The sequence below is a fragment of the Balaenoptera physalus genome (assembly GCF_965194825.1).
Source record: "Balaenoptera physalus genome assembly, chromosome: 7".
NCBI lineage: Eukaryota > Metazoa > Chordata > Mammalia > Artiodactyla > Balaenopteridae > Balaenoptera > Balaenoptera physalus.
The window spans coordinates 36,602,158-36,741,496 of NC_138886.1; the positions used below are offsets into that span (position 1 = coordinate 36,602,158).

Genomic DNA, 139,339 nt, shown 5'->3' on the forward strand with positions numbered 1-139,339 from the left:
GCCTCCAGTGAGCCCTCTAAAGATATGAGCTTGTGAGTATGAAGTTGTCCCCATTCTCTACTTTCCTTGCCTGCTTATTTCAGTAATTTTCAAACTTAAAAAATATTATTTTTATTTTTTAGCAGTGGAATCCTTTTTCCAACAAAATCTTACAGAGTTCTGCCATACAAAATAGAAAAAAGCTGTGTTTTAGTTCTACATTTATTTTCTAAGTTCAAATTTATAATAATTAATAATAATTAACTGGTTCAAAGATAATAAATGAGACTTCAAAGATAATAAATGAGACTTTGATGAACACAAAAACTTGAAATCTGGAATTATGTATGATAACTGCAGTCACATCAGTCTTGGCTTCCATTTCTGTATTTTGTTTTGGTTGCCTGCTATAAGAGAAAATCCTGATTGATACAGATGAGTAGTTTGCAAAGGGTCATGTTTTTTGAACTAGCCCACCTTGCAATCTCAGACTACTCTTTGTTCAAATTAAGATGGTACCTTGAAAAAGAAGTACTGAGAGATTTTAATTTCAATATTGACTCATGAACACTCATGTCCATACCAAAACCTGCACATGGATATTTATAGCAGCTTTGTTCATAACTACCAAAACTTGGAAGCAACCAAGATGTCCTTTAATAGGTAAGTGGTTACATAAACTGTGGTACATCCATACAATGGAAGATTATTCAGCAATAAAAAGAAATGAGCTATCAAACCACAAAAAGACATGGAGGAAACTTAAAAGCACGTTACTAAGTGAAAGAAGCCAATCTGAAAAGCCTACATACTAAATGATTCCAACTCTGTGACATTCTGGAAAAGGCAAAATTATGGAGACAGTAAAAAGATTAGGGGTTGCCAGGGGTTAGAGGGGGTGGGAGGGATGAAGAGGCAGAGCACAGAGGATTTTCAGAGCAGTTAAAGCATTCTGTACAAAACTATAATGCTGGATACATGTCATTACACATTTGTCCAAATCCACAGAATGTACACTAAGAGTGAACTCTAAACTATGAACTCTGGGTGATGATGTGTCAATGTAGATTCACTGATTGTAACAAAGATACCATTCTGCTGCTGGATGTTGATAGTCGGAGAGGTTGTGTGTGGGGGGGGACTGGGTATATGGGAACTCTGTACTTCCTGCTCAGTTTTGCTGTGAACCTAAAACTGCTCTAAAAAACAAACTGTATTGATTTTTTAAATGCCCGTTAGACATTAAAAATAAGAAAAAATATTGATTTACTAATAAGTTTGGATAACTGCTCAAGTTCCTTATCATAAATGTAGTCAGAGAAGTAACACCCCAAATGTATGGTTAATCCCAATACTATTTACAATGAGACATTATTACTGTGTGACCAGTTACATGTTTCCTTGTTATTGTGCAATTGGCTATGACACCATGATGAGAACATGTACCAAGCAGATGCTTCTGAGCCTTGCCTGACACTTAATTGGGAACAGTGCACATTTGTACTCCCTGGTACAATTATAAATGAGCAGTTGAGCGTAGGCTTGGATTAGGGAAAAGATCAGTGCAGAATTACACTTTTTCTAATCAAGGACACATTTAAAGAAGATAAAATAAATATGAAGAGATGGCAGGAAAAGATTTATTCTGAGGTCTATGCAAAGGAGTCAACTCAACAATACACATGCTATTGTGGTAGCGGCCTCTTGTGTGCCAAAAATCAAAACGTAAGTTTGCATGTGTCCATGGTCTTACTACATATTAAAAGTCATTTAGAATATATATACATGTATATAAAAGAAACTCAAATCAAATACTTGCAGAACCCAACAAACCTCCATTTGGGAGAAGTTTGATTCTTGTTTGATCAGACCATATTATTCAAGAGTTTTGTGCGATGTATCTTTGAATATGTCTATTTTAATTCTGATAACCCTCTTTCTCTTCCAGTATAGTGAATCATGCCCTCTTCCCCAGCTGGAATAAATATGTCATTCTGTTCTCTTTTTGTTTCGTGTAATCATGATGGTGTCTTATGTTTAATTCTAATCCATCCTAAGTTTATGGTAGCGTGTGGTGTGATGTATGGATTAAAGGCAAACCTTCATTCAATTGAATGTTGCTGCTGTCCCACTATTTATTAAAAAGTGGTTCCTTCTTCATGCTATTAATTTTGACCTGATATATATGTATTAAATTCTGTAGTTGGAATTAATTTTCTGGTATCTCTGATAACCACTGATTTTACAAAACTTTAAAAAATAGCCAGTGGGGGAAAAAAAAAAAAATAGCCAGTGGTGTATCGTTCAGTAATTGTTACTTTGTAATAAGTTCAAATCTGGCAGGAAGACTCTAACATCATTACTTTCAAAAGATCCTTGTATTGTTCAATTATTCTTTTTTTTTTAACAATTAACTTTATTTATTTATTTATGGCTGCATTGGGTCTTCTTTCCTGCACGCGGTCTTTCTCTAGTTGCGGTGAGCAGGGGCTACTCTCCGTTGCGGTGCATAGGCTTCTCGTTGCGGTGGCTTCTCTTGTTGCGGAGCACAGGCTCTAGGCACGCGGGCTTCAGTAGTTGTGGTGCGTGGGCTCAGTAGTTGTGGCTCACGGGCTCTAGAGTGCAGGCTCAGTAGTTGTGGCACACAGGCTTAGTTGCTCCGCGGCATGTGGGATCTTCCCAGACCAGGGCTCGAACCCGAGTGCCCTGCATTGGCAGGCAGGTTCTTAACCACTGAGCCACCAGGGAAGTCCCGTTCAATTATTCTTCACTAGCAATTTATGTAGTTCGGTACAGTCTTCTGGGGAATTTATTTATTGTTTGTTTATTTTGGCTGCACCGGGTCTTAGTTGCAGCATGTGTGATCATCGTTGCGGCACTTGGGATCTTTAGTTGCAGCATGCGGACATTTTAGTTGTGGCATGCATGTGGGATCTAGTTCCCCTAACCAAACCCAGGCCCCCTGCGTTGTAACACGGAGTCTTACCCACTGGACCACCAAGGAAGTCCTGGCTTCTGGGGAATTTAAAACACTAAATAACTTTGTTTCTAAGCCCAGGTTTCCTATTGGCCTTACCGCAGACAGAGTGAAATTTGAATCATTGTTGGTGGGGAGGGGTAGAGACCAGGAATATGCATATGAAAGAAGTTCTATTTGTTACAATTTGAGAGCTTCCCCCTTAGAAATTAAGGCCATTGTTTTGAATTTATACTCTCAAGCCCCTGGTCAATCACTCCACCTTCCTTTATACTCCGACAACACGCATCATTTTTTCCTTGACACAGTCTGTCATGTCTGGAATTATGTTTTTTCCCAATTATTTGGTACTTGTTACTACTGCAAATAGGATATTATTTCTGTTTTGTTTTGTTTTTTTGTTCTATACTGATGGTATGTAGGAATACAATTGATTTTTGAGAAGTTATTTCTGTCTCCTTAGCTTTTCTGAACTCATATTACTGATAATATTTTTCTGGTTAATACAATTTTGTTTTCTGCAAAATTTGACATCCGTTTCTTTCTCTGCTATATTTATGCCTCTAATTTTGCACTTGACAACATTGTTTTATCTATTTGCACTTGCACTTGACTGCACTTTTAGAGCTATTTGAAGTGAGAACGGCTGGTTTCTGGTCTAGCATGGAAGAAGCTTGGAAGACACCACTCTGTACTAACAAGTGAAAAGCTGAACAAACTGATAAACCAAAAATTCTTCTTAGACCTGTAAGAGCAGAGAGGTCACAGGGCAAACTGCTGCCCCCAGAGTGGAGAGAGTAGCCTCGGTTGCCGATGCTGGAGGACTTGGCACACGCAGGAGTTGCTTCCCTGACTCTCCCTTCAGACCCTTGGCCCTAGTCGCACATCTTGCAGAGCCTGCTACTCAAAGTGTGGTCCGAAGGGCAGCAGCATAGGCATCACCTGGGAACTTGTCAGAGATGCAGAATCTCCAACCTCACCTCAGACTCAGTGAATCCGAACTGGCATTTTCACAACATCCCCAGGTGAATCAGGAGCACGTTAAAGTTCCAGAAGCACTGACCTCAGGAGCTTGCAGAATGTCCACCAGATGGCGGGTTTGCAGCAGGCACAGGTATCCAGAGCCACAATCAGCCCACCCAAGTCTCCTTCCAATAGTGCCCTAAGTGGCCTTAGAAATTTGGAGCCATTGCTCTTGATCTGCGAAGGATGGGGAGAGAGCCCAGAGGAGATCCCTAATCAATGAGCGGCAGTTTGTGGGGTGTGAGCCATGAACTACTCCTCTCTGGGCTTTCCCCAGGTGTTTTTACACGCATTGTCTAGTGAGAGGGATGGGCCATAAGCTCTTATTTTACAGACAAAGGACTTAAGGTCCAGAGAGGGAAAGACACTTAGCCAAGTGCTCAGCAGTGGCAAATGGTGTTGGAGGTGGAATTGGAAGGCCGGTTTCTGGCTGCCTGGCCTGGGCTGAGAGCACCTCTAGATGGACAGGGCAGGATGGTTCAGCCCCAGTCTATGCTGACCTGGGTGGCCTGCTTATCCCCTTCCCTGTCCTCTCCCACCCAGCTGCTCTTTGAACAGCTATCTTGTTTTCTCTGGGAGTACTAGAAGCAGCTGTTGTAATAATACAATAATTTGGAATGTTAATGGGCTTTTCCCAATATTTAGGGTTCTGGACTTAACCCCCAGGGGAACAAAGCATCAGATTTAATTGGGAACAAACAGGACAAGCCATGGTCCCCAGACAGTCCCCCTGGGAATCTTGATGGTCCCTGAGTCTATGGCCAGGACCAGCTATGAGCCACCGACTCTTCAATGAACTTTCATCCCAATCTATTTAGTTTTGTTTTTTCAGTTATAAGAACAAAGAGTCAGCTTCTGGTTGCAGAGGATCTTAGATTTCATTGGCATAAAGTAGCTATGATGTGACATCACCATGGTTATGCACAAAGCCGACAACTAGCCAGCATTTCTAGAAATGCGAAGCTCTTTCCTTCTAGATTCTTAGATAGAAGATTCCATTGCCTATGTAACAAGGGGAGGAGGGCCAGTTTACTTTTTAGTCTTACTCACATGGTCCACAACATGAACCTTGGGAGACTCCCTTCTCTACACTGGGCTCCCACTTCCCCAGGAGGACACTGAGGAGTTTGGAGATCATGTGTTCTGGCAGTGTGGAATTCCATGACAGTCACTCAGATAGGTGTTCCTTTTTTTTTTTTTAATTTAAATTTCTTTTTTAAAAAATTAATTTTTATTGGAGTATAGTTGCTTTACACTGTTATGTTAGTTTCTACTGTACGGCAAAGTGAATCAGCTATATACATATACATATATCCACTCTTTTTTGGGTTTCTTTCCCATTTAGGTCACCACAGAACACTGAATAGAGTTCCCTGAGCTATACAGTAGGTTCTCATTAGTTATCTATTTTATACATGGTATCAATAGTGTATATATGTCAATCCCAATCACCCAATTCATCCCACCTTCCCCCCTTTCCCCTTTGGTATCCATACGTTTGTTCTGTACATCTGTGTCTCTATTTCTGCTTTGCAAATAAGATCATCTATACTATTTTTCTAGATATACAATGCAACATTACTCAGGTGTTTCTGACACACAAAGTTCTTCACAGCAGCCTTTACATCTTTGTTCCTTAGGCTGTAGATGATGGGGTTGAGCATGGGAGTCACCACCCCATAGAAGAGGGAGATGAGCTTGCCTGAAAGGTCCTGTTTATCTGTCCCCAGTGGGTCCTTAGACTTGGGCTTGGCATACATAAAGACAATGGTCCCATAGAATATGACCACAACTGTGAGGTGGGCAGAGCAGGTGGAGAAGGCCTTTTCCCTCCCCTCAGCTGAGGGGATCCTCAGGATGGTAGCAATGACGAACACATAGGAGAAAAAGATGAACAGAACTGGGATGCCCAGGAAGATAATAATTGTTGTCCTCAGACTGGTCACACTGATGGAGATGTCAGCACAGGCCAACTTCAGGACAGCCAGGATCTCACAGGTGAAGTGGTTGATGATGTTGTCCCCACAGAGGGGCAGTCGTATTGCAAGGGATGTTTGGACCACAGTGTTGATGATACCAGCTGCCCAGGAGCTGGCCATGGGCAAATAGGCAGCCTTGCTCATGACCACAGAGTACCTCAGGGGGCTGCAGATGGCCACGGAGCGATCAAACGCCATCATGCTCAGGAGCACATACTCCGTGGTTCCCATGGCAAAGGAGAGGAACATCTGCCCAAAACAAGCTGAGAAGGAGATGGTTTTCCTGGGGGTCAGGAAGCTATCCAGGATGAGGGGGACTGAGGAGGCTGTGTAGCAGATGTCCAGGAAGGAGAGGTTCCTCAGGAAGAAGTACATGGGCTTGTGTAGGCGGGAGTCAAGGATGGTCACCAGGATGAGGACCCCGCTGCCCAGCAGGACCACCAGGTACATGAGCAAGATGAGCACAAAGAACATTTTCTCCAGCCTTGGGTGGGCTGAGAGGCCCAGGAGAATGAACCTCACCAGGGGGAAGGTCCAATTGGACCTGGCCATGGTGCATCTGCTCTGTCACCTGCAGGAACTCAGGTCAACCTCAGCATCCTCTGACTCTGCAGTTGCTGGCTTGCTAGTGAGGAATGCCCTCTCTGCTGAGCAAAAGGAAAACAGCTTTAACAATGGATGGTCTCTCTGTGATTCTCAGTAAAATTCAGGGGACTAGAAAAGAATCTACTTTGACATCTTAAGCCACTCTCTGTGCGAGAGACATTCGAGATGCCCCTGTGGTGATTTAATTTACCTGATCAGACATATTCATTTCTACTGGTATATGCTGGATGATGGACTTTATCTTGTTAAATCTTGGTCAGAAAAGTGAGATGAGATTCACTTCATGTTTTTCTCCCTTGGTGCCCAGGGCTAGTGAAATGATCAGCCCTGAATCTACGGCTCTTGGCAGGGTTTCTTCTCTTCATGTTACCCTCACAGAAACATCTTCTGACCTTCCCCTTATCCTCCTGTAATAGACAGCCCAGGCCCCAGGCCATCCTCTCATCTGTCCGTTTACGCCATCCTGTCTTCCTCTCTCCATTCATCAGCCAACATGACTCACTCACACATGACAGAAAATCCACAGCCTTTAAGGGAAGGATGCATTGGCTCCAGAATAGACTACAGTTCCATGGAGGGGGCACTGATAGGTGACTTTGGAAGGGCAGGATGGACAGGAAGGCCACCTGGGGAAGGTGACATCCAATCGGGTCCTTGAAGGAGGCTGAGGGCTGGGCTTGGGCAGCTGTGTTGTGGAGTATGGTTGCATTCTAAGGCGCTTATCATCCCCCTGGCTGTAGTGCTGTCCTGGCCAGTCTGCACTGATGCCCTGGGAAGCCAGGCTGCATTAACAGCCACCATCTCAGCCTCCAGAGAGCTCCAGTTCCCTGGGTAGCTTCTCATACCACTGTCACTGAAGTCAGGCTAATGCCGCATCCCTGACTTTAAAGACTTCAGCCTTGGAAAAGGGACCTCCAAACATCTAGTCTCCCTGAATTTTCCTTTTTACATCCAAGCTGCTACTATCCAGTGTTTGCTTGATCCCATCCACCAATGAAGATCTCATCACCTTTTTAGGAAGCCAATTCTAGCTTTATACATCTTTTATCATCTGAAAAATTTGTCTCTTGGGTCAAGTCTCTTTATATTTTCCTAGTTTTAGTCCTAGTCCTGCTCTCTGGGGACACACAGAGCATGTCACCCCTTTCTGCCCCATAACAGCTCATCAGAGATCTAAAGATAATGGTTCCCTTAATTCTCCTCTTTTCCTAGGTTACACGCTGGGCCAAGTAAATCCAAATGTCTGTGATGGAATCCAGGCATCAGGACTTTTTAAAGCTCCCCAGATGGTTTCAATGTCCAGCCAAGGCTGACAACACTATCCTAACTTTGTATTCCCAGGTATTCCATTCTGCTGTCACGACCTTTTGAAAACAGACAATCAACAGACAAACAAATGAAAAGCATTCTTTAGAGACTTGCGCGATTTCTTCCTGGACATTTGCCTGATCAAAAGACTTCCCAGAATAAGCAATGTCCACTGACAGGTTTTGAGGACAAGCCATCCTCACCCTCCTTGGGTTTTTCTGAGGCCCTATTACCAGCCGTGTTATCCCCTCTGCCCCTAAATGCAAAGGTCAGGCTAGATGACTGAATGCCCATCACTCCTGACCTCTTCCCCACACAGGTGGTGTCTGCAGGAACTCTGTATGGGGCCCCATACCTCCGAGGTCAGAGTCCCTCTCCGATCCAGGGGTTGGATGTCATGAATCCCCTTGAGCAGCTCCTCTTCCACTGGAGGAAGGAAACCATTTGGTTTATTCATGACTGGAATCATGGTTCCAACCTCCCCCTCCCTAAGAATAAAGAATGCTTCCCTTTGGCATAACTTAAGCCCAATTAATTGATTTGGAAGTAATTCATGTTTGGAAAGATTTTCCAAAATATTTTCTTTCAGCAGACGTGCAAAAATAGTCATAGAAACAGTCATGGGGTGGATGCCACCTGCTTATGCAGGGTTTCCTAAAACACACCTTCTTGGCCATCCTTCAGTTCTGGCTTTCATTATGCTGACAGACAACTGTAGATCCAGGCGTGGGAGAGGCCTGAGGGTCGACCCAGGCCAACCACCGCACCCCCACCCCCAAAGCATGCAGGCCCACTACTTCCTTGACCATGGTCCTCTGGCCTCAGCTGGAATACCTGAGTAAAACAGGCTCTCCGGTTGCTGAGGAGGTTTATTACATTTTAAAGTATCAATCCTATAGATAGGAAATCTGCCTCCCTGCAATTTCCACCTGGCTCTGCCTTCTGCAGTCCTCAAGCAAAGTTAGTTCTTCCCCCATGCCCTCCAGATATTCAGAAATCAGTTGGTTTTGGCAATAAGATGATAGAGAATCAACGCTGCTACTCTTATAGCGTCCAAAAAAAATGTCATATAGTTGAGAGGAACTGTGCATAATTCCTGAATAATTTTTAGATGTCTTTCAGGATATTATGTCCCACCATGAGGGGCTGTGCTGCATTCAGCACTTGCCATACCACTGAAATCACCTCTTTTCCCCCATTTTGAGCCCTATTCCACTGAACAATCAGATCTATTCTTAGAAATGAGCTTGTGCTAATGAAAATCTCAGAGTCCTTTTACCAAAACCTTCACTTGCCTTTATCAGAAACATGATGTGAAAGAGTGATCACTCTTCTAAGGGTTGGGAACAGGCCACGTATCAGAAACAGCCACACTGGGTCTAAAGCAGGAAGAGGGGGGAGATGCTCAGTCCCTGTGATGGATGAAGGTCCAGGTCTCCCCACTCCACTTGCCTTGGTGCTCCAGGAATGATCTCCAAAGAACTTGCCATTGCCTATAGAAGGTAATTTGAGTCTCAGTTTCCTTTTGGGGACCAGTTTTGTCCCTAAAGTCATTAAAGTTTGGAAAGTGAGTTGTACTCAGTTTAGAAACTGTGTATTGGGACTTCCCTGGTGGTGCAGTGGTTAAGAATCTGCCTGCCAATGCAAGGGACACAGGTTTCAGCCCTGGTCCGGGAAGATCCCACATGTCACGGAGCAACCAAGCCCATGCACCACAACTACTGAGCCTGTGCTCTAGAGCCCGCGAGCCACAACTACTGAGCCGCGTGCCACAACTACTAAAGCCCGCGCACCTAGAGCCTGTGCTCCGCAAGAAGAGAAGCTACCGCAATGAGAAGCCCGCACACCGCAACGAACAGTAGCCCCAGCTCACCACAACTAGAGAAAGCCTGTGCGCAGCAACAAAGACCCAACACAGCCAAAAATAAATAAATCAAATAAATAAATTTATTAAAAAAACAACTGTGTATTGTTCTGGGATAATATCCCCAAATCTATTGATACTGAAGGCCCCGGAGGAGGTTTTCTTCTTGCTGCCTCTCTCCCTCCTTTCCACGTCCTCCTCTCCTTTCTTCGGTCAGCGTATTCCTATGAAGACATCACCCAGAGCCCAGAGCCTGCTGGTCAGTCATCCTGTAGCCCACTCAGCCCCCAGGTCCTTTTCCCTCAGCTGCAGCAGCAGCTCCATCATCCCCAGGCTGGACTTTGCAGTGGTTTTGGGAGGAGAGTTAGAGTTTGATTTCAGGATGGCTACTCATCTGCAGAGTGGTTAGGCTCCTTGAAGCAACATGCTGTGTTCCTTCTGGATCCTCAGTCTGCCTCTAGTAAGTTACTGTCCTTTCAGCTTCCTGTCCTCTGTGCATGCTCAATTCCTCATCTGAGTCACTGACAGGAGCACAACACAGGACAGGAATGGTACAGAGCCCTGAGGCACTCCATGAGAGACTGTCTCTGTGGACATCACTTTTTCAGGATGGAGTGGGAGGCATCCACATGTAGAGGAGTAGCACACTGGCTCAGTCTTTAGGGCACTCACCCTCTGTATTGAGAAAGGTGAGTTAAAAGTCAAGTATCGCTCTTCTTAAGTTGGAACATCAACCTCTTTACTCAGACACCACAGCTCCTTGTCCTCGGGCCTTCAGACTCTGACTGAATTATACCTTGGCTTTCCTGGTTCTCTAGCATGCAGATAGCAGACTGTGGGACTTCTCGGCCTCTGTAACTTTTATCAATACAGTACTTCCACCCAAAAGTAGCAAAATATACATTCTTTTCAGGTATGCCTGGAACTTTCTCCAGAACAGATCACATCTTAGGTCACAAGACAAGTCTTAACAAATTTAAGAAGAATGAAATTATGCCAAGCATCTTTTCTGACTACAATCAAATGAAACTAGAAATCAATAGCAGAAATAAAACTGGAAAATTCAAATATGTGGAAATAAAACAACACACTCGTGAACAACCATTGGGTCAAAGAAGAAATAAAAAAGGAACTTAGAAAATACCTCAAGACAAACAAAAACAAAACACAATATACCAAAACTTATGGAATGTAGCAAAAGCAGTACTAAAAGATGTGTGGGAGGATATTGGTTGTATTGGGCAATAACTGATCTCCAACAACACTAGAAACCAAGTATTTTGGTTAACTCAAGAATAGTATAAAGGGGCTTCCCTGGTGGCGCAGTGGTTGAGAATCTGCCTGCCAATGCAGGGGACACGGGTTCGAGCCCTGGTCTGGGAGGATCCCACATGCCGCGGAGCAACTGGGCCCGTGAGCCACAGCTACTGAGCCTGCGCGACTGGAGCCTGTGCTCCGCAACAAGAGAGGCCGCGATAGTGAGAGGCCCACGCATCGCGATGAAGAGTGGCCCCCGCTTGCCACAACTAGAGAAAGCCCTTGCACAGAAACGAAGATCCAACACAGCCAAAAATAAATAAATAAATAAATAAAAATTAAAAAAAAAAAGAATAGTATAAGGAACTTGGATGCTCTTCCCAGCACGTACTTCTAAAACTTCATGGTGTAAATGATAAATTCAGACAAAGTATTAGTACGAGAGCTTACTGAATGGGAAAGACCAAAGGAAAAGATGAATGAACCTATGACTGTGATGTGAACTATGTGGATTCTGCATTGAATGTGGAACCCAGGAACAGGGATCACACCCATCGACTGTGAAGTAGAGCTGAAGAAAAGGTAGAGCTGGGATTGTGAGTGCAAACAAGACGGATGATGAATCTAGAATGAAGGATGGAATATGACGGTTGGCCTTTATATAACAATGTTTATGTAACTGGAAGAAGGGGGCTGGAGTTGGCTGGGCGAAGAAAAACAGGTGACAATGGCTTCTCATCAGAGACATCTTATTCTGACAGCTAAAACTGATGTGCTCATGATAGTGGTCTTGTATTCTTCAACTAATCAGAGCTGGATTAAAATATCCTCAGATTACTTAGCCAAGGGTTGTACAAATGTACTGTTTCTTTTTTAAAGGGCAATATACTGAATTGTAGACTGTCTCAGGTAGTATGGGTGTTTTTTCTCAGATTTTTTAATGTCAATCTGTCATGAGTTTACCCCCATAAAGGCAAAATCAAAAACGATCAACACAGATCTTCTTTCAGCGGGATAATGTCAGTAGTATGGTTATTTTAACAATATTAATTCTTCTAATCCATGAACACAGTATATCTTTCCATCTGTTTGTGTCATCTTCAATTTCTTTCATCAGTGTCTTATAGTTTTCTGAATACAGGTCTTTTACTTCCTTAGGTAAGTTTATTCCTAGGTATTTTATTCTTTTTGATGTGATCGTAAGTGGAACTGTTTCCTTAATTTCTCTTTCTGATAGTTCATTGTTAGTGTATAGAAATGCAACAGATTTCTGTACATTAATTTTATATCATGCAACTTTACTGAATTCACTGATGAGCTCTAGTAGTTTTTTGGTAGTGTCTTTAGAATTTTTTATGTATAGTATCATTCCCAGTTTTATTCTTCCCTTCCAATTTGGATTCCTTTTATTTCTTTTTTTTATCTGGTTGCTGTGGCTAGGACTTCCAACACTATGTTGAATAAAAGTGGCAAGAGTGAGCATCCTTGTCTTGTTCCTGATATTACAGGAAATATTTTGAATTGAATCTACAAATTCAGTGCAATCCCTATCAAAATACCAATGGCATTCTTCACAGAACTAGAACAAATAATTTTAAAATTTGCATGGAAACACAAAAGACCCTGAATAGACAAAACAATCTTGAGAAAGAACAGAGCTGGAAGTATCACACTCCCTGACTTCAGACTATACTACAAAGCTACAGTAATTAAAACAGTACAGTACTGGAACAAAAACAGACACATAGATTAATGGAACAGAATTCAGAGCCTAGAAATAAACTCATGCATTTATGGTCAATTAATCTATGACAAAGAAGGCAAGAATATACAATGGAGAGAAGATAGTGTCTTCAATAGTGGTGCTGGGAAAACTGCACAGCTACATTAAAATAATGAAATTAGAACATTTTCTCACACTATATACAAAAATAAACTCAAAATGGATTAAAAACCTAAATGTAAGACTGGAAACCATAAAACTCCTAGAAGAAAACACAAGCAGAACACCCTTTGACATAAATTGTAGCAATATATATTTGGATCTGTCTCCTAAGGCAAAGGAAACAAAAGCAAAACTAAACAAATGGGACCTAGTTAAACTTAAAAGCTTTTGCACAGCAAAGGAAACCACTGACAGAATGAAAAGACAACCTACTGAATGGGAGAATATATTTGCAAATAATATGATTGATAAGGGATTAATATCCAAAAAATATAAGCAGCTCATACAACCCAACATCAAAAAAAACCCCCAAACAAACCAAGATTAAAAAATGAGCAGAAGACCTGAATAGTCGTTTTTCCAAAGAAGACTTTAAGATGGCCAACAGGCACATGAAAAGATGCTCAACATCACTAATCACTGGAGAATTGCAAATCAAAACCACAATGAGATATCACTTCACACTTGTCAGAATGGCTATCATCAAAAAGATCACAAATCACAAATGTCGGTGAGAATGTGAAGAAAAGGGACCCTTGTACACTGTTGGTAGGGACATAAATTGGTGCAGCCACTGTGGAAAATAGTACAGAGGTTCCCTAAAAAATTAAAAACAGAACTATCATATAATCCAGCAATTCCACTCCTGGGTATACATCTGAAGAAAATGAAAACACTAATTCGAAAAGACATATGCACACCAATGTTCATAGCAGCATTATTTATAATAGCCAAGATATGGAAGCAACCTAAGTGTCCATCAACAGATGAATGTTGCTGTACAGCAGAGACTGGCACAACACTGTAAATCAACTATACTTCAAAAAACAAACAAACAAACAAATGAATGGATAAAGAAGATGTGGTATATATATACAATAGAATACTACTCAGCCATAAAAAAGAATGAAATTTTGCCATCTGCAACAACATGGATGGACTTGGAGGGTATTATGCTCAGTGAAATAAGTCAGACAGAGGAAGATAAATACTGTATGTTATATGCAGAATTTAAAAAATAAAACAAACTAGTAAATAGAGCAAAAAAGAAACAGACTCACAGATACAGAGAACAAACTAGTGGTTACCAGTGGGGAGAGGGAAGGGGAGGAGCAAGATACAGGTAGGGGACTAAGAGGTACAACTACTATGTATAAAATAAGCTACGAAGATATATTGTACAGTACAGGGAATATGACCAATATTTTATAATAACTATAAATGGAGTATAACCTTTAAAAATTGTGAATTACTACGTTTTACACCTGAAAATTATATAATATTATAAATCAACTGTACCTCAATTTAAAAATTCATTAAAAAATCTTTTTTAAAAAGGGCAATTTAAAATCTTTTCCTCAGTTATAATAGTGATTAATATGCATTGTGATGCCATGGGCTGTTTTTGTAGAAAGAAAATATTTGAAAGCATTTTTGCACACTGTTTCATCAGATGTGGTTGTTAAAGATTTTGTTTTGTTCATGTATTCTTTTTACAGTAGGAAGTCAAAAAACGTGGGAAATGACTGATTGGAATAAAGGTCTGTGTGAAGGAAATAACTGAGTTATGTTAGTAAACTATGGGAGAAAGCTTAAATGGGGCAGCCATAAATCAAGGCATTGTTATTAATCTTTTTCCATTCCAGTTATGTAATAAAACTTCACACAGAGACATATACATGCACACACATACATACATCATTCTTAAAAGAGATACCATTTTCAATAAGATAATTTTTTCAGATATTGTAGATAGTACAATTACATTAGTAGGTAACATGGATTCCAAACTTCTATATTTTTTTCAACTCAAATAAGTTCCAAATATGTAGACTTTATATAGTTTTCATTTCTACTATCCCTCTTTTGAAAATTAGTGTGTATGGGAAAGCAAAGTTGATTTTTCACAGAATTTAATAACAGCTGGATTCCAAAGTGCTGAAAATAAAAGATTTGTTTATTTTTTTATACAGCAGGTTCTTATTAGCTATCCATTTTATACATATTAGTGTATATATGTCAATTTCAACCTTCCAATTCAACACACCACCACCACCCCTGCCACTTTCCCCCCTTGGTGTCCATACGTTTGTTCTCTACATCTGTATCTCTATTTCTGCCCTGCAAACCGGTTCATCTGTACCATTTTTCTAGATTCCACATATATGCGTTAGTATACGGTATTTGTTTTTCTCTTTCTGACTTACTTCACTCTGCATGACAGTCTCTAGGGCCATCCACCTCACTACAAATAACTCAATTTCGTTTCTTTTTATGGCTGAGTAATATTCCATTGTATATATGTGCCACATCTTCCTTATCCATTCATCTGTCGATGGACACTTAGGTTGCTTCCATGACCTGGCTATTGTAAATAGTGCTGCAATGAACATTGGGGTGCATGTGTCTTTTTGAACTATGGTTTTCTCTGGGTATATGACCAGTAGTGGGATTGCTGGGTCATACAGTATTTCTATTTTTAGTTTTTTAAGGAACCTCCATACTGTTCTCCATAGTGGCTGTATCAATTTACATTCCCACCAACAGTGCAAGAGGGTTCCCTTTTCTCCACACCCTCTCCAGCATTTACTGTTTGTAGATTTTCTGATGATGCCATTCTAACTGGTGTGAGGTGATACCTCATTGTAGTTTTAATTTGCATTTCTCTAATGATTAGTGATGCTGAGCAGCTTTTCATGTGCTTCTTGGCCATCTGTATTTCTTCTTTGGAGAAATGTTTATTTAGGTCTTCTGCCCATTTTTTGATTGGGTTGTTTGTTTAATATTGAGCTGCATGAGCTGTTTATATATTTTGGAGATTAATCCATTGTCTGTTGATTCATTTGCGAATATTTTCTCCCATTCTGAGGGTTGTCTTTTCGTCTTGTTTATGGTTTCCTATGCTGTGCAAAAGCTTTGAAGTTTCATTAGGTCCCATTTGTTTATTTTTGTTTTTATTTCCATTACTCTAGGAGGTGGATCAAAAAAGATCTTCTGGTGATTTATGTGAAAGAGTGTTCTTCCTATGTTTTCCTCTAAGAGTTTTATAGTGTCCAGTCTTACATTTAGGTCTGTAATCCATTTTGAGTTTATTTTTGTGTATGGTGTTAGGGAGTATTCTAATTTCATTCTTTTACATGTAGCTGTCCAGTTTTCTCAGCACCACTTATTGAAGAGACTGTCTTCTCTCCATTGTATATCCTTGCATCCTCTGTCATAGATTAGTTGCCCATAGGTGCGTGGGTTTATCTCTGGGCTTTCTATCCTGTTCCATTGATCTATATTTCTGTTTTTGTGCCACTACCATATTGTCTTGATTACTGTAGCTATGTAGTATAGTCTGAAGTCAGGGAGTCTGATTCCTCCAGATCCGTTTTTTTCCCTCAAGACTGCTTTAGCTATTCGGGGTCTTTTGTGTCTCCATAAGAATTTTAAGATTTTTTATTCTAGCTCTGTAAAAAATGCCACTGGTAATTTGATAGGGATTGCATTGGATCTGTAGATTGCTTTGGGTAGTATAGTCATTTTCACAATATTGATTCTTCCAATCCAAGAACATGGTATATCTCTCCATCTGTTGGTATCATCTTTAATTTCTTTCATCAGTGTCTTGTAGTTTTCTGCATACAGGTCTTTCGTCTCCCTAGGTAGGTTTATTCCTAGGTATTTTATTCTTTTTGTTGCAATGGTAAATGGGAGTGTTTCCTTAATTTCTCTTTCAGATTTTTCATCATTAGTGTATATGAATGCAAGAGATTTCTGTGCATTAATTTTGGGGTTTTTTTGAATTTTTGAATTTTATTTTTTTATATATCAGGTTCTTATTAGTTATGTGCATTAATTTTGTATCCTGAAACTTTACCAAATTTATTGATTAGCTCTAGTAGTTTTCTGGTGGCATCTCTAGGATTGTCTATGTATAGTACCATGTCATCTGCAAACAGTGACAGTTTTACTTCTTCTTTTCCAATTTGTATTCCTTTTATTTCTTTTTCTTCTCTGATTGCCAAAGCTAGGACTTCCAAAACTATGTTTAGTAATAGTGGCAAGAGTGGACATCCTTGTCTTGTTCCTGATCTTAGAGGAAATGTTTTCAGTTTTTCACCATTGAGAATGATGTTTGCTGTGGGTTTGTCATATATGGCCTTTATTATGCTGAGGTAGGTTCCCTCTATGCCCACTTTCTGGAGACTTTTTACCTAAAACGGGTGTGGAATTTTGTCAAAAGCTTTTTTCTGAATCTATTGAGATGATCATACGGATTTTATTCTTCAATTTGTTAATATGGGGTATCACATTGATTGATTTGCATATATTGAAGAATCGTTGTGTCCCTGGGATAAATCCCACTTGATCATGGTATATGATCCTTTTAATGTGTTGTTGGATTCTGTTTGCTAGTATTTTGTTGAGGATTTTTGCATCTATATTCATCAGTGATATTGGTCTGTAATTTTCTTTTTTTGTAGTATCTTTGTCTGGTTTTGGTATCAGGGTGATGGTGGCCTCATAGAATGAGTTTGGGAGTGTTCCTTCCTCTGCAATTTTTTGGAAGAGTTTGAGAAGGATGGGTGTTAGCTCTTCTCTAAATGTTTGATAGAATTCACCTGTGAAGCCATCTGGTCCTGGACTTTTGTTTGTTGGAAGATTTTTAATCACAGTTTCAATTTCATTACTTGTGATTTGTCTGTTCATATTTTCTAGTTCTTCCTGGTTCAGTCTTGGAACGTTACACCTTTCTAAGAATTTGTCCATTTCTTCCCAGTTGTCCATTTTATTGGCATAGAGTTGCTTGTAGTAGTCTCTTAGGATACTTTGTATTTCTGCAGTGTCTGTTGTAACTTCTTTTTCATTTCTAATTTTATTGATTTGAGTCCTCTCCCTCTTTTTCTTGATGAGTCTGGCTAATGGTTTATCAATTTTGTTTATCTTCTCAAAGAACCAGCTTTTAGTTTCATTGATCTTTGCTACTGTTTTCTTTGTTTCTATTTCATTTATTTCTGCTCTGATCTTTATGATTTCTTTCCTTCTACTAACTTTGGGTTTTGTTTGTTCTTCTTTCTCTAGTTCCTTTAGGTGTAAGGTTAGATTGTTTATTTGAGATTTTTCTTGTTTCTTGAGGTAGTCTTGTATTGCTATAAACTTCCCACTTAGAACTGCTTTTGCTGCATCCCATAGGTTTTGGATCGTCGTGTTTTCACTGTCATTTGTCTCTACGTATTTTTTTATTTCCTCTTTGATTTCTTCAGTGAGCTCTTGGTTATTTAGTAATGAATTGTTTAGCCTCCATGTGTTTGTGTTTTTTACGTTTTTTTCCCTGTAATTGATTTCTAATCTCATAGCATTGTGGTCAGAAAAGATGCTTGATATGATTTCAATTTTCTTAAATTTACTGAGGCTTGATTTGTGACCCAAGATGTTATCTATCCTGGAGAATGTTCCGTGCACACTTGAGAAGAAAGTGTAATCTACTGTTTTTGGATGGAATGTCCTATAAATATCAATTAAATCTATCTGGTCTATTGGGTCATTTAAAGCTTGTTTCCTTATTAATTTTCTGTTTGGATGGTCTGTCCATTGGTGTAAGTGAGGTGTTAAAGTCCCCCACTATTATTGTGTTACTGTCAATTTCCTCTTTTATAGCTGTTAGCAGTTGCCTTATGTATTGAGGTGCTCCTATGGTGCACCATATATATTTATAATACTATATATATTTATAATTGTTATATCTTCTTCTTGGATTGATCCCTTGATCATTATGTAGTGTCCTTCTTTGTCTCTTGTAACATTCTTTATTTTAAAGTCTATTTTATCTGATATGAGTATTGCTACTCCAGCTTTCTTTTGATTTCCGTTTGCATGGAGTATCTTTTTCCATCCCCTCACTTTCAGTCTGAATGTGTCCCTAGGTCTGAAGTGGGTCTCTTGTAGACAGCATATATATGGGTCTTGTTTTTGTATCCATTCAGCAAGCCTGTGTCTTTTGGTTGGAGCATTTTATGCATTCATGTTTAAGGTAATTATCGATATGTATGTTCCTATGACCATTTTCTTAATTGTTATGGGTTTGTTTTTGTAGGTCCTTTTCTTCTCTTGTGTTTCCCACTTACAGAAGCTCCTTTAGCATTTGTTGTAGAGCTGGTTTGGCGGTGCCGAATTCTCTTAGCTTTTGCTTGTCTGTAAAGCTTTTGATTTCTCCATCGAATCTGAATGAGATCCTTGCCAGGTAGAGTAATCTTGGTTGTATGTTCTTCCCTTTCATCTCCTTAAATATATCATGCCCTTCTGGCTTGTAGAGTTTCTGCTGAGAAATCAGCTGTTAACCTTATGGGAGTTCCCTTGTATGTTATTTGTTGTTTTTCCCTTGTTGCTTTCAGTAATTTTTGTCTTTAATTTTTGTCAATTTGATTACTATGTGTCTTGGCATGTTTCTCCTGCCTGGAACTCTCTGTGTTTCCTGGACTTGGGTGGCTATTTCCTTTCCCATGTTAGGGAAGTTTTTTACTATAATCCCTTCAAATATTTTCTTGGGTCCTTTCTCTCTCTCTTCTCCTTCTGGGACCCCTATAATGCGAATGTTGTTGCATTTAATGTTGTCCCAGATGTCTCTTAGGCTGTCTTCATTTCTTTTCATTCTTTTTTCTGTTCCGCAGCAGTGAATTCCACCATTCTGTCTTCCAGGTCACTTATCCGTTCTTCTGCTTCAGTTATTCTGCTATTGATTACTTCTAGTGTATTTTTCATTTCAGTTATTGTATTGTTCATCTCTGTTTGTTTGTTCTTCAATTCTTCTAGGTCTTTGTTAAACATTTCTTGCATCTTCTCGATCTTTGCCTCCATTCTTTTTCCGAGATCCTGGGTCATCTTCACTATCATTATTCTGAATTCTTTTTCTGGAAGGTTCCCTGTGTCCACTTCATTTAGTTGTTTTTCTGGGGTTTTATCTTGTTCCTTCATCTGGTGTATAGCCCTCTGCCTTTTCATCTTGTCTATCTTTCTGTGAATGTGGTTTTTGTTCCACAGGCTGCAGGGCTGTAGTTCTTCTTGCTTCTGCTCTAAAAGATTTAAAAGGTGCCTGCAAACATTTTTTGGTCAACTTCTATGGCTTTTCTTCCTGTTTCATCTTCTAATCATATACTCATTTCTCTTAGGACATAAAAACAATGCTAACTATTTCTATTTATCTAAGATTGTAGTATATTTCTTATCTGTATTGAAATAGCTGTCATAGCATTAATAATAATAAAATGTGACATTTTGGTTAGGCTCAATTTTATTTGGTGTACTTAAAAAAATACTTGTATATATTCAGAAAACCAAAAACTGAGTTTTTCTATTTTCTTGCTCTTTACTAACATTAAGTAATATAACCCACGTGATTTACTGTTTTATAATCAGTTAAAATATTGTTTTGAGTGTACCATGTATTATAAGTGAGACAGAGGGTAATAAAATAAGGCAGGCATCATGCAAACAGATTGTGTACGCGGGCGCCTCATCCTTTGACCTGATGGGTCACGCTGGGGGTTCTCACCATCCCAGGCTTACACAAGTGGACACAGAACAAGGTGCTTAATGACCCATAGGCTGCTTTTGGCAGTGATTCATCTGAGGCCTCCTGCCCCAGAGCCAATGAAACATCAGATGTTGATCACCCAGAGTGAGGTGGATGTTTATGAAGCACTTGCTGTGGTTCTTCGCATCCTTCCAAGTCCAGTTCAAATACTCTTTTTTTCTTTTTTAAACTTGAACAACATAAATTTATTTTCTTTCTGTTTTGGAGGCTGGAATTTTGAGATCAGGGTGCCAACATGTTCAGGTTTTGGTAAGAGCTCTCTTCTTGGCTTGCAGACATCTTCTTGCCATGTCCTCACATGGCAGAAAGAAAGAGAGCTCTCTGTTGCCTCTTCTAAGGACACTAATCTCATGCCAGCTCAAACACTCTTTCTTCCTTGAAGCCTTCCTGAGGATCAGTTTCTAGTTGCATTTTTCTCTGGTTGTACTCATGTATGTCTAAGAGGAGTTAACTTCTTTTTTGCTGCATTCTTTTTTCACTCTGCCACTTACAAGGACATCTGACAGGCTGCCTGCCGTGTGCTGGTTATTCGGGGATGTGCTTCTGTGTCTGTCCCTCTTTCCAGCCCTTTGAGGGCAGGAACTGAGATGGATTCTTCCCAGCTTTCTTTCAGCACCCTGCACTAACAGGAGCTCTACAGAAATGGGATAGATTTGTTTAGAGTTTATTTGTGACTGGGCCATCCAAACCATTAGATCTCCAGAAGTAAACATCTTCGGGGTGAGGAGAGCCATAGAACCTCCATTTTTCTATTTACACATCCCCTGTTCCTATCCTGACCCATGTCAGCCGCTCCCAAGGTTGCTCCCTCCATTTATATCAGCAGCTGCCTTTATTCCCTTCTGCCTTCAGACATGCCCAGGCCTTTCTGATCTAGACTGGTTGTATAAAAGGTGCCCGTTTGTTTTTGCACAAACAGCATTGGACATTGTTTCTTTCTGAACATGCTTGAACCTAGAGTTTATGTTTTCTAGTATCAGAGTCACAGCAATATCTCCCAGTTTATAGATAAAACAACTGAAGCCCAGATAGGAAAAGGAGCTTGCCAAGGTCATTGCACTAGTATACAGTGCTAGAGGCAGAACTAAAAGGCAGTGGTACTCTTGGCTGTGTAGTCTGGGAAGGGACTTCCTCTACTGGAACAAAGAAGGGCAAATGAATCAACCTAGTCTATGGTGGCCTCTGTGGTCTGACAGAGGCCAAACCTGTCCCATATCTACCTTCTTTGAACAGCCACCTGCCATACTGAGAGTGTGATAGAAGCAGCTGTTGTAGTAATTTACTTGGGATGGTTAATGGACCCCCCCATTCTCTCCTCCTCCTCCTCGTAATACCTAGGATCTCCTCCTTATAATATTCAGGGTCCTCAGGGAATTCCCTGGCAGTCCAGTGATTAAGACACCATGCTTCCACTGCAGGGGGCACGGGTTCGATCCCTGGTTGGGGAACTAAGATCCTGCATGCTGCGTGGCATGGCCAAAATATAGGGGAAAAAAGTTAACTCTAAATTAACTCTCAAGGGCACACTGAACCAGCATTAATTGGGACCAAACAGGTCAGCCCTGGTTTCCCCACTGGGGTTCCCCAAGAAGCCTCCTGGTTTCTAAACTAGGGCCAGGACTGGTTGTGAGCAACTGGCTCTCAATAACTCTCATCCTGATCTAGCTTAGTTTTGCTCTTTTGGTTATAAGAAACCAAGACCTGCTCAGGCTAGCTCAGGGAAATTTTCATTGCTGCAGTGGTTCTAAATAAAGATGCATTTGGGGCAATTATGGAATCATATAAATCAAAGAACAAGATTCTTAACAGGGAAAAGTGAAAGGATTGTAGAGATGGAGAGTATTCTTGATAGCAGGCAGCTCCAGGAAACCCAGAAACAGAATTCACAGGTTCACCTTCTGAATCTCCTCTATTAATGAGACAGACGCTTTCTTTTTTTTTAATTAATTAATTTGGCTGCGTTGGGTCTTAGTTGCAGCATGTGGGATCTTTAGTTGAATGTGAGACCTCACTCCCTGACCAGGGATTGAACCCAGGCCCCCTGCATTGGGAGCGCAGAGTCTCAACCAATGGACCACCAGGGAAGTCCTGACACTTTCTACATATGTTTCTTTTTTTCCTCTTTTCTAATGGGCTTCATCTGCTAACTCAGAGCTTTTTCTTCCCACCCCACTGCTATAACATTAACCTTACCTCATGGAATGTTTGGTGGGTCCTTTCTGATTTGAGTCTCACTAAACTGATGTAGTCTCCCTGTTTCCCAATTCCAAGTTCCCCAAAGATCAATCTAATTAGCCCAGTTTGTCCTTTTGCTTCAGATATATTACCCTCAAATTTATAGGTTACCTCCTCTTGGATCAGTTGCTCTGGTCCAGTGAACTGCAGCTGCAGGATAACTGGTAGTGTCACGGGGCTGAAGCTGGAACAGATCCCTTTAGAGGAAATGTGGATAGGGCAGGCTCTATGACATCTCTAAGATGTGACATGAGCTTGGCTCTACAGATCTATCCATAATTAGCAAATGCTACGGTATCTCACTTCCCAATCTCTCAGTCCACCTATGATTTCAGGTGGACAGTTTGTGCATGTTAGACTCACCTTGAGCTAACAGTATCCCACCTCAAACACCATCCATCTTTCTGCTTCTCTGCCCCAGGCCTTCTCCAATGCTATGGAAGCCACCTGTGTGTAGTCCAGAAGAACAGGGGTTACAACTGTGGTTGTGGTTGTGGGGCAGGATTCTAAGCTGCCCCCAAGTTTTCTCTCCCCCTGGTGTATACACCCTGCATAATCCCCAGGACTGTAAAAATGATGGCTTTTACTCCCATGATTGGGTTATACTACATGACATAGTTGGCCTTAACATAGGGAGATTATCCAGGTGGGCCTGACCTAATCATGAATCCTTTAAAAGCAGAGAGTTTTTCTCTAGCTAGTGACAGAAATGGAAGTCAGAGATTCAAAGCACTGAAAGGATTTGATGCACCATTACTGACACGAAGATGGAAGGAGCCACGTAGCAAGGAAATGGGGACCTCAGTACTGTAGCTGCAAAAAACTGAATTTTGCAACATAAATGAGCTTGAAAGTGGACTTTTCCTCAGAGCCTCCAGATGAGAACTTACTCCAGCTGACACTTTGATTTCAGCCATTTGATACCCTAAGAACCGAGTCATGCCATGCTGGATTTCCGACATACAGAACTGTGAGCTAATAAATGGGCATTGATTTAAGCTGCTAAATTGTGTTGATTTGCTACACATCAATAGAAAACTGACACAACCTTGGAGGAACTATCAACCAGTAGGGGAAGGTAGCTGGGGATAAAGTCACCAGCCTCCCATCCTTCACGTAGACAATTCTGAGAGGCATTGTTCATGCTCTTTGGGTCCCTCCAGCAGAACTGATCCCCTATTGCGCACAGCAGCCACCTTAATCATGCGCCCCTGTATTGGCTTTTCCTCCTTTCACATCTCACTCCTCCTGTTCCCTCATGCCAGCTTCCTGAGATCACCTCCAAAATAAACTGCCTGCTCCCAAGTCCTTGCCTCAGGCTCTGCTTTGGGGGGAACACAACTGCTACCAGGAGTAGCCCTAGAACACATGCCCTCACCACTCAGACGGCAACAAGGACCCCATTTCTGTTGGTAAGTGAAGTGGCGATAACCCCTGGCCTGTTGTAGCATCATACTCATTAGGACATTCACCTGCAGGGGGCTGAAATGTTTTACAGGTTGAAGGGGACGCATGAGTTATTCAGTAGCTCTAGTACTTTGATAATATGAGGTATTTTTAACGGTGGTAAAATTGACTCTCTTTTGTTAACTACCTTATAAGACTTAAAGAAAGAAAAATAGGCTCAGGTAAGCTAAGTGTAAACACAGAACGTGCTATGAAAGCCAGAAGGCATCCATGGCAATTTTTAAAGAGATTCTCATCTCCTGCACCCACAAGGCAGATTGTGCTACAAGGCAGGGCCAGGACTTGACTGTAAAAATGGCAGAGCTACAAAGGAGACTGTGGAGCCTTGCCAGGTTTCCAATGCTAAAGTTGGGGCCTTGACAGGGAAAGAGTGGGACCCTGCATCCTGGGATCAGGGTATCTGGGTGGATGCTCCTGAGAATCTAGAGCCCTCAGATTCCTCTGAACCCTCCAGACCCACAGAATCAGCCCCTGAGTCCCCTCCCTGGTGCTGCCACAGAGCAGCCTCCACTTGCCTGGAGACCGTGCAGGGATCTCATCTGAGGCAGATACTCTTCTCAAGATAAAGCCTGGACTCCCCTCAGTACAGTTCCTGCTTTGAGAGGAAACAGCGACTCCGCAAAAGGATGCTAGGACCTGGGGAATCTGTGTGGGAGTGGACCTGGAGGGTGCTGGAGTGGAGAGCAGGGTGTGGGCACACTGGCTACATGGGGACAGTGTCTTGATGTGGACATGCTCTCCTTGACTCAGGACTGAAGACTCAGCAAGAATGCCGGAGCTGTCCTAACGTGCAGGACGATGGGTTCATGAAGCTGGGATGTGACAGTGGTCCATATTAAATGAGGTGAGGAGGCTGGCACCGCCTTGGCAGCGTGTGGAGGAAGAAATGAGAAGGTTCAGGGAGTGTGAATGTTAGAAAGGGCTTCTGAGGAGAGATCAAAGAACCCACCACCCTGGAAAAATCCAGAGGCCACCCCCCACTAAGGCAATAAGGCATGCACTGGTGAGGCATCTTCGAAAAGCTTGGCGTTGGCTGTCCTCCATGCAAGCATTAAGCAGCCACTCTCTCCGAGACCCCAGGACACTGTCTAAGGGTAGGGATGAGTCCCACCCAGAGTAGGATCTGCCAACCTCCACACCTCCACACCTCCCCGCCTCTAGGAATCTCTCCTCCTTCATCTCACAGATGATCTTTCCCTTCCGCTTCAGGACATCTAAATGAGTTTCTTTAATGGGCTTAGGCTTTTAAGAAAGTGAAGGGAACTGATGAATGCCAGCTCTGGCATTCTGTTTTAGTTCTCTGGACCATCCCCCATATGGTTCCACTGCACTTCCACCTACAAAAACACATCTGAGGCAAGGACATGGATCTGGTTTAAGGGACAGGAGGGAAGAGGGAGGAAAGAGAGAGAGGAAACAATGTGTTACATACTCACAAAAGTCAAAGGACCAAAATTTGGCAATCGCTGACTTTTACAAATGTAAAGTGGATTAAAAATCATCACTATAGGGGCTTTCCTGGTGGCGCAGTGGTTGAGGATCCGCCTGCCAATGCAGGGGACACGGGTTTGATCCCTGGTCTGGGAAGATCTCACATGTCGTGGAGCAACTAGGCCCGTGAGCCACAACTACTGAGCCTGCGCGTCTGGAGCCTGTGCTCCGCAACAAGAGAGGCTGCGATAGTGAGAGGCCCGCGCACCACGATGAAGAGTGGCCCCCACTCGCCACAACTAGAGAAAGCCCTCGCACAGAAACGAAGACCCAACACAGCCAAAAATAAATAAATAAATAAATTAATTAATTTAAAAAAATCATCACTATAATACAGTAAATCTCACTTCTATTTCAGTATGTTCCTTGAGCTTGGGAGAAAATCATGGCCATAGAGCTCTGGGAGCGGCACTGGCCTCACAGCCCATCTTGCCTGTGCCACAGAAGGTAAGGGGTGACCAACACTGCTGCTCTCATTAGTTGTAGGGTTGAGAACATTTCTGCATTTGCTTTCCTACTGTCTTTCTGGGGTTTCATCTCAGTGTGGGCATACTCATGGAGCGTGTGCTGGGTGTAACTGGCATCCATGAGCCATGTGGGTTGCGTGGACACTAGTGTAGGAGCTGCAGGCCCCCTGTCCTGCGGCACTCTACTTCTGCTGCGGCGGAGTGGCACACTTACCTCTGACTTCCCTGCAGTGACAACAAAGAGGAGAACATGGTACATGACAATATTCTTAGTGTCCATCAGATCAAAACAAAGCGGCAGCTCAAGATAAGCCTCACTATGTCTAGTGCTAACATACGAGAGGAATGCCTGCCATGGTGCTAACGAGCACTATTGTACATTGAGGCAGTTGTCATTTTCCAATTTATCAGATGAAGCCAAGGTCTCTAGGATGAGACCAAAGCAGAACAGGGGAAGCAATAGTTCTGAAACGGAGCAGGACCCTATGGTCCTTCCCCCATGTCCTCCACCTGCCTTTTGTCTGTTAAAAAAATCTTTAGTCAAAAAATAAATTTAATCAGAGAAATGAAAAAATGCAGAAGCAAAGGACAAAATAATAGTTTAGTCATTAAAGTCAAGGGCCTCTAGTTCCTCCTCAAGAGCTATAGATAATATTCTGAGCCATGTCCTGGGAGCTGTCTTGTAGATACTAAAACCTCCATCAGGTGGAAGAAGTTAACTACATGATGACCAGACTGTAGCCATGACATAAGCTGCCACAATTCCCTGAACTGGCCTCAAAAGAAATGGCAACAAACTGACCCTGGAACTGAAGACTAACTGCACTTAAAACAATCAAGATGACGCTGATCAGACCACCGCATGACCAATTTCAAGATTACTGTCAGAGCTGACTGTGCTGTTTCGGCATGTAGCCCCTCCCTCTGCCTATAAAAGCTCTTGCCCACTGATTGTCAGTGGAGGGGGAATCGGCCTTCGAACAGGAGTCTGCCACCCACCCCCAACCCCAGTTGTCAGCCTCCAAAATAAAGCAATCTTTCCTTTCCACTAACTTTGCCTCTTTATTGGCTTTTGAGCAGCAAGTAGCTGGACCCCACTTTTGGTAACAGATATACACAGAGAAAAACAAAATACTCGAAAGTCTCAGTACCACCAAAATTTCTGTTTGTCTCTTTTGACTATATTTATAACTTTTTTATGGGTATTCATCAAATTCTGGTATCAGAGGATTTCAGATTTAGGCAGCAAAATAAGCTATGATATGATACAGTATCATTCTGGGTGAAGCCAACAAACTAATCAGCAGCACCAGAAATGAAAAGGCTCTTACCACCGACAACCTAAGGACTTCCCTGGGTTACCATTCCCCCACGAGGACAATGAGGAGTTTGGAGGCCTTGCACTCTGGCAGTCGGAGAATCTGTGACAGTCACTCAGTTAGGTGTTTCTCATGAAGCAGGTCCCTCACAGCGGCCTTCACATCCTTGTTCCTCAGGCTGTAGATGATGCGGTTGAGCATGGGGGTCACCACCCCATAGAAGAGGGAGGTGAGCTTGTCTGCAAGGTCCTGTTTGTCTGCCCCCAGGGAGTCCTTGGATTTGGGCTTCCCATACATGAAGAGGATGGTCCCATAGGAGAAAAGCACAACTGTGAGATGGGCAGAGCAGGTGGAGAAGGCCTTTTTCCTCCCCTCTGCTGAGGGGATCCTCAGGATGGTAGCAATGATGAACACATAGGAGAAAAAGATGAACAGAACTGGGATGCCCAGGAAGATCACATTGGCCACCACCATACTGCTTATATTGATGGAGATGTCAGCACAGGTCAACTTCAGGATAGCCAGGATCTCACAGGTGAAGTGGTTGATGACATTGTCCCCACAGAAGGGCAGCCTCACAGCCTGGGATGTCTGAACTACAGAGTTGGTGATACCAGCTGCCCAGGAGCCAGCAGCCATGGGCACGTAGGCAGCCTTGCTCATGACCATGGGGTACCTCAGGGGGTTGCAGATGGCCACATGGCGATCAAACGCCATCATGCCCAGAAGCACACACTCTGTGGCTCCCATGGCAAAGGAGAGAAACATTTGCCCAAAACATGCTGAGTAAGAGACGGTTTTCCTGGGGGTCAGGAAGCTGTCAAGGATGAGGGGGACGGAGGAGGCTGTGTAGCAGATGTCCAGGAAGGAGAGGTTCCTCAGGAAGAAGTACATGGGCTTGTGTAGGCGGGAGTCAAGGGTGGTCACCAGGATGAGGACCCCGTTGCCCAGCAGGGTCACCAGGTACATGGACAGGATGAGCACAAAGAATGTTTTCTCCAGCCTTGGGTGGGCTGAGAGACCCAGGAGAATGAACCCCACCAGCGGGGAGGTCTGATTGGACCTGTCCATGGTGCCTCCGATCTGTCACCTGAAGGAAGTCTCTGAGGTCAATCTCAGCACTCTCTGACTCCAAAAGTACCTGGGAAGCAGGGCAAAAATCTTCACCCTGCTGAGCAACTGGAGAATAGCTCTGACAATTCTGTCATGTCTAAGGGGTTCTAGAAAAAATATAGTAGAGATCAGTATTAAACTTGTTTTCAGTAAGAATGAAGAGTTAATTTGGATTAACTCATCTGCAGGTGACAATTTTAAAAACTGGGCAAATGATTTTTTTTAATAAATAAATTAATTTATTTTTATTTATTTTTGGCTGCCTTGGGTCTTCGTTGCTGCACACAGGCTTCCTCTGGTTGCAGCGAGTGGGGGTTACTCTTTGTGGCGGTGAGCGGGCTTCTCATTGCAGTGGCTTCTCTTGTTGCGAAGCACGGGCTCTAGGTGCGCGGGCTTCAGTAGTTGTGGCACATGGGCTCAGTAGTTGTGGCTCGCGGGCTCTAGAGCACAGAAAACTGGGCAAATGATTTAAAACATCTGTGTAAAGCACTGGTGAGGTAAGTAAGACAACAAAGAATCATAGGGTCATAACTCTGGGGGGAAAAAGGAATTCAGAGAAGTAAATCTAGCATTTGAGGCTATGTTTCAACTAGGGCATTTGCAGCTTCTGGAGGTGGCCACTGAGAGGCCAAGAGGCACTACGCATAGCCTCCTGGAGGTGGGAACAGGTTTTGAAGTGCAAGGCCCACTGTGAAGGGCTCCTAACTAAACCGCCTCCCTTTGGTAGGGAACCCAAAGGGCAGCACCATAGGAACGAGTGAATCAGAAAGAAACAGGCATTTACAGGTGCTGTAGCTCAGCTTCAAATCAAGCCCTGAAATTGGATTGAGGTGGTCCCAAATTTTTGATGCTCCCAAATACCTAACAGAAGCAAACATAAATCTACCTTGAAGGAAGGCAGTACCACCCCGTCTCTAAATCATGTCTACAACTAATTTTGCAAATACAACATCCAGCACACATTGAAAAAGAATAAGGCACACAGGAGACAAGACAACATAAATGAAAACCAACAGGAAAAAAAAGAAAATCAAGCCTCTTCTCTTAGGGGGAGGTGGGAGCCTGTAGTTCCTCTGCCCTGGTGTTGCCTGTTGAGAGAATTAACCCAGACACAGTGCCAAGGTCTTAACCTCCAGTTGATCCTTTTGTACATTTGGGGTACAAGTGAGCCTCTTGTGCACTGTGGCCAAGTTGAAGGAGAGTTTGACTGAATGTCCCTTCTTTTCTTCATTCTCCATATGCCTCACCAGAGGCACTGGCTTCTTCCTAAGACGGTTCACAGAGCCCTGAGTCCTGCTCGGTCAGGTCTTCTTTCTGGGAAGCTTGAATCTCTCCTCAGACTTCTAAGAGCTCCCCAAACTAGGATTTATTCTGGACCAGTGAAAAACTGTAGGTGACATTGAGGATGTTGGGCATTTGGTTTTATTTGCTCCGTATCGAAAATATTCATGAACTTCCCAGATCTCCATCTCTTCAAGTGCTCTCAGTCATCCAGCCCCTGCCTCAATTATATGGGGGCACTTCCTGCCTGGGGAGCTCTGAGACACTCCTCTGGCGGTGCTCAGCATTGTAGTTGTGACCAAGTCAGTGCCACAATAATTCAATTCAGGTTGACATATTTATTGAGCATCTGTGCTAAGCAAGGCATAATTCTAGGTGCTGGGATCACAGCAAAGACAGTCACAGCCCATAACCTCAAAGAGCTCAAAATCTAGTAGCGGAAATAGTCATGCAAATAGTCACACACACAAGTGATTATATCATCCTCATCCTTATCAACCCAAACGATCGCTCTGATGCTACTGACAACAGGCCTTGGGATCTGTTTCGCAATCTGCTCCCTGTCCAATGTGGAAAGTCCCTTGCTGCATTCCTCACAGTCCTCTGGCCTGCATTTGGCTCCTTGAATGATGTGGGGCGCTGTACTTCCTGGCAAGGCTCACTGCACTTTGAAGTAGTTCCCCTTTGATACTGAGCCAAAATCTGCTCCTTTGCAACATTAATCCCTCTTCCACAGACAGCCCTCCAAGTGTCTAGAAATAGCTTGGCTTCAGCATGAAGATAAACAAGAGTCCATCTCCCTTTTCCTCCCAGGGCCTTAAAACAGATATATCTCTCACACGGGCAAATGTACCAGCCAGGAACTGACTACAAAGGTTGGTCAGCACTGAGAACAGCCCCCAGCTTGAGGATGGCTCACGTGCCACACTGCTAGGTGGATGTGTGTTCTGGGGCAGTAGATCAGTCCCAGGCTGGGGTTTCACTCTACGTCAGCCAGCCCTCCAACCTCTCTCCAAAACCTGGATCCTGTGAAGAAGATATTCACTCCATGTCATCATCACGAGATCCAGAATCGTGGCTCATTATTATCGCTGGACTTTGGATTCTCAACTACAAAAGAAGAAACAGCACCACCCCACACACCAGTCTCAATCAAGAAGAGACAACTGTGTGAGAAGGTTAGGACTGCGGGGTCCCAGGCAAGACCTTTCCCGTCGGCACAAAGTGGGGTGAGGGCAGAGGACCTCAGAGACATTTGCAGTTTGATGGGTCTATTTGACTCTGTGAGAATAACATCATATCAATGAAAGGGCTTCCCACCTCCCCTTTTCAACTCCATTTCATTACAATCAAGTCTGACGGCCGAAATGCAGCCGCACTAACGAAACTTTTGGTGTGATCAAATCCTGTGCTTACCTTTATCAGAGACATGGTGAGCAAGAAGGATCTGCTTCCTAAGAGTTGGGAAGAGGTCACATATCAGAAATAGCAATACCAGCTGGGAAACATCAGGGTGAGGGTTCGGAATGTGTGACAGGTGAAGGGTCCAGCCAGTCCTCTGCCCTCCACCTGTCTCCTGTGTTCAGGGCGCAATCTCCAAAGGACTGGCCATCACCCTTAGAAGATCATTTAAATTCCAGTCTGTTCTTCGGGACCATTTTAGTCCCTGAAGTCATTTAAAGTTTGGAAAGTGAGTTGACTCAGTTTAGGAACTTTGTATCCTTCTGGGATTACATCTCCAAGATCCAATTATGTTGAAGGTACTGGAGGAAGTTTACTGCCTGCTTCCTTTCTCCCTCCCTCCTTCTCTCCCTCCCTCCCTTCCTTCTCTCTGAACATCATAATCACATTAACAGAGTCCAGCAGCCTGCTGGTCAGAACATGACTCACTCAGACGCCAAGTCTTTTCTCCTATGCTGTTGTTAAGCCTCATTACCCCAAGTGTGTGCTTATGCAGTGGTTTTTAGGGGTCTGAGTGAATATCTTATATTCTCCTCTGGATTTTCAACTTGTTGGATTAGGGCCCTTGAAGTAACCTGCCATGTTCTTCCTGAATCCTCACTTGGCATCCATCTAAGTCACTGTCCTTTCAGTGACCTATCATCTGCACGCGTGCTCCTAGACCTTACGGTAGTCACGGACAGAATGTGACCCAGAACAGGGATGGGTCCAGAAAATGGGTACCCTCCTTTATCCAGCAAACGATTATTAAGTGTGTACTACACAGAAGGCAGAAATGTGCCGAGAACCATGGTCTAGAGACAGGAATGTGAAAAGAAAACTACCAAACAAGGAAGGAAGTGCAGGCCAGGGAGAATGCCCACGCTGATGTGGCAGCCCAGAGGAGGCAGGGGCCAGACGGCCTGGAGGAGGTGACCCGAGGTCCGTGGTGTGCTGGCGCTGGCTCGCAATTGTGCACGTCTCTTCCCAACTCCGATTCAGTGACTTTGTTGGTAGCTTGAAATGGGTCATCCTGGGAGTGTTTATATCACAGAAATCATCAAATGCTCCAGATCAGGGCTTTTTTTTGACTTGGAGATGGCAGTCGTTAAATATTCACCAGCACACCACTGGAATGGAGGAATGTCAATCTGCCCAATGAAGGGGAGTGGGTAATTATCCCAGGCAGAGGGGGCTGCATAACCAAAGACACAGAAATGAGAAAGAGCCCCAGGAGTGAGGAGTGACCAGCAGTGCAGTGTTGCTGGAGCACAAAGGGGCTGCTGACGGGGAGGAAGGCAGGGCTGGACCCAAGCTGATCTTTTGGGACATCCTAAGGAGTTAGGACTTTCTGCTGTAGGGGATGAGAAGGCACTTAGAAATTTTAAGTAAAGGTCCGACATGATGAAATTTGCATCTTAGGTTGATCCTTCTGGGCACAATGTCGAGGCAAGACTCGGGGCAGGAGGACAAGGTCTAAAGAGACAGGGAAACACTTCAGGCAAACAAAGATAAGAACATTGACTGGAGAGTGATTGAGGGGTGAAGATGGGGAGATTCAAGAAAGGTTTGGTAAGTACAAAATACAATAGTAGATTTTGGTTGGATATAGCAGGTGGGAATGAGGATAGAATCAATATTTCTAGCTGAAATGATGGGTGGATGATGGTGACACCACCAGAGTAGAGAATATCAACCGAGTTGTTGGTTTTTGGGGAGAAGATGAATTCATTTTGGAGTACAGTGTGTTTGAGGAACTTCCAGCTAGAGATGGGGGAGATGTCTGAGCTGGAGACTCATCAACTTATCCAGCACTTAGGGAGAGTGGCTGGAACCCTGGAGATGCTAGCACTGCTCTGCTGTCTGTAGATACAAGTCTAACTGTACTGCCATGGAAGATTGTTGGGGGCCCCCTGAAATGCAATTCATAATATCTACATGGTTTCCTTGACCTCTGGGCCACTAGGGACCCACCCACTCTGTCGTGAGAACCCTCTGAGCAAGTGGATTCTGAGGATAGGAACGAGGTTCGCTGCTGGCAGAGGAGAGGGTAAGGCCCCAGAGACCAGTGACCCAGAGGAGGTCAGCAGGGGTATGGACAGTCAAGGGTCAGAAGTCAGGAGTTAGGGGCAAGCAAGGACTGGAAAAGCAGTTGTCTCCAGAGCAGAGGAATTACAGGCAGCTGTTCTGATCCTGCATAAGAAACACCCTCCTTCCTCTTGGATTCCTTAAAAGGAATAACTGGGACCCCAATCCTAGGAAAAGTCTAGATAGACCAGTGCTTCTCAGACAGTAGCATGCATCAGAATCACCTAGAGGAATTGTTAAAACACAGACTGGAAACACATAGGCACACACGCACACACGTGTAGGTGCATGCACAGGTTGCTGGGCCCCACGCACAGAGATTGATTTAGTAGGTCCTGGGAAAGGCCCAGGAATCTGCATTAACAAGTTCCCAGGTGATGCCGACGCTGCCCTCTGTTTGTCACACTGAGTAGCCCAGGGTTAGGCTTCTTACTCAGTGTGTAGGGTCTCGGGGCACTGAAATTTGAGGTATTGCAGAAAATACTTCTCCTCATTATTCCTCATTGTCTAGGGAAGCCTTGGACAGACCAGCCAAGGGGATACTGGGTTTTAATCGGCCAAGACAAAGCTTTGTGTGTCAGAAATCTCCTTTCTACAGTGTGTTTGTGTGTATGTGTGTAAATGTGAGTTTGCCATAGATAATTGGACCAAAGGGGTAGTCTGAACTCCACCAACCCCCTCATTTCCTGGGAGGCATCTGTTGATTGTGGCTTTCTAAGGACAAATGTGGACGTGACACCCCGCGAAGTTCATAAGGTCTGTAACCAGATCCCTGCTCAAAACACTTTGAGATGCTGTTGGGAGTCATGAGTAACAGCACATTCTCTGTAAAGGTGGAAAAGAACCACCACCATTTTGAGATAATACCAGGGCTGGAATCAGGTGCTATAAAGGTCAGAGAGACAGAACTTCCCTGAAGAGGGAGAAGGGAAGAGGTGGAAGGGAGAGGGGCCAAAGCACTGCCCCTTCATGGAGGGGAGCCCACTCATGCAGCAAGCACTCAGGGGAGAAGTAAGTGTATAATTTCTCATGTCTGAACGCTGGATCGTCTAAACAATATTTGCCCGATTCGCTGCTTCATTCCAGGAAGCATCACAGTCTCCTTCTGAGGAGGAGACTGCTCCTCAGTTTCCACTGTTTCCATGCTCTGTACCACGAGGCGCCCTGGCCACAGGACTCACCTGACTGACCAGTGGACCCCTGTCCCAGGGGCAGTCAGCACATGGGCTGTCTGGTGGCCGATACTGGATGATGACTAACCAAACCCCTTAGTTCTGTCTCTCAGGAGCTTGAACTCAAAACACCAGGACAGGGTCAGCAGCTGGTGTAAGGAAGGAAGGACAGGAAGGAGAAACCAGAGTAACACAAAGAAAGCGGGTAGTGAGGAGAGGCCTGGCCTGTGGGAGCTGAAGCTGAGTCACGGGGAGAAGGGTAGGGGGTAATTAGCCCCAGCTGGAGGAGGAGGAGCAAGGCCAGGGTGGCTGAGTCTCTAACATGGTGGACCCTGGGCAGTCGCCCCTGGAGGTGGGGGACAGAGAGTTCTGCCACAGAGGGACCAGCAGGAGCCACTCAGATCCTGACTGACAGTCCAGTGCCTGTTCAACCATGAGGCCCGACTGTGCCACTGTCTCCCATGAACCCCAAGACATCCCCTAACCCTTGAGGAAGCCCAAGCGTGAAGGAGGGGGAGGTTCCTGGCATTTAGAGAGCAGAGGTCAAAGATGCTAGACATCCCGAATACGAGTCACTACAACCCAGCGAAGGAGGGTCCTTCCACCCGCTCACATCCAAGTATCCCTCGTACCTCCTTCATGGGGCTTGGGGAGCATTAGATAAGATTAAGAAAACAGTTGTAAATTAATGGCAACCCATATTAATATTAATACCTCACCATTATCTCAAATACAACAAATCAAACTGGCCATAAACTCCCTCAATCACAGAAACTATCTCTTAGTCATATCTCTATTTCTAGTAACCAGCCTGGAGCTGGGCACAAAGATGTAGAGAAACTGTACACAGAAATGTCAGAGACAACCCTGTAGCCACCCTACCTCCACCAGCCCAGACAGGCTCTCCTTCTACCTTCCTCCAGGTCTTCCTTCCCGTTCACAAGATCTGGGAATTTAGCCATTGTTCATTTTCCTCTCTCCTGCATGTCCCACCCCAGATCTATCTCTAAATTCTATCATTTCTTCCTCCTAAACGTCTCCCAGGGTCACTCTCTCCTCCATCCCTGTTATTGTCACCCTGGGCTAGTTCTGCCTGCTCCTCCCGTGACCAGCCCCCTGGACAGCTTTGTGACATTCTCAGTCTTGCCTCAGTCTCTGGATGGTCCCACTCTGCTGGACATTCTCTGAAGGCAAAGACTCACTTCTGCCATCGTGTCCCCCACTCACCCCTACCCTTTGGTACCTGGCACAAGGCCTAGCACACATGACATGTTTGTAGCACAGAGATTGTTCAGAGTGGAGGGCAGGCTGGTGGGGGAGAGAGAGGGTGAGGGAGGCAGGGGGAAGAGAGAGAGAGAGAGAGAGAGAGAGAGAGAGAGCACACACCCTGGGTCACCCAGTGGAGGGGAGGAGATGCCTACGTGGCCAGGAATCCTGCTGGTTCCACAATGCTATGAACACAGAGTGTTCCTAAATAATTTTTATCTCCCCAACTGCTATTTTCAAGAAGTTTAAGCATTTTGAAGTTCGTAGACGTTCAAGCAGCAAATGGAAATGCTTCCCCTGATATCCTTCAGTGGCCTAAGAGTGGAAAGTTACAGCAGGAACAAAGGAAGGAGAAAAAGAAGTTTTCCTGGAGTGCTTTCAGCATAATTGGATCTTGGGGACACTGTCCCAGAAGTATAAAAATCTTCCTGACTTTGTATGATTCCATTTCCAAACTTTTAATCACTTCAGGGAACACAATAGTCCCAACTGCAGTACTGATTTCAAATTGCCTTCTACATGGACTGGTCGTTCCTTTAGAGATTTTGCCTAAAACACAGAACTAAGAGTGGGAGGAACTGGCTTTCACCCCTTCTTCAAATCAGAGGTGGACAACTCAGCCTGGGCCTGTCAAACTAGTGTTGATACTTCTGGCCCATGTACTGTTCCCAGGCCATAGGGACCCTTTCTCAGTAGGTTCCTGAAAAAGGTAAGTGAGAGTACTTATAAGAGTAATCCTCTTATAAGAGTAAACCAAGTATTTCACTACTTGGACATACTGCCGCTCTTGCAATATGCTACAGGATTAATAAGGCTAAATTCTAAGTGAATTTAGAACACCTGCCTGTAAAACATTAGTAGTTGCTCTAGAATTAATTACAAATTAGCCTATAAATTTTTCACATATTATTACATTTTGTTTCCCTTGTACCAGCAATACACCTCATATTCAATTATTCTAAAAGAGTAAGTAGTTTTCTCTAACTAAAATACTATTGATAGCCCATTTATACTATTTCATTCTTTAAGGAAATCTGATTTTTTCCACAGGCAATTTATGTTCAGAAAATAGATAAACAATAAGAAAACAAAAAACTTGTATTGCTGGAGGCCAATGTTTTGTTTGCAGAAGTTCTTTTAATGTATGTAAGTGTTGGAATCATTTAAAATATTGTGTGACATGTATATACTATTTAATAACTTATTGAACATTTACTTCATTATTCTTTAAGATTAAATATATTAACTTCCTTTAACATTAACATGAAATTGTCTAAACTCACAATTTCTTCCAGAGTTTTAAAAGGTATTAGCCTTCAAAATTCACAAAATTTTAAAATACATTCTACCCATATGCAACTAAGAAATTGCCAAACCAATATGTATATTTTTAACCATGTGGTGAGAAAACGTTGCCTTTGGCTGAAACTATTCTTGCCAGTTTTGAGGCCACAGAGTAAAGCTTTATGCTTACTAGCTGATAAAAATCAATTGAATTCGGGAGACTTAACAGGCCCTAAGCAATCCCTGGTGTTCCAGATCCACACCATAAAGATTATGAGGGCTGCTACTTCTCCATGGTTTTACCATGTGTCATCTTAAGCAAGATGAAGAATTTGGTTCTTGTTTTCTTGTGGTTGTAAGAAACTATATGATGAGTTTCTTCCAACATAGTTAGCATTTGGATGCTGTGATGACTACCCAAGGTGAATGATTATAGGTAGCCTTGCCTGAGTCTCTTATACTGGCCTAGCCTGTGTGTTTTTCTCTCCCATCCCATGTGGCTATTCATCATGAATAGAATAAAGTCAGCACTAATTGTAAAAAAAAAAAAAAAGAGTAATCCTCAACCTTTTATTGGCCCAGGGACATTTCCAGCTTCTGACTTGATTTTTCAAAGGGGTTGGCGCTTGAGAAGGGAGAAGATGAAACAATTTCAAAGATTGAGGGCCATGCAAAACCCCTTGGTCAGAAAAACCTAGATGGCAAGAAGCCTGTGAAACTTTGTCTTATTTCATGGATTCCTCTAACTTCAAAGACACCCCCAGGATGAGATGACCCCACAGTTTCAGAGCCTCTTCTTGTACAACTCCAGGGAGCACCATTCACATTGTAGCCATGGAAATGGCTGGAGTTGTACTGTTGTTATGTTACAGAGGTGCCATTTACATTGACCACAATGAAAACAGAGTCTCCAGGAGCTGCGTATCCCTGTGGTCTGGCCTCTGGGGGGCCTCATGGGCTGAGCAGCCCAGACTTTCTGAGCCCTCCTTGACCACTTCAGCAACAGCAGCTCTGCTTTATCCTTGGGGGCGTCGGGGGAGTCTGAATTTAAGAAAACCAGAGTTCTCTTTCTTAAAGAGTTTGAATATCATTGATCTCTTCCAACCCCAACATAGAATAGGGTAACCTGAGGGTCTAAGAGAGGGAAGCAGTACTGAAGTCTACACAGCAGGTTAGAATGCGGCCCAAATCTCTGTGGTTACAGACCTGGTGTATTTGCACAAATTCAATGCAATTCTTGAAGGAAGCTGACCACCATCATATGAACAAGAAAAACTTAGAAAACTGCCTGCTGGGCTCAATATGAAAAAGAATTTTCTAATACTCTAGAGCTCTGCAAATATGGAGTAGGTTGTTTGGGAATGTAGTGGGCTCTTCATCATTAGAGGAAATCAAGCTGAAACTGAAAAGCCATGCATCACTGTGGTGCAGAAAAAGATCTACAATGGCAGACAGAGTTGGACTAGATTATTTGGGGAAGCATAATCACGATGTAAGTCTGTGTAACATACCTAGAAGCTTAGCCAAAAGGTTCAAGGACTATTAATGTCCACTGATTCCTGTGCGGACATTCACCAGGAGGGAATGATAACAAAAAAATAAAATAACATAACATAAAACAGACGTTGTTTAAGGGTACAAACTTGCGACAAGTAGTAAATAACCCAGTGATCTAATCCACAGTTCAATGAATATAGACAGCAATATTGTACCATAATTATGTAATATAATAAATATCACAATAGCAATCATATTACAATATGTAAATGTATCAAAGTAACACATTGTACACCTTAAATTTACATGTTTTATGTCAAATATATTCAAGACTGAAAAAAAAAGAAAAAAGCACTGCTTTTAGTTATCTAAGAGAGCTAGATTTCCAGAAGCTGTGACCCACTGTGGATTTATGGAGACAGTCCTCTGTCTATCTTCATAAAACATCAGATTCAAACTATTAGGAACATACCAGCATTTCCAGATCACAAAATTACCTTGGAGACCTCCCCAAGGTATCCCTCCATGTCCAGTGTCCTTTTGTCCTTAAAAGCCCAGCTAGATTCTACATCACTTAAGAAGCATTTCGTGACCCCTGTTCTATCAACACAGTGCATGTCATTTTGGATGTTCTGGCCTCTCCTGAATCCTTCTGCTTCCCCTCCCTGACAGGTTGTGTGCCCATTTAAGCCTGGGCCACAGGTCACCCTTGTTCCTCATAGGAATTCTCACACCCATATACTGGGTGATCAACAAGTGTTTTGATGGACGGATGGATGGATATTCAGACACAGACAAATAGATTGATGTAGGGATGGATGGATGGATGGAGGGATGGAGGGATGGAGGGATGGAGGGATGGACAAACGGACAAGACAGGTGGCTGGACAGACAGATGAATGGAAAGCCCTGGAGCTAGCATTGCTCATGAGAAAAGAGATCTTGGGAACAACAGGAGTATGTTTTCTGTGAAAATGATCTGGAGAAACAGAGTGAGTATTCACAACTAATGATTTCCCTAGTACCTAGCACAAAGTGGGAGAACACAGAGCAAACTTAAAGTCACTTTTCTGGCCAAGTTTAATGAGATGAACTGCCATATAGGACATAGAACCACTAAAATGAATATGTTATGTATCTTGTCTCTGATCGAATGCATTAAATAATCAGAATCATCACTTTAAACATTGTAAATTTGATATTCTATGACCCCAAAGTAATTTCTAATTTTATTTCTCCTTTTTCTTGGAAACAAATAGAGACTGTGGACTTTCCCAACGGTTTTTCAATCACTCAGCCAGACTGGAACTCCAGACCAGATGCCCTGGACCTACATGAGACAAAGGATGTTGAGTTTGGATCAATGAATATTTTATTCAGTTGAAAGATGAGACAGACCATGGAAAGTGCCAACCAGACAGCCTCTGTGACAGAGTTCATTCTCCTGGGCCTCTCAGCCCACCCAAAGCTGGAGAAAACGTTCTTTGTGCTCATCCTGCTCATGTACCTGGTGATCCTGCTGGGCAACGGGGTCCTCATCCTGGTGACCACCCTGGACTCCCGCCTACACAAGCCCATGTACTTTTTCCTGGGGAACCTCTCCTTCCTGGACATCTGCTACACAGCCTCCTCAGTCCCCCTCATTCTTGACAGCTTCCTGACCCCCAGGAAAACCATCCCCTTCTCAGCCTGTGCTGTGCAGATGTTCCTCTCCTTTGCCATGGGGGCCACGGAGTGTGTGCTTCTGGGCATGATGGCGTTTGATCGCTATATGGCCATCTGCAACCCCCTGAGGTACCCTGAGGTCATGAGCAAGGCCGTCTGTGTGCCCATGGCTGCCAGCTCCTGGGCCGCTGGAAGTGCTGCCTCCATGGTTCAAACATCCCTTGCAATGAGGCTGCCCTTCTGTGGGGACAATGTCATCAACCACTTCACCTGTGAGATCCTGGCTATCCTGAAGTTGGCCTGTGCTGACATCTCCAATGATGTGATCAGTATGGGGGTGACCAATGTGATCTTCCTGGGGGTCCCAGTTCTGTTCATTTTGTCTCCTACATCTTCATCCTCACCACCATCCTGAGGATCCCCTCAGCTGAGGGGAAGAAAAAGGCCTTCTCCACCTGCTCTGCCCACCTCACAGTTGTGGTCATCTTCTATGGGACCACCCTCTTCACGTATGGGAAGCCCAAATCCAAGGACCCACTGGGGGCAGACAAACAGGACCTTGCAGACAAGCTCACTTCCCTCTTCTGTGGGGTGGTGACCCCCATGTTCAACCCCATCATCTACAGCCTGAGGAACAAGGATGTGAAGGCCACCATGAGGAACCTGGTAAGTCGGCAACACTTCACCCGGTGGTGTTTGGAGGACAGATGCCCCTGGAGTTCTGTGTCTCTTGGCTGCTTTCACCCATGAATCTCAGAAGAATGTGCCTCCCAAAGAAGATACATGTAGAGTGATTACCAGAAAACTGAATTACACATATAATGGAAAATTTTAGCTGTTACTGGACTTAATTTTTAAAAACAATGAAACCTAAAACCTGATGGGAGTGTGACGTGAGGGGATGGAAGTGGAATGCTGCTGAGAGAACAATTAGTGATTTTCCCGCTTCTCTATTGGGCAAGTCTGAATTCACCTTTGTGAGCAGGTTGCTCCTTCACTTTGAGAAAAACAGCTTAGTTTGCCTTGGTGCCGCAGAAAGATTCAAAATCCTGCTCTCAAAGGAGGCACTGTGGAGACAGTGTGGGGCAAAACTTCATGACACAGCAGTATAAAAGATAGTCTGCCTTGTAGATGAAATGGCACGTCTTTTTATTTTTCTTGGAAGCAAGGCTGAGGCTGGAGATAAGAATGAAGTCAGTCTTCTTCCTTTCCCTGAGACTCAGAGGAGTTGGGATTGTGTAGATTCTAGGTAGGGCATTTCCTCTGAGGGCAAGTAAGGTGGATCCTGTAACATGTGTGTGGAGGGTCTTAGCCTGGAATGTGGTTTTAAGCTTTCTTTTCCTGCCCTCAGTAAGTCTTTTTTTCTTTTTTCTTAATTAATTTATTTATTTATTGGCTGTGTTGGGTCTTCGTTGCTGTGTGCGGGCTTTCTCTAGTTGCAGCGAGTAGGGGCTACTCTTCGTTGTGGTGCACGGGCTTCTCATTGCGGTGGCTTCTCCTGTTGCAGAGCACGGGCTCTAGAGTGCAGGCTCAGTAGTTGTGGCACATGGGCTTAGTTACTCCGTGGCATGTGGGATCTTCCCGGACCAGGGCTCAAACCTGTGTCCCTTGCATTGGTAGGCAGATTCTTAACCACTGCGCCACCAGGGAAGCCCCCTCGGTAAGTCTTAAGTACACAGTCTGGTCCTGTAGTTTGGAGAGTTAAAGGATGGATCTATGGGGAGAGCAGGGCAGGGGCACCACAGTGATCTGAGGGAAGCTGGAGTCAGGACGGTCAAATGTGACCGCAGAAGATGGAGCAAGGTGGCTGTGCTGAGGAGAACTGGGGTGATAAAATTGAAAGGCAGAGCCAGTTCACGTGTACCTGACAAGAGGTCCAGAGGTAAAATGTGTGAGGATCTCAGTCAGCAGTGACACAAAAGGGGGCAAAGATATCGTAAGGGAGAGAAACTGCCTCTTTTTTCTCAAGGCAGTCGGATATCCCGTTTTCCCTGAGAATCAAAACTTTCTAGTGAAAACAAATGCTCTCAGCCTGCCTTGCTTGGGTGCCCTGGGTTCCTCCTGCCTGAGACATGTCCAGCCACTCTCTTGGTCCCCACAGCGCTCTCCTGCCCATTCCTGGCAGAAACTCAGGCACGGTCACTGCCCACGTGGCTTCTTCAACAGTCTCTGGGGCTGTGCAAGAGCAGGACATGTTCCTGTCCCACCCTTTCATCCCCAGTATTATCTGTCCCACCCTGGGGGTGGATTTGCCTTTCCCTATTGAGCACAGAGCCCACTTACGCCCTTCTCAGCTCACTACAGGGAGGAGGACATCAACTCGGGATTAATTCTGACCTTTATAAATCAAGAGTTGACTTAAAAATGAAACGTACTTGTAGAGCAAAGTTCCTTTTCAACATACTTTATTTCACTAGTTTTGGCTTAGAGAACTGTGCCTAGTTCCTACCCAACTCTTTCTAAAGGACCAAAGGAGGTGTTCCCCAGTTGCTGAAAGAGCGGCTGGCAGACAGGCTTCAGCTGTCAGTCATCTTTGGGAATTAGATAAGGGGGCTCTTAGCTGAAGGGAGCTGACTCACCCAAGGTCATGCTCCTTTCCCCAAGGCAGCCCATACCCAATGACTGATTGGCGAAGGGATATAAATGCCTTGCCCCGACTAGGGACAACTCTGAAGGGCCATCCCAGTACCAGAGTCCCCCATGGGGTTGACTGAGGCCTTTGTTGAGACTGCATCACAGCCCAACTTCCCCCTCTGCCCAATCCTCCGTCCTCATCCTCCCTTCCAGTACTGATCCCAAGAGTACTCCTTAATAAACCTCTTGCACTCCAATCTCTGTCTCAGAGTTTGCTTCCTGGCAAAACCAAACTGTGACACCATGCAAAGTCCAATGCTCAAGTAACACGTGCCCTCTTTTCAGAATCTTGGACATTGGTGATACTTAGCAAAAATCACGTAGAATAGTTGTGTTAGCATCAGAAGCTCTGGAACCAGACCTTGGTTAGATTCCAGCTCCTCTCTTTATCATGGTTATAACCTTGAAGTTTGTTTTATACTGTATATAACTTCTCTGACATCTTCCTACCACCACACCCTGCCTACCTCTCTAGTTCAGTGTTTTGCTATCTTTTTCTTGCTATGAAACACATAGAAAATAATGGAATTTGTATGCATCCTGGGTTAAGTGGATGAGTCTACTCATGGCTGAAGGCAATTCACCTGGGGACTTAGGTCACTACATGTTCTGCTTAGTGACCCCCTGGGGACTCTGAGCTTGGCATATCTGGAGCCTGTGGCATCCTAGCTAGAAAGCCCTGTTGGCAGTGAAATGTCTCCTCCTTTAGCACCTGATGAGAGGACAGTCATGCCCCTCTGGCCACAGATGACTGGACTCTTGACCAAAACTGGGCTAATAATATTTTTTCTCCAAGGAATTTGGAATTTGGATATAGAGACCCCTGTTAGTTGACATAGGGCTCTTGACCACATAAATCCAGGTCTGACGTGGACATGTCCCTTGCAAGAAAGAGAAAGCTGATCTGCAGAGAGAGATGACAAATCAAAGACACAAACAGAACCATGAAAACAGAAATAGAGGCTGCAATACATTAGCTAAGACTTGGAGAGGTCTTTTCTTCTTTCATTTTGTGGGAAAATCTAAACCTATAGAAAAATAAAGAGAATAATAAAATGGCTAACTAACAATGATCTGTTCGTGGTCAATCTTGTTCATCCATACCCCCATGGATTATTTCTCCCTCTCCTGGATTATTTTGAAACAAATCCTAGGTGATCATAGCATTTCATCCTTTAATATTTCAGTATTTATCTGTAAAAATTAGTACTCTTGTAAAATATAAATAAATTACTACTGAAACCAAACAGGACCCTGCGAGGCCCTCCTGGGTACAAAAAAGTTTTTCCGTGTCCCCAGTTTCCTGTTTGTATAAAAAGGCTTTAGGGACTTCCCTAGTGGCACAGTGGTTAAGACTCCACCTGCCAATGCAGGGGACACGGGTTCGATCCCTGGTCCGGGAAGATCCCACACGCCACAGAGCAACTAAGTCCATGCACCACAACTCACAGCCTGCGCTCTAGAGCCCGCGAGCCACAGCTACTGAGCCCGTGTGCCAGGACTACTGAAGCCCACGCGCCTAGAGCCCATGCTCCGCAACAAGAGAAGCCACAGCAATAAGCCCACGCACCACAACAAAGAGCAGCCCCCGCTCGTCGCAACTAGAGAAAGCCCGTGGGCAGCAACGAAGACCCAACGCAGCCAAATAATAAATTAAAAAAATAAATTTTAAAAGGCCTTAGCCTCATAGACCTTCCCCAAGTTACGAAGAGCAGATTCACACAGTTACTAACTAGGGACGTGAGGGAAGGCAGAAACAAGGAAAAGCAAGCCCAACATAATCTTTTCCATGATTGTTAGCTTAACCTTATGCCTTGATTTATGACCCCAAACTGTTGAGATAATGTCCTGTGGCTGCAACCAGCTGGCCCCAAGCGGACTTAATATTGATGACACCAGGAGGGTCAATCAAGAACTGAAACTTCTGAACCATCATGAAGGCTCTAAGTAAATAATAAAATGCCTCAACCATTGTTTTTGCTCTCTCCTAGAAAGAAGTGATCACAAGACCATGATTTACTAGTTTGCTTTGCAGGAACACATAGATCAATCACAATCACCAGTGACACACTGAGTGACGAGATGGTGCCAGGAAGTCTGCAACCTTGCACCCTGGCCAGCCAGCAAGATGGAGTTGAGACGAATCTAGGTCTCCCATCTTCCAGGTTGGCACCTCCTCAACTAAGATACCTTTCTCTGCTCCAAACTCCGACGGTTCAGTTTGTTTGGCCTCACTGTGTGTCAGGCACACGAACTTAGATTCGACAACACTATTATTATACAGAAAACTCAAAAGTAATTCATCGATATCATCAATTATCCAGCATTTATATTTCCCCATATGTCTTATATATGCTTGATCTCAGTTTGTTTATTTGAACTAGAATATAAATAAGACTATATATTAAAATTAGTCTTTTTTTCCCCCCTCCTTTTTAATTTACATTTTTGGGGAAGGAATAGTTTCCCACTAGGGAAACTGTAGAGTTTACCTAAGAGTTCTGGTACCAATTTCAATGTGTGGGTGTAGAGTGGGGATTCCCCACCTCCCACCAAGCAATGCCCAGACACCAGCTGAGTGTCCTACAATTTAACTCAATTCTGGCACTATCTACCAGGAGATGGCATCAGATTCCACAGGTTAAGGGCTCCATCCTGCAAGACTGCTCTCTCCCCTCACCCTTCCCCTACTCAGACATTAGTTACAAGTCCAGGTTGTCACTTGTGCTTCTGACTGACCAGCCGTAGATTAGAGATTCCAACGACCCCCAACCTGGGTTTGATTAATTTACTAGATAGGTTCACAGATGTCAGAGAAACCTTTTCCTTACTAAATCACTGGTTTATTATAAGAGGATGTAATTCAGGGACAGCCAGATGGAGAGTGCACAGAGCAAGGGATGGGTAAAGGTTGCGGAGCTTCCATGCCCTCCCAGAACACACCACTCCTCCACGTCTCCACATGTTCACCAACCCAGAAGCTCTCCAAACCATGACCTTTAGGGTTTTTATGGAGACAGCGTTACAAAGGCATAATTGATTAAATCACTGGCCACCAGTGATTAATTCGACCTCCAGCCCTTCTGCCCTTCCTGGAAATCAGGGGATGAGACTGAAAGTTCCAACTCTCTATTCAGGGTTGGTTCCCCTGGCAACTGACTCCAATCTTAGGTGCTTTCCAAAAGTCACCTAGTTAACATAAACCTGGTTGTGGCTGAAATGGGCTTGTTATGAATAACAAGACACCCACTTCACCTTATGGCTCTAAAGTGTTTTTCAGGAACTGAGGATAAAAGACCAAATACTATGACGAAAGTTGCTCCCACTGCTCTTATCACTCAGGAAATTCCAAGGATTCTAAGAGCTGTGACAGGTTTGGCAGCTGTGAGCCAGGAACTGTGGACGAAGACCAAATATACATGATAAAAATATTTTGGTCATCTGAATGAACAAATATGTATTTCTTATAAATCACAGTACCATGTTACCATAGTCTGCATTTTGCTGATTACAGTCCTGTAGTATCTGTCCCTGTGTTTCCTATAAATTGGTGATTACATCTAGATACTTGAGAGGTTTTTGTTTCAGTGTAGTGATGAGCTCACGGCTCCTGAGACCTTTTGATACGATCCTAGTATCTTTGATGGCTTCTTTGCTTTCTGGTTCTATCTAGATGTTCCAGGCTCAACATGTACAGTTCCTCTCCAGACCTGGAAACAACCATTTTCTCTAAGGAGCTTTTGTTTCCTTTTGGTATTTAAAAACCACAATCTGGGTGCTATGGGTGCTATTGAGTTTGTCATAGTTTCTAGGCCTTTTCTGTGGAAAGAAAATACATATGTACAATTCAAATTAAGATCTACAGAATTTTTACTTAACCTCATTGATTTCTTCCCCCAAGTACTATCTCCTCATTCCAGAAAAGTATGGAGAGGCCTTGAAGTTATGTCAAGAGCTAACATGGGCACGGCTCTGTAAAGAGCAGAAGTGAGTCAAGTTGTCCCTGTGATATGTATCCTGATTCCCATGTTTCTGGCAGTAACTGGGGCCAGTTATAACAGCTGAGGCAACGACGTGGGCCCTTCTCTTCCATTTACCCCTGAACTTTCCACAGGAGACCCGAACTCATGAGTAGAGTACCGGGGGGTGGGGGGCGACGGGCTGGGGAAGAGTTCAGGGAGAAACCCAAAGGGGGAAAGAAAGACTCTAAACCAGACCCTTAAGGCATCTTACAGCTCAGGGGTGACTTTCCAGTATCTTGGTGAGGGCAGTCACCTGTCCCTGTTCACCATGGGTGGTGTCTGGCAAAAAAAGGTGTTTGGTGCAGACAAGAAGGAAGCTGGCAGATCTCCTCTGAATGAGGCCAAAAGCCCTGAATTCTGCAGTGCTGCTCTGTTCAAGATAGAGGTTTCCAGTGTTTAACAGAGGTTTGCTGACTATTTAAAAGGATGTAGCCGCAGCCAGAAGCTAGGTATCTAGGGTCAGTGGTCTCCTAGGGTTAATGGTCTCCTAGGTTTTAAAGTCATGTTTTCTTACAATTTACACTGTATGTTTGTTTATTCCTTTATAAATGTATAGATGTTATGTACAAATATGTTATGTACATTATAAAATGCTTATAAAAATAGAAATTAAAGGGCTTCCCTGGTGGCACAGTGGTTAAGAATCTGCCTGCCAATGCAGGGGACACGGGTACGAACCCTGCTCCTGGAAGATTCCACGTGCCGCGGAGCAACTAAGCCCGTGTGCCACAACTACTGAGCCTGTGCACTAGAGCTCATGAGCCACAACTACTGAGCCCACGCACCGCATCTACTGAAGTCCGCGCTCTAGAGCCCGTGCTCCGCAACAAGAGAAGCCCGCGCACCACAACGAAGAGTAGCCCCCGCTCGCTGCAACTAGAGAAAGCCTGCGTGCAGCAATGAAGACCCAACACAGCCAAAAATAATAAATAAATAAAAATAAATAAATTTATTAAAAAAACAGAAATTAAAAAGATGGGATAGAGATAAAATATAAAAAAGAAGAGCTAACATGGGGCAAAGAAGAAAACAAGGGTAGGTCACAAATTTACTTATTAATTCATTCAGTAACTATTCATTGAGTGGCTACTGTGAGCCAGGTACAGTTTTTATGCATAGGATACATCTGCGAACAATGCAGGAAAAAAGAAACAAAACCTCTGTCTCTGTGAAACTTATTTACATTCTATCAGGAGAGAAACAATGACTAATATAAATAAGAAAATAATAGAGGGTGTTAGAAACTGCATGGAATCAGGACTGAGGCATAAAGGAGGACTGAACACATGCATCTGATTTTTCTCCTTCCTGAAACCCACAAAAACTACAGCAATATAATTTTGTTTTGTTTAATTTTTGTTTTTAATAACAAAATCAACAAGGTTAAGGAGAAGAAGGGAGACATCACAGTGATAACATTTTGAAGGCTGGAAAGTGAATGGACTAGTGGCCGTTTCCACAGCATATCTGATAGAGTCAAATCCTAAGCCAGAAACTAGGAGAGCTGAGACACAACCAGACCTACAGCACAGAGGACTCGCTGCACCAGGTCCCTCTGGGACCAGGGATGAAGGGGGGTGCTGCTAAAATAAGGAGGATTAGGCAAAAAAACAGATAAGAAACAGAGTTCCTATACCCCCTCCCTCATTCCGTGACATTGGTCGACTGTCCCTTACTTACCCAACAAAAAGTTTATTCTCTGGAGAGGATAAAACACATGCACTTAAGAAAGACTTCAAGCAAAAGGACATAACTTCTGCGATCACCTGATCTTTTTTTACAACTGACCTTTTACAGCAGCCCACAGCTGCGGTACCTGTGAAACTCTCATGGCAGGAGCCAGGACCAGATTCATTTATGACTCTCCCAATACCCTGTGAAAGTCTGGCTTATGGTAGGCACTCAGAATCTATTTAGTGGGACACAGACAAGAGGGAAACTTCTAGGTCACTTGCTTCTTTCCAGTCCTGAGATCCTGAATTTGAAATGCCAGAGGTGCTACAAGGATTTGTCCTGTGCAGTGGGTTTCACATTCTCCCAGATCTACTGTGGGCTCTGCTGAGAGTTCTAATTGATTGGGGGTTCATGTTAATTCTGGCAGGACCAGAATGACCCTTCTTCTCTAACGTCTTCCAGTAGCTAAGCAGGATGGATACAAAGGGAGGGAGGGGGAAGAAAGTATTTCTGGAGGGACTTCAGAATAATTGGATCTTGGGGACATAATCTCAGATGTATAAAGTTTCTAAATTTTGTCACTTCAATTTCTAAACTTTAAATCACTTCAGGGACTAGAGTAATCCCAATAGCAGGGTGGGATTTAAATGGCTTCATATATGCAATGTATGGTCCTTTGTGGATTTTTCTGAAACACAGAACAAAGACAAGAAAACTTAGCTTTCATCGATTTCAGGCGCTAACTCCTCTGGCTGCTACTTTCAGACCAGATTGGCTATTTTAGACCTCTGGACTATTCCCAGACCGAAGAAAAGTGATTTTCTTTATCGATCTATTTACAAAAAAGATAAGAGAACACTTTAAAAAAAAAAAATATATATATATATACACATATATATATGTGTAAACTTTTGAGGGCCCAGCCCCATTCCTGGCTTCATTCCTTGTGATTAAGTGGCATGTGGGGAACTTGAAGGAAAATGACATCTTAGTGGTGTGACAGAAAGTCCAAGAACAAGAAATTTGTGAGATCACTTAGTTCCTGGGATGGAAAACCTTTAAAAATAATCCATTCCAGAGTGAGTATTAGGGAGCCAGATGTCCAAAGAGGAAAAGGGACTTAATGATTCCCAGGCACTGAGTAGTTGGCAAAGGCCAGCTCTTTGGGAAAATTCTTCCACAGAGTTTGGCAGGTGAGTGAAGGAATAAAGGAATGAATATCCCAGGGGCCTGGGGATTGTAAGAGAGAGAACTATGAAAGATGAGGAAGGTAATATCGAAAAGTGCTTGGAGAGGAATGGTCAGGAATTGAGGATAAAGAAGATCAGTTATTTCTACCAGTCCTATACCCCAAAGCGGGGGAAATCACACAAAGGGAATGTTAATACTTCTCACAAAATTGATTAAAATGAATTGGCCACACATGGTATAACTTGAAGTAAATGTGTGATATCAATCTTGATTATGATTAGAAAAATTCAATCCAATCTGGTGACATGTCAAACACCTCTATGGGCAGCCAAATATCACAAAGTAGATTTTGATCAATTTCTCTCTGTTTTACTTAGAACAACACAAAGAACCCCCCAGATTGCTAGAGCTACTGTCTAGCTGCTCAGCAGGACAAGTTCCCTCACTGATTTTCTGGCTACTTTAGGCATCAGAGAATCATGAAGTTGGCTTTTTGAGTTCCTACAGGTGACAGAGAAGAGGCATCATGGACAGGTCTAACTGGACCTCCCCCTCCCGGTGGGGTTCATTCTCCTGGGCCTCTCAGCCCACCCAAGGCTGGAGAAAACATTCTTTGTGCTCATCCTGCCCATGTACCTGGTGATCCTGCTGGGCAATGGGGTCCTCATCCTGGTGACCACCCTTGACTCCCGCCTACACAAGCCCATGTACTTCTTCCTGAGGAACCTCTCCTTCCTGGACATCTGCTACACAGCCTCCTCAGTCCCCCTCATCCTTGACAGCTTCCTGACCCCCAGGAAAACCATCCCCTTCTCAGCCTGTGCTGTGCAGACGTTCCTCTCCTTTGCCATGGGGGCCACGGAGTGTGTGCTTCTGGGCATGATGGCGTTTGATCGCTATATGGCCACCTGCAACCCCCTGAGGTACCCTGAGGTCATGATCAAGGCTGCCTATGTGCCCATGGCTGCCAGCTCCTGGGCAGCTGGAAGCACCACTGTCATGATGCAGACATCCCTAGCAATGCAATTACCTTTCTGCGGGGACAATGTCATCAACCACTTCACCTGTGAGATCTTGGCTATCCTGAAGTTGGCCTGTGCTGACATCTCCATCAATATAATCAGTATGGCGGTGGCCAATGTGATCTTCCTGGGGGTCCCAGTTCTGTTCATCTTTTTCTCCTATGTGTTCATAATTGCTACCATCCTGAGGATCCCCTCAGCTGAGGGGAGGAAAAAGACCTTCTCCACCTGCTCTGCCCACCTCACAGTTGTGCTTATCTTCTATAGGACCATCCTCTTCATGTATGGGAAGCCTAAATCCAAGGACCCCCTGGGGGCAGACAAACAGGACCTTGCAGACAAGCTCACCTCCCTCTTCTATGGAGTGGTGACCCCCATGCTCAACCCCATCATCTACAGCCTGACGAATAAGGAGGCGAAGGCCGCTGTGAGGAACCTGGTAACTCGGAAACGCTTCACCCAGTGATGCTGGAGGGGTCCTGATGGTTCCTGTTCCCTGGTTTCTCTCACCTGAGGGTCTCGGAGGATAAGATGAAGGGCTAACTTCATGCAAGTTTACGTAGGTAAATCTAATTACACGGAATCTCATTACACCCAAGAGCTCTGTGTGAACAGAAAGCATTTAATGTGAATTTTCCCCTCATTCTAGAGTCGATTCTACAAAAGTATATTCCTGTTGATCAAGCCTTACAGTTCTCTATATCTGTGATGCATACTAAACAAATTGATGTCAAGGAAAAGTAACTCTTCAAGATATATTGTTTAACTCATGAAAAGCTCTAGTCTGTAGGACCATAATTCAATTACTCCTTGGCTCGCCCTTTGAACATATTTGAAAGGGTTCTTATTTTTATGTCACCTATCAACTCTTCCTACTCCATTATTAAATAACAGTAACTTTTTTATCCTTATTCTCATTGCCTCTTTCTCCTTATTGTCATTTAAATTCTTAAAACTGTTTCTTGAATCATTCTCTTCCTGTGTCTTCAAAATTAACCTCTTTCTCTTGTCCTTAACCAAGTCCCCCACCAGAAAATCATTTACATCTTTGGAGCAGAGAGGAGAGTAAGGTGTGGCGAAACTGATGCAAAGGTCAAAGGTTCAGGCCTATTTTCTTTTCCCTTTTTTGAAAATGTTATTCATCCCTGTGTTCTTTCCCTAGATATCCTTGTCCTCCAAGGGTCATCAGAGTAATGTCGAAACTGAGAGGTATGGAGGAGAATCAAATGAATTCTATTAACCACCTGACCTGGCTTGACCGAGTGTGCAGCCAAGGGGTGACCATCACTTGCTTTCCTACCTAAGAAACCCCAAAGCCACACGGTAGTCAGAGGGAGAGGAGGTGGTGCTCAGAGGGAGGAGGAGACATCTAAGAATCACCTACATGACTGGTGAGGAATTCCAAGGCAGCTCCGTAGAGTAATTAATCTAGAAGTCTAGTTAAAGAATGAGCAGAATAGAAAACATCTGACAGTTGATATCAATTTTTAATCCAATAGAGAGGAAACTAACAATCGAAACAATCAGCCTTTGCTGAAAAAGAGTTATTGCAGGAAGATGGTGAAAGCATTAAAGAAAATTCTCAGTGGTTTTCTCAGCAGAATTCAAGAGGGTAGTGAATCAATAAAACAAGAGAAGTCTATAAAAAAAGAAGCTAGGACAAAAGATAACTGGGAAATAAGAACTTTTTCTTAAGGGAAAGATTCCACTTACTGGATCAAATAAAATTCAGTAGAAAGTATTTAAAAGTAGATAGCACAATTTTTTAAAATGAACTTTAAAATTAAAAATAACTTAAATTCCTCTCCTAGACTTCAGAGAGAAAAACAAAGAGATTTAAGTTATTTGAGAAAAGATGAGAGGCATGGGAGATAGACCAGGGGGATCCATCATGGAAATCATGAAGAGAAAACAGAGCAGACGAAAGACAAATAATAACTAAAGAGAAAAAAGCACATTTCACTGAATAGAAGTTTTAGATATTTTGTTCATAAAATGTTCATCAATCACCAGGTAAGAATTGTAGCAAAAGACACACCTACCTAGGATAACTATACAAGGATAAGTTTTGATTCCTATATATACCAAAATAGTTCTATAGACTTTTACACAGAAGAAAAGCATATTTCCTAAGAAGGAATGAGAATCTGATTGCCATTGGCCAGCTGTTCTGCAGCCCTAAATGTAGACATCAGTGGAACAAGGTTTACTAAGTTCTGAGGGAAATGGGCTGTGAGTCCCGAGTTCTACATACCCCTCATCATTGCACAGATACGAGGGTTAAAAAGACACTTGCTGTCATGTGTAAACACAGAAAGCATATACCCCTGCAATCCCTTCCTGAAAAAAAAATTGTTTAGAACATTCTCCCAACAAACAGTTAAAAATAAATAAATGAAAGGATGTGATGGATATGCCATAGAAGAGACAGTGGAGAATGATGAAATGCATAAGACCAATGAAGTCTAGTCAATTCTTATACCAAATTTGCAAAGACGAATATATGAAGGAATTATTAGCAATCATGTTGAGGTTAACAGTGACAACAAAGCAATGATGGAGCTCCAGTTACAATTCTAGATGATTTCATCAAGCTGGGAAATGGAGAAAGAGAAGCAAAGGCCACTGAAGGCCTCATCTTACAAAGGATATGGTGGGAAGGGGTTCTTATAAATACAATCCATTGCATTGATACTGAAATGCAACAAAAGTCTTAACATGCTTGTTGAAAATTTACGAGTAAATACCTGTAGACAAGTATTAGAATTCTTTCTTTGAAAGAATCAGAGGATTATGAAAGAACAAAGAAAGTTCATCAAATGAAAAAACTCATTTATTGAACCTGAGTAGATTTAAATCATTGTACAGTAAACAAATAATACACATTACCCAGTGGGTTTTTTTTTTAAGGAATTTCAAGGTTTCTAACATTAGGAACATTAGGAGATCAATTACTACAACCATTTTGTTAACAGATTAAAGAAGAAAAAGTAATCCCATCCACAAATGTTGAGAAGTCATTTGGTAAAATCTAGCATCTATTTCTGACTTTTTAAAGTAGTGGACTTGAATAGAAGAAACCATCCTTGACAAGAATGGAAAGTATCAGAACAACAGCAAACAGCATACTTGATGGCAGAATACCAGTGACATGCCTACAATGCATGTCTGGATTAGGACCTCTGCTCTCCATGTCTGCACCATTCTAGCTAATTAAATCAGATCAGAAAAATAAATAAGGAACAAAATATAGAAAAGAAGAAAACTATTCAGTAAGTAAACAGATGTTGTTTACTGAGGAAAAAAGTTTAATCAAGTGCAAAACTACTACAACTAGTAAGAAAGTACAGTAGGGGGGTTGTAGATAATTCACACCAGTCACAACTTTAAAATACCTAGGGAAAATACATAAAGAAGTTTGAGTACATCATATATTTACAATGGTCATGCATTAACAGAAGATATTTTAAAAAGATGTTTTCATTTTGGAGGGAGGAAAAGCCCTGAATGTAAACTTCAGGGCAGTCTAGAGTATCCTCCAAGTGCCCTCATTCAAAGCCTTCGTCCCCCTTTCTAACAGATTGGGATGACCCCTGCTCCATCCATTTTCCCATCCCTACAGCAGGTCCATCCTATTTGTTGGGAAAAGGTCCAAGCCCCGGGCTTGGAGGCAAACACAAAGGCTCACTCATCAAAGGTTCTCAGAAGCAAAGAAAACCAGTCTTTACTCCAGCCCTTGGTTTTGAAGGTAACCAGAGTTTAAACCAGACCACTGACAAATGGAGTCTTTCAGAGCTCTGCGTACGTGCAAATTAATTTCTACCTGATTACTACTGGTGACCATTTCTCTCAATTTAGGATGATCCCTAAAATCTTCAAGAGAGTATAGTATCTAATGAAGGTTATCACAAAATATGACCTAATCAAACATCACAGATGATCACAGACAACGTGTCTAGAATGTTATCACCCAAACTGCATTTAAGGAATCAGAGCATTTAAGGAATCAGAGCATTTAAGGAATCAGAGCATTTCAGATGCCGGACAGGGAACGTGTCCCCTGTGGACACGACCAGGTGGGAAAGGACCAGGACCAGGTCCTGGTGGAAGGACCAGGTGGGAAAGCAGGAGCTAACTGCCTCTCCCTCCTCAGATCCAGCCAGCTGCTGCCAGGCAGGAATGCAGGAAGGGGGCGGGGAGGGAATGCAAAGAGCTGCTCCCTCTGCTGCAGGCGCCACATTTACCTCTGGTGTTTGCAGAGTTGAGTGCTTCCCATAATTCTTCAACAGTATAAGTATTATGAGGACCAAACAAAATTTGTTCCTCAGCCATTTTTGGCTATGGGTTGCAATTTACGACCTCTGCTAGAAGCACATGTAAGTCACAGTATTGTTGGAGTTCCTAAGGATGCCGTCACAGAGGTCACTTACATCTTCACTGTGCATCTATTGTTTGGGGAGGAAACTGCCCTCTCACTCTTATCATGTGATTCTAGTGGGGCTGCCAATTGTACTACACCAACGCTTGGCCACAGCAATCAGTCTAAGGGAAAGCATGTGACCTAGGTCAAACTAATCAGAACCATTCCCCAGCATATTTCAACTGGAGCAAGAAGAAAGGGGTCCTGTATTAGCTTTCTATGCTGCATAGCAGATCACCAGTTAGTGGCTTCAGGCAATACACATTTATAATCCTGCCATTTCTGTGAGTTAGGAATTCAAGCAAGTCCTCTGCAAGGCTGCAGTCTAAGGTGTTGGCCAAGGCTCAGTTCTTATCTGGAGACTCAAATAGAAAAATGTGGATTAGGCTGCTGACAGCTCTCTTCCCTAGCACGTGAGAAAGTCTGCTTAAAATGAAGCCAGGAAAAGACAAGTAGAGATAAGAACCAGATGAAGGGACAGAGAGTCCTAATGACATTGGTGAGTTCCTAATTCCAGCTGTGCCTGAGACTGAATCCATCCTTAAACTTCTCAGTTGTATGAACATTAAAGTTTGTATTGGGATTATGCTGGTTGGAGTAAGTTTTCTATCTAGAAACTTACAAAGTCCTGACAATTACAAAGCCCAAAGTAAAAGCATCTTTACAAAGTCACCCTCTCTTGCTGACCACTGCATACTCCAGCTGCAATCCTATATTTATATTACATGGTAGATAATTCCCAATTGAGATACAAAAAACTGCAAACTAGTTTTGATCAAATTCCAGGCTCTTTTTCAAATAAAACAGAAGGAATAAACTCTTTTCAGGCCTGCACTCTCCCTGAACATTGATGCCAAAATGCTAAATTACAATAAAACAAATATAGTAATACACTTAGAAGATAATACACTGTGAGCAAGTTGCATTCATCCCAAAAAAGCATGGATAGGGTGAACATTAAAAATTTACCACATTAATAAATTAAAGAAGAAAAACCAAATGATCATCTCAATAGATGTAGAAAGTGTTTGATAAAACTCAATGTCCTGGGACTTCCCTGGTGGCTCAGTGGTTAAGAATCCACCTGCCAATGCAGGGGACATGGGTTCGAGCCCTGGTCCGGGAAGATCCCACATGCCTCAGAGCAACTAAGCCCATGCACCATAACTACTGAGCCCATGCACCACAACTACTGAAGCCCTCGTGCCTAGAGCCTGTGCACCGCAACGAAGAGTAGCCCCCACTCGCTGCTCGCCACAACTAGAGAAAGCCCACACGCAGCAACAAAGACCTAACACAGCCAAAAATAAATAAATTAATTAATTTTTAAAAATTCAATGTCTTGACAATAAACACTCTACTCCAGCCATACAGCTCAGGAAAAAAAAAAAAAAACAGCACCCTCACCCCACCAGCAAAGGCTGAGCAGACAGCCTAGACTTCCATTCTAACCAGGCTATGACAAGGCAACCCAACCACTACCCTGTCAATGTGGTATCAGAGGAGGCTGGATAGGGAGGTGGGATGTTTATATCTGCTGGGCAGTAACAAGTCCCCACACCAACCCACAGTGTCAGTGGAGACCACGTGGGAAGCTCCTCTCCTTCCCACTTGGGTGGTATCAGAGGGGGCCTAAAGGAGGGTCAGGACTTGTGCCTGTGCTAATGAGGCCACCCCTTCCCACAGTGTCAGTGGAGGCCGTGGGAGTAGTACTAGGCACTCCTGCCTCTGCCAGGCAGAAGGGAATCAGCAGAGCCCTAGTAGGGAGCTGAAATTCCCACTCCCCACCCAGCAGTAAGGAGAATCCCCTCCTCCCAGGAATACAAGGCTGGTTCAATATTCAAAGATCAGTCAATGCATCTACCATATTGACAGGCTAAATAGGAAAAAAATCACATGATTATATCAAGTGAAACAGAAGAAACTTTTGAAAAAACAACACTCATTCATGATAAAAACTTTCAGCACTGAACTGGAAGCCCCAGCCAGTGAGGCAGGACAAGAAAAAAAGACTACAAATCTAACATTTTTGAAGGAAGAAAAAGAAACTGTCATCATTCACAGATATTATTATTACCTACTATATAGGAAATCTAAAATAATTTAGAGATATAAGTATTTAAAAGAGAGTTGAGCAAGATTCCTAGACAAAATCAATGTTTTAAAAAACCCAATTGCATTTCTATATTCCAGCAGCAGATTATGAAATATTTTTAAAGATATCGAGAAATATAAATATAGATATTTATATATTAAGATATAAATACCACCATACAGGGGTAAACCTAGTAAAACAGCTCCAAGACTTTTATGCATACAATTATAAATTATAAAATGTTTTGAATGATATTAAAGAGAGAAATACTTCTCATTCATGGGTAGGAAAATTCAGTATTATAGAGATGTTAATTCTCCCAAAATTGATCTCTATATATTCAGTGTAATCCCAAATTTTTAATCCCCAGAGTTTAAGAAGCTGGTTCAATAATTTATATGAAAGAACAAAAGACCAAGAACAGGCATGACGTATTAGAAGTACTGGAGGGGGGGAATAAAGGGGTTTACCCTACAAGAAATCAAAACATACAATAAAGCAATATTTATTAGGGCAGTATAGCATTGACACAGGAATAGACGAACCAATGGAAAAGAATAGAGATCCCAGAAGCAGATCCATTTATGTTGGGAGACTTGATATATGACAGAGATGGTACTGCAGACTGGTGGAGAAAGGATGGGCTATAAACACAACTAGGACAATTGGGAAGACATGTGTGTACCAGGAGAAAAGTATAAAATATTTATAGCAGCATTCAGTTGGGAAGCAACCCAATTATCTATCCATCAAAATAGAACGTATAAATAAGCTGTGCTACTGTCATATAATAGAATATAGCAATACAAACTAATGAGTTTAGCTACACTTATAAATATGAATGAATCTCGCAAACATAATATTGAATGAAGAAACAAGTCAAAAAGAACACCTACAAGTGATTTGATTTTTAGAGTTCAGAAAGCGGAAAACCTAAACTACATTGTTTAAAGATGCATCCATAGGTGATAAAATTCAAGAAAAGCAAGGAAATGATTATAACAAAAGTAGGGAGTGTGATTATCTCTGGGAGGAGAGAGAGAGAGAACTGGGAGTGGGAAGGAATACCCAGAAAGATTTCAAGGTGCTGACAATGTGGCAATGTTCTACTCCTTAAATTAGGTGGCAATTGCTTTATTATTCTTTAAATTAAAAATATATGTTTTATATACTTTCATATGCATTTACATATATGTGCTATATTTCACATTTTTAATCATTTTAAATACCAAAAGTTTTAAATACTGCAATGAGATGTCACTTCTCAACTATCAGTTTGGCAAAGACCAAAAAGTCTCAAGACCAACATATTATGTTGACAGAGTATGCGAAAACAGACATTCTCATATACTGATAAGACCTTGTAAATTTGGCAATATCCATAAAAATTACAAATGTACATAAAACATATATTTTTACCACATGTGCTAAATTATAAATATGCAAGGATGTTTGTTGTAGCACTGATTGTAATAGCATAAGATTGGAAAGGACTGAAAAATCTAAATGTCCTTCAATATCAGACTGGTTAATTAAATGATTATCTCTATTTACAATGGAATATATGCAGACATTTAAAAGAATGAAGCAGTACTACATATGTTTTCTTCAAGGTATAGATCTCCAAGGTATATTGCTAAGTGAGGAAAAGCAAGACAGTAAGATAGTGTGTATCTGTGTTAACTTTATTTTGGAGACAAATTTAGCACAAATACACAATGTCTTACTATCTTGCCTTTCTTACTTAACTATGCATAGAACACCACTGGAGAAAAAGCATACAAGAAATTGCTAATATTGTTTGCCTCGAGGGAGAAGAACTGGGTGACTGGAGACAGAGGCTTAATTTTATTATACCTTCTATACCTTATAAATTTTGTTCCAAGTACAAGTAATACCTACTAAATAACAGTGATGATAATCACGATGATTATGATGATGATGATGATGGTGATATCAATAATGACAAAGAGAATTAGATGTATTGAGATTGAAATCCCAGCTCTGCTGTTCACAAGATGTGGTCTTTGGTAAATCGCTTAACTTTTTAAAGTCTGTTCCCTCAAATAAAAAAATAGGGGGATAATAAATACAACCTCCCAGGGAAGACTGGAAGTAGATACTTAACATACATGCATTGCTGGATTTTACTGAACTTACATAATGTGTGTAAAGTGTTTGTCACAGTGACGGGAACATGGGGGAGCTCAATGAATGTAGTTAATTCTGCAGCAGCTGCTGCTGTTAGATATCTGTCTGCCTCCCCATTCTGGGTGTCTAGGCCTTCACCTTGGGGACAAGGTGCTTGGCCCCTAAAGCGAGCACTGGCTTCTCTGAGACCCTGGGGAAGGCTCAGGAGGAAGGCAGCATCTGCTGTGCCCACCTCTCCATCTCCAGTTGGCCATGTCCCAGTCACTGCCTCTAACTGCAACGGACAGCGGGGATGTGGAGCCCCCAAGTATGCTGGAGCCCCCAAGTATGCTAAGCCCCAGCACTCTGTGCACAATCGACATTCCAAAGTTTAAATTGCTTCTGGGACTAGCAGGGTCCCTGTAGGAGTCCACGGCTGCAGCTTCAGGACTCCCTTCACTGCTGGGGAAAATGGACCCTTGGGATTCCTCAGCCTCAGACAAGGATGACAGGTCCTGTACAGGAAGAGTCTGTAACTGAGATACCCAGGGCTCAGCCAACACAGCTGGGAGGAAGGACGTGAGAGAAACAACCACCAGAGCCTAAAGTTCCCATAAGGATTCAGGGGGAAAAAGAAGAAAGAGGGTCTCAGAGATAAAGGAAGTCAGGCAGGGGAGTGTCTGGGTCTTTCCCTGGCATCTAGGGTCTGGTCCTGGGGTGCAGTGAGGAGTTGAGAATTGTGTCTGGGATCAGGAGACTCAGAGAGGCGGTCACAAGCAAGCCACAGGTGGGGAGAGCTGGGCTGTGACGGGGACAGAGGTAGTTGGCCATGCCTTCTGCAGAGCATTTCCCAAAGATGTACTTTCCCCTCCCCTGCCTCTGCTCTGAGAAACCTTCCCGCAGCTGATGCTGGAGCAGGGAGGAGCAGCTGAGAGGAAGCGCTAGGCAGTGCATCACGCTCTCCAGGGCTCACCACTTTCCAAGCCCCTGCCCTGCCCTTGCTGCTCCCTCCTCACAGGAACCCAGGGAGGGAGGCAGATGGGATTCCCGTCATCCCCCTCCTGCAGAGATTTCTCAGAAGAATGGTCTTCCTCAGGGTCAGAGGGTCAGCAGACCCGAGCCTGGTCCATCTGGTTTCCAGTCTATAGCTAGTTCTGTTTTTCTCACTTTCCTTTCATAATTACTAAGATTTTTTCCCTCTGAATACCAAGTAACCTGTGCCCATTGTATTAATAGAAAATGGGGTAATACTGAAGAGGTACAAAGAGGAATCCCTCCCTTACTGATTTTGCTATAATTTCCTTCCAGTAACTTTAATCCACACATATCGTTTACCTAATTGAGATCATAACAGTGTGTAAAATTTTTTATTCTCCCTTTTCATTTACCATTATAGTGGAATAATATTATGGTGTAAAAAATCACAAATATAACTTTAATTATATATTAAATATATATATATAATTTATGTTCCATTATATGAAGTGGCATAATTTACTTAGGCATTTCTTGGTGGACAGTTATTTTGTTTCCTATTTTCACTTGCTAGTATTGCTATGTAAAAGCCTTTACTGTGAGACACTGGCCCTCTACTCTCATTGATTCTGTAGAATTATTTCCCAGAGGTGGAATTGCTAAGGTGATGGGTATGCAGGTTTTTCAGGTTTTTACTTTTTCTAGGCAAAGAGCTCCTCAGAAAGGCTGTATGAACATGTAAGGGGCTTTTTGACTACCCTGAGCTGCCTCCACTCCTCAGCTACCTGCTGGCTCCAGAGACAGGTAGTGGTGGGACCACTAGCCAGGCCAGGTTCTCGGGACAAGCCAAGGAGCCACACCTGCACGTACAGCCCCACAAAGGTGAAAGCTTCTGTTCCTCTCCCTGCTCTCCCGGCTGGCCTCCTCTCCCTCCTCTCACTGGGCTGTATGAGTCAGAGCTCTTTGTTTTCTTCCATCCTGAGTCCCCTCCAAAGCCTGACACAGCCCTACTTTATCTCCCCTACACACACACACACACACACACACACACACGCATACGCACATGCATACGCATGCACACACACACACACACACGCATATGCACACATGCACACACACCACAGCCGAAGGAGTGGGCAGCCACCTTTACCAAAGACTGCTCCCAGCATGGAATAGTCCACAACAGCTGGGATGCCCAGGGAAGCACCTGATTCAGCCTTCTCAGGATGCACATGGGGAAACTGAGACCTCAGGAGGAGAAGGGACTCGCTCAAGCCACAGAGAAGACCCATGTCATGGGCAGGGGTGGGTCCCACAGCTCCAGTCTCGGTGTGCAAGGTCTTCCTAGCTGTTCAGTTCATCCTGATTGAACCAACTTTTATTCAGCATCTCCCACGTGACAGGCACTAAGATTTCCATGGATGCAGCTCTCACGGAGGTCAAATCCTGTGTATCACTCACGCCCACATCGCATTGTTCATGGGCAGGACTTTCTGTGTGCACAGATTTGTCTGCTGGGAGTGGACACGACGGCTTCTCTAACAGAAGCCACTTTCCTTGGCTTCTGCCAGCACAGCATGTCCTTGTCACTATCAAATTTTGTTTGTGACACTGCCCATAATGTTTACTTTTCATTTCCTGGAAGAGCTGGGAGAGACACTGGGAGGAATGTGAGATAAGTTGGGGCAGAAGTTCATGGCGGGGCACACAGAGTGGACCTGCCTCGAGCAAACAGAAACATCCTCATGTGCTGAGGGACTGGGGGGAGGGTAATAGGCTTGCACAGGAAATACAATGAAACCTGTGATTGCATAATGGGGGAGCCGTCTCCTGGGTTAGGTCAATGGCTCTCTGCTGGGTGCAACTCTGCACACCCCTCTCCTCCCAGAAACATTTAGCAATGTCTGGAGACATTTTTAGCTTTTACAACTCAGGGAGTAGGTGCTACTAGCAACTGGTGGGTGGAGGCCAGTGATGTTGCTGCTAAACATCCTACAATGCACAGGACAGCCCCTCACAACAAAGAATTATCCAGCCCCAAATGCCAATAGTGCTGAGGTTGAGAAACAATGGATTCAATTCAGGGCAGGAGCTGAACTGCCTGACAACACATCTGACATAAACTCTTCCACCATGAGTGAAGCAAAGGCATGCTGAACAAATAGATGGATCAGAGAATATATAGAGCTGGTATTGGAGAGACAGGAGCTTTCAAAAATCTGTGCACCAAGACATCAAGGCAACTATTTGGTGGAAAGAACTCAGAATTGGAGCCTGCAATCCAACCCCAGAGAGAAAATCATTCAACCCCAATCTGTCATTCAACCCCAGAGAGAAAATCTTCCACTCCTCCGAGCTTTGGTTACTTCATCTATAAACCTTGAATGACAGTATCTTCTTCTTTGGGTGTTTCAAAGAATGTGGCACAGAGTAGATGCTCCTTAATATTTACCACTCATCTTCCACCGTGCCCCCACTCCTACACACACACCCATTGCAATTAAGAAGGAGCTAGAGAAATATTATCAATGAGGATTCTGAATTTAGAGTCTGAGCAATTGCAGCTAAGAGACTAGAAATCCTCTACACAAAGGCATATAGGTCTCCCTATAAGCTAGTTGCTTGTACGGAACCCAAGGATGGGGTCAGAAAGCCAGAACATTACACAAGGATAAAATATAGCATAAAAGGACAAAGGAAAAACATTTCTTAGTTACCTCTGGCTAAGAAGTCCACCAATATTCCAGGGAGATGAGGTTAGAAGTTAATGCTGTACAGCCTACTATCTGGTATGTGTAGTTCATATGGTTATTGATCACTGAGTTAACTGGTTAGTAAGCTGCACAGTTGTCAGCCCATAGTGTGTGTTCCATCACTCCAATCAATCCTGTGTTGACTTCATAAAGTTCCTCCCCATATAGGAAGCTCCCCATATATTGCTATCAATCTGTATTAAAACAGGCAGATTCCAATGCTGACAACATCAAGTCTGTGTCATTTATGGTAGGCAGACTGGAGAAGTCATCCTCAGTATGGTTGAGTCTGTACCTGGGCTTGTCTCTGTCTGGAAGTGGATTGACATTTTATACAAGTTTTGTAGTCAAAATTTAAAGAGGCTTTAAAATTTACTGGTTCTAAGAATTGGATCAGCTTGGGGATTTTCCTCCCTGAGAATCTAAGAAAACTCAGATTAAGTGAAATGTCTACACATTTACATTAAAGAGAAATCATTCATAGGATTTTCCAGCCGCTAGTCATAATGTGGAGGAAAATCTCTCCTTGACTGGGGATCAAGTCCGCTGGGGTCAAGTCCTGTCTCTGTCACCAACTTAGAAGACTCGGACAGGTCACTTCCCTCTCGAGGTCTCAGTTGCTTTTACGGGCAATGAGAGGATGTAGCAACTCCGGAAAAACCCCTCACACACCTAGACTACTTGAGGCCCTCGCCCAATGCTGGCCCGTTGTAAGCTCTGCTCCAACTCTGACCTTCTCTCGTGTAAGAGCTGAGGACACCCTGCTGTCTCTTTCAGTTGTTTTTCTCTAACACACATATGCTCTCCTATTACGCAGCAGAAGTGACCGCATACCAGATGCCTGGGACTCTTTTCAAGAAAGCCTGATGTGCTACTTTTGTAATTTGCTGAGGACAGAGGGGATATCACATGGAAAAACCTAATCAGACCTCCCCCCAGTGGGGTTCATTCTCCTGGGCCTCTCAGCCCACCCAAGGCTGGAGAAAACATTCTTTGTGCTCATCCTGCCCATGTACCTGGTGACCCTGCTGGGCAACGGGGTCCTCATCCTGGTGACCACCCTTGACTGCCGCCTACACAAGCCCATGTACTTCTTCCTGAGGAACCTCTCCTTGCTGGACATCTGCTACACAGCCTCCTCAGTCCCTCTGGTCCTGGATGGCTTCCTGGCCCCCCAGGAAACCATCTCTTTCTCCACCTGTGCCATGCAGATGTTCCTCTCCTTTGCCATGGCAGGGACAGAGTGTGTGCTCCTGAGCATGATGGCGTTTGACCACTACATGACCACTTGCAACCCCCTTAGATACCCTGCGGTCATGAGCAAGGCTGCCTATGTGCCCATGGCTGCCGGCTCCTGGGCTATTGGTGGTGCTGCTTCTCTGGTACACACATCCTTGGCAATTCTGCTGCCCCTCTGTGGGGACAACATCATCAACCACTTCACCTGTGAGATCCTGGCTGTCCTGAAGTTGGCCTGTGCTGGCATCTCCATCAATGTGATCAGCATAGGCGTGACCAATGTGATCTTCCAGGGGGTCCCAGTTCTGTTCATCTCTGCCTCTTATGTCTTCATCATTGCTACCATCCTGAGGATCCCCTCAGCTGAGAGGAGGAAAAAGGCCTTCTCCACCTGCTCTGCCCACCTCACTGTGGTGATAATATTCTATGGGACCTTATTTTTCATGTATGGGAAGCCCAAGTCTAAGCACCCCCTGGGGGTAGACAAAGAGGATCTTTCAGACAAGCTCATCCCTCTCTTCTATGGGGTGGTGACCCCCATGCTCAACCCCATCATCTACAGCCTGAGGAACAAGGATGTGAAGGCCGCTGTGAGGAAACTGGTGAGTCAGAAATCCTTCAGTCAGTGTTGTAGGAGGAGCCTTCTGTGGTTCTCACCCCCATGGAAGAAAGGACTTCAATCATTACAGCTGCCTTTCTAAAGCCAAGTCAACTTAACTGGAATGATCTCTTCCCCTTAAGTCCATTTTCAGGGAATGTTTAACTTTCCAGAGTGTATTTCCTGAGTTTTGGCCACATGTCTGACATTCAACAGATGCCAGACAATAAATCCTCTAATTGAATGATGAAGACATTCTGAAAACATGCTAAAACCAAGGAGACAGGGACCATTAGAACAAGCCTAATGGCCCGTGTTGTGCCTAAACTGCAGAGTTGGTTCAGAGAGGTAAGACAGCTCTCACAGCAGCTTTGCCACCCCTGTTGGAATCACAGGGAGAGTCAGAGGAACAAGGAGGAAGTGGACATTTTCATCATGGACTTCTGTATATTAGATTGAGTTTGCCTGAAATGCTCAGAAGAGACAAAATTTGCCACATAGAAAGACTTGGGGTGAGAATAACCTATTTTGATTAAATAAATTTCTTTTTTATCTATGAGAAAATTGAAGCTATATTTTTCTTGATGCACTGCACATTTTGAAACACTGCTAGTCAATCAAATTAAATTGAAGAAGGAGTATAGGGTTTGAATTTGATATTCATCACTTACAGCAATTTCCAATAGAAAAGCTAGTAGTCTGTTACATAATAACTCACATTCTGAAAAAAAAAATAGATGACAAGTAGATAGATAAAGAAAGAAACAGATAGTGGCTACATATGTTTGAAGACTTTGGGGTGGGGGGTTAAAGTTGCCAGGAATTCTCAGAGACTTTAATATACTAATGTACACTGCAAATGTCCAAGAGACATAAAGTCTGTAGCATTTCCTGAGCCTCCATAGTTTAGCACAATAAAACTGGGAAGTATTTTCTTACTTATGACCTTGGGCAGGTTGCTTAACATCTCTCAGCTTATTTCTTCATATTTTAAAAACCTAACCACTTTATTTTTTTTTACGTGGATTAGATAAGACACTATAAGTAAGTCCTCTGTAAATAGTAAGCAGCATAGAAATGTACGATATTGCTAGAAGTATTATTATGAGTGCCGCAGAGTGCTAATGTGCCATGTGGAAGAGAGCAAGATATAGTTCCTATCTAGAACAATAGACACAAAAGATGGATGAGACATTCGAGATGGCAGTGGATGAACAGAAGCGGTTTTATGGCAAGTTAAATTCTGAGAATATTGGAAAACTAAAAGAGAATTTAGAAAAGGAATCCAATTTTGAGAATATAGTAGATCTTGGAAATTTTTGCTTCAAGTGATATTTAAGTTTTCTTATATTTATTAAAAACGAATTGTATAAGTATAAGACAGGGATGCACATTTTGTTAATAAAATTTCACTGTCTTATGTTAATCAGTCATGTTCCTGATTTCTACTTTGCACCAGCAAAAAAAAAAAAAAAAAAAGGACTTCCCTGGTGGCGCAGTGGTTAAGAATCTGCCTGCCAATGCAGGGGACACGGGTTCAAGCCCTGGCCCGGGAAGATCTCACATGCCATGGAGCAACTAAGCCTGTGCTCCACAACTACTGAGGCTGCGCTCCAGAGCCCGCGAGCCACAACTACTGAGCCCGCGTGCCACAACTACTGAAGCCAGTGCACCTAGAGCCTATGCTTGCAACAAGAGAAGCCACGGCAATGAGAAGCCCGCACACTGCAACAAAGAGTAACCCCAGCTCGCCGCAACTAGAGAAAGCCTGCAGCTTTGAAGACCCAATGCAGCAATGAAGAGCAGCAATGAAGACCCAATGCAGCCAAAAATAAATAAAAAATAAACCTATTAAAAAAAAAAAATCTTGCTATTGCAAACATACAAGAGTGACATCTAGTGGCAATTTAAGCAAACTTCAGACACTTGTGGAGCCGTGCAACATCATCCTTAGATGAGGCTTCAGAGGTCTTCTTGTTCAACCAGAGCTACATGATGCATGGAGTTCCTCTCCAGTATCCCTGACGCCAGTCACCCAGCATCTGCTTGGATACCTCCAGTGACAAAGAATTCAATACTTCCAGATTCTAGCTGTTTCATTCAGCCCTACTAGCAAATTCTTCCTTGAATTATACGAAAATATATCCTCCTGTAGCCTCTACCTTCCCGTCCTAATTCAGCTTTGTGCCTCTATATGAAATGCACCTAATCCCTTTCCCTCTGACATATAAAGATAGTTCTTCCCGAGGCTATTCCCCTCCAGCCCAAACAGCCCCAGCCCTTCCTCCTGTGCCAAAATCACCCAACATTACCCAACTGGAGGTACCAAACTGTGTCTAAAGCATCATCTCGTTCATTCCAGCAATAGAAAGGATGTGATATTTCTGAAAATACCTTGGGAATAATAACACTGCTAAGCTAACTCTATTTCCCCAGGGTTACTGAGATCAGACTGATGTTGAGAAACACCGAGAACAAGTCTACCTTCTTAGTAGGCTGTCCTCTACTTTCTTTTCCTCTAATGGCAGCTGTATCCTTTTATATTACAAACTACATGATCCTGATGTAACTGTTAAATTAGAAATCACATAAATTGTTTTCTCTAGGAACAATGTCTAACCCTACTCCAGCTTCACATTTCTTGCCTTTCAATGTCAGTCACCTTTCTTCTAGCCGACGCTTTCAAAAAGAACAAGATGCATTAACAGGAACAAGAAGAGACAACCAGACTGAGGAAATTTTTCACTGACTTAGGTCATCAGTCTTTCTGAAAAAGTATTGATATGACATCATACAATATAGGAACTCATTCCTAAAATCCCCCAAGTGAAAATGACTAGAATGGATAAATTCTTTGGGGGGACAGGAATACTATCATATTATTATACTTATTCAAACAAATGTATTATTTCAACTTTACAGTTCTGGATCTGTGCTTTTTCAGGCTTTTATTTTACTGACCAAATCCCCAATGAAATCTTTCAGCTGAAACTTCAAATATAAAGTGGATCTGCTTTGGCGGAAGCAGGGCAGGGTTGGGGGCAGAATGGAGGTGGGAGACAGTGGAGGGAGGCGGGTTCCACTTGCTCAGCCTGCCCTTCATCTCCACCCCCCAGGGGTCCCCAATCCGGATGGACCACCCAACTCAATTATGATGCATGCCACTGTAGCCAAGAAAATTAAACATTGTAAAAGCATATTTTTGCTCTACTCTCAGAAATAAATGTGAGAATCTGGGGAAAAATTATATTCTAAGAAAAAATAAAGGACCCAATTAACCATTTAAGATTTAGACAATCTTAAAACACCAACTACCTAAGAAGAAATTGAGAAATTGTCAAAGATTGACCACCTGAAGATGTTCTAGGCCCAGGGAGTTTCACAGGTGAATGCTATTAAATAAAAGGTTTTAATACTGTTTAAATTATTTCAGAGCATACAGTGAGAAAGATATCTTCCAGATTCCTTTAACCAAGCCAGCATAACAATGATACTGAAACATGAAAAACATGACAAAGAAGGTAAAACTGAGAAAACCAGAGACCCATCTCACAAATGTATGTGTCTGTGTATATACATATATTATAGGTATTATACATATATAATAGAATTCAGCAATACATTAAAATAATGTCCAAGTGGATTTACTTTTAAAATGTAAAGGTGGAAAATTTTAAGGATACCTACTGGGATAATTCATCACATTCACAGGTCAAAGGAGGAAAAAATAACCATTTCAATAGCTCCCCCAAAGTCATTTTTTAAAGTTTAACAAATCAAATTCTGAGTTTTATAAAACTTCTAATAAAATAGGAACAGGTGTGTTCTTTAACAAAATTAAAATGTCTCTAATTTTAAAAGTCTGCAACATGCTTAATGATGAATCAGTAGATCAAACCCATTACAACTTAACACTGTTCTGGAAATACCAACCATTTAATTAGAGAACAGAATGAAATATAGAGTGAAAATAGAAGAAAGTGGGGAATAATTTTATTATTATTGATAACATATACTAATAATTTTATACCTCGATGAAACAGGAAAATTGATTGAAAAGCAATTTTTCTAAAATAGGAGAATTCGGGACTTCCCTGGTGGCGCAATGGTTAAGAATCTGTCTGCCAATGCAGGGGACACGGGTTAGAGCCCTGGTCCGGGAAGATCCCACATGCCGCAGAGCAACTAAGTCGGTGCGCCACAACTGCTGAGCCTGAGCTCTACAGCCCACGAGCCACGACTAGTGAAGCCTGTGCACCTTGAGCCTGTGCTCTGCAACAAGAGAAGCCACCGTAATGAGAAGCCCATGCACCGCAACGAAGAGTAGCCCCCGCTCGTCGCAACTAGAGAAAACCCGTGCGCAGCAACGAAGACCCAATGCAGCCAAAAAATTTTTAAATGTAAACAAATAAATTTTTTTAAAAAATAGGAGAATTCAACGAAGAAGTTGGTTATGAAATTAACAAGCAAAAAATCAAGTTTTTCATACAAACAGTATCCAGGAGGAAATATTACGGGGGAAAAAGAATTCGTCTATATTAGCAATGAATTGGAGGGGGGAAATACCTAAGAATAAAGTTAAGAATCCACAATACTTACATGAATAAATGCATAATACTCTATTGAAAGAATTCAAAGGAATATTGAATAAATTGAAAAATATAACTCAGATAAGAAATCTTGCTAGTGTAAACTTCTCAAGTTCCCGAAATTAATACAGAAATTCAATGCAATCCCAGTCACTAACAAGCTAACTCTAATTCACACAGAAATAAATTATATATTATATATAATATAATACATATAGAAAAACATGTCAGAACAGCCAGAAATATTTGGAAAAAGACCAACAATGGGAAATTAGTCCTACTAGATATCAAAATATATGCAAAAGTACAGTAATTTTTCTTTTAAGTTTGGTACTAGTGAAGAAATAAATAGATCATTGGAACAGAATAGAGTCTAGAAATAGACCCAAATATATATGGTCATTTAATACGTGCTAATTATTAAGCTATTGCCGCTCAGCTCCAAAGCTATCCTTCTATACTACTCAGTTTTATGTTGCTGGGCTGGGATCCCAAACCACATTTCTGCTTTGCCAGCTGGCTCCCTATAGGTGCTGCCCACAGGGGGCGCTAGAGGGAGAGTGGAAGGCTGGAGGAGGAAAAAGGGACTTCCTCCTTCTGGTTTGCTCCATATTCCCGTCCTTGTTGCCCCACAATGCCTTTGAGCAGCAGCAGTTGCTTCTTACATCAGTTGGTTCCAATGTCCTGCTTCTTTCCACATTCTCAGGGCTCATTATTCTGGGTCTCAGTTCCATAAGAACCCTCCCCAAATACCAAGATAAATTCCAGAGGAGTCAAAGATTAAAATATAAAAAAATAAAATCTTAAAAGATTCTACTAGAGAATCCTCTGAGGATTCTGGGAAAACAGCAGTTTGTTCTGTAGAATCCATGATGCGTCACAACCCAACCCCAATCCAGCTACTCTACTTTCCTAGAACAGGCAGCTGCTGAGATTCAGAGCCGTGGGCAATGCCGAGGCTATGTGAGAGTCCTAAAAGATGGAAGTGGTGCAGGAATTTTACTCCTCTGTACGAGATCCTGGAGACAAGCATCACGTGTTGGGGCAAGAAAGAGGAAACGCTGTGGTATCTAAGAGAGTCTGGTTGGGCAATTTCTGGACCACAGAGGGGCACGGCTGTTGCTTCCATGTCAGGGTCGCTGGAAGAGCCCAGGGGTCTGTCTCTCTGGCCCAGAGTAGAGAATTATGCAGGTTTTACTCGTCTTGGCAGCTTGGGGCCTATTAAAGGACTCACAAGCGGCCAGTGTCTCACACCCTAACGCACACGGGCAGACTACAGTGCCTGGCCCACTCCCAGGATGCGGCTGCCTAAAGAGCGCCAGCAGCAGAGCACCCAGCAGCCAGACAGAGGAGTAAACAGAACCTAGAGAAACAAGTCTCCTGATGCGAGCGAACCGCCAGAGGAACAAAAACATGCCAAGAGCACTCCAGGAGAGTCGAGTCCAGCACAAAAAGTCTTTCTGATAAGATGGCAGATTGAACACGTGTAACACAGTGAAGTTAGAGAAGAAAAAACTTGATACGATGCAACTTGAGGAGAATGCAAGGTCAGAGGAAGGTCTGGGGGGAAAAGAGGGAGGAGGTGAATAAGAAAGACTTAAAAGTGTTCAGAGAAGGAAATGCCAGGATTTGAATCCAACTTCGTCTGACTCCAAAGCCCATGCCTTTTGGCTCCAGCAGCACTTACCGAGGTTTCCGGTGGGGCTCAGAGCCGGAAAAGAGCGAGCATAGACCCAGCCGGCGTTCAAGAGATTTCAGGAAAATGGGGAGGCAAGCAAACAGGTACAGGTGAACTATCCCATTCTTTCTCCCAGACGGGGGAACACACACCCTGCATCCCTCAAGTCTGGCTGAAAGAAAACACAGGAGCGATTTTAGGCCTAGGGCCCTGGCAAAAAGGCTAGATGTGGCAGTTTTGCCTGCAGTTTGGCATTCTTACCACACCTCATAAGGACTTAGCTCACTGTTACCAAGTGTAAGACCCCTGTAAAGAGATCTGAGTTGCTGCCTCTTCCTGACCCCTCCTCCCCAGCCATACACGTACCCCACATAATGACCAGTCAGTAATGACTTGCTGCCATTACGGCTTTGAAGGTTATTCCACTTTTCAGACAGTGACTCCTTTAATTTTTTAAAGGAGTCACTGTCTGAAAAGTGGAATAATTTAAATTTTAAAAAATTTAAAATAATTTAAATTAAAAAAAATTTTTTTCAGAATAACAATGTTCTCACCCAATGTCATATACTACAAGATTTTTGACTTTTGGTTTCAGGCAAAGACATACTCACCAACTTATTACTCAGCACAGCAGTTTCTAGCTGGAAAATATCATATGGAACAAACAGGAGATGTTTGCCACATAGGGATGAACCCAAATGTATTGCCAAGCGAGACGAATGAAGAGGCAGTACCTCCTGTGACTCTTCAGTGCGCTGTGCACATGCACTATTTTTTACATGTTTTGAAGCATTCGTGTATTTATTTTTATTTTGCCCTAGAAATATTTTCTGTGATATGATTTTATTTATAGTGCAGTTTGAATGCAAGATTACCACGAACCCCCAAAATGCTGAAATATTGTTGAAGAAAATAGGGCAGAAAGAAGACTCCATTTTCCAAAGAATCCCTTCTCCCCCCAGCCCCACCCACTATCAAGTCCTTCTTCTTCCCTTGGAAAGTACTGTAAACTTCATTATATTACATTTTACATATAAACTCTATTTATTTACTTTCTAACTGCTGTTTATTACATAAACTTGTTTTCATTGTTCAATTAATATATTCTTCTATCTGTGAATACTGTTTAGGGTATCTTGGGTCACGATGAAACATATCCTAATTTTTCGTATTAAAATCATTAGAAAATTTTTTCCATCTATTGACTTTTTTCCCTTAGCAGCAAGGTTTTCAGGAATGAATTGACATCCTTAGGCAAAGGATAGGTATACTTTTTGCATTAGCAATGCTCTCTGAAGAGTAAAAATGTAGTCACATTGCCTCATAGAGCTCGTGGCTATTATCTTCAGAACCAACTGAAGCAGCTGGAAAATTTAAGTCCTTAAGATTCATTGGACCTGTCCCTATTCTTAACATGTTGAGTTTGTTATCCTAAGAACCAAGGTTTGGCCTCTTACCACTGAGGGGAAATGGCTAGAGACCCATTGACTAAGGCCCATGAAGAATCAAGTAAACATAAAGATAAGGCTTTGTATCAGTGAGGATTAGGTTTAATCAAATATAGCAGAGCCTCACATTAGTAATGCTTACACAAGATAGCAGCTCATTTCTCTGTGCAGGGTAGGTAATCCAGGGATATTGTGGAATCTCTGTTCCTCAAAGACTCTACCTCCTTCTAGTTTACTGCTTTCTTATTACAATGGTGTAGTCCTTATCCTCATAGTCCAAGAAGGCAGCTAGAGCTCCAGCTCTCATGCTACATTACAAGTGGTAGGATGGAAAGAATGACAAAGAAGAAGGGGAGGGTGCTCGTTAATTTTATGTGTCAACTTGACTGACCATGGAATGCTCAAATTAAACAGTTTCTAGGTGTGTCTGTGAGAGTGTTTCCCAATGAGATTGGCACTTGAATTTGTGAACTTGATAAAGTTTACTGCCCTTCCCAATGAGGGTGGGCATCATTCAATATGTTGAGGGCCTAAATAGAACAGAAGGTGGAGGAAGGAGGAATTCAGTGGGATATCCCATCTCATCCTGCCTCACACTGGGATTTACACCATCAGCTCCCCTGGTTCTCAGGGCTTTGGACTCAGACTGAGTCTCCAAGATCTACAAACAGCAGATTGTGGGACTTCCCAGGCTCCATAATTTGTGAGCCAATTCCTCATAATAAACAAATAAATATCTCCTGTTGGTTCTGTTTCTCTGGAGAATCCTGAATAATACAGGGAGCAAAGGGCATATGCCAGCTGTCCTATAAGATAGGTTTCTAGAAGCTGTCATGCTACAATTCTATTTGCAATCCATTCGCCTTAGTCACATGGCTGTAGTTAATTGCAGGAGATGCTGAGAAATACAGCCTTAATTCTGTGCAAACATGTGACCTAGTTAAAAATTGGGGATTCTTTGATTCTAAAAGAAGAGATGACCAGATATTGTGGAACAATAAACAGTTTCTACCACAAAATCCTCCATAATTCTAATTCTGCATTACATTGTTTTTAATGTAAGAGCTGCCACTCACTCCCAGAAAGCCCCTTGTCTATAGAAACTTACTCAGCTACACTGGGAAAAAAATAAAAGAGTTGACAAAATAGTTTCTTAGAAATTTTATCTCCATACGTATCTGTTTCCCAGCCGGTCGCACAATTGCCAGGACGATGCTAGCTCATGATAAAATAGCTATCATAAGACTTTGAACTATGGGCAATACACATCAAGTTTAGCTAATTACGAATTTCTTCATCAAGTGATCAACACATTCTTCACCTTTAATTCTCATTCAGGTTCATCAGAGATGGAGCTGGGCAGCATAATTGTGATTTGGATTATGGATACTGGTTTGTCGTGTACATCTAAAATAATAAGTAATATGTTTGGATGTGGAATCAGGTTCTTTGACTGGATCCAGATAATTAAAATGTCTTTCATCTTTTGGGACATGTTCCCAGCAAGTATGACAGTAAAGCTTCACTTTGTGCTTCTCAGAGAAGATGAAATGTATTGATAATAGTTATCACAATTCCCTATCCTATTATCTAGGCTGCCTAAGATCTCATCACATGTTGTACTACATCAAACACACAGCCAGATGATCCACACAGTCCTATGACAAAGGCAGTATGCTCGCTTCATGCCCCCTTCTGTAAGCTAGGGATCAACAGCCATGACATACATGTATATGTTTATGTTTCAGCTTGGGTCCAAAAGCACCATGATGAAATTCCCATATTATTAATTCCCCAAGGAAATTCCAATGAGAAAAATCATGCAGGTACCAATGGAAGGACACCGGCCGCTAGGATACAGAGAGGGACACACGACGAACGTACTACAGCTGAAATCATAAGGCTTCTCAGAAAAACCCACATACAACTAAGAATTGTCTTTCCTCATAACTCTGTCAGCCCTTTTCAAGCACAAACTGCCTTCCTTGGAGCCAATGAACTTACCCAAAAACAAAGATCATCTGCAGATTTTGTTTTTATAAACCTCACCTTCATCTCTGTCCAAGGAGACAATCTATGCAAAGTTTGTCTTCTCCATATACTGTGCTCTAACTAAATGTCTCTGAGTACCCTCTGATTCTCTAATAATGTTCCTAGTGTAAGAGCATAAAGATGACTTTGGAGCGGAATTGATTCCCCCACTAATGAAACACTTCACTGTTCAACTTCACCAACTCTTGTAAACAGTCCTCAAAGCGCACAACTGAATGTTCTGGCAGGAAATCCTGTCTCAAGAAGCAGCTGGGCCTAATGATATAATTAAACCAATTTCACCAAACTCAAGGGCATACAAGGAGGCGGCAGGAACCACAAAGAGGTGTCTGAAGCTGGTTCACCATCCATTTGAAAATATTGAGAATTGATAACATTTTGACTCATCCACAGATGTTAAATGTCTATAGGTATGACCCATAGGTCTTGCTAAAGGCTTCTACTCTACCCAGATTTAGTTTTAATAGTCCATAACTCTAAAGTATCTCATTGGTCTCTCACCAATGCTCACCTCTAAGGGAACACAAGGACTTCTCACCAGAAGTCTTAGGTGACTTCACCTTCCTAGACTGCAAGAGGGGTACCTGGGGGCCAACTTCTTTTTCTGCTGGTTAATCACAGGCTTCAGCATCTGAGTGACAAGGACTTGGAAAGTACTGAGCCCTTCAAAACCCCTCTGTGGTTGGCCACACCTTGAGATCTGACCTGTGGGACAGAAGGACACTGCATCGTGACTGTAGGTGTAAGGAAACAGCCCTTGGCCTACATGCATCTGGACTGGATGACCATGAGACTTCACTGGCACTTCTGTCATGCTGCTCTACAAGGTGATCCAGGGACCCACTTCTTTCTTTTTGCTCCACTCTCCCCTATGTTGTTGTCCTCATCCAACTGATCAAAGCTGGTTTACCACTTTAATTCAAACATTCCAGCGGAAAGAAAGGGGGACAGAGAAGGCGTGGACAGTTTTTTTCTCAAGGACTTGACCTGGAAGTTGAAAACATCATTTCCACTCCATCCCATTGGCCAGATTTAGTCACGTGGACATGCCCAGATGCAAAGGATGGTGGGAAATATAGTGTCTAGCCAGGAAGCCAGATGCTTAAAATTTAGAGGTTTCTATTAGTGAAAGGGTTAATGAAAAATGGATATTGAAAGATTATCAGTCCCTGCCACAATGACATTTATTTAATGGATGATTGCTAGATCATGGCTAGTGGTTGACTAGATGATTGGGAATGCTTGGGGGAAGGGATTTGATCACTTTGAGGGGAACTGATTATTTTGGGGGGATTAATTAGCTTTAGGTCTGATTAGGCTTAAGGAAAGGAAGACCACTGAGTATGTCTGGATTGACAGTGATTGTATTTGGTGAGCCTGAATTAGTTGATTAGATAAGAATTTTGATAAGCTATATAACTCCCAGCTTAATATCAAAATGCAAAGAAAGGGTTCAGTTATGTTTGGTCATTTTGAGAAGTAACCTTTTTGGTTTGCCAAATGTTAAAACTTTGAAGTGAAAGTTGGTTATACTTAGCTATTCAAAAAATAAAAGTATTCAATTCTTCTGCTTCTCCTTGTGCATTGTACACTAGTGTCAATATTCATTCCATTCGAGGTCCATTTGGTCTCTTAAAAGCTAGCCACAAGTAGCTCTCAATAGCTCCTCTGGGCAGACACCAAAGAAGTAAATCTGATCCTAAGTAAAATCTAGTAGCTTGCCAATATTTTCACCAGTTAGGAATTATAGGAATTTAGCCATAGAATTTGAAAATAAATTGAAGTCTCTTTTTAGCCATTTTTTGTTTTTAGTAGAGACCAAGATCCCATTCATTGCAAAATGTTTTCCTAGACATGAATGCTTGTGTTTGATCCAGGAATAATAAATGATTGACTTTTACCCAGCAGCAGGGTGGGGTGAGATTCCTGGCACTTTTTTTTTTTTTTTTTTTTTTTTTTAAGCAAAGGGAAAAACAACTGAGCAGAATTTGTTCTTTCAAGAGCTTTTTGTGGAAATGTAGACTAAAGAGACTACGGGACTTTTTAAATCACTTATGGCAATAATTACAAATATGGTTACACAAAGCTAGTGGGAATGCTGTTTTAAATCACTATAACTTATCTGACCTAGATGTTGCCATTAGTGGCATTAAATAACAAGGCACCTTCAGCTTGTTAACTTTTTTATCTTAACGAGTTCTAAGTTCAAATGTTTTCTTTTTAAATATAAATATTTGATTTTGCTAAAGCTAATTTGAAATTCTTGAGTGTTGCCTTGAGTATGCACAGAAAAGATCAGTTTTGTTGGAAGCAGCTGGAAAATCCACTGTTGGAATTTAAAAACACCTAACGTGTTGTAAGTCATTACATTCCATTGTAAAATTCTTTACAATATAGAATAAAATTTAAAATTCTTTTTAACCAAAACCTTGATACTAGGCGTCACAAAAGAAAAGTTCGTCTCATTTAAGAAGTGCTCTAAACCAGCAATTCTCAAACATTTGTCCGGAAAATTAGCAGAAATTAAAAGACTAACAATAGCTTTAGATGTTGATGAGGATAGAGAGAAATAAGTACTCATAGTCTGTTGGTGCTAATGTAAACTACGTCAATTTTTTTAATAAAAAGCTATGATATTAGGTAGAACATGCAGGACAAGGAGACTGAATAAAGAAACGAAAATTCAACCATCAACCATCCTCTAAGAAAACTAAGGGGCCTAAAGGTCAAAAGCCCTGTTTCACAGGTGGAGTCCCTACGCATTGACGGCCAAGTTACCAGATTTAGCAAATAAAAATACAGAATAGCCAATTCAATTTGAATTTCAAATAAGCAACGAATACTTTTTTTAGTATAAAGATGTCAACGTACCCAGGACCGTGTCAGGTATTTTCGCCAGAAGCATCTTTGCCGGAGGCATCTTTGCCGTAAGCGTTTTCCCGCATCACTAATTGGCCGTAAGGCAATTTTGCCGTAAAAGATAAGAACGAAAAATAAAAGGGGAACGAACATTAAAAAGGACACAATGAAGCATGAGAAATGAATAACAAAATTAAACAGACTTTATTGCAAAATACAAAACATTTGAATACATTTAAAATGTGTATAGATTCATGGCAATAATGCACAAATAACTGACTTTATTTGTGCATTGTACCAAAGCACTTTTCTTCTGAGTCTCTCGTTCATAGTATTTTATACACCGTCCCCCCGCCCTTTTTTTTTTTTTTTTTTTTTTTTGCTTTGTTGAGTCCTGTCCTTGTTCAGCATCACACTTTTTCTTTTTTGCTAAAATTTGTTCCCTTGTTAAGAGAGCTGTCGGGAAATCCCCAGCGGTCCAGCAGTTAGGACTGCATGCTCTCACTGCCGAGGGCCGGGCGTTCAATCCCTTGTCAGGGAACTAGGATCCCACAAGCGGTGCAGCAGGCCAAAAAGAGAGGTGTCAGTTCCCAGGAACAGACTCACAGATAGAGAACAGACTTGTGGTTGCCAAGGGGATGGGTTGTGGGGAGGGTTGGATTGGGAGTTTGGGGTTAGCAGATGCAAACTATTATATACAGAATGGATAAATAACAAGGTTCTACTGTATAGCCCGGGGATCTATATTCAATATTCTGTAATAAACCATAATGGAAAAGAAAAAAAAAATATATATATATATATACACATATACATATATATCTGAATCACTTTGCTGTACACCAGAAACTAACACAACATTGTAAATCAACTGTACTTCAATAAAAATAAAAATAAACTTAAAAGAGAGGTGTTAGTTCCCAATAACTAGAGTGCACGTTTGTGACCGAGGTTTGTATTGCATAATGAAAGCTTCTACACAGTTGTTTGTTCTTGGCACATTGTCACATGTCTATTGATAGACGTTCCAAAGTTCTGTGGGAAGTGTGGGTTCAACGGTATGCCTTCAAGACACTCCGAGGTCTCTTTCTCTTCCACCCTAGTGTGTTTCAAAATTGAAAGCCAACTCTGGGGGGCAGATCATCCCATCCTCATCTGTCAGCTCGATAAAGCCATCAATAATGTCGCCAATTGGAAGAAATGCTAACACATTTCAACCAGTTAACCAACCTGTCAAACCCAAAACTGTCAACTCGTTATTTTCTCTTTCACGGCAAAATTGCCTTACGGCCAATTAGTGATGCGGCAAAAATATTGCGGTGAAAATGCCTGCGGCAAAGATATCTACAGCAAAAATGCTTACGGCAAAAGTACCCAGGACACTTCGGAACATACTTATAATACTTTAGAAAGTATTCACTGTTTATCTGAAATTGAAGCTTTACCGGCAACCTATGTTTTATCTGGCAGCCCTAATTTAATATAAAACAATAAGAAGAAGGAGAAGAAGAAAGTTGTACCTTGGATTGTTGCTAAAAATCCTGCCTTGAGTCTCCTCTTTTATGTTGTCCCTTCCCCCAGGGAATACTACTGCCAACCATTTATAACAGGAATTGCTCAGCTAGTCCCTTTATTTTACCCTTATCCTTGAGTCTGTCTTACAATATCCTCCAATATCCGTCATTCATTTCCTTTTTCTTTTTCATTCATAAGCCTTTTCAATTTCAAGTTGCAGTTAACAGCACCAGGTATATTCCAGAGTCCATCCTCTTACCTATCTCAAAACTAGAAACTACTAAATTTCCCTAGGGAAGGGCATAAGAGGCCAAATCCAAATGAGAGAGCACAAATAATTAAAAGGCTAAATCTTTGGGAGTGCTCAACTGCAAAGACACAATTGCTTCACTACTCTTGGAGCTTTTAGAAGAAAGCAAACATCCTTTGGAACAGACAAGCCAGGAAAAGATTCTTTCAAGTACCTGTACATGAAGTTTACCTGGAGCCTGATTAGTTCAGATCTCATTTACCTTGATTTAGAACTAACCCCCTTCTACTACCACCAGATCTTTAGAGGCTTGAAATGGCCAGTTACAAATATAAGAAAATATAATCAACTAAAACATTTTAAATTATATAGAAATTTGGATAATGACTTGATATTTGATGATATTAGGGAATCATTGTTCAGTGTTTCAGGGTGTTGTGATAATGGTATTGTGGTTACATTTTTAATTAACGTTCTTATCTTTTAAATACATCCTGGATTGTTTGCAGATTAAGTGATAGTTCTGGGATTAGCTTCCAAAGGTAGGCTGTGGACTGGGTGGAAGTATAAATGGAATAAACAATCTTCCATTGGGATAATGGGTACTTAGGAGCACAATATACTATTCTTTGTGCTTTTATGTATGTTTGAAGTTTGCCGTACTAGAATTTTTTAAATAAAAATTATCCATTCAACAGAATATTATTGTTAAAAAGGAAGAATATTCTGACACATGCTACAATATGGATGACACCTGAAGACATTCTAAGTGAAATAAGCCAGTCAAAAAAGGCAAATAGTGTATAATTCCACTTATGTGAGGTACTTAGAGTATTAAAATTCATAGAGACAGAAAGTAGAATGGTGCGCTGAGGATGGGAGGAATGGGAAGATAGCGTTTAACTGGTACAGAGTTACAGTTTGGGAGGAGGCAAACAGTTCTGGAGATGGATGGTGGTGATGGTTGCCCAACAGTGTGAAGGTACTTAACGCTACTGAACTGTACACTTTAAAATCATAAATATTATGTTGTGTATACTTTACCCCTGTAAAAAATGATGTCAATTTAGTTTCGTAAGTAAAGAGTGCGACTTTCATAATGCGTAGCAAAAATAAAAACGGAAAATAGCAATAAAATATAAGTAAGGGAATTAGAAACTAACTTTTAGTCTTGAAGAATAAACACACATTCTTTTCAAGATGGAAAAAAAAATCTAACCTCTTAGTCTCCCCAGATAGCAAATTTTAAATTTCCTTTTATCTTTGAATGTACAAAATAAAAAGAAATACAAATAATAAATAAAAATTATCATAGAAAGCAAGCCTTGCCATGAGATGGCTTTTACCCAGACAGTAAGTATGACAATTCCCGTAAGCCCCTATGTCCTCACTTTCCCTAAGAACCAGACCACAAACGTCAGGTGAGAGCCGTTCCATACGGCTGAAATCCCTGTGCTGGGCACTCACCACTCATACCCAGCTGCTCTTCCATAGTCATCTTGAATCCTAGGGGTCATTACCTGTAATTCCAATCCCTTTGGCCAAATACCAGGAGCTTTACCACAAAAAACAAAAGCAGAAAACAGATAAAATGATAAAGCAGCAATTCTTTAGCAATTCTAAGAAAATCCCATTACTATCTAGGATCCACGTGGCAAGTTTGCTCGCAAGATTAAACATCTCCTGCTTTTGCAGTCACTGTTTTTCATTTTCTCTTGCCCTGAAAGATAACTGACAATATTCGGTTACCTCTAAAATGTCAAAGCCCATGGAAATAATCTAATTCTCGCAGTGTTCCCTAAGTACCCGTCCCACCACATGTGTCTCTAATCCAAAGCAAGCACCACGGGCTTAGGGCTGAGGACTCTATGGGTCCTCTGACTGGGGCCTTCCAGGATGCCAACCCTCCAGGGAACTCATCCTCATGTAGTGACCTGGCCGCGCCTAGGGTCCACCTCCTCCACATCAGGCAAACAGCCCGAGTGACAAGCAACACAGCAGTGAATGTAGCAAGGAAGACCCTGCTTCCATGGCGCTAGAGCCAAGAGGAGAAAATGAACGTTGAAGGAGTTCTAAGTGCGGAGAGTGCCATTGTTACCGAACCCAGGTCTGGCTGCTCGCTGCTCAAAAGCCAATTCTCGAGAGACAAGTGTTGGTAGGAAAGGACAGGTTGCTTTATTTTTGAGACCGGCCACCGGAGGGGAGGGCGGACGCCTGTCCAAAGGCCGACTCCCCCCTTGACGATCAGGGGGCAAGAGCTTTTATAGATAGGGGAGGGGGCTACATGCAGAAACAATGCAGTCAGCTCTCACAGTCATCTTGAAGTTGGTCATCGGTGATCTGACCAGCGTCATCTCGATTGTTTTAGGTACAGTTAATCTTCAGTTCTACTGTCGGTTTGTTTCCATTTCTCTGAGGCCGATTCTTGGAATTGTGGCAGCTTGTGTCATGGCTACAGCCTGGTCATCATATAGTTAACTTCTTCCTCCTGATGGGGGCTTCAGTATCTATAAGACAGCTCCCAGGATATGGTTCAGAATATTATCTATAGCCCTTAAGGAGGAACTAGAAGTCCTTGACTATGCTTAATGACTAAACTATTATTATTTGGTCTCCTTTGACTGTTTTCCTCTGTTTCTGCATTATCTCACTTCTCTGATTAAACTTATTCTTTGGCTAAATTTTTTCCACAGACAAAAGGCAGGCCTGAGGACATGGCGGACGGGTGGGGGTAGTATCATAGGGTCCTGCTCCGTTTCACCATGAAGGAGTACAGAACACTTTGGAAACCCAGGATGGGCTGCCTAACCTAGCCTAGTGTGGCAGTGGTCAGGGAAGCCTCCTCTGGCATGAGACAGGAAGAGGGGATCGAAGTTACCGCTCATCCTGGAAAAAAACCTTCCAGTGGGATGCCCTGACTCAGGAGGTATCCAGAGGGCAGAGCTTGAGTAGAGGATGCCGGGGAGAACAGCTTCCGCCCTGGATGGGCTAGAAACAGGCGAAGTAGCACAGTCATAAAGAGCACAGGCTGTAGAGACAAACAGTCCTGGGTTCCGTTCCCAGCTCCATCACTTAATAACCACGGAAATGTAGGCAAGTTTCTTGACTGCCATATAAGTTGATATACCCTTAATATATCGTGTATGTATTATTATGCCACAAAAGTCTCTGTCTCTTTCTGTGCTTCGACTTGTGCTACAAAAAGGTGAACTCCTGTTATCCCACCTTGGTGTGGTGTGTCTCACTCATGCCAAAAGGGAGACGGTGTGTGACGGGCCCTAATAAAGGGGTAAGGAGTGGGGAAATCCTGCCACATAAAAATGGAGTTAACACAAACTGCACAGACAGGACACATAGAATGTGCACAGTAAATATTTGTTGGGTAGAACTGATGAACAAAATTAGTAAAAGGCACCAAGCACAGTGCCTGACACACTGGGAATTTTCAATAACTACAACTATAAAATTAGTATTATTATCAGATGCTTGCCGAGATCTCTCCCATTTAACCACCAAATCTCTAAGGCATGAATGAGTTAGGATCAGGCTCACATCCAGTGGACACTGAAGACCTTCTTCCTTGGGGCCCAGAACAGGGTACCCAGAGGAGCCACTGTGTTTGTGAACCTTCTCCCCCTTCAGTTACCTTCTCCCACTAACTCTGCACTCGTGGGAAGGCAGGACATTGTCCCTAGAGCCTTGGAGAGCACACCTCATATTCCAGACTTTGAATTACCTCCTGGGATCAGCGCCTTTGCTGGCATCATTGCTAGATCTTCACATCTACTCCAAGAGAGAGACAGGCTGGATTCCTATCCACATTCTGCAGGTGAGAAACCTGAGGCTCAGAGAAAGAAGGGAGTCTGCCCTGCTCAGAGGGTGAGCCAGAACTCTGGACACAAATCCTTAGCTCCTGATCCCCAGGCCAAAGCTAGTTCTTTCCATTTTCCCATTTCTTTTTCATTATTTTCAATCCTAATGATGATTTTTTTTTTCAGAGCACAAAATAACACATGCCCATTGTAGAAAGTTTGGACAAAACCAAAGCAGTATAAGAGGGAATTTGATCTCCTAGAGTTAACTGCTCTAAAAAGTTTGAAATAAGTTGCCTCTGTTAATTTTTTTAAAATTTTTTGTAGTTTTATTGTGGTATAATTAATGTATTACAATTTTTTAATTGTTCATTTTTATACACATTTTTATGTGATTGAGAATATTATTGTATGTGCACATTTATATCTTATGATTCACCTAATTTTATATCATAAGCAGCCTTACTATGTTACTAAAAACCCTTTGTTAACATCTTTTGATGTGTGAATAATTTTCCATTTCCATTATTACACCACAGTTACTGAGTATGCCACTTATTGGTGGACACTTTGTTTACAGTGTTTCTCTTGTAAATGACGATGAGATGAACATTTTTGTTGAGAAGACTTGATTCATTTTTTTAATGCTTTCCTTAGGACTGAGTTCTAGAAGGGGATTGCTGGTTCAACAGGTATCATCTGATCCCTGATGCTCTCACCAGCAGGAGGTGCTCAAAGGAAAGCCCTCTCCAGTTGATACAACTATCATTCAGAAGCAAAGTAACTGCTAAATTAGTTAAGTAAATTTAATAGAAAAGTGTAATCTTTAACTTTTCAAAATATGCTTTGTATTTCTTTTTTTTGTGTGTGTGTGGCTGCGTTGGGTCTTCGTTGCTGCACGCGGGCTTTCTCTAGTAGCGGCGAGTGGGGGCTGCTCTTTGTTGCAGTGCGCGGGCTTCTCATTGCGGTGGCTTCTCTTGTTTCGGAGCATGGGCTTCAGCAGTTGTGGCACACAGGCTCAGTAGTTGTGGCTCGCAGGCTCTAGAGCACAGTCTCAGTAGTTGTGGTGCACAGGCTTAGTTGCTCCGTGGCATGTGGGATCTTCCCAGACCAGAGCTCGAACCCATGTCCCCTGCACTGGCAGGAGGATTCTTAACCACTGTGCCACCAGGGAAGCCCACTTTGTATGTTTTGAAACATATTGGTCTTATGTCTGACAGCTTCAGTAGGTGTAAAACTTACTAAATATTCCAGTTGAAATTCAGTGAAGATATTATGGGATCGTGCTAAATTCCCAGGTGCCATTAGAATAAGTTAAATAGCTCCTATTGTACCCAAGTTGCCCAGGTAGCAGAGGTCCACAAGAATGGATCTCAGAGCAACTTTGCCAGCCCCAACCCATCCTCCAAAGTCCAGACTAGAATAACACCTGCCTGCTCAACATCTCTACTTGGATGTACAGTAGAATCCTCAAATTTAATAAGTCCAAAATAGAACTCTCAGTTTCTCAATGCCCCTCTTCCAACTTGCTCCTTCCCCAATTTTTCCCATATAAGTAAATGGGGCATCACCACCCACCTGGTTTCTCAGGCCGAAAACCTATGGATCTTCCTGACTCTTCTTTCCCTCACCCTCTCCATCCAGTGTATCAGGGAGTCCTGGCTGCCTCCTTCAAAATATATACAAATTGAGCCTACTCAGCAGGTGCACGTGCTTCCCATTCTTCATGTTTCAGAGCATGTTCCTCCCCAGCTCAAAACCCACCCATGGCATCCTGTCGCACTGGGAAAATAAATCCCAATTCCCACACAATCCATGTCCTGTCCACCTCTGCAGCCTCATCTCCCACCACTCGCCCCTCCTTCCCTTCCCTCCAGCCACACTGACGTCCTCCCAAGCTCCTTACTTGACACCAAACTCCCAAGCTCCTTTCTGCCACAAAATCTGGAATGTGCTTTGTCCAGATTGCCAAACTTCGCTCTCTGTCACATCACTCAGGCCTCTGCATGAAGCACAGCTTCTCATCTACCTAAGATGGACACCCTGCCATTGCTTTCCCTCCCCCTACTACTTTATTCTTCCCCATAACACTCATTACCACCTGACAAGTAATCTCTTAATTTGTTTACTGAGTGTCTCCCCATGTGAATGTCCACTCCATGGGGGAAGGGGCTTCATCTGCTGTGTTTATTACTAACACATGGTGCCCAGCACAGGGCACAGTATAGTGCTTAACACATAGCAGTGCTCAATAAATGTTTGTTGAATGAATGAATGAGTGAGGGAGGAAGAAAGCTTTCATTGTGAAGAATGTGCATTAGATTCACTTTGGCTTATAACAAAGAAGAACAAAGAAAAGGTCATTCTCTGCAACTTGAACTGCCATTGAGAGGGAATAAACTATAAGGGCTTCGTAAAGTGTAAACCACCAGACAAATGGAGATTATTATCATTACATTAATATGACATCATGCTAGATGCTGTGTGCTCTGTAAAATGGACAGGACATAGACCCTGCTCTCGTGAATAAAGTCATCAGCCAGTTGAGATGCTCACAGAAGGATTTTGATCAAGGGAAACAGTTTACTGTAGGTACACTAAATTTCTGAGACTATTGGACACTTTTATTCAAAGAAAGCATTTAAGAAAGTAATCATTTCAATTTTAAGAATTGAACTTTGAAAATTAATTTTGTTTTCAAACACTAATAAAAAATCAGTGTTTATTAAAAAGTAGCTATATATGGAAAAAATGAATACTTTGTTAATAAAGTTTAATTTACTGTAAAGCAAGTGGATCCCATTTCTGGCTTCTCTAGTTGCCCCATGAAATTATCTAGCAGCTGTAACTAAACAAGAGTGGCATCTAGTGGCCACTAGCATAAACTACAGCTCCTTGAAAGGTCAAGTCCGAGAGAGCCTGGGTGTCGTTTCATCCACCTTGCGGTTTACCAGATTTCCAGATTTCACAGAGATATAATTTATTTTTAATGGAGACTTACATGGAGTTGTCGAGATTTTATTTTGTTGAGTTAGGATGTTAAACAACAACAATAACAAATACCACCTACTATCTAACAATAAATAGAACATAATCTCAGAACAAAGGAAATGTACTTCAAATATCAAATATTTAGCTTTATAAAAAATGTTCCAGGGGGCTTCCCTGGTGGCGCAGTGGTTGAGAATCTGCCTGCCAATGGAGGGGACACGGGTTCGAGCCCTGGTCTGGGAAGATCCCACATGCCGCAGAGCAACTAGGCCCGTGAGCCACAACTACTGAGCCTGCGCGTCTGGAGCCTGTGCTCCACAACAGGAGAGGCGGCGATAGTGAGAGGCCCGCGCACCGTGATGAAGAGTGGCCCCCGCTTGCTGCAACTAGAGAAAGCCCTCGCACAGAAACGAAGATCTAACACAGCCATAAATAAATAAATAAATAAATAAATAAATATTTTTAAAAAGCATTGAGATTCATGATTATTAAAAAAAAAAAAATGTTACACATTGTCTTTTCTTTCTTCAATAGGAAAATGAGACCTGGAAATCTTTATGGACAGGTACCAATGTATAGCCTGGTAATTGGGAACTGGTACTTAATTGATAAATTCTTTCTACAATAGAGTGTCCTCGGCTTAAGTGCTCCCAGCAGTGGAGAGGTGCCCCCCTCCGCTACCTCCTTCCAGCTCTGCTAGATAGGTTTCTCTTTAAGTAAGGGTAAAATTGGCAGCCTCTATGCATGGGTCCTGATTTTGGCCTGGGGAGTCTCCATGAAGAAGCCTAAATTCTTTTTTATTTTGACGTATGAAAGTGGCTCTCAGATCCCCAGCGCTCACCTCTCATGATCTCTTCCCTAGGCTGAATCCCCTTGTTCCTTCAGCCAGTACTTATACTCTCAGCTGGCGGAGCAATAAAGTACATTCTATGCCTTCCAGGAGTCTGGTTGCTACAAAGTTAAGATTACAGACATTCCTGAAAAGATCCCGTGAAGGATTAGAAATCTGAAAACTTCTTTCCCCAGGCTAACCAACTCAGAGCAGTAAATAGTTGGCTGGTAGGAAGCAGCAGCATAGCACAGGGAGATCAGCTCCGTGCTTTGAGATGACCTAGAGGGGTGGGATAGGGAGGGTGGGAGGGAGGCTCAAGAAGGAGGGGACATGTGTATGCTTACGGCTGATTCGCTTTGTTGTGCAACAGTAAATAACACAGTATTGTGAAGCAATTATACTCCAGTAAAGATCTATTAAAAAAAATTTTACTTACTCGTCAACCTTGGCAGACAGGCAGGAGGCACCCAGGGGGCTACAGTCTCCTACATTACAAATTATATCATTTGCACGTCTAGGTCAGATCTCCTCCCCCAGGCCTCCCGAGTCACTGAATAATGCTGAGTTCTTTCATCAATCATACTCTGTTACTGACCTTTCTAAGTTTCTTCCTAGTGGTCTGTGCTTTCCATAGGAACAGATGGGTTAGTCTGCCGTTTAATTCATTTTAGCTGTGAGTGATTAAAAGAAAAGAATAGTACGCCCTCCCTATTTAAGGACATTTCCCAGACGTTGCACCCCACTTTTTTGGCCACTCCTAGCTCCAAGGGAGGTTGTGTTGTTTTTGTGCTAAGAATAAGTATGAAGGGGGGGGACTTCCCTGGTGGTCCAGTGGCTAAGACTCCACGCTCCCAACGCAGGCGGCCCGGATTCTATTCCTGGTCAGGGAACTAGATCCCACATGACTCAACTAAGAGTCCGCATGCCACAACTAAAAAAGGATCCCGTATGCCGCAGCAAAGATCCTGCAAGCCACAGCGAAGATCTCCCGCATGCCGCAACAAAGACCGAGCGCAGCCAAATTAATGAATAAATATTAAAAAAAAAAAAAAAGAATGAAGAAGAAAACAGGCTGGAGACAACCAGCTATGTTGACAACTAACTTGTGCCACGTGTACAAGATCAGACAGAGGTCAAGTGATTACTAATCAATCCTGGTGGTCAGCCTCTCTGGAAAATCACTAAACTTAACACCAAACTGTATAGGACTCCACACCTAAAATGCCCTAAAATAAGATGAATGACAATGACCAGTGGGCAAAATTGGGACCAATGAAAACATAGCCAGTAGAATCATGATCATTCAAACAAATGGGATGTTTTAACTCAGATTTTCTGGATTAGTGTTTCTCTGCAGGAATTCCTTCCCAGCATTTCTCAGAAATGTTATGTTTTTCCAAAGCCCAAATCCTAATAAAAATAAGTTGAGGAATCTAGAAACCTGAGAAAACTATTCCCCTGTGAGAATTAAAACTTAATGATCAACATAGAGATCTCACTAGTTCAAAGGAATCCACTAATACCAAATCGAAAGCGAGAGTAGAAAACGCAAAAGCATGTATTGGAAAATTAAGGTCGACAGTTCCAGAATGGAATGGGAGCAGGAAGAAGAGATGTGGTCACAATCTAATCGGTCTTGCCTGTGGTGTGGTAGAGCTGGCTCACAAAGGAGAGAGAGAGAGCAGCCAGTTACGAGCATCTCTTTCTGACTCTCGGTGACATCACGTGGGTAGCTTGAAATTGACCCTAGTGGGAATATTTACATCTCCCCTCAGAAATTGACAAAAGCTACATATTATGACTTCCCCCCCCCCCCAGGGAGTCAGTTTACCAGCACACACTGGTTATAAGTGTGTGCTTGTGGCCTGGTCTGTTTCTAACAGCAAGTCATTTCTACAAATAAAATAAATATTAGTAAGTTCATACACATAGGATATTTATACAAATACTATGAGTGGTGTCAGAAAAAAATAACAAACTTTGGAAGCAAAATAAGTCCTTATATTGGCAATTTCAACAAGTGATTCTGTGTAGTGCTATTAACGTTGCTAGCAGGTCTGAACATTAATACCATATGAAAACTTTCCAATAATGTAGTTGGCATTTCCAAATATTTGAGTATTCACCATAGGCTACAGTTCTTTGTAAATACTTAACAGAAGAGATGCAAAAGAAAAAGATGTGATTGTTGTTGTAGAACACTCCAACATGAAATCAGAAACTGCTCTAAAATCTGAATTGGCAAGAGCAATTTTTTTTTTTTTTAAACCCAAGCGCTGGATTTATTTGCTCACTATTCATTTTCACATCCCACCATCTCCACAACTTTCAGTAAAGTAAGGACTACCAAACAGGGGTCTCCAATCAGGTCCAAGCAGTAGCCACCAGCAAGGGCAATATTAAATTCAATGGCAAAATCAAGACTGAGGCAAGCAGACCAAAAAAAAAAAAATTATAATAAAAAAAGGAAATGAGCTTCTATGAAGCAACATGCACCCTAACACTCAACTTGAAAATGTTTGGGATGTGCTCTTAATTCAACCTACATCAATGCAAAATGAAAGTTTTCTATGTCTGGAATATCTGTCACAAAGCAAAGATCAAGATTATCTTTAATTCTTGTCTTTTTAAAGTGGGAGCAATTAATTCTTTGTCTTTTTAAAGTTCATTTATCAAAGTATAACTTTTAAATATCAAATATTTGTGGTATTCTCTTTCAATTTTAAGTGATTTTGTTTGGAATTTATTTGGGGTTAATGTTTCCTTCCTTTTAACGTTTTCTATATCCAATGTCTGTATTAGGTTGAGATCATTTTTCCATGTTATTGAAATAATCTTGGCATAATATATTGATTCATAATAATAACAAACTATAAAACTATGTTATTTACTGAAAACTTCTGAAACTTTAAGCATCATTCTATCACAGACCATTATTCACTGTTTATTATTATGGTCACTCATTATTTAAAAGCATGTAAATAAGTGTTATGAATAGTGCATAATAATTTATGATTTCAGAAATTCTCAAGAATTCCTGGAAATTGCAATTTGTCGTTCCTGACTGCTGAACATTAGTATCAGTTGGGAATTTGAAAACATCATTCTGGATCATTGACTTTCAAACTTTCTGAAGCAGCAGACCTTTTTTTAATCAAACAAAATCTACCTTGGAAATAGAAGATATAAAGGAGATAAAAATGAAACTCTGGCTGAAGGAGATGGGAGAATAAGGAGATGTGACCCTGTCCTAAACTTTGCGACCAAATTGCTGAATGGCTTGGGGTTCATCACTTTAGTGTCTCGAGGTCTTAGTTTTCTCATCTGTAAACTACAGTCGATACCGCTACACTGGGTCCCCGTGCATATCGCAGGAGACAGTTGCGATGATGCTGCAGAAGAGCTTTGCAAACCTGGGACACCTTGTAGAGCTTCAAGTGCTGGACAGACAGAGAACTTCCACACACCTGATCCAGCCCTTGTGCTGTGAGCCTGATGGAAGAGCAAGGACCCCAGACTCCACGCCCCACCCTGGCTACTTTCCTAGGACTCTCTCTCTGCCAGTGTCCCTTCCTTTTAAGAGCTGGGGTTTCAAGATGTAAACAAGACCTCAGATTTAAAGTGGGATCAGGCAGCAAAACACAGACATTTTTATTCCTCACATGAAAATTATGAATTGTGAAAAGGGGGTTTGAATTTTGAGGAAGTTCCAAGTTCACTGAAATGGGGGCCAGAAAGTTGTATTTCAGTCTGGAACTGCCATACAGTCTAGAGAAATGTCAGGTCCCTCACAGAACATCAGGTCACACATCTGTAAAAGGCCAGGCGGGCTAGGATGACTCCGTTTTTCCACTCACAGGATTCATGTTGCCTCGTTCCCCAGCTAAGCTCACACAGGAAAAGGAATCAATTTTGTTCATCTGTGTCCAGAGTGTTCCTGCTAAGTGGAGCTCTGGCATTCCTCCGGCCAGAGAGCTCTTTTTGCAAATAACAACAGTAATAGTAAAGTTTGCTCTTTTTAACCTTTGTACCATCTTATTAAAAAATAATGTTACATGGAAAAAAAAGCAACAAATTCTTATTAAAATATATTCAAACGATGCAGAAGAATATAAAGAAAACAGTGTTTCCTTCTCCCTCCAAGCCTATCCCTAGTGGTAATCATATCCTTCCAGACTTTTCTCTATGTTTATACAAACACATACACATAAGTGTAATTTAGGAGTTTTTTGGTTCTTTTTTTTCCTTAGGAAGAAAGGATATTTATTTGCTCCCCCTTTCTTCTTATAAGACCATTCTGTAACTTACTTTTCTTTCTCTATTTTTAGTAGGCAGTTTCCAAGTCAGTACATTTTTGTAATGACTATTATTCCATTTTGTGGCTGTACCACAATTTGTTTATATATTTCTCTGTTGGTGGTACTTGGATCTTTATAATACTTTGCTATCAAAAATAAAACTGCAAGAACACCCTTGCGTGCTTGTATGGCTGTTTCCACAGGACAGGCCTGGGATTGTTGGAGATACACATCGCATAACACCTAGCACAGCCTGACGGTCACCGTGTTGTTACTCTCACCCTACTCATCTGACAAGTATGATTCCTATCTTCCCATCCTTTTCTCTAAAGTAGTCCAGCCCATCTATCCCCCGAGCCCAACCGCCTTCTTCAGCTCTAATACTTGCATCCCCTCAGATGCCACCTTATTTGTTCCTTGACAGCCAGGAATGGGATTCCTGATGGGCAAATTCCGACCTTGGTGAACACTAATGGCGGAGCCAAGGATACTCTGCTGCTGTAACAAGTTACCACAAACTTAGTGGCTTAAAACAATACAGAGGTACTATCTTACAGTTCTGGAGCCAGAGTCCAAGATGGGACTCACTGGGACTCGTGTCAGAGGGCTGAGTTCCTATCTGGAGACACTAGGTCTGTTTCCTTGTCTTTTCCTTTCCAACTTCTAGAGGCTGCCCTCATTTCTTAGCTGGTGGCCTTCACATCACTCTGACCTGACTTTCATGCTTCCCTCTTTCACATTTAAGGACCCTTTTGATTACATTGGACTCATCTGGATAATCCAGAATAATCTTTTTATTGATTGATTGAATGATTGATTGAATTTTGGCTGCGTTGGGTCTTCACTTGCTGTGCGTGGGCTTTCTCTAGTTGCAGCGAGCAGGGGCTACTCTTCGTTGTGGTGCGCGGGCTTCTCACTGCGGTGGCTTCTCTTGTTGCAGAACATGGGCTCTCAGCATGTGGGCTTCAGTAGTTGTGGCACGTGGGCTCAGTAGTTGTGGCTCACGGGCTCTAGAGTGCAAGCTCAGTAGCTGTGGCGCACGGGCTTAGTTGCTCCGCGGCATGTGGGATCTTCCCGGACCAGGGCTCGAACCCGTGTCCCCTGCATTGGCAGGCGGATTCTTAACCACTGCGCCACCAGGGAAGTCCCAATCCAGAATAATCTTATTTTAAGGTCAATTGATGAGCCAGTGGAATTCCATCAGCAACTGTAATTCCCTTTGCCATGTAATATGAGTGGTGCAGGGCAGCCCCTGCCAGTAGTGGGCCCTGCTATCTCCCTCCACAACAGTGTGGGGCGGAGGCAGGAGGGGCCAGAGGCGGGAGAGGCCCTGGCAGGTTTCTCAGCCTTCCCTGAACTGGGGACCGGGGATACGAATCCATGCGCCCTCTCAGGAGGCAGAAGGTAGGTGCGTGTCTAGCTAAGCCTCTCCCGCAGGCTAAGCTGAGTCCCAGGACACTCCTTCTACCCTCCCCAAGCCACCCAAACACACCCCCCAGGCCCTGAAGTCCCCGCAGTCACCCTCACATCCAGATCTCAGCGTTTCCTAGAAACTTAGCCACCATCCCCCAACTCCTCAGCCTTTTCTACCTCAACCCTGTGAATTACGCAGAATATGTGTGTGTCTGTCTGTTGGTCCTGAGAATTTGTCACCATTTCTACGTCTGTGTTTGACTGGGTTTTTATATCTCTTCCTCAGATTGGAGTTGGTTCATTTTATAACTTAGAAAAATTAATTTTGTTCTTTTCCTTTGTTAGTTTCTTGCTGTCTCTTATCCAAAAGCAAACCATTTATTACAGGAAATACAGATAAACAAAAAGGGAAAACATGAAACGCACAAACATCCCGCCCACCTGGAGACAATCACTACTTAACACCTGGGCATGTAGCTCTCCACACCCTCTTCTATGCATCTAAGTGTATTTTAACAGAAATAGAATTTTACCACAGGGCATGTTTATAGTTCTCCAATTCCCTCTACTTTTTAACTTACTGATATATGATAAATGCCCTTTTATGGTAATGAGTTTAAATTTACCTCATTGTTTCTACACCTGCCTAGTGTCATGTTGTGTCTCTGCTAGGATTTGCCCGGACCCCCTCTGATTGGTGTTTAGTCTGCTCCTAACTTTCACTCTTACAAATGCACTGGATGAATGCATCTGTGTGTGTGTGTGTGTGTGCGTGCGCGCGCGTATAGCAGTGTGTGTCTTTTCAAGTGTCGTGTCCTGAGGGGAGCGGGGACTGGCAGAGCACAATGGCCCTTTTCAACTCCTTGGAACAAGTGGTTTCCTTTAAGGAAGGTACTTTTCCGGAAAACATGTTATTTCAGGGTCTCCTGATTCCAGAATCCAGCCTGTCCCAGAGAGAAACACAAAGCTGCTTGCAGGGTCAGGAGTGTGGAGGAAGGGCAGGCGGAGGGGCAGGGGCTCCTGACAGCTGGGTTTCCAGGCTCTTCCCTCCCTCACATGGCCTCTAGACAAGGGGGCAGGATTCTCACCTCCTCTGCACCAGGCTGAGGCCCAGCCAGTGAGTGGCGTGGGCAGCGCTGGGACAGAGCTGGGCAGGGTTCTCCCTCCCCTTTGTCCGGGGGCGGACCTGGGCGTGGAGAGGCACAGTCTATACCTCTGCAGGGAGGCCTTGGCTGGGCAGCCGGGGCTGAGGCCTGTTAACCCAGAAGTCCAACCCTTGGCAGAGTTATCTGGGGTGGGGTTTCCTGGGCTGCCTGTTCAAACTGTATATGGCAAAGACCTCTTCCTTCTTCAAAGACAGATCCAGGTGGGTCACGTGTGAGCAAGACTCTTGTACAGGGAAACCCAGGGCAAATCAGATCCCTGGTGCTCCAGCCTTTCCTTCATCCTGAAGATATGAAATGGGTCGGCTTAGACTTGCAGCCCCCATTTACAGAGGAAAAGGGCAGGTTCACTTTGTGTCTGCAGGTTCTAGCAGCGCTGGGATGCATTGGCCCAGAGCGACCCACAGCGGGGGCTCAGGTCCCTCGGCTGTAAAATGGAGATGAGGGGGTCGCTGTGAGCAAAGACAAGATGAAACGCAGAAAGCATAGTGCCTAGCACACAGTAGGAGTCCAATAAATAAGAACTAGTATTAGCAGAATGAACAGAGAGAATGCTGCCTTTGGAGACTGAGAGATTGGGGGTTCAAGTGCGGCTCCACCCAGACTTCCAGGTGACCTTGAGCAGCCTCTTCCCTCACCGCCACCAAGTAAACACTCCCGGCTTTGCCAGCCTCCTGGGGCCAGCCTTAGCCTCTGTCCTTACACTGCCACCTCCTCCCTTGAGGATAGAGGGGCTCCGTGCTGGCCTGCTAGAGAACCCCTCCCTCTTCTTACACAATGGGCTGCACTGGGAGGAACGGCAGGAGCACTTCAGGCCAACACACAGCACGGCATACTCACACACACGCCTGACAACACACACACGCACACAACATACACACTCACACCATACAGCGTGCACACACAGATGCCACACGCACACACCACACCCAAACCACACACATTCTCGCATCCACACACGTAAGAAAAGCAGGACTGTCGGAGCTGCTCCTCCCTTCTCCGGGGCATCATTCCAGGCTCTCCTTGACCCCAGCTCCCCTAGACCCATCTCTGAGCAGATGCTCTGGCTTCACCAAGGAAACAGACTATCTGGCATGATGCCCTCATCTCCCTCCTTCCCCACGTGCCCCCCACACAACATGAGCATCTACCCATATCCTCAAGTATCTTTCCCAGCAGCATTGCCCTGCCCCCCATCTGCCATCCAGACCTGACCCCTTGGAGCCCCTCTGCGTGCTCCAGCTCTCAGCCCCACCCTTCTGTGGGTCCCTGCCTTGCTGGCGACTGTCAGTGTCTCGCTCTGCAATCCTTCTCCTTCGGGCTTTCCATATGCTCAACCTCCCTCCCCTTCTTAAAAAGACCAATAGTAAACTCTCCCTCTGGCCACAATACATCGCCCTTCTTCCCTTCAAATTATCTTCAGCTGTGATCTCCTGCTGACTCAGCTCCCACTGACTCCACCGCCTCTGTGCACACACGTGCCCACGCACACGCACACCACCGTAGGGCTGCTCCCTTCACTCCTCTCAAACTGTTCTCGTCAAGGTCATTGTCAACTGTCACGTTGCATAACCCAAGGCCTCTTCTGGGTGCTCACCTTCGCTGGCCCCCCTGATGCTTTCAACCCACTGACCCGCCCTCTCTGAGAACCACTCTCCCTCGTAGGTTGTCCGATAAAATACCAGACACCCAGTTCAATCTGAACCTCAGATAGACAACGAGTAATATTTTAGTATAAGTGTGTCCCAAATACTGCATGGGATCTATGTATACTAAAAATTATTTGTTGTCTACCTGAAATTAGAATTAACTGATGTCCTGTATTTTTATTTGCTAAATCGGGTAACCCTACTCCCCACTTCTCTGCCCCCCTCGCTCCCCACCTTCCTGCCCCTTCTCTAGCTGCTCCTCCTTGGTGCCTCCTTTCTGCCAGCCTGCTCCAGGGTGCTGGCCTTGACTGCCTGCCCTTCTCAAACTCCCTGCTTTCCTGGAACAGCCTCTCCCTCACCCTTGGCTCCACTGCCACTGTGGGCCGGCCACCCCCTGAGTCTCCAAGAACCTTCTCTCAGCTCCTGCTGCAGGAGCCACCTCTCCCCTGTAGCAACAGCAAGTTGCAACGCTGGTGTGTGTGTGTGTGTGTGTGTGTGTGTGTGTGCGCGCGCTAGGGAAGACTGCTCCTGCCCAGCCTGACAAGGAAGGCTGCCTCTTAGTTGCCTTCATCTTCTGTTGCCCGGAAACATGCTGGCCAGATGTGGCAAGAAGTGGTTCCGTCAGGAGCTGGCTGTGGCCCAGCCTCGTCTCCTCACGCCTGCTCGGGCTGAACTGCTTACTCCCTGCCCGCACGTTCTCTGAACCTCCATTCATGCCGCCGTTCCCTCTGTCTGGACACCCTCCCCCAAACTCTGCTTGCTGAAGTGCCAACTTTTCTTCAAGTCCAACTCAAGAGCCACCTCCTCCCAGGTTTCCCTGGGTCTCCCAGCTCTCCCTCCCTTGAGCACCTGTGTTATTTGCACCCTTGTCCAGGTGACTATATTGGGAGTTCATCGAATGCTGGGACCAGGTCTGGTTGACTCCCACATTCCCTGGGTGGGGCCTGGTACACAGTCGGTGCTCAGCCAGTGTTTATTGAATGGAGGAGTGAATGACAATGAGTGAATGAGTGATGAGATGAATGAATGAATGCATGAGTAGATGAGGAAGTAAGGCTAAGTGAGTAGATGGAGTGGGTGGATGGGTGGGTGGATGGGTGGGTGGATGGATGGGTGGATGGATGGGTGGGTGGATGGGTGGATGGATGAGTGAGTAGATGAGCGAATGAGCAAATAAGGAGACCTCAGGGCTTGACAGACTGCCCGCCTGCAGAGTGAGGCTGCCCCCCACATTGCTTGTTTTCAGAGTTGCGTGAGTCCAGCCTACAGACCTTCCCTCCATGGACCCAGGGAAGGATGTGACCACACGATACAGAGGCAAAGCCCTGGGCCTGGGGTCCTGATACTTTGGTCCAGCTGAAGATGCCCGACCTAGAACAGAGCTAACTCTGCTTGAGATCAGAGAGAGGCTGAGGCCCACTCTTCTCTCCCCTCCCAGATCTTGCACTGCCATCTCTGCCCACCTGGGGCTCCTGTGCCCGTTATTTCTTTGTCCCTGGACACCCTCACCCACCTCTGACTGGTCTGCGCACCTCTGAGAACAGGCCGCTGCTGAGCTCCTGTGGAGATGCACCACCCAGGACCCCTTCAAGGAAGGACTTCAGGGCCAGCCTCAGCTGCAGAGCTGCTTCGCCTGAGGTCAAACTTGGGGGGCTGGGGGGAGCACTCAGAGTCAGCAAAGGTGGGGGGATATTAAGGGCCTGCATCATTATTTGTCTCTTTCCTCTATCTAATCCTGCTTCCTCCTCCTTCCCCTCACAGATGTTGACCCCTATAAACATCTTGTACCCCAAACTCTGTCTGGGCTTCACTTTCAGAGAACATGACCTGAACAGTTCACTCCACTCAACTGAGGGCCTCCAGGTCCTCCCTGCAGCCGGTACCCTCCACATGCTCTATGAAGGCCCTGCTTGCGGGATCTAGGGTCCAGAGTGACCAAGACGCAGTCCCCAGGAGCTCCTGTCCCTGGGCTGTGCCTCTTCCCTCCCCATGTTCACCCCACTCCACCCCACTCCACCCCTCTCCACCAGCCTGACTCTCTCCCTGTCCCCTTACCCTTCTGCACTTCTGCAGCCCTAAGCCTCTCTCTCTGAGAGTCCTTCCTATGGCAGCCACGTGGCCAGAGTGGCCCATCCGGGCACCCTCAGGGGCCAGACCTCCTCTCAAGGTCAGTCCTGCCCCCTTCAACAGGCAGGTCCTGGGAGAGTCATTCCTTCAGGGCTGGCTGGAGACATGAGTCAGGAGACTCAGAATTCTGCACCCTTCAAACCATATGCTAAATATGGCCCGGCATTTATTTCATGGGTACAGAGAAAACAGATTTTCTATAAATAAAAACTGAACATCTATTTATTTATTTGTGATGCAAACAAGAGCTTTGTTACATACTGTCAATATAACATAACATTTTAACTTATTCGAAATTAACTTTCAGTTCTGTCATTTGGAGTTCTATCATTTTTCTATCATTCCTGAGTGACACAAGTCACTTACAGTCTCTAAGAATAGAAGTGACCTATAAGAATATAGTAATAAAGTCTCATTCAAAATATGTTTCAAAGTCTTCTTTCTGGCTTTCCTGTTAATAAAACATCTTGTACTTTCTGTGACTCTATTTTTCTCTTCTGTTTCCTTTTGTGATTCCCCAACCCTGATTCTTGGGAGACCCATAAAAGGATATGCATTTTCAATTATAAAATAAATCGCCAGTTCCCAGGAAGCAGCCCTTTGGTTTCAGAATTTCAGGGCTGATTTCAGGTAAAGGGTAGGAGGCAGATCTCAGGGGTGGGCTCTGCAGGATATGCACAGGCAAGTAGCAAAATGACTCAATTAGAGGAACAGATAAGAAGTGGTTTGTAAAACTGTCCACTGAAGGCGCTGCTTCCTCTGGTGGCAATAGAACCAGTTTCATAGGCATCCTGGGATAACTTGAGTTAACCAACACTCTGTTCACAATAAAGTCCAGTGATATTTCAGTTCACCGTGAAGCTCAGAAGAGCTGGCCCACCATGTCATCCAACACTGCCCGGTCACTCAAGCTCCGGACCTCTCCTAAGCCCCATCCTGTGGGTTGGGTCCAGCTGAGCTCTCAGGGGTCACAGCTGACTCCCACCTGGTCCCATCACCATGGATCTCCCAGACTGGAGGGCGTGGCAAGCTGGGATGGGATGGGACAGGGAGTTTTCTGGATACAGGCAGGGAAGGACAGGAATGCCGGGCTTGGAGGAGTGGGTCATCAGAGAAGGCATGCTGGGGGGTAGATGAGTCTGACCACCAGCAGAGCAAATCCTGGGGGCTGGTAGGTCTCACATGAAGGTCCAGAAGTCCCGGACACCCGCCACTGGCTGGGCATGATGACCTGGCCCCGTGGAGAGAGAAGCCTCCTGGCGAAACGTGGCCACCGTGAAGCTAGGGCGTGGGCTCCCCTGAGAATCCTGGGTCCTTGAGTCACAGCTGAAACAGCAAAGGATGCAGGTGATGGCCACGGTGACCACGAATAGTACGGCCACCATTCCAATCACTGCCGTTTCCATGGCCCCGTTTGGCCACTGACCCACTGAGCAACCCGGGATGCGTCTCGGACCTTAGCTCCCCATCCGAAGCGAGGGGCTTTTGGTGATGGCAGGTACCCTTGCTCCTCCAGCTGCTCTCCCTGTGGTCTTCTAAGAAGATACCGGTCTGAGGCCCTGGCTGGTGCCCCCTCTGGGCCGTTGGGTGCCCCACATGGCTCTACTCCGACCTCAGTGGGTCTCTGTCACTGTTTTCTAAGCCTCGGGCCAGGTTTCTAAGAGCCATGGGCAACTCCCCTGGCAGCTCTGGAAGAAGCGCTGTCCTGAGAGATGTGAGCTCAAGACTCCCTGGATGCAGGGGGCTGGAAGGAGAAGGCAGAAGACTTTGCTCAGAGGGAGCCTCACTAACCCGGCCCTCCGATGACGCATATGGATTTCACGAGTGTTTGTACACTCAGACAAAAGACAAAATACTCCCCATCCTGTGGATCCGAGATGAGCCCAGGCTCCTCCCCTGGATGAACCTTGGGCCAGTCCTTGAATCAGCCTATCTGCTGCCTCTCGAACCCCTGGCCCTGTGCTGGGGGCAGGGACGAAAGTGGGGAGGAGGCAATGGCAGCTCTGGGCCAGATGCAGGGAGTGCTGCTAGGAAACAAGTGCCCTTTCACTCGGCCTCCTTTTCTGCACGGGCTGGGAGAGTGCTGTTTAGATAAGGCAGGTCATGCTCCGGGCGGGATATCTGAGCCTTCAGTAACTACTGTGGGCTCCTTAGTCCCTCTCTCCATCTCCTGCTCCAGCCTCCCCGCAGCCCGCCTCGCTGCCTGCTCGTGCCAGCTGCTCACACTCAGCTGCCGTGAAAACTTACCCTGGGCTCCGCGAGGGACAGCTCTGGCTGTACGCAGTGCCGTGGGCTCCTGAGCCGGTGGCCACCCCAGGGGCCAGGCCATGGCACACGCATTCCCAGGGTACCGCAGCCTTGGTCCTGCCGGGGACGAGGCTCTGAGATGTCTGAGCGGCTGTGAGCACTTCCTGCATTCCTTCCTCCAATTGTGAGTGAGGGCCCAGGACCCGCACAGCTGCCGGCCCCCTTGGTGACTGCACTCACCCCACCTCACCCCCGTGCACACCCATGCCGCTCCAGCCCTGCTCCCTGCCAGGGTCTCCACTTCACTGGCTCGGGGGAGGGGGTGAGCCAGGCCCAGGCCACGAGTAAGTCTGCCAGAAGGGGCTCCATCCTGACTGTCACTCGGTCACAGCCCTTCCACAGCCAACACCTCCTGAGACCACCACCACTTCCGGAAAGTAGCCTGGGTTATTAGCCCCACTTTACCCAACCTTGGAGAAAAGGTATTGTGAGAAACAAGAATTCCAGGTACTAGACACAGTCAGGCACTATCTAGTATCATGGTTCCAGCAACATTGCGAAGTGATATTATCTCCATTTCAGAGATAACAGTGCCCATAGTCACAGAGGTTAAATGACCTGCCCACGGCCTACTGCTAGTTAGTAGTGATAACTAGAGTACCAAATAGTCTAGGAGGGGCTTCCTCCCTTTCCTCTTAGTTCGATGCTCTCTCTAGGTACCACCGGTCCACAGAGCAATTGCCTCCTTCTACAGTTTTACTGATCAGAGAGCAAAGGCCCAGAGAGGGCCAAGGCCTAGCCCAGGGTCACACAGCCTGGGTCCTTTTCAATTTCTCCAAGGCCCAGTGAACTTTCTTTGGTACTAGTTGTAGGAAACTGCCTACACACAGAATGGGAGAGTGACTATTCGGAGTAAATGATACCCCGCTAAATTCTCTCTCTTCCCTTTTCTAAGATGACCGGACACCCACACAGAGGAGGAGCCCAGAGCCAGCGGGGGCTGTGACAGTAAGCTGGACACTTTGAATTATTTGTATTAACTGGGGCGACCAGAAGAAGGAGACAGGAAACATGATGAGCCAATCTGTGGGGCCTGTGGTTTCAGACTGAATTACCAAAATCAATTAGTCAGTTTGGGAGACAGAGGGCACCAGGGGAACTGCTTGTCCTAAGGGTTTATTCCAGGTATTTTCTCTTCTTGCGACTTCTGTAATCCTATGATAGACAGTCCCTGCCCATGAGCCCCAGATGAAATGGGGCTCCCAAAGATGTCCACCACTTAGACACACATCTGTCATCCCAGCATCCATCACTGTCTACTGGTCAGAAGAAAGACCACGCCCCATACATTCCATATATATATATATATATATATATATATATATATATATATATATATATATATATATATATATATAGTGGGGTTTTTTGGGGGTTTTTTTTGGCCTTACCACGTGGCATGTGGGATATTAATTCCCCCACTAGTGATCGAACCTGCACCGCTTACTGTGGAAGCTCAGAGTCTTAACCACTGGACCACCAGGGAAGTCCCCCATACATCCCACTTATATTAACAAGGGAACAGGTGATGGCAGACATCCTGGTTCTCCCAGAGGATGCTTGAAGCCACACTTAGGAAAGACAGGCCAGCCAAGGCTGACATGGGGCTCTGCAGAGGGATGGGGGGCATGGTCCAAGCCAGCAGGCTACAGACCTCCACACACCTCCAACACTGGGGAGATAGGGTAGGAACACAGGCTCCCTCAGCAAGGCCCCGGGAGCTCAACGGCCTAATCCTTGCAGGGTCCTACTGCTATACCTTGTGTCCCTGAAGCCCCAAGCTTCTGGCAGTGGTTATTCCAAGCACATTTACTTTTCTAGAGAGCATGAGGCTCTGGGAATCCTTCCTGAGCATCTGTTGTGTGGACTGCTTCCACCCTGGGCGGTGGGGAGCCTTCAAAGAGTTCTCAGACCTGTGAGGGCAGGGGCCTTTGAATCGTGCCGTAAATCTCTAGGGAAAGAGAGTGTTTCCAGTGTGCCAACAGAAGTAACGATAACAACAACAATAATAATAATAAATTGGAAACCCATAGGAGTGAGTAACAAATTCGTCTTGGGCAAAGACACAGAGAAGGGAAGGTGCAGGGTGTTTTCTGAGCCTGAGGACTGGAGCGGTGCGGATAGGACAAAAGGAACACGGGTAGGCACGAAACAGACCAGGGGGCCTTGAATGGCCAACCAAGGGGCAGAGACTTTGTTCCCAGGGCAGTGAGGAGGCTACAGTGTGGGGACGCTTCACAAAGGGGCAGGGCTGGAGGTAGGCAGACCCGGAGGGCCTGTGGCAGGAGTCCAGGCTGGGGATGAGCTAAGGGCAGCCGTAGCGGGAGGGGAGGGGAGGCGGGTTCAAAAGGCACCGTAGACCCCGATCCACTTTCCCAAGCCTGAAGTCTAGTCCAGCTCTCAGTGTGAATTTGCCTCCCTCTCCCCCTCCCACCCCTTCCCATCCCAGCCCTCACAGAGAATCCACCAGGAAATAGAAAAGAAACAGGACATTCTGTTCCAGTGAGTCAGTCACCAGGCCCCGGACTTTCTGGCCCGTTCTCCAGCCCCTCCCCACCACCTGGCCTGGCCCCCAAGCCTCTCCCCCTCCACTTCCCACCCTGGCTCACGGGACTTCCTTCCTCAGGGAAGGCCTCAGAACAAGATTTCCGTGCTCACTTTGGAATTCCGTCAGCTGTTCTGGGGTATTTGGGAAAAGGCCTCCAGGCTTTGGCAAGAAGTTTCTGTCATCTATCCCATTTCAGGGAAGAGGAAACTGAGACTCCGAGGAGGCGAGCTCTCTCCCAAGGCCACCCAGCACCACACCCTCCCTCCCAGACACAGTGCCAGCCACGCACGGGCGGGTCAGGCTGGCTGGAGACTCAAGGCCTGGATAGGAAACCCTGACCCAGTTACCAAAGAAACATTAATTCAGCACAGCCCATGGAAGGGGGCTTCTGCAATTCCAGAGCGCAGTCTGTCCTAGAGATGGACTGAAAAGAGCCCTGGAGGTAGAGCCCAGGGGCCAGCGTGGAGGGCCTCGCTCCTCCTCTCTATGAGCCCTCTCTGGGCAGGGCTGCCTGCAAACCCTAACCTCCCCCTCATCATAGCTCAGGCCCCAGGCCTTCTCACCTACTGTCCACGAGCCCTGCAGAGCCGCCCAATCTCCCCCACTGCAGGGCCTGCACCAGGCACTCGTTCCCAGCGGAGAGGAAGGTCCAGGGCAAGGCAGACACAGGGCTGGCCGCTCCCTCCCTCCCACTTGAGTTACAATCAAGAGCCTCTTCACAAAAGCTTCTTAGTGGTTTTTATTTTCTTGTATTAAGGCACCATTGACTTGACTCTGCAGCCTCAAACTGCCTTCTGCAAATGAAAGGGCGTTACCAGGGCGCCTCCCAGCTACACCAGGGCGCCTCCCAGCTACGCCCGGCCAGAGGCCTGGCTGTTCGGAGAGAGCAGGATACACCTTCTGCGCATTCCCGCACCCCTGTGCACCTGCACCAGACTGGCCGTCACTTCTGGTGCCCGTTGGGACTTACAGTCACAAGGTGGCGTCCGCCCCCAAAGGACCACCGCCACCCCTGCTCTCAGCCCCGTCACCCTCCGGTGTGCGCAGGGCCACCCCTGGTGCTCCTCAGTTCTCCGCCTCCGTAGCACACAGGGCACAGTAGGCGAATGAAGCCCAAGCAGGTCCTGACGTTCACCACCGAGAGGTGCCCTTCTGCACGGGAACCTCGGGGTCCCCGCATCCTGGTGATGGTGGGGCAGGCTGCCATTCAGGCATCAGCGGCGGCCTCGCTGGGCCTGGTGGGCGTGGTGGGCGTGGTGGTGGGCGAGGTGATGGTGGTGATGGAGGGCCGTGTGGGGCATGTGAGGCACACGGCCAGAATAACGGAAATGGTGCAAGCGTCCCAGGTGGCCCCGGCCTGAGGAGATCGGAGGCTGGGCCCACCGGACTCGGTTTCTCCTTGCAGCGGGGTGGTTCCTCTCCACGTCAGGCTCCTCCTGCCTGCAGTACAAGCAGGCGGCCAGCAGCAGCAGCAGCAGAATAGCCACAGCAGCGCCTATGATCAAGCCCACGAGGGTCGTGCTCCCCAGGAGGCCCAGCATCTGGGAGTTGACAGCGGCCTCCGCTCGGTGGCTCCTCGCTGCTTCCTCCCCTTCGGCAGCCTCTGCTCAGCCCTCACAGTCACTGGACTTTGTTTTCTCAGCTCCTGTGGGCTGGAGAGCAGCCAGGGAATGTGGGTGCAGCCTCTTTGGGCTGGAGCTGCCAGCCAAGGGGAGGCCTGGCCACTGTTAGCTCTGGGGAGGCCCACAGCGAGGCTTGGTTGGGACAGAGGAGCTGAAAGGAGGGGCTGCGGGGTGGGGAGAGGCCGGAGGCTGGAGATAAGAGTCTACGCCCCCAATCCTGCCGTTTGGCCAAGTGACTGGGCCAGCTCTGTCCCCTCCCTGGGCCTCTGCTCCCTCCTCTCTTAGAGAGAGCACAGCACATGGGTTCTCGAACCACATGACTCACTAGCCCTGTGATTGTGCACAAGTTTCCTAAACTCTCTGTGCCTCAGTTTCTTCATCTGTAAAATGGCTCATTAGAGTACATTTCCTCATAGGGTTTTCTGAGGATTCAAGGAGTTAAGATTTATAAGGCACTTAAACCAGGTCCTGACACGTTTGCCACTGATATTAAGGTAGTGCAGTTTGCACCAGTCGACTTGGGAGACCTCGTGCCATCTGAGAGTCTGCGGCTCCCTGTCCTGCAGCCCACAGAGGCCTCCTGGACTAGTCAAGTTCTATCGTGCAATTGTCCCACACTTCCGGACCTCAGGCAGGCCCCGCAGGCAGGGTTTTATCATCCAGGGAAGCTGAACAACTGTCTCTGCGTCCTCAGTCCTGCTGGATCTGGGAACTAAGAGGGTCTGGGTGTTAGCCCAGGGCTGTAGGAGGCAGGAAGGAGGCCGCTGAGGTCAGAGAGGGCCCAGTGCCAGCCTCCTGGCTTCCAACCAACAGGCTCAACTGGCCATAAACGGCAGGCCCTCGCTCCACCCCAGCCTCCCTGCCCAGCAGTTGTGACATGCCATTCCTGCCTGGGGGAGAATTTACAGAGGGGGCAGGACCTGAGCAGTTTCGGATCCCTCTCCCCGTCCTGGTCCTGAATCCTCTGTTCATCTAGACAAGCGCTTACCCGTCCCACCCACATGTCCAGGGATGGGCGCCCACTATCTCCCCGGGCAGCCCCTTCTGCTGTGGGCTTGTCGAACTGTTCTCACAGCTCTTGCTCACATGCTGCAGGGCCTCCCCGAAGCCCCCAGCTCTGCATCTCCATCCTGAGACCACGGACGCCCGGGGGCCCTCCACAGTGAGCCCACCTCTGTGGGACCTTGGACAAGCCCCTCCCCTGCAGCCTGTTTCCTCCTCTGGAAAAGTGCCAGGGTAAGAAGTGACCTCTGGGGACCTTCCCTCTCTGACCTCAGTCTGAGACGAGCTCTCTCAGGGAAGCCCCAAACCCTTAGGGCAAACCTCCTCTGGATGGAAAAGCCAAGCATTCCCTTCAACCAAATTGGGCTCTGGGGGCAGCGGGTCTAATGAGTCCTGGGGCTTTCACCCTGGGGTGGGGGGGGGGTGCGTGTGGAGGGAGGAAGCCACTTGAACTTTTAATGATGCTCAAGTGAGAACTCCCTCCTGTGGCTTCTAGAGGCCTGCGAGCCAGCTGCCTTCCCTGGGGGCCTGTTAGGAGGGAAGTGTGCTGGAAGGAGGGGGAGGAAGCCAAACAGAACTTTCTCCTTCTTGGGAGCTTCTGCAAGGAGACTCCCACTCCACACCAGCCACGGGAGGGGGGCAGGGCCCTGCCACTGGCAGAACTCCAGTCAGCACTAAGGGCCTCTTGGAATCACGCAGACCCAGCCCTCACTGAGAGCCAGAGAAACTGAGGGAGGGGACTTGCCTAAGGTACCCCAGCTTTGTGGGCTATTCTAGACAGCAAATGATCAAGACAGCACGATTCCTGGAGTGAGGGGGGGCTCCAGAGTGAGAGCTGAGATCTGCTGAGGACCGTCCACAGAGATAACAGGGAAAGGGTGTGCGGATTTGGATGACTTTGTGGGGGGCAGGGAATTGGGGGAGCTCCCCATCCTACACACACATACACACACATTTATTTTCTTAAGTGCAGGGTCACTCCCCATCTGGACAGAAGATACAATCCTAAGGTGGGCATTTGATTGCAAGCTTTGGGCACTCGGGAAGGTGTTCAGACCATGGTCCTCCAGGACATCACAAGTGACTGAGACCTCCTTGGAGGGCTTGCAGGACTGATGACCTTAGAGGATGTGTGGCTGTATCTAGGGATTCCCTGCCTCAGAAAAGCTGTCCCGTGGCGTTGTCGCTGTATATCTCCCTTAGGGTCGGGGCTTCTGCACGCTCCACAAGCAGCCTTCCAAGATGAGGGGCCAGAGTTCCAGACAATACATACGGCTGATGGGTCAAGACTTTTGGAGTTCATATCATTAGCTTCACGCCCATGCTCTCCAGGGTGCACAGGCCTCTGCATGGACTTGCACACATGTGTACACTTGTAAACCAACATTGCACGGAGAGCAAACTCATGCACCAAGAGTTGTGTGTGCACACACTTATACACAAGTGCACACAAGTTCCCTACAAGCTCACAAACTTGTGCTTCTACTGGCTGCAAGTGGTTTTCGGTTGTCCCATGACAGCAACCATTGTTTTCACTAATTGGTGGCACCACCTAGCGGTGACACTGTAAATAAATCAGTTTTGTATTTGGACCTGTCAAGTTATAGTTCCCTGATCTTTGCTTATAGATCTTAATTTGAACCCATCCTCTTAACTCCTCTCTGTCCCAAATTCTGGTCCAGAAACTGTAAGGAATTTCTACAATATCTAGTGCAGATGGAACCAGACCGATGGATGTATTGACTAAGGAAGGGCATCACCAGGGAGCCCAACTGAGGGGCTGCCCCAGCAGAGCCACCCTAAGCCCCATGATAGACAGCCAGGACTATGCATTAGGGTGAGGTTGGCACAGGCAGGAAACATTTTGGGTGATGCTGGGAACTGCAAAAGTGTCTGCTCGCAAGGTAGTTGGCCAAGACTTAGCCCATCTTTTGGTTTGCACATAAAAGCAGAGACATTGGCCAGAAGGTTCCTAACCTGTGTGCTTATGCCAGTTAGAGAAAGGAGACATTCCTCCAGCAAACCTTGAGCTGCCTCTATAAATACTGAAAAGAAGTTGCCCAGCGCAGTGGCAAACTTCTCTCAAGAGCCCTCCCTGCACTAATCATGGCCAACTGGGTGCCCCTACCTAGAAAACTACACCATAAACAAGTGGGCTTTTTTTTTCCTTTCTCCATTGCCTGGAACCAATATGCTTGAAAATAATCTGCATAATCTTTTCTAGAACCACTTCAAATTCTAATCTCAAACAAACATAGATCTAGGTAGGTCCTTCTGTAAAGGGGATAAATAAAGAAAAATTACTAGACACATGAAAAAAGATATAAGGTATTGTATCCTTACTACCAGAATTGCTAGAATCTTGAAAACAGACACTTAGTAAAATTCTCAAATTTATATTCTAAATAATATTCAAAAGGTCAGTCCATATGTGAGTTTGGGAAATATGCAAAAAAAGAAATTTACTTTTAAATTAAAAACCACTCAAGAAAGACTGCTTTGAAAACCTTCCCCATAACTCTGAAAAAGAATAAAGAAAGAGGGAGAGAAGAAATGCCCAGGAAATCAAACACAGTTGGCTCTTAAACAACATGGGGGGTCAGGGGCACCAACCCACCCACAGTCGAAAATCACCTATAACTTTATAGGTGGCCCTCCATATCAGGGGTTCTGCATCCACAATTCAACCAACCATGGATCGTGTAGTACTGTAGTATTTAGTACTGGAAACAAAACCCACGTGTAAGGGGACCCATGCAGTTCAAACACATGTTGTTGGAGGGTCAACTGCATACTTGCATAATAGACATTCCAGAAGTAGAGAACAGAGCCTGTGGAGAAACAATTGTTAAAGAAATAAAGAAAATTTCCTACCTGAAGAATTGTCTTTAGATCAAAAGTTGCACCTAGTACTAGGCAAACTATTTGAAGAGGCCAGGACAGGCCAGACCAGACCATCTAGGTATATCCAGGTGAAATTTTTTTTTAAAATTATTTATTTATTTATTTATTATTTATGGCTGGGTTGGGTCTTCGTTTCTGTGCGAGGGCTTTCTCTAGTTGCGGCAAATGGGGACCACTCTTCATCGCGCTGCACGGGCCTCTCACTATCGCGGCCTCTCTTGTTGCAGAGCACAGGCTCCGGACGCGCAGGCTCAGTAATTGTGGCTCACGGGCTCAGTTGCTCCGCGGCATGTGGGATCTTCCCAGACCAGGGCGCGAACCCGTGTCCCCTGCATTGGCAGGCAGATTCTCAACCACTGCGCCACCAGGGAAGCCCCCAGGTGAAATTTTAATAGTAAAAATGTCATGTGAAAAACAGGTTTAAAGGAAAGCAAAATGGTAGACCACTATGGAAACAGTTTAGCAGTTTCTTACAAAACTAAACATACTCTATCTACTGTATGATCCAGCAATCACACTCCTTGGTATTTACCCAAAGTTACAACTTATGTGCACACAAAAACCTGCACACGGATGTTTGTAGCAGCTTTATTCATAATTGCCAAAACTTGAAAGCAACCAAGATGTCCTTCAGTAGGTGAATGGATAAACTAAGATATATCCAGACAATGGAATATTATTCAGCACTAAAAAGAAATGAGCTGTTGTTGCCAAAATCTTGGCTCTCTGTGAATCAATGTCGAAAAGAAATACAGAGACAGAGTTCTGGAGGAACAAGAAAAATGGCTTTTTTAAAAAATGTTTACTCTTTTTTTTATTAACATCTTTGTTGGAATATAATTGCTTTACAGTGTTGTGTTAGTTTCTGCTGTACAACAAAGTGAATCAGCCATATGCATACGTATATCCCCATATCCCCTCCCTCTTGTGTCTCCCTCTCACCCTCCTTATCCCACTCCTCTAGGTGGTCGCAAAGCACCGAGCTGATCTCCCTGTGCTATGAAGTTGCTTCCCACTAGCTAGCTATTTTACATTTGGTAGTGTATATATGTCAATGCTACTCTCTCACTTTGTCCCAGCTTACCCTTCCCGCTCCCCATGTCCTCAAGTCCATTCTCTACGTCTGTGTCTCTATTCCTGTCCTGCCCCTAAGTTCATCAGAACCATTTTCTTTTTAGATTCCATATATATGTGCTAGCGTACAGTATTTGTTTTTCTCTTTCTGACTTACTTCACTCTGTATGACAGACTCTAGGTCCATCCACCTCACTACAAATGACTCAATTTTGTTTCTTTTTATGGCTGAGTAATATTCCATTGTATATATGTACCACATCTTCTTTATCCATTCATCTGTCATGGGCATTTACGTTGCTACCATGTCCTGGCTATTGTAAATAGTGCTGCAATGAACATTGTGGTACATGACTCTTTTTGAATTATGGTTTTCTCAGGGTATATGTCCAGTAGTGGGATTACTGGGGCACACGGTAGTTCTATTTTTAGTTTTTTAAGGAACCTCCATACTGTTCTGCATAGTGACTGTATAAATTTACATTCCCACCAACAGTGCAAGAGGGTTCCCTTTTCTCCACAACCTCTTCAGCATCTATTGTTTGTAGATTTTTTGATGATGGCCATTCTGACCGTGTGAGGTGATACCTCATTGTAGTTTTGATTTTCATTTCTCTAATGATTAGTGATGTTGAGCATCTTTTCATGTATTTGTTGGCCATCTGTATATCTTCTTTGGAGAAATGTCTATTTAGGTCTTCGTTTGCAAATACTTTCTCCCATTCTGAGGGTTGTCTTTTAGTCTTGTTTATGGTTTCCTTTGCTGTGCAAAAGCTTTTAAGTTTCAATAGGTCCCATTTGTTTATTTTTGTTTTTATTTCCCTTACTCTATGAGGTGGGTCAAAAAGGATCTTGCTGTGATTTATGTCATAGAGGGTCCTGCCTATGTTTTCCTCTAAGAGTTTTATAGTGTATGGCCTTACATTTAGGTCTTTAATCCATTTTGAGTTTATTTTTTGTATGGTGTTAGGAAGTGTTCTAATTTCATTCTTTTACATGTAGCTGTCCAGTTTTCCCAGCACCACTTATTGAAGAGGCTGTCTTTTCTCCACTGTATATTCTTGCCTCCTTTATCAAATATAAGGTGACCATATTTGCATGGGTTTATCTCTGGGCTTTCTATTCTGTTCCATTGATCTATATTTCTGTTATTGTGCCAATACCATACTGTCTTGATTACCGCAGCTTTGTAGTATAGTCTGAAGTCGGGGAGCCTGATTCCTCCAGTTCCATTTTTCTTTCTCAAGATTGCGTTGGCTATTCAGGATCTTCTGTGCTTCCATACAAATTGTGTGATTTATTGTTCCAGTTCTGTGAAAAATGGCATTGGTAGTTTGATAGGGATTGCATTGAATCTGTAGATTGCTTTGGGTATTATAGTCATTTTCACAATGTTGATTCTTCTAATCCAAGAACATAGTATATCTCTCCATCTGTTTGTATCATCTTTAATTTCTTTCATCAGTGTCTTATAGTTTTCTGCATACAGGTATTTTGTCTCCTTAGATAGGTTTATTCCTAGGTATTTTATTCTTTTTTGTTGCAATGGTAAATGGGAGTATTTCCTTAAATTCTCTTTCAGATTTTTTATCATTAGTGTATAGGAATGCAAGAGACTTCTGTGCATTAATTTTGTATCCTGCTACTTTACCAAATTCATTAATTAGCTCTAGTTGTTTTCTGGTGGCATCTTTAGGATTTTCCATGTATAGTATCATGCCATCTGCAAACAGTGACAGCTTTACTTCTTCTTTTCCAATTTGGATTCCTTTTATTTCTTTTTCTTCTCTGATTGCTGTGGCTAAAACTTCCAAAACTATGTTGAATAATAGTGGTGAGAGTGGGCAACCTTGTCTTGTTCCTGATCTTAGAGGAAATGGTTTCTGTTTTTCACCATTAAGAACGATGTTGGCTGTGGGTTTGTCATATACGGTCTTTATTATGTTGAGGTAGTCTCCCTCTAAGCCTACTTTTTGGAGAGTTCTTATCATAAATGGGTGTTGAATTGTCAAAGGGTTTTTCTGCATCTATTGAGATTATCATATGGTTTTTATCCTTCAATTTGTTAATATGGTGTATCACATTGATTGATTCCCGTATATTGAAGAATCCTTACATTCCTGGGATAAACCCCACTTGATCGTGGTGTATGATCCTTTTAATGTGCTGTTGCATTCTGTTTGCTAGTATTCTGTTGAGGATTTTTGTATCTATGTTCATCAGTGATATTGGCCCGTATTTTTCTTTTTTTGTGACAACTTTGTCTGGTTTTGATGGTGGCCTTGTAGAATGAGTTTGGGATTGTTCCTCCCTCTGCTATATTTTGGAAGAGTTTGAGAAGGATAGGTGTTAGCTCTTCTCTAAATGTTTAATAGAATTAGCCTGTGAAGCCATCTGGTCCTGGGCTTTTGTTTGTTGGAAGATTTTTAATCACAGTTTCAATTTCAGTGCTTGTGATTGGTCTGTTAATATTTTCTATTTCTTCCTGGTTCAGTCTCGGAAGATTGCGCTTTTCTATGAATTTGTCCATTTCTTGCAGGTTGTCCATTTTATTGGCATATAGTTGCTTGTAATAATCTCTCATGATCCTTTGTATTTCTGCAGTGTCAGTTGTTACTTCTCCTTTTTCATTTCTAATTCTGTTGATCTGAGTCTTATCCCTTTTTTTCTTGATGAGTCTGGCTAACGGTTTATCAATTTTGTTTATCTTCTCAAAGAACCAGCTTTTAGTTTTATTGATCTTTGCTATCATTTCCTTCATTTCTTATTCATTTATTTCTGATCTGATCTTTATGATTTCTTTCATTCTGCTAACTTTGGGTTTGTTTTTTTGTTCTTCTTTCTCTAATTGCTTTAGGTGTAAGGTTAGGTTGTTTATTGGAGATTTTTCTTATTTCTTGAGGTAGGATTGTTTTGCTATAAACTTCCCTCTTAGAACTGCTTTTCCTACATCCCATAGGTTTTGGGTCATCGTGTTTTCATTGTCATTTGTTTCTAGGTATTTTTTGATTTCCTCTTTGATTTCTTCAGTGATCTCTTAGTTATTTAGTAGCATATTTTTTAGCCTCCATGTGTTTGTATTTTTTACAGTTTTTTTCCTGTAATTGATATCTAGTCTCCTAGCGTTGTGGTAGGAAAAGATACTTGATACAATTTCAATTTTGTTAAATTTACCAAGGCTTGATTTGTGACCCAAGATATGGTCTATCCTGGAGAATGTTCCATGAGCACTTGAGAAGAAAGTGTAATCTGTTGTTTTTGGATGAAATGTCCTATAAATATCAATTAAGTCCATCTTGTTTAATGTGTCATCTAAAGCTTGTGTTTCTTTATGTATTTTCATTTTGGATGATCTGTCCATTGGTGAAAGTGGAGTGTTGAAGTCCCCTACTATCATTGTGTTATTGTCGATTTCCCCTTTTATGGCTGTTAGCATTTGCCTTATGTATTGAGGTGCTCCTATGTTGGGTGCATAAATATTTACAATTTTTATATCTTCTTCTTGGATTGATCCCTTGATCATTATGGAGTGTCCTTCTTTGTCTCTTGTAATAGTCTTAATTTTAAAGTCTATTTTGTCTGGTATGAGAATTCCTACTCCAGTTTTCTTTTGATTTCCATTTGCATGGAATATCTTTTTCCATCCCCTCACTTTCAGTCTGTATGTGTCCCTAGGTCTGAAATGGGTCTCTTATAGACAGCATATATACGGGTCTTGTTTTTGTATCCATTCAGCCAGTCTATGTCTTTTGGTTGGAGCATTTAATCCATTTACATTTAAGGTAATTATCAATATGTTTGTTCCTATTACCATTTTCTTAATTGTTTTGGGTTTGTTTTTGTAGGTCTTTTCCTTCTCCTGTGTTTCCTGTCTAGAGAAGTTCCTTTAGCATTTGTTGTAAAGCTGGTTTGGTGGTGCTGAATTCTCTTAACTTTTGCTTATCTGTTAAGGTTTTAATTTCTCCATCGAATCTCATTGAGATCCTTGCTGGGTAGAGTTATCTTGGTTGTAGGTTTTTCTCTCTCATCACTTTAAATACGTCCTGCCACTCCCTTCTGGCTTGCAGAGTTTCTGCTGAAAAATCAGCTGTTAACCTTATGGGGATTCCCTTGTATGTTATTTGTTTGCTTTTCCCTTGCTGATTTTAATATTTTTTCTTTGTATTTAATTTTTTTTTTTGAAATTCACGTTCTTTTATTTATTTATTTATTTATGACTGTGTTGAGTCTTCGTTTCTGTGCGAGGGCTTTCTCTAGTTGTGGCAAGTGGGGACCACTCTTCATCGCGGTGCGCGGGCCTCTCACCATCGCGGCCTCTCTTGTTGCGGAGCACAGGCTCCAGACGCGCAGGCTCAGTAATTGTGGCTCACGGGTCCAGTTGCTCCGTGGCATGTGGGATCTTCCCAGACCAGGGCTCAAACCCATGTCCCCTGCATTGGCAGGCAGATTCTCAACCACTGCGCCACCAGGGAAGCCCTGTATTTAATTTTTGATAGTTTGATTAATATGTGTCTCGGCATGTTTCTCTTTGGGTTTACCCTGTATGGTACACTCTGCGCTTCCTGGACTTGACTATTTCCTTTCCCATGTTAGGGAAGTTTTCAACTATAATCTCTTCAAATATTTTCTCAGCCCCTTTATTTTTCTCTTCTGCTTCTGGGACCCCTATAATTCGAATGTTGGTGCATTTAATGTTGTCCCAGGTGTCTCTGAGACTGTCCTCAATTCTTTTCATTCTTCTTTCTTTATTCTGCTCCCCAGCAGTTATTTCCACCATTTTATCTTCCAGCTCACTTACCCATTCTTCTGCCTCAGTTATTCTGTTATTGATTCCTTCTAGAGTATTTTTAATTTCAGTAATTGTGTTGTTCATCACTGTTTGTTTGCTCTTCAGTTCTTCTAGATCCTTGTTAAATGTTTCTTGTATTTTCTCCACTCTGTTTCCAAGATTTTGGATCATCTTTATTATCTTTACTCTGAATTCTTTTTCAGGTAGGTTGCCTATTTTGTCTTCATTTATTTTAGTCTTGTAGGTTTTTACCTTGCTCCTTCGTCTGTAACATTTTTTTTGTCGTTTCATTTTTTTTTTTGATGGGTGGTGCTGTATTCCTGTCTTCCTGGTTGTTTGGCCTGAGACGTCCAGCACTGGAGTTTGCAGGCAGTTCGATAGAGCTGGGTCTTGGTGCTGAGATGAGGACCTCTGGGAGGCCTCACTCCGATTGATATTCCCTTGGGTCTGAGGTTCTCTGTTAGTCCGGCAGTTTGGACTCAGAGCTCCCACCACAGGAGCTCAGGCCTGACCTCTGGCCTGGGAACAAACATACCACAAACTTCATGGTGTAGTAAAAAAAAAAGGGGGGGGGAGGGAGAAAGAAAGAAAAAAAGGAGCTGTACAATATCAAAGAATAAAAAACAAATAAAATTAGAAAGATAAAAAATATATTAGGAAAAATAAACTATAATTGAAACAACTGCAACAAAGTAAAATAAAACCACAACAGGAAAAAGAAAAATAAAAGGGGGGTGGGGGGAGCCAGAAAGAGAGAACAATAAAAAGTATAAAGAATAAAATAAATTTAGAAAAATAGAAGATTTATTAGGAAAGATAAAAATATAAAAGAATCAAGAACGATGAATCAAGAAGGTAAAACAGAACCCCAATCTAAAAGAGGAAAAAACAAACAAAAAAACAGTCTTGGCTATGGGGGTGGAGTTTAGGTGGGTGTGGAATTTAGGCAGGGGCAGGGTTTAGGGTGGGGCGGGACCTAGGTAGGTGGGGCAGGGTGATGTTCAAGCATCGGGCAGGGCCTCTGCTTAGGACCTGTGTGGAAGGGGAGAGGCAGCGCATGAAAAGGAGGCCCTCTGGAGTGTGGAGTTCCGGAGTTTGGAGGTAGGGCCCTGAGTGAGGGTGTGTGGGTGGGGTTTAGGCCCAGCTCATTGGAGGGGGTCTCTGAGTGTAGAGGTAGGGCCCTGGGTGGGGGTGTAGGGGTGGGTCTTGGGTTCTTCGTGGCAGGAGGGAGGCTCCGAGGACAGAGGATTAGGTGACTAAGTGGACAGGGAAAGCACTGGCCCCATTCCCTTCTGTTCCTTTGCTCCCCTCCCCCACCATCTCCCCCAGGGTCTCCCTATTGCTGCTGGACCCCAACCGTGGGTGGGTCCCACTTGATGTAGGAACTCCTCCCCTCTCCCAGCCACACCTCAGGAGTGCTGGTCCTGGAGGTCTGGCCTTTACTTTTGCTCCCCCTTCCCTCCCTCCCATTCCCTCAGGACCCGCAGCTGGAGGGGGCCTCGGTGGGCAGACAATCAGGCCCAGGATCTCAGCAGGTTTCTGGGGGCCCAGTGGGCAGGGGAAACCTGGCCACGCTTCCTTTTGATCCTCTGTCCTCCCAATGGTTACCCAATTTCTCCCTTCGGGCGTGGGATCCCTTCCCCTCCCACAGCCACCCCTCAGGGGCACCAGTCCCATCCCGCCTCCACTTCTCCTCCCCCTTCATTCCCCCCATGCCCCACATCCTACCCGGTCACTGGGGGTTCCTCCCATCCCCTTAGGTGTCCACAGTCCCCCACCGGTGCCTGGTAGGTACCCTAGTTGTGAGGAGACGCAAATTCTGCATCCTCCTAGTACGCCATCTTGACTCCGCCCCTTAATGTTTACTCTTTTTTAAAATTTATTTATTTGGCTGCATCGGGTCTTAGTTGTGGCACGCGTGATCTTCGTTGCGGCATGCAGGATCTTTCGTTGCAGTGTGTGGGCTCTTCGTTCTGGCACGCAGGCTTCTCTCTAGTTGTGGCACACAGGCTCCAGAGCACTGGCTCAGTAGTTGCAGCATGCAGGTTCCAGAGAGCATGGGGTCAGTAGTTGCAGCACACAGACTTAGTTGCCCCGCGGCGTGTGGGATCTTAGTTCCCCGACTAGGGATTGAACCCAGTCCCCTGCGTTGGAAGGCAGATTCTTTTTTTTTTTTTTTTTTTTGTTGTTGTTTTTTTTTAAATGCTATTCTTGTCTGCTTACATTCTTTTTATGTATGTATGTATGGCTGTGTTGGGTCTTCGTTTCTGTGCGAGGGCTTTCTCTAGTTGTGGCAAGCGGGGGCCACTCTTCATCGCGGTGCGCGGGCCTCTCACTATCGCGGCCTCTCGTTGCCGAGCACAGGCTCCAGACGCGCAGGCTCAGCAATTGTGGCTCACGGGCCGAGTTTCTCCGCGGCATGTGGGATCTTCCCAGACCAGGGCTCGAACCCGCGTCTCCTGCATTGGCAGGCAGATTCTCAACCACTGCGCCACCAGGGAAGCCCAGAAGGCAGATTCTTAACCACTGGACCACCAGGGAAGTCTCAAGAAAAATGGCTTTAATGTTTACCTGGCAAAGGGGAAAACACAGCAGGCTAGCACCTCAAGAACTGTGTCCCCATTCCCTGGGGAATAGGAAAAAGTTATAGAGCCTGGGGCTCATGGTCTGGGGTAGGTGATAAGGCTCAAAGTAATTAAGGTCTTGCATTTCTTTTCTTCTGCAAATTCATGGCCAAAGCTGGTGTCAAGTGGCTGAGCAACCGGGTCTGGTGCCCCTGAAGTTATTGGCCCGTGACCTTCTTTCCGAAATGAAGAGTGCTACAAGGGAGTGTAGGGGGAGAAGAAACGCCAGGTGCAAAGGGTAATTCATATGGAGTCAGAGAGCAATCAGCTTTGTGAAGGACAAGTCTAGCTACAAGTGTTTGTTAGTAGTAACATCTAAAGAATAACCAAGATTGCTTAACTCTTTAAGGCCTGTTTATGTTATTTCCCTAGCCTGTTTATTGTTCCCTTATTTTCCGTGTTTATCAGAAAAGAAAAGTCTCATTTCTATTTTTGCTGCGACAAAATCCCCACTGCTACTTCATTCCCTCCATATCAACGGAGGAAGGGAAACGGGTGTTGTTCTTGTCTGGCTGAGGACAAAACTTCAGTTTTGCTCCATTTGGCAAACACCAGCTGTCTGGTCCAGGAGCCCATCTATCTCCTACTTCACTATCAAGTCGTGAGAAGACACGGAGGAATCTTAAATGTGTATTACTAAGTGAAAGAAGCCAATCTGAAAAAGCTACATACTATGTGATTCCAACTATACGACATTCTGACATTCCAGGAAAGGCATAACTATGGATACAAAAGGATCAATGGTTGCCAGAGGGGGAGGGAGGAGGGAAGGATGAATAGGTGGAGCACAGAGGATTTTTAGGGCAGTGAAACTATTGTATGGGACACTATAATGGTGGATACATTATACTCTTAGAATATATATCACCAACAGTGAACCCCAAAGTAAACTATGGACTTTGGGTGACTGATGTGTCAATGTAGGTTCATCAATTGTAACAAATGTAACAAACGGGGATGTTAATAGTGGGGAAGACTGCCTGTGTGTGGGGATAGGAAGTATATGGAAACTCTCTGTACCTTCAATTCAATTTTGCTGTGAACTTAAACTGCTCTAAAAAATAAAGTCTATTTTAAAAAAGAATAAAGAAAATAATCTTACAAATAGCTGGAGCTGTTTAAACTGTTTCAAAGAATAGAGAAAGAAAGAAACCTTTAAAGATTTTTTTAAATTTATATAATTTACTTTATACAACTAGCATAACCCTGACACCCCTCACAATGACAGTACAAAAACACTGCAGACAAACCTCAAAATTCTAAAAAACAAATAACATATTTATATTCCTAGCGGAATATTGAGAGACTAACACTCCATAAACAAGTAAAGTTTATTCTAGGAATGTCAGGTGGTTTGATGTTTTTAGAAATCTATTGTTGTAATTACTTACATAAAGAGATGAAAAAAGTAAAACCATATAATCATCTCAACGGATGGCAAAAAGGCATTTGATAAAATTCACTATGCATTCCTGATAAATTTTGCAAATGAACAGAAAAATAGAAGGATACTCTCTTAACATGATTAAAAAGAAAAATATCTCAAACCAATAGCCAACATCATGATTAATGGTGAAAAAACATAGGCATTCCCATTAAAATCAGGAACAAGCAAGCATGCTTATTCTCACCACTTCAGCTTAGTACAATTAAATAAGAGCATAAAATAAAAGGTAGAAATATTGGATTAGGTATAGGGTTAGCCAAAAAGTTCCTTTGGTTTTTAAGTAAAAATAAAAGACACATTTTTCATTTTCACCAAGAACTTCATTGAACAACATATTCACCCTTTTGTTCCACTACCTTCTGCCATTTTTCAGGCAACTTCATAATTCCATCTTCCCAAAACTTTTATCTTTTTGAACAAAGAACTGTCCCAGGTGCCTTTTACAGTCTTCCATGGAATGGAAAATTTTTCCATTAAGAGAATTTTCTAAAGACCAAAATAAATGGAAATCTGGAGGTGCAATGTCTGGTGAATACGGTGGATGAATCAGAACTTCCCAGCCAAGCTGTAACAGTTTTTGCTTTGTCATCAAAGAAACATGCAGTCTTGCGTTATCCTCATGGAAGATTATGCATTTTCTGTTGACTAATTCCAGACGCTTTTCATCAAGTGCTGCTTTCAGTTGGTCTAACTGGGAGCAGTACTTGTTGGAATTAATCGTTTGGTTTCCCGAAAAGGAGTTCGTAATAGAGGACCCCGTTCCAATCCCACCATATACACAACATCACCTTCTTTGGATGAAGACCGGCCTTTGGTGTGGTTAGTGGTGGTTCATTTCACTTGCCCTATGATCTCTTCCATTCCACATTATTGTACAGTATCCAGTTTTCATCGCCCATCACAATTTGTTTTAAAAACGGAACATTTTTGTTATGTTTAAGTAGAGAATCGCATGCAGAAATACAATCAAGGAGGTTTTTTTGCGATGGGGCGGAGTCAAGATGGCGGGCTAGGAGGACTTGGAATTCGCGTCTCCTCGCAACTAGGGCACCTACCAGGCACTGGTGGGGGACCACTGACACCTAAGGGAATGGGAGGAACCCCCAACGACTGGGTAGGACTTGGGCATTGGGGGGAGTGAGGGGGGAGGAGAAGTGGAGGCAGGATGGGACCGGGGCCCCTGAGGGGCGGCTGGGGGAGGGAAAGGGATCCCACGCCCAGAGAGGGAAAGGGAGGGACCATTGGGAGGGCAGAGGATCAAAAGGGAGCATGGCCAGCATTTCCCATGCCCACTTGGGCCCCTGGGAGCCTGCTAAGATCCCGGGCCTGATCCTCTGCCCACCGAGGCCCCCTCCAGCCACACAGGTCCTGAGGGAGTGGGAGGGAGAGAAGGCAGAGCAAAAGTAAAGGCCGGACCTACGGGACCAGCACCCTGAGGGGCGGCTGGCGGAGGGGAGGAGTTCCTACACCCAGCGGGACCCACTCACGGTTAGGGGTCCAGTGGGGACAGGGGAGATGCTGGGTGGGGGGCAGAGGAACGGAAGGGAACACGGCCAGCACTTTGCCTGTCCACTTAGGCACCGGGGAGCCTGTTGGGCTCCCAGGCCTAACCCTCTGCCCTCGGAGCCTCCCTCCTGCCGCACCCCTACACCCCCACCCAGGGCCCTGCCTCTACACTCAGAGGTAGCCCCTCTGAGACCCCCTCCAACCATGCTGGGCCTAAATCCCACCCACACACCCTCACCCAGGGCCTTACCTCCAACTCCAGAAATCCACACTCCAGAAGCCCCCTGTTGGATGTGCTACCTCTTCCGTTCTGGGCAGGTCCTAAGCAGAGGCCCCGCCCATGCTTGAAACTCACCCCCCCCATCCCCTGCCTAGGCCCCACCCACCCTAAACCCCACCCCTACCTAAGTTCCACCCCGCCCCCCCACCAAAACTCCACCGCCCATAGCCAAGGCTTTTTTTTTTCTTCTTTCAGGTTGGGGTTCTCTTTCACCTTGTTGTTGTTGTTGTTTATATTTTTATTTTTTCTAATAAATCTTTTATTTTTCTAATTTTATTTTATTCTTTATAGTTTGTTATTGTTCTGCTCCTTTTGGCTTGTTCCCCCTTTTTTTTCCTTTTTCTGTTGTGGTTTTATTTTACCTTGTTGAAGTTTTTTCAAATATATTTTTATTTTTCCTAATATTTTTTTATCTTTCTAATTTTACTTTTTTTAAATTCTTTGTTATTGTACTGCTCCTTTTTTCCTTTTTCTTTTCCTTTTTTTTTTTGCCACGCCATAAAGCTTGCGGGATCTTGGTTCTCAGGTCAGAGCTCAGGCCTGAGCTCCTGTGGTGGGATAGCCAAGCCCAAACCGCTGGACTAACAGAGAACCTCAGACCCCAGGGAATATCAATCGGAGTGAGGCCTCCTGGAGGTCCTCATCTCAGCACCAAAACCCAGCTCTACCCAATGGCTTGCAAAGTCCAGTGCTGGACAGCTCAGGCCAAACAATCAGTAAGACAGGAATACAGCCCAACCATCAAAAAAAAAAAAAAAGTGAAACGACAAAAAAGTATGTTACAGACGAAGGAGCAACGTAAAAACCTACAAGACCAAATAAATGAGGACAAAATAGGCAACCTACCTGAAAAAGAATTCAGAGTAATGATAGCAAAGCTGATCCAAAATCTCGGAAACAGAATGGAGAAACTACAAGAAACGTTTAACAAGGATCTAGAAGAACTAAAGAACAAACAAACAGTGATGAACAACACAATTACTGAAATTAAAAATACTCTAGAAGGAATCAATAACAGAATAACTGAGGCAGAAGAATGGATAAGCGAGCTGGAAGATAAAATGGTGGAAATAACTGCTGGGGAGCAGAATAAAGAAAAAAGAATGAAAAGAATTAAGACCAGTCTCAGAGACCTCTGGGACAACATTAAATGCACCAACATTCGAATTACAGGGGTCCCAGAAGCAGAAGAGAAAAATAAAGGGGCTGAGAAAATATTTGAAGAGAATATAGTAAAAAACTTCCCTAACATGGGAAAGGAAATAGTCAATCAAGTCCAGGAAGTGCAGAGAGTCCCATACAGGATAAATCCAAGGAGAAACATGCCAAGACACATATTAATCAAACTATCAAAAAATAATACAAAGAAAGAATATTAAAAGCAGCAAGGGAAAAGCAACAAATAACATACAAGGGAATCCCCATAAGGTTAACAGCTGATCTTTCAGCAGAAACTCTGCAAGCCAGAAGGGAGTGGCAGGACATATTTAAAGTGATGAAAGGGAAAAACCTACAACCAAGATTACTCTACCCATCAAGGATCTCATTCAGATTTGACAGAGAAATCAAAAACTTTACAGACAAGCAAAAGTTAAGAGAATTCAGCACCACAAAACCAGCTCTACAACAAATGCAAAAGGAACTTCTCTAAGCAAGAAACACAAGAGAAGAAAAAGACCCACAAAAACAAAACCAAATCAATTAAGAAAATATTAATAGGAACATACATATCGAAAATCACCTTGAATGTAAATGGATTAAATGCTCCAACCAAAAGACACAGACTGACTGAATGGATACAAAAACAAGACCCTATATATGCTCTCTACAAGAAACCCATTTCAGACCTAGGGACACATACAGACTGAAAGTGAGGGGATGGAAAAAGATACTCTATGAAAAGGAATCACAGGAAAGCTGGAGTAGCAATACTCATATCAGATAAAACAGACTTTAAAATAAAGAATGTTACAAGAGACAAGGAAGGACACTACATAATGATCAAGGGATCAATCCAAAGAGAAAACATAACAATTATAAATATTTATGCACCCAACATAGGAGCACCTCAATACATAAGGCAAATGCTAACAGCCATAAAAGGAGAAATTGACAGTAACACAGTAATAGTGGGGGACTTTAACCCCCCACTTACATCAATACACAGGTAATCCAGACAGAAAATAAATAAGGAAACACAAGCTTTAAATGACACAATAGACCAGACAGACTTAATTGATATTTTTAGGACATTCCACCCAAAGGCGGAAGAATACACTTTCTTCTCAAGTGCACATGGAATGTTCTCCAGAATAGATCACATCTTGGGTCACAAATCAAGCCTCGGTAAATTTAAGAAAATTGAAATTGTATCGAGCATCTTTTCCAAACACAACACTATGAGATTAGAAATCAGTTACAGGAAAAAAATTGTAAAAAACACAAATACGTGAAAGCTAAACAGTGCACTGCTAAATAACCAAGAGATCACTGAAGAAATCAAAGAGGAAATAAAAAAATACCTAGAAACAAATGACAACAAAAACATGACAACCAAAAACCTATGGGACGCAGCAAAAGCATTTCTAAGAGGGAAGTTCATAGCAATTCAAGTTCACCTGAAGAAACAAGAAAAATCTCAAATAAACAATCTAATCTTACACCTACAGGAACTAGAGAAAGAAGAACAAACAAAACCCAAAGTTAGTAGAAGGAAAAAAACATAAAGATCAGAGCAGAAATAAATGAAATAGAAACAAAGGAAACAATAGCAAAGATCAATAAAACTAAAAGTTGGTTCTTTGAGAATATCAACAAAATTGATAAACCTTTAGCCAGACTCATCAAGAAAAAGAGGGAGAGGACTCAAATCAATAAAATTAGAAATGAAAAAGGAGAGATTACAACTGACACCGCAGAAATACAAAAGATCATAAGAGACTACTACAAGCAACTCTATGCCAATAAAATGGACAACCTGGAAGAAATGGACAAATTCTTGGAAAGGTACAACTTTCCCAGATTGAACCAGGAAGAATTAGAAAATATAAACAGACCAATCACAGGTAATTAAATTGAAACTGTAATTTAAAATCTTCCAACAAACAAAAGTCCAGGACCAGATGGCTTCACAGGCGAATTCTATCAAACATTTAGAGAAGGGTTAACACCTATCCTTCTCAAATTCTTCCAAAAAATTGCAGAGGGAAACAGATATCATAAAAAAAGAAAATTATAGACCAATATCACCGATGAACACAGACGCAAAAATCCTCAACAAAATACTAGCAAACAGAATCCAACAACACATTAAAAAGATCATACACCATGATCAAGTGGGAGTTATCCCAGGGATGCAAGGATCCTTCAATATATATAAAACAGTCAATGTGATACACCATATTAACAAACTAAAGGATAAAAACCATATGATCATCTCAGTAGATGCAGAAAAAGCTTTTGACAAAATTCAACACCCATTTATGATAAAAACTCTCCAGAAACTGGCATAGAGGGAACCTACCTCAACATAATAAAAGCTATATATGACAAACCCACAGCAAACATCATTCTCAATGGTGAAAAACTGAAAGCATTTCCTCTAAGATCAGGAACAAAACAAGGATGTCCACTCTCATCACTATTATTCAACATAGTATTGGAAGTCCTAGCCATGGCAATCTGAGAAGAAAAAGAAATAAAAGGAATACAAATTGGAAAAGAAGAAGTAAAACTGTCACTGCTGATGACATGATACTATACATGGAAAATCCTAAAGATGCCACCAGAAAACTACTAGAACTAATCAATGAATTTGGTAAGGTTGCAGGATATAAAATTAATGCAGTACAGTACAGTCCTATATAGCTGATTGTACTAGCTAACTAGGCTAACTCTGTTGGACTTACAAAAAATTGGACTTACGAATGTGCTCTCGGAACGGAACTCGTTCGTGCGTAGGGGACTTACTACTGAATGGAGAACCAAGCTGAGGACGCAGCCGTGGAGTTCCCTCATAATGCAGAAAGCCACTCCATCCCACAGGTGACAGCTGAGTAGCAGAGGTTTGAAGCTCTCAGGAAGATAAAGGCCATGATATCCAGGGCCAGGGGAAGCCTGGTCTCTTCTGGCCCCACGTGATGATGGAAAGGAGAAAGGAGAGAGAAGAAAGAGGAACGAAGTATGAAATTTGTGAGGCAGCCCCTGGGGAACTCCCAAAACAAATGAATAGACTGCAGAAGGATGGGTTAGAGATGGATAAACTGAGACACTGATGTTATTTGGATGGGAAATACGCGCTATAAAATCTGGGAATTCATGAAAATGTGACCCCATTTGTGCATTCGGGGCAGTTAGTGCTGGGACTGTTCATGTTACAACTGTAAACACACAGGCAAAGGGCTGAGTTGCTCACAGTGTCATAACAGTGTTCCCCTCTGATAGGGTTATAGGGGATCAACTTTTATTTTTGGCAACCTATATTTTTAAAATTTCAACCATAAACATGTTACTTGTAGAATAATGAAAGCAACAAAAGTTATAGCTTTTGAAAAATATTCAGAAACCGAGCCATCCAAACAGAATAGTTCTGAATCCTGGCCAAGTGACCCACCTCATTCACCAAAGATGAGGGCAGCCAGACTCCAGAATCATAAACTCGACTGGTGTCAGCTTAAAGATGCCCAAAAGTGGAAGAAGTGTACCAGATTGGCTATCCTCAGGGGTGTGTGGGAGCTCATTAATACAAAGGGAGCTTTTCCCCACCCCAACCCCCGAATAGCGTGCCCATGGGCTTTTAGATGTGCATATGCAAGTTAACGTAGTAAATTTTCTTGTGTCTCAGTTTCCCCTATGCATAATGAGGGAAAGATTGGAGACACTGAATCTCAGGTTCTTTCCTCTCTGCCTTTCCAAAGCTCTAACTTTCTGAAATGTCTATCTAAAGATACAGTAGTGGGACTTCCTTGGTGGTCCAGTGGGTAAGATTCCATGTTCCCAGTGCAGGGGGCCTGGGTTCGATCCCTAGTTGGGGAACTAGATCCTGCATGCATGCTACAACTAAGAAGTCCACATGCCGCAACGAAGATCCTGTGTGCCGTAACTAAGACCCGGCACAGCCTAAATAAATAAATAATAAATTAATAAATAAATATTTTTTAAAAAGAGGTGGTTCAATTCTTTAAAAAAAAATAAAGATACAGTACTAACCTTTAAAAATTGTGAATCACTATGTTGTACACCTGGAACATATAATATTGTACAAGTATACCTCAACAAAAAATTAAAATTAAAAAAAATTTTAAATAAAATATAAGAAATTTTTAAAAATGGCCCTGGATAAGTTGTATTCTGAGAAGCAGTTCAGTGTTCAGCCTCTCAAGGCCAGGCCAGGATGCACGAGATACATCACTGACAACATCAAGAAGGGTTTATTTGGCATGTATCGGCATGTGGTACTAGGTTTGGTTCAGATCAAACAGAACAGTCTAGACCAGCCCTCCCCAAACCTTTTTGGCACCAGGGACCGGTTCTGTGGAAGACAATTTTTCCATGGATGGGGTGGGGGGGGTGGATGGTTCAGGTGGTAATGCCCACGATGGGGAGCATGGGGAGCGGCACATGAAGCTTTGCTCGCTTGCCTGCCCGCCACTCACCTCCTGCTGTGAGGCCTGGTTCCTAACAGGCCGTGGACCGGTACCGGTCCGCAGCCCAGGGGTTGGGGCTCTCTGGTCTAGACACAGCCCTTTCCCAACTGTATCTTGCAACACACACAGGATGATTATGACCCCAGTCAGTGCTATGGGCCTTTTTGGTTTATAAAGAGCTTTCAGCAACACAGTAAAGTAGATAAAGCAGGTATGAAAATTATTTCCACTTTAGAGGTGAAGAAACCATGGCTCAGAGAGGTTAAGCGTCTTACCCAAGATCACACAGCCTGTAAGGGTCAGAGCAAAGATCCACTTCAGAGCATACACAAAAGGGTAATTGAAGAAGTTTCAATGAAAAGATACTTTGAAGAGCTAGGGGCAGGGCTAAGGGAACTGACAGAGGACTAGGAAGCAACCCTGAGTGTTATGGGTTGAACTGTGTCCCTCAAAGATGGTATGTTGGAGCCCTAACCCCCAGTACCTCAGAATGTGACCTTATTTGGAAATAGGATCGGGAATTCCCTGGCGGTCCAGTGGTCAGGACTTCTCACTCTCACTGCCAAAGGCCTGGGTTCGATCCCTGGTCAGGGAACTAAAATCCCATAAGCTGAGTGGCACAGCCAAAAAATAAAAATAAAGTAGTGCTTCCTCACTCATATTTTTTTAAAAAAGAAAGAAACAGGGTCATGGCAGATATAATTAGCAAAGATCAGATTATCCTGGAGTAGGGTGGGCCATTAACCCAATATGACTGGTGTCTTTATATGAGCAAAAGAGACACAGAGATGAACGCCCTGTGACCAGGGAGGCAGAGACTGACGTGCTACACTGTGAGCCGAGGAACACCACGGATCACCAACCAGCCGCCAGAAGCGGAAGAGGGAAGACGGATTCTCCTCTACAGGTTTCAGAGGGAGCTCAGCCGTGCTGTCACTTTAATTTTGAACTCCCAGCCTTCAGAACTGTGAGAGAATACATTTCTATTCTTAAAAAACAAAAAAACAATAGTATTACCGAACCAGGTTTGGTTTGCCCAACGTGCAGCAAGTGAAAATGCTGAGATGCCGAGATTTGCAGCAAAGAGAGGTTTGTTTACAAGGCAGCCAAACAAGGAGACCGGAGAACAAGTCTCAGATGTGCCTCCCAGAAGGCAAAGGGCTCGGGGTATTAGTGGGATAAAGAATAAAGCAGCAGGGTGGTCTGAGGCTTAGGGGGCGTGGGGAGCATGGCGAGCGCGGGGAAAGGTGATTGGGAAAAGGTGTGGTCATCATCATTCTGCTCAGGCATAACTAAGCTACAGGTTCTGCACAGTCAAAAATGGAGATGCTTAGCACGATCTAAGGGTGGGGTTTTCAGCCCTCTGACGTCAAAGGGTCACTGAACAGACACGCAGTTGGAGGGTCAGTGGTCCTACCCAGTCTTAACTGGCTCAGGTTGAACTAGACACAGCTGACTTCAAGTTCCTGGAAAACAACTCGGGCAAACATCTTGTTTAGGCAATTTGCTGCCTGGAGGACGTGCAAGTCTTTAAATGACCTTGCTTAGTGAAGGCAGGTGAAATGGATTTGACTGATAAGTATCCATGCTTTCAGTAGTCCCTCCCCGACCATCCACGAGGAGGATATGTTTTAAGACCCCCAGCAGATGCCCGAATCCATGGATAGTACTGAACTCTATATAGACCATGTTTTCTCCTATACATTTATACCTATGATAAAGTTTAATTCATAAATTAGGCACAGTAAGGGATTAACAATAGCTAATAATAAAATAGAACAACTATAACGATATACTGTAATAAAAGTTATGTGAATGTGCTCCCTTTCTCTCCCTCTCTCTCTCTCTCAAAATGTCTTATTGTTCTGTACTCACCCATCTTCTTGTGATGATGGGAGATGACACAACGCCTACATGATGAGATGAAGTGAGATGAATGACGCAGGTATCGTGACGTAGCGTAAGGCTACCACTGACCTGACAATACGTCAGAGGGAGGATCATCTGCTCCAGGTGATTTCTTTTTCTTTCTTCACAATTTCACAGATAGAAAATTCATCCATGTCATAGATCTCAGCAACCTCAGCATACGATTTTTTTCTTTCTTTATTAAGAAGAACTTTCACCTTTTCACTTAAAGGAAGCACTTCATGGCTTCTCTTTGGTACATCTGAATTGCCAGCATCACTACTCTTGCACTTTGGGGCCATTATTAAGTAAAATAAGGGTTACTTAATCACAAGCACTGCCGTCCCCTAACATTCAATCTGATAGCCTAGACAGCCACTAAGTGTCTAATGGTCCTGGGCAGGACGGAGCTGGATAGCACAAGATTTCATCGTCTTACTCAGAACAGCATGCAATTTAAAACATATGAATTGTTTATTTCTGGAACTCGCCATTTAATATTTTTGGACCTCGGTTGACCACAGGTAACTGAAACTGCAGAAAGCAACACCACAGGTTGGGGCAGGGGGGAACTACTGTAATTGTGACACGTAGAATTATATTCATCTATTTAACTAACATCTTTTTTCAAAAATATTTATTTAGTTATTGGCTGCGACGGGTCTTAGTTGTGGCAAGAGGGATCTTTCATTGCGGCATGTAGGCTTCTCTCTAGTTGTGGCGCAGGGCCTTAGTTGCACCGTGGATGTGGATCTTAGTTCCCCAACCAGGGATCAAACCAGCGTCCCCTACATTGCAAGATGGATTCTTAACCACTGGACCACCAGGGAAGTCCCTAACTAACATGTATTTAACCAGACCCTGTGTTTGGTGCCGAGGCTAGGGAGAAGAAAGACACAGTCCTTGTCCTCTAGGAGCTCGTTACCTTGGATGGGAGACAGAAATATAAGCGATTACAATGTACCTGGTAAATGCTGGAACCTAAGTGTTCTCAAGGCCCCAGGAAAGTGCAAAGGAGAGGGTCATTCATAAGCAATAAACTCCTTTCCCTTTCCTCCCCAACCTACTATTTTAATAACTGCTACAATAATTACACTTTACAAATTTACCTCACCTAAACCTCACAAAAACTCCATTATCCCCACATTATATACGAGGCTTACAGAGTTAACACACTTGCTCTGGGTCACATAGCTAGGAAGTGGCGGAGCCAGAATCAAGCCCAGGCCTGTCTGACCCCAAAGCCCACCTCCAACCCCTGGCGACACTGTGCTAGACTGAGATGGAACCCATGAAGGCATGATGTCTCCCTCGGAAACAGAAATCGTACCTCTGAGAATCCACAGGAAAGGAAAAGGAGGACATGAGAGGATGATGGAGAGAAAAAAGGAAGAGTCTTTCAAGGACCTTCGCCCTAAAAATTTGAAAAGCTCCTAGTGAGGCTTTTGTAGTGAAATGTTCAAAGACATAATAGGTTCCTGAGTGGCCTTCCAACCTATCCTGCACCAATCAATCAGTCAATCAAAAGGTCTTCTTAAAAGTAGGCAACGATCGGGACTTCCCTGGTGGTACAGTTGTTAAGACTCCACGCTTCCACTGCAGGGGGCACGGGTTCAATCCCACGAGGTGTAGCCAAGGGGAAAAATATAGGCAATAATCAAAAAAATAAGATGGTTGGATAGATAGATTGATATGTGATAAAGCAAATGCAGGGAATGGTTAACAACTGTGGACACTAGATTTTAAGTACATGGCTATTTACTCTATAATTTTTTCAGCCTTTCTACGTGTTTGAAAATTTTCACACACACACAAAAATGTTGGAAGCAGGGGAAATTAAGCAATAGTTGGGGGGCAATAGGAGAATAGAGTTTTCTAGTGCTGTCCCATATGGTAGCTACTTAGCCACATGGCTATTGAGCACATAAAATGTGGCTAGTCTGAGTTGAGAGGTTCTATATGTGTAATTTAGATGTCAAAAACTCAGTACACAAAAGAATGGAAAATATCTCATTTTTCATTTTTATCTTTTTTACATGTCAAAACGATCATTTTGATATATTGGGTTAAATAAAATACATTCTTGAAATTAATTTCACCTGTTTCTTTTTACATTTTTAATCCTGCTACACATTTAAATTACATACGCAGCTTGCGTTATGTTTCTACTGGACAGAGCCCTCTAGAGCATCCGGTCACCACCAGTCCTGGTCCTTTGTTCACTCACACCTGCTCTGGACCAAGCCCTGTGCTGAATCAAACACAGTCACAGCCTCAGAGAGCTGAAGGTCTAGGTCCTGGGGACAAGCCAAGACAGACCTGAAAACATCAGAGGATTTCAGCATCTTAGGAATCTCAGTGACTTCCTTGTTTGTAGGTACCCACTTGGTGCCTTTTGGATTAGACCTGGGGACAGAATCTTCCTGGAGAACATTTGGAAATATGTGGGGGTGTTTGAGTTTGTCAGGTTGACTGGGGAGGGTGATCAGCACTTCACACGCAGGAGCCAGGGATGGTAAACATCCCACAATGACAGGGCTAGTCCAGGAAGAATTTTCCTGTCCAAAACACCCGTAGGGTACCTGTTGAGAAACCCAAAAGTAGAGAAAGAATGACACACCTGTTTCTGCCCTCTGGATGAGGACTTTGAGGCCTGTTCCCCAACCCAGAGAAGGCAGCACCATTATTTCTGTGGAGGCAAGAACAAGGAACTTCTTGGGGTACTGAATCACATAATCCAGTTCATATCTCCTTAAGGGCAGAAAAACAGCTGGGACAGTCAGGGACACCCAAGAGCTTGGCTCCCAGCAGGAAACCTGTCTGGCTATAAAGACTGCCAACGGCAGTGTTCAATTAGCCTAGCCTAATTAGCCTTCTGAGAGCCTGTCTCCAGAGCTCAGGGCACCACCCTCCAGCATCAGGCCCTAAATGCCACAGGAACAGAGCATTTCTGGGAATGGTGCCCAGTGAAAATGTCATCCCTTTGGTCCGATCTTAGGGGCTGGAGCTATGGGAGATGGGGAGTGTGGATGGGTATCCCACATACCTCAAGTTGAAGGACATGGAGTGTCAGCATTCCACAGACCTCAGAAGGCCTTAGTTGAGGAATAGGTAAAGGTGTAAGGACTCCGAGGGAGAGGGGGAATCACAGCCACCTCATGAGGGGTTCAGAAATCCCTTCTTAGAAGAAGGTGCAAAAGCCCAGGCAAGAGATGATGGGTGCCTGCATCAAGGCAGTATCAGGGAGAGGAACAGGTGGAACAGATTTAAAGTATATTTTTGAGATGGAATTAAGAGGACCTTCTAACTCTTTGATGAGGAGAATTAAGGAGAAGGAGGAGCCAAGTATAACTCCCAGGTTTCTGGAATGAGCCACTGAGTGGTAGAATGGGCAGGAATAACTTTTTGAGAAACTTGTCAGTGAAGGGAGGAGAGAGATAAGGCTGCAGCTGGAGGAGGAAATTATGTCAAAGAAGGTTTTATTTTAAAGATACAAGACTAAGCCTTACGTTCTCAGGGGAGTCACAAGAGGAGAGGAGTGACTCAAGAAACGAGGTTCCTGAGAAAGAGAGAAGGATTAGGGTCAGGGATAGGGTGGAGCGGGATGTTTTGAGATTGATTCCCTGTCTCAATGCCTGATGTCATGAGCCCCTGGCAACTAGATACTTGAAGTGATCCCCCTTGGGCTTCACTCCTCTTCCTTCCTGCCCATGTTTTGTTTTTTTCTTAATTTTAAAGCTATGTATAGTAATACTATTTACTATAAAAGTCTAAAAAAAGGCTATAGAAAAGTTGAAAGCAAAGGATATAAAAAGATATGTCAATCAAATGCTAAGCAAGGGCTTCCCTGGTGGTGCAGTGGTTAAGAATCCTCCTGCCAATGCAGGGGACAGGAGTTCGAGCCCTGGTCAGGGAAGATCCCACATGCCGCGGAGCAACTAAGCCTGCGAGCCACAACTACTGAGCCCACATGACACAACTACTGAAGCCCACGTGCCTAGAGCCCATGCTCCATAACAAGAGAAGCCACCGCAATGAGAAGCCTGCGCACCATAACAAAGAGTAGCCCCCACTCGCCGCAGCTAGAGAACGCCCGCACACAGCAACAAAGACCCAACACAGCAAAAAATAAATAAATAAATAAATAAATAAATTTTTTTAAAAAATGCTAAGCAAAAGAAAGATGGTAATAATATTAATAATAGAAAAGTAGGACTTCCCTGGTGGCACAGTGATTAAGAATCTGCCTGCCAATGCAGGGCACAGGGGTTCAAGCCCTGGTCCAGGATATCCCACATGCCGCGGAGCAACTAAGCCCGTGCGCCACAACTACTGAACCTGCTCTCTAGAGTCTGTTAGCCACAACTACTGAGCCCTCGTGCCACAACTACTGAAGCCCATGCACCTAGAGCCCATGCTCTGAAACAAGAGAAGCCACCACAATGAGAAGCCTGCGCACCGCAATGAAGAGTAGCCCCGACTTGCCACAACTAGAGAAAGCCCATGCACAGCAACGAAGACCCAACACGGCCAAAAATAAATAAATAAATATAAATAAATTTATTTTTAAAATAAATAAATAAATAATAGAAAAGTAAAAATTTAAAGCAAAAAGGATTACTAGAGATAAAGAAGATCTCTATATACACATAAAAGATTATTTTCATCAGAAGGATATACCAATTCTAGTCTTATATGTACCTAACAACATAGTCTCAAAATATATAAAGCAAAAATTTATAGAACTGTAAGCAGAATTCGATAAATTCATAATAAAGAGAAAGATTCTAGCACATATCTTTAAGTAAGTGAGAACTGAAGCAGACAAAACAATCCATAAGGATTTAGATTTGAACAAAGTAATTATAAACCTTGATAAAATGGACATATATAGAAACACTGCCCTCAACAGAGAAGACACGTTATTTTCAAGCACACAGATAATATTTATAAAAAATGTCCAGAGAGTAGGTCATAAAGCAAATCTCAACAAATTTTAAATAACATATTTCGTATACACCACATTTGCTGACTATAATGAAATTAAATTAGAATCAAGCTGAGATCAATTTTAAAAATTAGAAGATTTACCAAAAAATTTCCATTTGCTTGGAAATTAAGAAATATCCTTCTATAATAACTAGAAGTAATAACAGTGAAAATTAGAAATTATTTAGAACCAGACAAAAACAAAAATAGTATATATTAAAACTTGTGGAGTGAAATGAAAAGAGCATTTATATTAGAAAAAAAAGAAAATCTGAAATTTAATGAACTTAAAAAATGAGAAAAAGGAAGACCAAAGTTAGCAGAAAAAGAAAATAATGAAGATTAGGCAGAAATAAATCAAGTAGAGAATAGAAAAACAATAGAAAAAATCGACAAAACCAAGAGTTAGTTTTAAAAAATAAGCAAAATTGACAAACCCTTAGCAAAACTAAGAAAAGACTCAAATAAATAAAATCAGAAATGAAAGAGGAGACATTACAAGAGATGACACAGAAATAAAAAGGAGTATAAGGGGTTATTATGAACGATTATACACGACAAATTGAATAACCTAGAAGAAATGGATATATTCCTAGAAACACACAACCTACCAAAACTGAATTGAGAAGAAATTAAAAAGCCTGAACAGACCAATAACAAATAAGGAGACTGAATCAGTAACCAAAAACCTCCCAACAAAGAAAGCCCAGGTCCAGTTGGCTTCACAAGTGAATTCTACCAAACACTCAAAGAAGAATTAAAACAAATCCTTCTTAATCTCTTCCAAAAAAAAAAAAAAAAATAGAAGAAGAGGGAACACTTAGAGACTCATTTTATGAGACTAGCATCACCCTGATACCAAAGCCAGACAAAGTCACCACAAGAAAAGAAAACTACAGGCCAATATCTCTGATGAACATAGAAGCAAAAATCCTCAATAAAAATACTAGCAAACTGAATTCAACAGCACATTAAAAGAATTATACACCATGACCAAGTCAGATTTATTCCTAGAATGCAAGGATTATTCAATATATGAAAATGAATCAGCATAATACACCATGTCAACAAAATAAAGGTCAAAACTACAGGATCATCTCAATTGATGCAGAAAAAGCATTTGACAAAATTCAATGCCTTTTCATGATAAAAACACTCAACAAAATAGGAACAGAAGGAAACTACTTCAATATAATTATCACATGTGAAAAACCCACAGTAAACATCATACTCAATGGTGAAAGACTGAAAGCTTTTCCTCTAAGATCGGTAACAAGGCAAGGATGCTTGCTTTAACCACTTTTATTTAACATGATACTGAAAGTTCTAGCCAGAGCGATTAGAAGTAAGAAATAGAAATAAAGAAATAAGAAAATAAGAAAAATAATAAGAAAAATAAATAAAAGGCATCCAAACTGAAAAGGAAGAAGTAAAATTATCTCTGTTTGCAGATGACATGATCTTATATGTAGAAAAACCCTAAAGACTCCACACACAAAAAAAGCTGTTTGAATTAATAAATGAACTCAGGAAAGTACCAGGATACAAAGTCAACACACAAAAATCTGTTGCATTTCTATACATGAACCCTGAACAATCTGAAAGGAAATTACAAAAGCAATTCCATTTACAATAGCATCAAAAAATAAAATAAAATACTTAGGAATTAACCAAGGAGGTGAAAGACTTGTACAATAAAAACTAAAAAACATTGCTGACAGAAACTAAAGAAGACATAAATAAATGGAAACACTTCCCATGTTCATGGATTGGAAGACTTAATAGAGTATAAATGTTGATACTACCCAAAGCAATCTACAGATTCAATGCAATTCGTACCAAAATCCCAATGACTTTTTTTGCAGAAATAGAAAAACTCATCCTAAAATTCATATGGAATCTCAAGGAACCCTGAATAGCCAAAACAATCTTGAAAAAGAACAAAACTGGGGGACTCACACTTCCTGATTTCAAAACTTACTACAAAGTTACAGTGATCAAAACAGTGTGGTATTGGCATTAAGACAGATATGTGGACCAATGGAATAGAATAGAGAGCCCCGAAATAAACCCTCACATATATGGTCAAATGATTTTTGACAAGAGTGCCAAGACCGTTCAATGGGGAAAGGATGGCCTTTTCAACAAATGGTACTGGGAAAACTGGATATCCACATGCAAAAGAATGAAGTTGGACCCTTACTTAACACCATATATAAAAATTAACTCAAAATGGATCAAGGACCTAAATGTAAGACCTAAAACAATAAAAATTTTAGGAGAAAACATAGGACAAAAGCTTCAGGACATTGAATTTGGCAATGATTTCTTAGATATGACCCCAAGGGCACAGGTAACAAAAGAAAAATAGACAAATTAGACTTTGTACAAAGTTTTAACTTTTGTGCATCAAAAGACACTATTCATGTAAAAAGGCAACCCACAGAATGTGATAAAATATTTGCAAATTATATATATGATAAGGGATTAATATCCAGAATATATAGAGAACTTCTAAAACTCAACAACAAACCCACAATCTGATCCAAAAAGGGACAAAGTACTTGAATAGACATTTCTCCAAAGAAGATACACAAATGGCCAGTAAGCACATAAAAAGATGCTCAATATTGCTAATCATTAGGGAAATGAAAATCCAAACTACAATGAGATACCACCTCGCACACATTAGGATGGCTACTATCAAAAAAAAAAGAAGTGTTGGTGAGGATGTAGAAAATTAGAACCTTTGTGCACTATTGGTGGGTATATAAAAAGGTACAGCCACTGTGGAAAATAGCATAATTTTTTTAAAAATTTTAAAAGAATTAACATACAATCTAGCATTCCATTTCTAGGGTATAACCCCCCAAAATGAAAGCAAGGTCTCGAAGAGATATCTGTATACCATGTTCATAGCAGCAGTATTCACAACAGCTAAAACATGGAAACAACCCAAGAGTCCATTAAGCAAAGAATGGATACATAAAATGTGGTACAAACATACAATGGAATATTATTCAGCCTTAATAAGGAAATTCTACATTATGTTACAGCATGGATGAACCTTGAGGGCATTATGCTAAGTGAAATAAGCCAGTCACAAAAAGACAAATACCATATAATTCCACATGGTAGGTTCATCTTCTTATTTAAGATTCCCTATTGGCCTGTCTGTGGATTCAGTTTCCATTTACCATCTCCAGGAATCATGATGTAGGGGCTGGAGGTGTTACTGAGAGGATATCATCTGGGCTTGGTGGCTCCCCCATTCCTCCATGAACTCCTCTTAGTCTCCCGTCCAAGAATTAACAATTACTGACTCAGTCTGAGGGCAACTATCTCTGATGCCCATTACCTGGACCTGCCCACTTGCTGCTAATTAGAGTCCCTACCAGTCATCTGGATGGTGATCTCAGGCCCTTCCTCCTACTCCTTGTAACTGTTGCCTCTGAGCTGAGCTTGCCCCCCAGACCACTCCCTTTATTGCAGTAATCCCTTTCTTACTTTGTTTAGCTGTGATTTCCTCTAGCAATCTAACCTCATTTGCTTACCATTTTTCAGAAATTCCTCCACATTTCTGGTCTGCTGGTGGCACTCTTGATAGGGATTGAGTAGGATAATTAGTCAGTTTAGAAATCCCACTAGGGGACTTCCCTGATGGCTCAGTGGTTAAGAATCCGCCTGCCAATTCAGGGGACACGGGTTCGATCCCTGGTCCGGGAAGATCTAAGCCCATGCGCCACAACGACTGAGCCTGCATGCCACAACTACTGAAGCCCGTGCGCCTGGAGCCCATGCTCCACAACAAGAGAAGCCACTGCAATGAGAAGCCCGCGCACCGCAACGAAGAGTAGCCCCCGCTCACGACAACTAGAGAAAGCCTGCACACAGCAATGAAGACGCAACGCAGCCAAAAAATAAATTAAAAAAGAAAAGAAAAGAAAAGAAATCCCACTAATTAAAGACAGGAAGAGAATTGTAGGGAGTTTGGGAGACTGGTGTAAGCTAATGACCACTCAAGAAAAAACATCCAGTAACCTAGCAACAATCTACACTACCTTGAAGGAAGACCAGGTGCCTACAAGCGCCAGACACACTCAAGCCACAAACCCTGATAGTTAAAACACAAGACAATAGGGAATTCCCTGGCAGTCCAGTGGTTAGGGCTCCACGCTTCCACTGCAGGGGGCACAGGTTCAATACCTGGTCAGGGAACTAAGATCCCTCATGCCACTGGGGTGGGGGGGTGGGGGGTGGGAGATGACTGGGGGGACCACAAGACCGTAGATATGGGGTCTGAATCTTGTTACATGAAGTCAGGGAGTTAATAGTCCTTGAAGAGTAGCATTTCTACATGTAGTCAAGACAGAAATATAGGTGAAAGGGGACATTATACTGAAACCTGAGATGAATTATCATATTTTAGTATATGTTACCACCCTTTTACTAATACACATATGATTTAAATAGTGCCCTGACAGTCCTGGTTTAACCGTATAGGACAAAGGAGGAACTAGCGATGTAAGCCTTGACATTTGCCCAAAAATAAGAAAGAAGGTGGTCTTCTCCCCCTTCCCACTTTTCCTTTGTTTATAAAAATAAAGCCCTCTCAGTCCTCAGGGCAGAGCCTTCTCGCCCACCCACATGCATTTCTCAAAAGCATCCTATGCTAATAAACTCACTCTTTGCCTGCCACTTTGCCTCTGGCTGAATTCTTTCTCCACTGAGATAAAAAGACCTGAGCTTCAGTAAGTCCTGACATCAGGTGAGAGGTTTCAATTAAAAGACAGTGGGTTTGAGTCCCCTCCTAAGTCAGGTATTGTGGGTTCAAGCCCCAATCCGAGGTGCGGGTGGTTTCAAGTCCAAGCCCATGGGTTTGAGTCCCAGTCTGAGTTTTGGCTGGCTTCGAGTCCCACCCAAGAGGGAGTGTGGTTTCACTCTCACTGATTTTTCACCGCTGTTAAGAATTTATTTTCATTTAAACATACACAAGTTCTATTTTAGACAACTCTCAGTGAGATCTCTAAACAACTTCTGTGCTCCAAACTAGGCTGGTGCCAAAGACTCAAGAGCTTACTTTCTGGACCAAAGTTGGGACATAGTTTTCTGATTTGTAAGTCTGTTGATATGAAAAGCCATCCAGATTTATAAAAATGAAATTATATTTGAGGGTTTATCCTCATCGAAAACGGCATAAAGATAAATATAAAGCTTAGAGAAAGGACATGTCAGTGAACAGACTGCTGGATTCTGAGAGAATATAGACTGTTTTAATACACATTTGGTCTCTTCTCTCAGGGTCTCTGAGCAGTAAGAAACTAGTAGAGCCCAAGGTGGCAGGATAGAGAGCCACATAGCTGGGGCACACAGATTTTATGTCTACCAGATTCCTAGATCTATCATCCTGCTGCCATAGGGATCTGCCTAGGCCTGAGCCCTGGAATACAGGGCCTCACGGCTATTCCAACACCCATCCCCAAAAGTCCTGAAGAATGGCCTAGTGCCCACCAGGTGGAGCCCAGGAGCTGGAGCCCTTCAGCTCACCCCAAATCAATCCTGCACTGACAAGAATGAAACACCATGAGGAAGAAGGGTTTATCCCAGAAATACAAAGAGAGTTCAACATGGTAAATATTTCGATGAAAAGCACTTCATAAACATGTTAGGAGAGAGCTATGTGATCAGGACATAGTAAAAGACCTGGATTAATGGAAAGACAATGCTCCTGAATGGGAAATCTTGATTTTACGAAAATGTCAATTCTGCCCCCAAATTAGTCAATAAATTAAAGGCAAAATCTCAGAAGAATTTTTATGAAATTTGACAAGCTGACTGCAAAATTTTTCTGGAAAAGAAAATTTGCAATAGCCAAGATGGGCTTCCCTGGTGGTGTGGTGGTTAAGAATCTGCCTGCCAATGCAGGGGACACAGGTTCAAGCCCTGGTCCGGGAAGATCCCACATGCTGCAGAGCAACTAAGCCTGTGTGCCACAACTACTGAAGCCTGCATGCCTAGAGCCCGTGCTCCGCAACAAGAGAAGCCACCACAATGAGAAGCCCGCGCACCGCAACGAAGAGTAGCCCCCGCTCACTGCAACTAGAGAAAGCCTGCGCAGGCACAGCAATGAAGACTCAACGCAGCCAAAAATAAATAAATAAAAAGAATAGCCAAGATATTATTGAAAAGGCTAGTAAGAGGGAATTTGCCCTAGTGGATATCAATATACTCTACAAATCTACAGTAACTAAATAAAATAGTGTGTATGAGGACAGTAAAAGACAATAAAAATTTCTTTAGAACATAACAGTGAGTCTAGAAAGAGACTCATAAATATATGAGAAATTAGTATTGATAAAGATGGCATTTTTAAATACTGAGAAAAGGATTACCTTTACAATAAATTCTGTTGAGGCAAGTAAATAAACTTACCCTATCTTGCTAATAAATAAATAGATAAATAAATAAATAAATCCAGATAAAATGAGTGAAATTAAAAAACAAAACTTTTAAAAAGTACTAGAATAAAGTACAGAAAAGAAAATATATTTAAAACCTTGGAGAAATGAAGGAGAGAGAAATTTAATTACCCAAAATCATTAAATTTCTATGTAACAAAAGGCACTATAAACAAACTTCTATGTAACAAAAAGGCACCTTTTTGTAAAAGGCCAAATGACAGGAAATATTTGCCACACATATAATAGACAAAGGAATATCATAGAGAATACATAAGGGACTCTTAGAAAATCAGTATTCTTCAAAATTAGAAGAATGGGCATAAAATATCAAGACAATTAACAAAAGGAAAAAATTTAACAGCAAAAATTGAAGCATGAAATAATACCTAACCTTATTAGTAATCAGATAAATGCAAAATAAAACAATATGGTATCCGTTTTCATCCATCATAACAGAAAATATAAAAGGCTGACAACACATAGCATCTGTCAGGGTATTGAGAAA

The 139,339-nt window shown here is 43.4% G+C and overlaps 4 protein-coding genes and 1 long non-coding RNA gene across 5 annotated transcripts; 3 read left to right on the top strand and 2 right to left on the bottom strand.

The window, feature by feature from the left end:
• Nucleotides 1-2,274: 2,274 nt before the first annotated feature.
• Nucleotides 2,275-97,840, bottom strand: LOC309665174 (uncharacterized protein). The gene is made up of 5 exons (XM_082471392.1): nucleotides 87,674-97,840; nucleotides 77,691-77,766; nucleotides 71,329-71,491; nucleotides 27,609-29,061; nucleotides 2,275-6,517 (listed from the first exon to the last, which is right to left on the bottom strand). The coding sequence occupies exons 4-5, from the start codon at nucleotides 28,562-28,564 to the stop codon at nucleotides 5,539-5,541; spliced, it is 1,935 nt and encodes a 644-aa protein (XP_082327518.1). The 5' UTR covers nucleotides 28,565-29,061; nucleotides 71,329-71,491; nucleotides 77,691-77,766; nucleotides 87,674-97,840; the 3' UTR covers nucleotides 2,275-5,538.
• Nucleotides 37,695-71,335, top strand: LOC309665175 (uncharacterized protein). The gene is given in 6 exon segments (XM_082471393.1): nucleotides 37,695-40,676; nucleotides 40,679-40,893; nucleotides 40,896-41,084; nucleotides 61,168-61,344; nucleotides 64,113-64,149; nucleotides 64,152-71,335. Coding segments are annotated over 6 exon segments (2,277 nt in total). The 5' UTR covers nucleotides 37,695-40,021; the 3' UTR covers nucleotides 65,156-71,335.
• On the top strand, nucleotides 44,416-59,816 carry LOC309663947 (olfactory receptor 13C7-like). Its single transcript, XM_082468764.1, is given in 2 exon segments — nucleotides 44,416-50,376; nucleotides 50,379-59,816. Coding segments are annotated over 2 exon segments (960 nt in total). The 5' UTR covers nucleotides 44,416-50,346; the 3' UTR covers nucleotides 51,309-59,816.
• Nucleotides 97,841-97,932: 92 nt separating the features above from the next.
• SPAAR (small regulatory polypeptide of amino acid response) lies at nucleotides 97,933-101,309 on the bottom strand. The gene is made up of 2 exons (XM_082468808.1): nucleotides 99,976-101,309; nucleotides 97,933-99,472 (listed from the first exon to the last, which is right to left on the bottom strand). Exon 2 carries the CDS (start codon nucleotides 99,132-99,134, stop codon nucleotides 98,907-98,909), a length of 228 nt encoding a protein of 75 aa, XP_082324934.1. The 5' UTR covers nucleotides 99,135-99,472; nucleotides 99,976-101,309; the 3' UTR covers nucleotides 97,933-98,906.
• A 14,220-nt stretch (nucleotides 101,310-115,529) lies between these two features.
• Nucleotides 115,530-118,136, top strand: LOC309663985. The gene is made up of 2 exons (XR_014265542.1): nucleotides 115,530-116,122; nucleotides 116,478-118,136. It is a non-coding gene; the product is annotated as an uncharacterized lncRNA (long non-coding RNA).
• The last annotated feature ends 21,203 nt before the right edge of the window (nucleotides 118,137-139,339 follow it).

Coding starts and splice junctions, on each gene's coding strand:
- LOC309665174 (XM_082471392.1), bottom strand. CDS start 28,564: ATGGACAGGTCCAATCAGACCTCCCCGCTGGTGGGGTTCATTCTCCTG. Junction 6,518..27,608: donor CATGAGAAACACCTAACTGA/GTGACTGTCACA, acceptor GTGACAGAGCAG/ATGCACCATGGCCAGGTCCA.
- SPAAR (XM_082468808.1), bottom strand. CDS start 99,134: ATGGAAACGGCAGTGATTGGAATGGTGGCCGTACTATTCGTGGTCACC.